Source organism: Pangasianodon hypophthalmus, chromosome 8 (assembly GCF_027358585.1).
Source record: "Pangasianodon hypophthalmus isolate fPanHyp1 chromosome 8, fPanHyp1.pri, whole genome shotgun sequence".
Taxonomy (NCBI): Eukaryota; Metazoa; Chordata; class Actinopteri; order Siluriformes; family Pangasiidae; genus Pangasianodon; species Pangasianodon hypophthalmus.
Genome location: NC_069717.1, coordinates 8,660,080 through 8,804,258, shown reverse-complemented (window position 1 = coordinate 8,804,258; position 144,179 = coordinate 8,660,080). Strand labels below are relative to the sequence as shown.

At 37.8% G+C, this 144,179-nt stretch overlaps 2 protein-coding genes across 3 annotated transcripts; one reads left to right on the top strand and one right to left on the bottom strand.

Moving 5' to 3' along the window:
- The first annotated feature begins 25,762 nt into the window (after positions 1 to 25,762).
- sema3bl (sema domain, immunoglobulin domain (Ig), short basic domain, secreted, (semaphorin) 3bl) lies at positions 25,763 to 68,517 on the top strand. The gene is made up of 16 exons (XM_026923540.3): positions 25,763 to 26,065; positions 42,807 to 42,967; positions 47,872 to 47,931; positions 52,119 to 52,238; positions 54,407 to 54,497; positions 56,658 to 56,774; positions 57,002 to 57,150; positions 59,213 to 59,327; positions 59,500 to 59,569; positions 59,817 to 59,961; positions 60,623 to 60,854; positions 60,954 to 61,045; positions 61,131 to 61,172; positions 62,397 to 62,622; positions 63,878 to 64,011; positions 64,986 to 68,517. Exons 1-16 carry the CDS (start codon positions 25,960 to 25,962, stop codon positions 65,448 to 65,450), a joined length of 2,325 nt encoding a protein of 774 aa, XP_026779341.3. The 5' UTR covers positions 25,763 to 25,959; the 3' UTR covers positions 65,451 to 68,517.
- An 8,202-nt stretch (positions 68,518 to 76,719) lies between these two features.
- sema3b (sema domain, immunoglobulin domain (Ig), short basic domain, secreted, (semaphorin) 3B) lies at positions 76,720 to 132,482 on the bottom strand. Of its 2 annotated transcripts, XM_026916436.3 has the most exons (19): positions 131,956 to 132,482; positions 130,653 to 130,706; positions 100,932 to 101,199; positions 100,606 to 100,763; positions 97,555 to 97,617; positions 88,598 to 88,717; positions 88,285 to 88,378; positions 87,045 to 87,164; positions 86,766 to 86,908; positions 86,528 to 86,642; positions 86,342 to 86,411; positions 85,624 to 85,768; positions 85,273 to 85,492; positions 84,187 to 84,275; positions 84,020 to 84,061; positions 83,312 to 83,469; positions 83,128 to 83,183; positions 81,814 to 81,953; positions 76,720 to 81,493 (listed from the first exon to the last, which is right to left on the bottom strand). In XM_026916436.3, exons 3-19 carry the CDS (start codon positions 101,059 to 101,061, stop codon positions 81,017 to 81,019), a joined length of 2,340 nt encoding a protein of 779 aa, XP_026772237.3. In that variant the 5' UTR covers positions 101,062 to 101,199; positions 130,653 to 130,706; positions 131,956 to 132,482; the 3' UTR covers positions 76,720 to 81,016. The 2 variants fall into 2 exon arrangements, with proteins under 2 accessions (XP_026772237.3, XP_026772246.3); XM_026916445.3 differs by lacking the exon at positions 130,653 to 130,706.
- Between the last annotated feature and the right edge of the window lie 11,697 nt (positions 132,483 to 144,179).

Sequence of the window (144,179 nt, the reverse complement as noted above, 5' to 3'; positions counted from 1 at the left end):
ATCATTGTGATTAGTTTAATTATAGGCTTGATTCCTCTCTTTATCCATCATCCTTTCCTTGCTAATCCTCTCTTCTCTGTTTTTCTGTCTTTTGCTAATCCCTCTCTCCTCCTCCAGACAGACATCTTCATGGCTGATGGACACACCTGCCTTTTTTTTCCAGTGAGATGTCTGGAATGAGGAGTGTATGTGTTTGTATTTGTGTGTATGTCTGTATGCATGTGTGTGTTGGTGCATGTTTGTCGATTATGCATGAGTAGGCTGCAAAGAAATTCTTGTGCTGAGGCCTGTTGTGTATATAATACAGACGCTAAATATTGGACAGTGAGGAATGTCCGCTTTAATTTGAGGTGACATATCTATATATTTGAATTACAGCACAGGAAGATTTTTTTTCCGAATGCAATTTAAAGATTACATAAATAAGTACACAAATCAATATTATCTTAAATAGACCAAGAGTAATACTTGGCTGCAAATCTGTTGCAAGTGATGGTTAATGTGTGCAATCTGTTGACTTTAGAAAATACTGTATTTTTCCTAATGATTCTCTGCCAGGTCTGTAATTCAGCCATTTTAGTTCCTGTTTGTTTTGGAGGCTTCTGTCTCCAGTATGTGAAATGCATGCCTAGTGCTTTGATTTATTTGGACAGTCAGGAACAAATCAATTTTGGTTGTTCAGTGCATTTGTGCAATTTGCCACTGTTCACATCAAAATTCATCATCCTACTGCCATCAGCAGTCACACTGTCAATAAAGATAAATGAGCAGTTTCACTGGAAGCCATACATGCTGAAACTATAATAGAACTTCCATCATGTATCATAAATTAAGGTCCTTTGTTTCTTCCCATTTACATAATGTATAAGAAATAGTAACGTGGCCTTTGTTCTTGAAGTTGTCTTGTGGTGAACCCTCTAAGGACCTGTAGGTGTATTTTTCTCTTTATACTTGTCTTGCACACTTACCACCCCAGGCCTCCTCGCCCACCATCAGTGCATGATCTCACTAATGCTCTTAAGGCTGAATGGGCAAATCCTCACAGCCACGCTCCAAAGTCTAGTGGAAAGCCTTCCCAGAAGAGTGGAGGTTATTATAACAGCAAAGGGGCAGGGAGGACTAAATCTGGAATGGGATGTTCAAAAAGCACATATGGGTATGATGGTCAGGTGTCCACAAACTTTTGGCCATATAGCGTATACATAAATGTACTGTACCTTCATTTCGGTCTTCTTCATTGTTCGTTCATGGTAGACCAGGTTATTTTCTCTTGCTAAACTCACAAGGTACACCACACCTCTTAACAATGGAGCAAACAATAAGTGTATTGTCTCTCATTTTTGAGTTCCACGGTGGTCTGCTTTACTGGAATTGACACTTATTTGGTCCTTATGTTGAGAGAAGACATCAAAAGCATCCTTATCCAAAAGCCACATCTAACACAAATTAGTGTGGGAATCTAGTTGATGTATCACAGCTGGCCACAAATATTCCAGAGCAAACTTTTTGCCTAATCAGTCATTTAAAATAGCAGACTATTAAAAAAAAATCAAAGGAGAGATTACAAAATAATTCATGAGATATGAATGTACATGTCTTCAGATTCAGATCATAACAGCTAATGCTAGAGACTCAGATATACACTCTGTTAGGTACTTCTGTTGCTCAGACCAGGCATCAGAATGGGAAAAAAGTTTAACTTTGACAGTGGAGTAATTGTTGGTGTCAAACAGCATGGTTTGCATATTTCCGAAACTGCTGACCTACTGGCATTATCACACAACTGTGTCTAGAGTTTACAGAGAGTAATTGATTCACTCATTCTTTCATCTTCAGTAACCACTTCATCCTGATCAAGATTGCAGTGGGACTGGTGCCTATTTTGGGAATACTGGACATGCACTGGGAATACACCCTGGATGGAATGCCAGTCACTCTGAGGGCACCATGCACACCCACATTTATACACTCATTTAAACCTGGGGCGATTTGATAAAACATCCAGTATGTGGCAGCTCAGTGGGTGAAAATGCCTTATTTAGGAAGTCAGAGGAGGAGTATCAAACTGGTGCAGGGTGTCAACAAATAACTATGTGACGCAGTGCTGTGGCCTAATTGTCTCAAATCTTGGGTTAGGGGTTACAGCAGCAGACCACACCAGGTTGCACCTTTGTTGGCTAAAATTTTGAAAACTGAAGATACAGGCTGGTCTTAGAAACCGCAATTTTTGGTGCCAGGGTCAGAATTTGGCATAAACTACACAAATCCATGGACCCATCTTTCCTTGCGTCAGTGGCGCTGTCCTGGTGATGGTGGTGGTGTGACCAAGAACAGCAGGTTAGAGAAGGAATTACATTGATGCTCAGCCTTGATTTTCATTTTGTTCCTGCTGTGACAGGAGAAGGCTTTTTTAATCTTACAGTGGCACAAATACATTGCTTGCAAGATATACATATCCCTTAGAGGTTTTAATATTTAGTATAATGCATATGATTCTACTCATATGTATGTCAACATTAGATTCCTTGCATTTGTAAACAAAAGTCTTTTCATGCAGACTGTTAAAAGGCAAATTCTATTCTCTTCTGAAGGTCTGTGAATTGTATCTACAGCAATGGTGCTGTACTGTATATTCAGCCTAACTCAACAATAGAAATTATTTCCTCCGACCTGAATTTCCATGTCTTGGATGTGAGTTAACATTGTGATATTTATCCATACAAGGACAAGTTTGTACAAGCAAAGGAATTCTTTTCCTTATTTCCTCGTTCTGACTTAGCCCTATCCAAGCAATTAATTGATAGCTGAAATAACTTAAGATACCAGAGAGAAACTGTACAGCATACTCAAAGGGAAACAACTCTGAAGGCAGATTACTTTTATGGAGTATCTCCAGGAATTAAGGAATTAAGACTTCCTTAATTTCCTTCTCTGTCCATCCTCTGTCTTTCCTTTGTCTCTGTTATAACTGTATCTAGCCATGTCAGTTTATTAGGTCATATCAGTCCTGGGGCTGAACTACTAAGTAGGTCCTTGAAATGTGTGTGACTAATGCCTGGGTCACACTTAAGGATTTATACAAATCCCAACCAAAGTTAAGACGTAAATCCAGAGACATAATGACACATTTTACAGATTTTACTCCAGTCATGACTGTAACCAATGATCCCAACTCTCAGAACCTGGGATCTTACAGATGGATGACAGCTTGGACAGCTGTCAATACTTATCGGTCTTTCATGTGCTAATATTGGGATATCTTTTGCAAATATTAGGAGGGGCAAATTCAAAATAAGCCCATTTATCTTCTAATTTGGCCCAGGCATAAATGAAAACCTCAGCACAACCTCAGTAATGAATTTGGCCATGAAAGTACACTTATCAGCGCTGTCTGGTCTTTGTCAAACATTTTAGAAATGCATGATTTTAGTCTCTAAATTAATGCTTACAATTAGTGATCTAACCTCTTTTCAACATTTCAAGAATTTACCAAGCAACCCCATCTCAGAGATTGATTATACACACCACAGAACAGAAATGCACTAGTGCTGAAAATACATGTGGTGATTGTTTTAAATAGGTTAATAATTTATCAGGTTTTAGTATAAACTATATTTGCTACCAAGGTCATTGTGTAAATAGCCAGTCACCTTTCTGCCCAGTGGGAATGTAATAGATTTAATGAAGCATAATGGCTTGCCTGTAAACAGCCTGTTAGGGAATATAAGAAACAGATAAAAATTTAAGTCATGCAATTAGAGTAAGATCTGAGTGAGATTAAGAAGCGCTGCTTATCTCGTAGTTTTAAATTTTTCCCAGGAGAACATACAGACGTTGTATAGTTCACATAAGACCAAGTTATTAAAGGGACAATTCAAACAGGCTTTGTGATGGAAGCTGAAAAGCGAAAGAGCCCAACTTTTTTTTCTGAGCTGATCAGAGTAAGCTGTTTTTAATATGCTGTACTTTTACTTGACATCATTCTTTTCCCATCTGTGTGTGTGTTTGCTTTATTACATTTTTTTTTTGCTTTGTATATCACTCTGGGGTAGGATCAAGATTCCAAATTATTTAAACAAATGACCTTGCAACATACTGTACACTTTATCCAGAGTGCAGGAGAGCTAACTTGGTGTAGTTTGTCCTTTCCCTCTATAACTCTCATCAGCTATCTCGAAAGAGTAACATTACAGTAACAGTAATGGTTGTGTCCTCCCACTCTTAATATGAGAGCATCTGTTTTAAACATTAAACATCTTAAGCTAAGATGCAATTCTGAGTCTTTCTGGGGGAAAAAAATCTTTCAGTCTTCATAGATGTATAAATGTCTGCATTATCACATTTATACAAAATATTTGTAATGGACTAATGGGTACCACAATATAGGTTTTTGATGTACTATGTACACCACTTTGATATAAATTATACTCAATCATACAGGTCCACAGCACACACAAAAGGATCCTTTTTCTACATTAATGATAAACACACCGTGGAAAGCAGTTCCCCCTCCTTTCCTTTTCATTGTTAGATAGAAATCATGAAAGTTATATGAAAATTGTTTCTTCTTTATCGGCTTCTTTTCCTTTTATTTGTGTTTTCACCCCATGAATAGTGTGATTCATATAATTCTTTACTTTGTACTTGTATATGTTGTAACTTTAAGGGCGTATCCCACTGCTCCAGTTAAACAATGTAAGCGGACGTGTACAGGAAGTTTCCTTGCCCTCACGGGAAGAAAATCCTAGACAATACAAGCTTGAACTTTGAACCTTGTATAGTCACACATTGTGAGAGGAAACTATTGGATGTCTGCTCAAGCATGCAAGAGGTGAAGTAGTTGTTATCAGGATTCACAGACAGGAAATAAACACATTTAGAAATAGTTTAGAAATAGTTGCAGTGTGTTTAGATGCTGAGCTTCCATAAATTTAGGGTAGCTGAAGAAGTAAATATCATAATAATATATTGGCAAAATTGAGTCCACCTGCCATCTTACCTTTTGTGAGGTGTACTTACTCTATCTACTCCTTATAGGAGCAAGGAATTCAATGCTTAGTCCATTGTATTAAAATGATTACGATTATGATGAGGCCCATTCCAATGTTAATGCCCTCAAACTAATTAAAGAAATATAAACTAAAGCAATGTAAATTAGTAGAGTAAGAAGGTAAATAAGCAAGTAGGTAAGCAAGTAAAGTCTGTAACTAAGCAAATAGGTAAATATATAATTCAATATATTTGTAATCAATGTAAGTTAATAAAAACACTGCAGAAATATCTTAGCAAGTAAAAATATCTTGAACATGGGCAAAATTAATTAATATTTTGACCATTGGAGATATATCGTCTACCATTCTACCGTCTACCAATCTACTGTTATTAGACAACTAAGCCTATTTTTAAACATTTTTTACTCATTTCAAGCTTGAAATTGTCTTATTCTATTGGCAAATATTTTTTGCCTAATTCATTTTATTTCTAGCCAATAGAACATTTTTTTAAGGACATCTGTAATCTGAAATAGTAAATCTGTCTAGAAATATATTTGTTATACAATAATCTCATTATGAGAAATATTAGGTCATTAGATTTTCCTTTATTCCAGATATCTTCATTTGCTGAGATATTATTTTTGCAGGGTATGTTTGGATGTAAGTAAGAATATATGCTGGTATGTTGATATCTCCCCTTTTTTAAGGCATCAGGGCATGTTTAATAACGTGGTCGCTGAGCCTGCCAAAGTTTTTGAAGTTATACAACGATAGTCATCCCAATGAGTGGAAAAAAAACAAACTATAAAGCATTTTCTCTTCTGTTGACAAATTGAAGTTTTGGCAGTTCAACATCAACATGATATATGTACCTGTATGTAGAGACTTAGATTTTAGATAAAGCTTAGGAATAGATTTTAGATATAGCTTAGGAATGTCACTAAGACACTTTATTTTTCTCTATTGGATTTATGAGTTACTAAAATGTATACGAGGTGAACAAAATAGTTTTTCATTTTTATGAGAAACTGGTGCTGTATCTGATGCATCTTCACACCCTGAGGAGTATTACTTTTTTATTATTATTTTTTACATTAGGGAATGAAAACAGGAGTGTCAAAATGAACAAAAAATTGTCTGTATGTCTCTTTGTTAGACTTATTTAAATTCTATGAACAAAATAAGAAAGAAAGAAAGAAAGAAAGAAAGAAAAAGAAAGAAAGAAAGTTACCTAATGTAGGCAAGAAAGTAAATGAATAAGTAAGTAAAGTAAGCAAGTATACAAGTTAAGTTAGCAGGTAAGATAATTAATTCAGTAAGTATCTAAAGTAAGTAAGTAAACAAAGCCAAAGTAAGAAAAGTAAACAAGGGAAGCAGGTTACATCAGTAAGTAACAAAGATAAACTAAGTTAGTAAGGTAGGCCTAAGCAAGTAGGTAAAAATAAGTAGGTAAATAAGTAAGTAATGGAAAAACTATAAAGCATATAAACTATAAATTATAAACTATAAAAGCATATAAACTATAAATTATAAACTATAAATTTCTCCTGGCTTGACAAATTGCAATCTTGGCAGTACAACAGCAACAGAATATACTGTATGCACCTGTATGGAGAGATTTATATAAAAAATCTAGGTCCAAATCTAAGTACTCTGCTCTGATTGATTTGGCTTAGGAATGTCACTAGGATCCTATTTTGTCACTGTATGTGAAATATGAATTACTAAAATAGTCTATATGTGTGGTGAACAAATATTTCACTTTTATGGGAAAAAAAAAAACGATTGTTGTATAAATCACAAATTTGATGCATCTTCTTACACTAAAAAACATTATTTTGAGTGTCCTTAGACTAGGTCATTAAGACAGCAGTGTGAAAAATGAACAACAAAATGACTGCATGAAAGAAAGAAAGATCTGTAGACAAATACATAAATGAGTGCGTAATTAACATAAGCAAAGAAACTTAGGTAATTAAGTTAGCTAATTAAGTAACTAAGGTAAATAACGTAAGTAAGTAAAGTAGGTAAAATAAGCAAATAAATTAACCAATGTAAGTAAAATAAACAAGGTCAATAAGCATGTAAAATCAGTAAGTCAGGAAGGTATAGTAAAGTAAGCAAAATTGTAGGCACAATAAGTAAGTAAAATAAGCAAGTTGTGGGAAAACTATAAGGCATTTTCTTCTCGCTTGACAAATCGCAATCTTGGCAGCACAACAGCAGCATATGTACCTGTATATAGAGAAATAAATCAGTCTTCTCTTCTGAGAGTTATGGTTTAGGAACCCCGCTAAGATACTACATTGTCACTGGTATTTGAGTTATGAGTTATTAAAATAGGTTATATGTGGGGTGAACAAAATTTTTCATTTTTATGAGAAACTGATTGCTGTATAAATCACACATTTGATGCATCTTTTTACACTGAAGAACGTTACTCTCACTGTAACTGCAACTTACATTAGGTCATAAAGACTGCAGTGTCAAAAACATACAGAAATATGTCTGGATGTCTCAGCCTCTAAAACATTTATATTCTATGGAGAGCTTCTGGTTGTGCGTGTGTGTGTGTGTGTTTGTGTGTGTTCTCCAAGTTTCCAGTATGAAACCAGTTTATTGTCCACGCTGACCTAATTTTCCAAGATACACTTTATTCCGCTGTATGTTTATTTTATATCACATCACTTTATTCCACTGTATGTTTATTTTATATCACATCACTTTATTCCACTGTATGTTTATTTTATATCACATCATGAATTTGGCAAGTTGCAGACCTTTGTTTTGAAAATTACTATACACAAGGATGAGAGCAGGTCAAAAAAGTTTATTTGAATCTTGCATGATCAGTTATTCATAATGACTTCTCTGGTGTAAAAAGACTTGCATATTTAATTGACAGTGTCAGTATTTTACACTTTTACACTTTCTCTCCTCCGTTGAAAAAAAATCAACATTCCAAAATACTTAGACTTCTGTTCTTCAATAAGGGGGTCTCATCTCAGGGGTCTGATCATTTTAATCCAACCAGATAGACCTCTCTGTGATTTTACAAGCAGATGTGGCTTGTTGTGTTGGAAAAATATTTGCTTCTATGTGCCATATTTAATCATCTTACCACATACATACAGCTCATTTTTAAACCATTCTGACTACACAATGATGGAGAGTTTGGAAATTCATACTTGCTTTGGCTTGTATCACTTTGTGTGTACACTGTTCACTGGGTTCCCGTTAGAGGAAACAAGGAAATTCAATAAAAAGAGTGTGATTCTGCATGCAGATTAAACGGTTTGTTATTGTGACAACTTTAGGTTATACTGTATGTGCATAATATTTCTGTAATATCATGATTGTAGACTACTGCTGAATAAATTCACAATACAAAAGTAAGAGGTTGTGAGAGGTTTGTCAAAGAAGAGACACACAGGTATTTTATTATAGACACCATGATCACCTTGCAAAACCAAAACCAAAACCAAAACCATTCAGATTTTTAGATTTTCAAGTGGCATTATATGATAGCTCATGGGTTCTGCAATGAAAAGATTTAAAAAAAAAAAAGGAGTGATGGGGACAAAACTGAGTATTTCAAAAATATTTAGGGAACTTGGACATTTAAGAAACAATATTGGGGTATTTAGAATGTGGTGGGGACAAAATTGGTGGTTGGGGGGGGGGGGGGGGGGCGACAAAATGGGCTATTAAAAAGTATTGGACATTTTAGAGAATGGTGGGGACAAGTTTAGGCATTTGAAAAATTAGTAGGACAAAAAAAGGACAAAATGTAGTCAAAAGACCAGTCTAAAGGAATCGGACAAAACATTTCTAAACAAATGAGAAGAATTCGGGAATTTCTTACATATGGGACAAAATTTGGCATTCAAAAAGTGATAGGGCAAAATTGGGCATTTCTAAATAACAGGACAAAAGTAGGCATTTCTAAAAAAAAATGGCAATAAAACTGAGTGTTTCAAAAAGTAGCAGGACAAAATTGGACATTTCAAAAAGTACTATGAGAAAAACACAAAATTCTGTATTTCTAAAGGAACAGGACAAATCTGGGCATTTCTAATGTGGGTGGGGACATAAATGAGAATTTCAAAGTTTATGGGAATAAAATTGGATCTTTCAAAAAAATAGGGAGACCAAAATGAGTTTTTAAAATAAAAAAAATGATGGGAAAATCCAATCATCAACATCAGATGGGGTAGTTATTCCCACTAAACTAAGCAAGCTGAAAATGTCCTCTAAAGCTATCTGTTCTCTTCTTCTGTCTCTGTCTCTCTTCTCTCTGTCTTTCACATTCTTACTCAAAGCGTGTTGAAACCCTGCTTACACAGTAGACACACCTTCTGCCTCCAGCAGCAGCAAATTACTTCCAGACTAAAATAATCTATTTAGCAGAGAGAATAGCCATCAGATCCATTGCTGTGTGAGCAAGGGAGAAAGACTGTGTTTATTTATATACGTGTATATAATATATGGGTGAGCCTGGGGGGTCCCTGTATGTGTGTGTGTTCTATAGTTTGTAAATGGATCTGATTTTTTTGGTTGGTCAGCATTATAATTGGGCACCATATAGCTTAAATATACATTCACTCTCTCTCTATCTGTCATGCAGCCTTACATAACTTACCCTGATGCGGTGCTGAAAGGATAATGATCAGTAATTAAACCACTGGCCCCACAGCATATCTGGAGCCATGATGAATAAACTCACTAGTGGTTTCTTATCTCAGATATTACAAGATGTGAGTGCATGCGCCTGTATATGTGTGTGTGTCTGTGTGTGTGTGTGTGTGTGTGTTATAGATGCACATACACACACTTTCTTTGTTTTTCATTGGTGAACTGGCAGTGGTGGTGGTGGTGGGGTTCGGGTGCAGGCATATGCTAAAAAAATCATTTATCCATTGACCTCTCACCCGCTTCTCTGTTTCTACATGGAAAGATTGATGAGTACAAAATAAATCAAAGCAATGAAGAAAAATGAGCAAAGCCACTTAGGCAATACACACAAACACACCACATGGAAAACAGCTCACTGATCTTATACAGATGGGATCCTATTTGTTCAGATGTAATTTTCCACGTTATGACCATACCTCTGTATAAATTCAGATAGACCACAATGGTGTTGAATTCTCAAATCTGACTGGTGTTGATTAATTTTCAGTAACTGCACGTCTGACAAAAGTGCTGATTGTAATTCAAATTGCAGATTTACTATATCTTAAGCGTTCTAATACGTCACTGTTTCTATAGTAACGACTCATTCACAGGGAGTTATACAGAAGGTCGTGGATTAAGAAAACATTATTTAACAATGAAAAACATATAATCATATAGTTGATATGGTGAAGTAACAGTCAACATAACAGTCAGTAAGTTTTACAACACCAGAGAGTGTTACAGTGTTTTGCATTTTCTTGGGAACATGACGAGCAGTCTTATTAAGCTTGTCTTATTAACTTCATGAGAGAGGGAAAAAGAAAGGCTGGTGAGGGAATCAGTGTTTATAGCTGCTATAACATAAAACTTAACAGGAACATTAAATGTACACAACAATAAATGTAGCTATAAAGGGATAAATGTGTGATGTGTGATTCAATAATAAGTAAGCAAATAAGCAACTTCAGGGTGGAAAAAAGTAACTCCGCATCACTCCACATAGTTATATGGTCTTATAACGGCACACCACGTCATGTTTTATTCCTTACTTAAACCTTTCTATGGATCAGATAACTTTTTTGAACTTGCTAAAGGACAGAGATAATATTTTTATTTGTGTGCAAAATGTTGGCAGTGTTCGTGTTGATGTTGGGAACGCCTTGTGTTTATGTTGCGTAGTCACTCCAGCTAATGGATTTGTCCTCACAGAGAGAGACAGAAGGAAAGATAAAAGAAAGAGAGAACAGGGGAATGAGTACCACCTCTGTACCCTCAATGCGTTTTAATGCCTTGCTTTGTGTAAGAGAAGATTTCGTTTTAGTTCAGTTGTCCACTAGCTGCACATATGAGGAATGAGCTTGATGGGCAAAGTTCAAAGGGCATGGACTTTGGAATCAGGAGGTGTGTGTGTGTGTAAGTCTGAGTAGGATTAGTCTAAACTGCCAAGTGAAGACACATCTATTACTAAATCGCTCCCTAGTGAAGACACTTTTACAATAGCAAGCCACCAGAGAGGGAGATTTGTGAGTCCTCGTGGGGATTTGGAGGAATCTGGCAGGCTTTGCTTTGGTGCTCTCTTTGTGAGGTCACAAACTGGAGACCACCTCAAACACCACATAAATCACACACATGTACTCTACGTTCATCTTTCCACATACTTGATAGGACAGTGAATAAACAGACTCTGTATTTTGCCAAAACTATAACCTTTGTGCAAAATACTGAAACCTTATGCAACTAAAAAACTGAATCCATTTGACATGATGTCATTTCTCCAAGAATTTCTGCAGTTTTATGACCTTTTCGGACATACTGTCTATAGTAGTTGTGGTGTATTTGGTAACCAGGTAAAGGGTTTTACATTAACAGAACACAAAGAATTTTACCACAAATATAACATGTTTTTCCTGTTTTATTTTGGCTTGTTTGTCATAAATTCATCCTGCCTTCTGAACATCATGGCAACAACGCCATGTGCTTTTGCTTTGTTTGGTTTTTATGCTGTTAACTTTGAACTTGAGATTTTCTGTCTCTGAATTTCTTACATGCTTGTTTGAGCTATTTGAGCTCAAAAAAAGAAAAAAGAAAAACCAATGTAACATGTTGTAGTAAGGTACTGGGCAACTGAAAGCCACCAGAACAGCTTCATTGTACCTTGGCATAGATTCTACAAGTCACTGGGACTGTATAGAAAGAACCCCATTCTTCTAAAACATATTCCCTCTATTGGTTTTTTGATGGTGGGACAGAGTGCTTCAATATCTCTGTTCAACTAGGTTGAAATCGGGTGATTTATATAATTTTTTTTAAACCAGAAACCATTCAGGGCCATTGCGTACTGTGGATGGACTGCGTCATCCTGGAAGAGACCACTCCCATGAAGGTGATCAGTCAGAAGAACTTTGTATTGATATATAGTGACGATTCTCTCTTATTAAGGGAACAAGCAAACTCAAACCATGGCATCAAATTGTCCTCCACAGCATAACAGATTTTTCCACTAGTTTCCCCTATTTTTTCTTTTAATTTGTCCCATCTGTAGCTCTTGTGACATCTCATTTCTCAAGAGTTTCATTTCTCAATGATGATAGTTCAGCCAATGTTAAGTAATGGCCTGTACCATTTTTGTTTTGTCATTAATGGCGAACAAGTTGCTGACTGAAGGTTGCACAGTGACTGGCATTTAACGATGGCATGCTAGCATTTTTCCCTTGTTAGTATCTTTGGACTCTGTCTGGTCTGCACTAACAGGGCTTGTTTGTTCTCCAAGTAGACAACCAAGCACTTCCATAGCATCCTGTTGCTTATTGGTTGGTTGCCAGATGGTCACTAGATCTCTAAATCTGTAGTATTTCAGTTGCTTGTCATTGGGTGTTGTCTCATAATGAAGACAACTGTCTCATATGTCTACATAATGAAAAAAGCATATATTATTTTTTTAGAGTGACATTAGAGTGACATGATTGAACTGTAATTTTTACCATTGCATAATTTGAAGGTTTTACGCATTTTTTGTTCCATTAATTCTTAAGTCTTGTTTTTTTAGACATATTGTAGATGTTGGTTTTTGCACTGCCACGTTAACCTTTTAAGTGTTCGTGGGTAAGAAAGAATGGTCCTTACGTTTGTATTTCAACAGTATAAAACACAAAACCTCAGACCTGTGAACATTCCTGGTACAGGATATTTTTATTTCATTCGTTTAAAATGTCAGGAAACACACTGAGGGTAAGCCCTCATTTTCAAAGGGAGTTGGTTCATTTTGATTTTGTGCTTCTATTGATGCAGCCTAAATCGCCTAAATCTCCTAAGCTCTTTCATTCTGTGTCTTTCAGCTCAAGCTCTCCATCTCCCTGTCTCCTTCTCTGTAGGTAATGCAACACCCTGAGAGGTGGGTATGTGGGTTTAACCTTTGACTCTGTGACCCTTGTTAGTGGTCACTTTGTTAGATGTGAAATGATTGGCTCTTTCTGGCTGTATGAAATGCTGGGAAATACCAGGCACCTATGGAGCCACCACTCTTAATGTTTTATGGCCAATTTAAGGGGATACATTTTTTTCCAGGTTTCACTGGCTGTAATCATGAAAAACGGTGAAATGGATACAGGGGTTTTCGACTGTGTGTGTGTGTGTGCGTGTGTGTGTGTGTGCATGAGTGCTCCTACATTGCATACCAAAAGCCTGTATGTTTGCACACCATTTTATTGTTTTCATACATGAACCCATGTGTGTGTGTGTGTGTGTGTGTATATGCTTCTATATACAACATATGCAGCATTGAGTGTGTATGCACCTGTGTGTGTGCTCCTCTTTATGCACCAGTGTGTATGTGTGTTTGTGTGTGCTATAAAATGTAAAATTAATGGCTGGTGTAACTCAGTAATTGGTGGTAAGTAGGTGGTAAATTGTTTGGCAGCACAAAGAGCAATTCTGTGCTCAAATCTATAAATGTCCATGCCAACAGGTTAACTGTGTGTGTGTGTGTGCCTGTTATGTGTACCAAGTTTCTTAGTCCTTTGTGTGTGTGTGTGTGTGTGTGTTCTAGGGAGTCAGTGCTGGAGGACTAAGCCCAGGCGCCACATGGAAATGGGAAATTAGCTTGGGGCTGTAAAGTGTGTGTGTATGTGTGTATGTGTGCATGTCCAGGGGGCTTTAGTTAAAGTGTGCTGGTGTTTGCATTGAGATGTTGGGGCAATGAGCCCAGATTTCTGACAGGAAGCAGGCTAATGGCAGGCTGGAGAGTGTAGGTGTGTGTCGGGGGAAATAAGGTAGGGATTTATATAGATTGTCATGTATTTTAAGACTTCTTTTGTCTATACATCATGGATATGCTGTATTTTTAAGCAGCTTCCAAACACCTGTCTGACTCGTCAGCGGGGAAATGGAGCTGTGTTGACTAATTTGATAAAAAAAACATGAAAGTTCTCACTAGAAGTTTAATGAGTGCGTAAAAATGTTCACATTATTAGTAATGTCCTTTATTATTCATCAAACTTTTTGCTAGCTAATGAGCTGGAGCCTAGCTAGCAGGTGTAGGTGTTATTTTCTTGTAGCTATGCTAGGTTTTGACTAGGTTAAGGACTGGACTGTGCTTAGGGTTCGGCTAATGTTAGGTTTTGCCTGGGTTAAGGGCTGATCTATGATTTAGTGCAGGCCACCATTGTCGTTTTTTGAAGGATACCTAGCTTAGCATTATCAATCATTTATCAAAATGCTAACATCACCCTTGCGTCTTTCTTACAAAATTGATTTCTGAAATTTTAAATGTCAAAATAACGAGATCTATTTCAATGAAGTACATTACTGTGTTGCAAATTTGGGTACTTTTACATTTATAATTTTTATTCTTTTTAATTTTTTATTCATTTTTTTGTTAGACTGATGCACTGCATCATTCACCTGAGTGCACATCTGGCTGCAGTGTGCACTGTAGGTGTTAGTGAGGAGTCAGTAGGGGTTATTAGGATACTTTGGAGGCTTGCCATTTGGGATTTGGGGTCGTACTGAGCTTTGGGGAGATTTAGTGGTTGATTGGGAAGGAAAATGGTCACATCTGGAGAGGTCGGGGGGGTAAGGACTTGAGGGATTGGTGGATCTAGACGCAAATATTCATAGTCCTTTACTTTAGCAAAGAGTCAGACGTAAAGAGTTAGACAGTAAGTGTGTGAGCAGGAGAGGTGTGAGAAAAAGCGAGAAAGCATGCAGACATTATTTGTCTAAAATAAAATAAGGATTATGGTGAGGTCTGGCCTTCATCAGAATCAGAACAGAGCGCAGATGATGTATAATCCTGCTAACACACACACACACACACACACACACACACCTGGCAGCCAAAACTTATGATGAAAAGGTCTTGAATGATATTTGGTTAATGTCGTGTTAATGTTTGGTGAGTCAACTCTTTTGAAATAGAACCGCACTCACACACACTCACACAATGAATGAATGAGTGAGAGAGCACAGAAAAACAAAGAGCTACTGTCTAATGTTAACGACTAACCCCTTTAACCGTGTGACTGTCTAAAATCTGTGAATTATCACACATTCCTACAGTGGGATATTGTTTAGCCCATACAGAATTTCCATACCCACACAATACATCTTACTTATAGTGTTAATGTCCTGTACGTCAACTGAAACATACCATTCTCAGGAAAACTGGACACACACATAGAGATACACAGAATACTTGTTGCATAAAACCATACTCATACCATACCCTGCCCTTTAGCACCACAGTAAATGTCAGTATGGCACTTCTATGTGTGCTATTATTATGAGCTATGCACACTGTGCAGTTATACACATGTGGGGTGAGGTATAACTCACTACACCGTTATAATGCCTAAAGCATTCACACAAAATTAATGTAGTACACATAGAGAGAGAGGGAGAGAGAGAGAAGAAATGTCTTTTTGTAAGCAAAATATATAAAATCGAGGAATTGGGTGTGCTTCCTTTCCAAATCACTTTTTCTCACTTGAGGGTTATATTTGCCGTGTGCGAAGTTTATATGCTACCGTTTTATGTGTTTATGTAATGTGAGTAAACTGTAAATATGAGTTTATGATCCATTTAATATATACGAAAACATGCTGCTATGCTTGGGAAAGTGTACGTGTATGAGAGTGTGTGTGGGAGAACTGGAACAGAGATGTGATGTGAGATGGTTGGAAGCATACAAAGAGTGGAGGAGGAGAGATGGAAAAAGGCAAATCATACATTCATTCATTTCTCTTCAATAGCTTCATCCTGGTTAGGGTTGTGGTGGATCTGGAGCCTATTCCAGGATAATATACATTAGCCAGAACACACATACACACACACACACACACACACACACACACATACGGACACAGAGAAAACATGCAGAATTCTGCTGAGACTAATGGAAAGTCCAGGATGTTAGGCCAGAAGTGTTGGCACAACTTGGCTCTATTAATGAAAAGAGAATGAAAACTGTCTATGAAGTGTATCTTTATGACAGTGATTGAAAGGAAAGAGAGCTGGAAAGTATAAGGAGTATGGATTAAGGGAAAGAAGCAGCTGTGGAAGTGATATGGGGATGAAAAGAGAAAAGGGAGAAAGAAAAAGTAGGAGGAGAAAAAAAATTAAGTCTTAATCCTTTCATCTGTTGATTTTGGGTTCTGGATGTGGAGGAGGTTCTGGACTCTGTTAGGTACAGGCTCAGAGCAAAGGACAAGGATGAAGGAGGAAACCAGAGAGAGATGATGGAAAGGGGAGTGAAACTTCAATGTTTGGGGTCTTGAGCTTAAGCAGACACACACGTACACAGTGATGTGTGAACAAGGAGGTACATGGACAAGGTCAGAAATCACACAATATTTTCTGCTTTGTGTAAAGGAATGATTGATGAAATTGACATAACAAGCAAAGGGGAAGAGACATCCTTGATGTCTAAAATGATAAATAGCACAATTTATTAGCAGTATAGAAGCAAGCATAGGAAGCCTTCTTGTCAATTATACATGTACGCAAGCATAATGAAGGCAGAAATACAATTGGCAGAAAACCTCTCAACCTTTGTTTATGACTTTTACCAGAGAAGAGAATAGGAAGGAAAAAGTGAAAAGCAAAACATTTAGGACTGGAGGGAAAAGTGCCAAGCAGCTTTTTCCTGCTAAAGTACTCCAGTATTTCCCAAACAAGAAGCCATGAGCAAATAAATGTGTGAATGTTTTAAACATTGCATTTCTGTAATGTTCTACGTAAACTGTAACTACATCTGTATTGTGTATCATGTTCAGTATCAGTGCTCAGTGTTCAATATCAGGGCTGCATAACAGGATGTAGTGTGACAGCACCCTTGATGGTGCTTATTCCTTGTAATGTTTAGCTTTCCTGTAGCTGGAAAATATCTCAGGTTCCCCTAGTAGATACTAGTGTAAGGAACAAGCATTAGCATGAACACAGATGCTCGTGTAAGGGTTCTGGATTGGAGGATCAGTGGAAGTCCTGAGATTCTCTTCCACAGACAAGTCAGTTTTAAAAACTGATCTGCATTTCCACCATTTTGAAGACTGAACTGTTACATTATCAGATATGGGAGTTTACTCATAAACTGTGAAAAAACAATATCCAAGATGAGATTTTTGAGTTTTACCTCTGATTGTCAAAATGTAGATTATTATCTAAAGTCGAATCACTCCATGCCTACATACACATCACAAAATTTTGTCAGATATTTTATGGGAAAGAGGTGCAATAAATGTTTTTTTTATATTGTTATAAGCTATTCAGTGAGTGTATACTGTATCTAGAAGGTCTGTTAGCAGTAGCAGTCTAGTTCCAGTATGTTGCAATTGCCAGAAAAATGGTTGTTTTAACTTGGATTCATGGATAAGTTCAAGTCGAGTATCTGGTATGCTTTATCATAAAATGTGGCCAAGAATTATCTAATTTTACAGGAATAGTCTGTTTAACTGACAGCCATGTTTACTCACCACTAACTTTTTCAAACAAATTGTGACTCATTGTGTCATGGTATTGTGTCAAGTGTACAGCATACAGAGCCAATCAAATTTCAACCAATCGCATTTCAACCTTCCAGATTTTGAAGCTTGTGGCCAGAAAAGGGTCACAGAGTATTACGGATCCCATTTTGTCAGCAGAGAACTGGCTCTTTTTGTTGTCGAAAAGCATGACACAGTTCCAGGTTCTTCCAGATTCAAGGAACAGCACCTGCACCTGTGTTATTGCTCGTGATGCTTGTGTAGGATTTCTCTGGATTCTCCAGTTTCCTCCCACCTCGCAATACATCCCGGTAGGTGGGTTAACTACGCTTTGAGGGCCTGGTGTCCCAATGAGGATGCATTCCTGCTTCATTCCCAGTTTTCCTGGGATGGGCTCTAACCAGGTTAATATGGTTACTGAAGAGGAAGGAATGTATGAATTTCAGATCGTTTTCTCTGTTTCTGTTTCCTGGGTAAGTCATGTACTGGCTGGAAGTTGCTGAGGCAGGTGGCTTCAGCTGGGGCACTTGGAGCAGTTATGAGTGTTTATAGCACTGAATGCAGATCAGTGTACACTGTGTGTGGCTAATGGGGATGTCCTTACTCCTCTGACTATGGTGTACATTTCTGTTTATTCTGCTGATTTGAGGTCGGGATAAACTATGTAGTTATTTTCACAGCCAATAGTTAGTAAGGAGCCCTGTCACCAAGCTGCTGTAGTTCTCTGATGTATTACTGGTAGAACAGTGATGTGAGATCATGTTAAAATAATGTGTGTGTGTGTGATGGCCATAATGTGTGTGTGTGAGATGGCCATAACTGTGTGTCCAGCTGGAATGGATCTGTACAACAGCTGCAAGAAAGTTGAAATCTCCCACTTATTATCGCATTGCTCACAAATACACATACGGATACTTTCACTACCAAATTGTACACACACACACAACACAAAGTCACACACAAGACCACCCAAGAACTTTCTGCTTCACCTAAGCTGAAATATGGACACCTGTCACAATTCTGTCAACAAGATGCATGCACTCAGCCTACAGATGCTTAAACACCCTTTCGTTTTGGCAAACACTCACTAAACACACAGAGAGACAAACCAGCATAAACACACACAAAGGTATGACAATGATGATTAATGGGTCTTGGGTCAAGGGCCTAAATAAATAAATGCACTCTATGTTCTAAGGGTCAGAGGTCAGGAGTCACGGTCAATAAGGGTGCCACTATGATTGAACTGAAGTCGCAATTCCAGCATGCTTAGCCAATCACTGCACAATATCATCCTCTTGTGTGCATGCAGTTTTGATTGAGAGTTTATGTTGTTTGTATGTCTTACTGATTTCTTGACTGGAAATTAGATCTTTGGGACACTCATAAGCAACAGAGAGAGAGAGAGAGAGAGAGAGAGCTGTGAGTACTGAGCAATGGTGTATGGATTATGGATTATATGTCTCATGTAGTTCTGCTGTGTGTTGGTGTGCCTGGTCATGAACACAACTCGTCTCGTTCAGGAGTGAGATCTGATAATCCTTAATAGTGAATGCACTTCCATAAGTTCCTCGGGATAAGTGTGTCTACCAAATTTGCAAATATAAATAGAAAAGTCGAAATAGAAAACTTATTACACACACTTTCTTTCTTCCTATTCTAGGAAAAAGGTGGTATGTACAGCACTTAACAAAAAAGTGTGCATGTAAACGTTTCTGGTGTCTATATCTTAACTAAAACAGACGAGTTGCAGCTTTTTTCTCCCCCAAGCACCTGGTGGTTACTGTAAAACCCTGTATACACACACACACACACACACACACACCAGTTTCTATCGAGACTACTTGACTGTACTGTTTGAACATATCTGCACTGACTTGCGCAGGAGAGCAAACCTTGTTTTTAATCACTTTCTAATTATCGATATCTTTATAATTGTTTGAAAAGAGTTAGATTTGACAGTACACTGTAGGCCTATTCAGTCTATTTATGATCCAAATTTTTGGCTGTTTTTTTTAAGCTGAAAAACGACTATTTTTGGTAGCATCCTTATAAATATAGTTAACTAATTGAACTATATTAAGATTTTAATAAAAATGCCAGAACTTTGTCATCAGCTGTCTTTGGTTGCAATACTACTAAATTGGCTGCATGTTGTCTTATGTGTTGTAAGACTGCCAAGTCACCAGAAAATTCCTTTAAGATGTGTGATTTTTTTTCTGCAACAGTGAAAGTCATACAATGTAAAGCCAGCTTTAGACTCACATTTATCCTATGATGAAACATTTCTATCCTGATGGGCGTGGTCTCTTCCAGGCTGACCCCGCCCCCATCCACAGGGCATGAGGACTCACTGAATGGTTTGATGAGGATGAAAATGATGGAAATCATATGCCATGGTCTTCACACTCATCAGATCTCAACCCAAAAGAGGAACTATGGGAGACTTTGGATATGTTAGATATGTTAGAAACTTTCTCCACCACCATGATCAAAACACCAACTGAGGGAAATTCATTTGGAAGAATGGTATTTAATCTTTGAGCACAATTCTAGAGACTTGTAGAATCTATGCCAAGGCCCACTGAAGGTATTTTGTCTTGCTGTGACTACATCTTACTAATACACTTCATGTTGGTTTCTCCTTTAATTTGTCACTGCTCCTGCAGTTTTCAGCTAGCAAACATGCTGCTGGTCTGAAAATAAGAACCGGTGATATCAGGAATTGAGTGTTATTTCATTGCTATGACAACAACATCAGCAAATCCAGTTATTTATAATGTGTTCACATCTTGACAGAATTTCAGTAATTATAAGCCTCTGATTTGTAAGAAGAGTCCACATCTTAGCTGAACTCATAATTATCAGCTGGGGATTTTCTGAAAGGTCCAACTTGACCATGTCAACACACACCTCCAAGAAATTGCATGTATTGAGTGATGAAAAGAGTACAAAACACACTGACTTGAGTAAGTGTTAGTGTAGTAATAGTAGTAAGTAAAAAAGCCAAATGCTGTTGGGGTTTCTGTAAGTTGCAGGGTGAGTTATTGATAATTCACAGTTAGATAGTTATCTATCTAGTAAAGATGCCCCTTACACATTGTCCTGACCATTACCTCCAAGCTGTAGCAGTGCTTAGATATATTTATCACATCAAGCAATCGCTATTGAACGTTAAGTGACATCTTACGTTTAACACATTGCTTTCATACTGTAAAGCATCAAACAATCTGGCTAGCTAGTCTAGCTCACTTAGTTTGCTAATGGCGTACCTGTACATGTTTCCGCAGGTTGGATGTTGAGCAAGTTTTGGCTTGCCTATTTTGCAGCTCATTATCACTCTGTTTCCTTTGAAGCATTAAAACTGAAGATGCATGATAACTTTGGCTAATGATTCTCATCTGCCTCCACTGTCTCAGACATTGCTGCTGCTCACTAAGCATTTGGCACCTGAAGTGTAGACTTTCAGCAGCAAACTGCTTTATTTTAATTGACTATCAAAATTAAATTATTTAAAAAGTTCACATACTGACTTTTAATTGTCTTACAGTCTTCAGGGATTAAATGCAATATTATTTTTTTACTCTGAAATGCCATTAAAAACAAATCTAGTGAAGTTGAATATTTTATTTATTATTATTTTTTAAAATTAAGTTTAATTCAAGTATTACGATATACCTATACTCAAAACAGTACCATTACAGTGACATGCGCATACAGTACATACAGTTCATTACAGTAGTTTGTAGTATAGACGTTTGAAAAACTTTTCTTGAAAAATATAAAAATTAATACCGCAACAATGAACCATTTGTCTCTAAAAGCCATGAAACATCTCTCATCTTGCCTTGTGTATGATATCTCAGCGCTGTGTAAAGCCTTAGAAAAACTTCTCAAATCCAGAAACAAACTTATAAAATCCTCCATGGTACTTATTATTTTTACGCCATACATTATGACTCTCCCACATCTACTGAGGAATGCTTCAGCCTTTTCCTGAAACATATTTCTTTCACTGTGCTGGAAAAAAGGGTACAAGACCAGTTGGTGGATTTATAATCTCAATCACTGTCACTGATAAGAACAACAACAACTTATAATCTCAATCACTGTCACTGATAAGAAGAAGAACAACAACAACAACAGCAAAACAGGAACTATCATCTAATGGAAGAATGTTGTGAAAGGTGAGTAAAGCAAGTGAGAAAGAGAGAAATAGAGATAACTTTGGTGAATACTGTCAACACAAAGACAGGCAAAAAGCCATGACTGCACACACAACATGGCAGTCCCTTTCCTCTGTCACGCTCAGTGTGACTAATATAAATTTTCTGCTCTGTCAGACATTTGTGGAAGCTGTGGACACTGCAGTGCATGGGCGTTTAAAAATGTTTGAACATCTGCGTGTGTTTTAAGATTTATGGTAGCTTTTGTTCATCGGGACAGCGAAGTTAAAGTAGAGCAGCATGGCTGAAGACCGGGCCTCCTCTCCTTACCTCAGCCTGAGGAGGGGGGACGAGGGGTTCAAAGGACACGATCTCCCCTGAGGCTCAGCAACAAAATCTGGATGGAAAGGTTTACAAAAAGCACAAAAGAGCAAAGCCAATGGGAAAGAGACAAAATGACAAACCTACTAATGTTTTTGCACCGCCACAAACTGTATTTTGTGTTAAAATTTCACTGTCATGATTCACTAATTGAGTTCAAGGATCTAAAATATTATCAAGGAATTGATTATGTCTGGTTTCCACTTTTGCCAATGTGTAAAAAAGTGGCCAGATTCTTTCTATTATTCATCAAGGCTAATTGTACTTACTGACTTTAAGACCGCTCATGCAGTTGGGAAAAGCTGGTGTTATTTTTGGCACAACCGGGGCTAAAATATCAATGCCTACATTGAAAGCATGGGAGCTTTAAAAGACATTATTATGGTTAATCACTGCTAAAACTACACTTTCCACATATCACCTGTCAATTCCCTTTATTCTGAATTTATTTAACGAAACTAAAAACACATAAGCAAATGAAATGTGAATTTTTCAGCATTGCTCTTTCCAGGTGTACTGAGTCTCGATGCAACTCATATTCAATGAATCCCACCACTATGTTGTCTTACTTATGTATATATGTCATTCTTACAAAAGGTCCCTTGAGGACCCTATAAAAGATACAGTGTTAAGCTAGCTAGCTATCTAGATAATGTTTAGCTACTTCTGTGACTGCTTCTTGATTTAATGGCAGCTTATTAAATACTTCACTTTATTTATTATTTACTTTTATAGAGTAATACTACGTAAGTAGCATGCTAGATAACTAAATAGTTATTTATGTTTAGTTTCTCCAATGACAACCGTTCATGGTAACACTAACCAAATAGTTATGGCACGTTTAGCTAGCTAGATATTACTGTTTAGTTAATTAGTGGTGTCTCCTTGTTTCGACAGTACCTAGCTTATTTTTATTCAAGCTAATCCTAGTTCAACAGGCCTTTTTTAATTAAAAAGTCTCAATTTATATTAATCTGGCACACAAGCAAGTATGATACCATGTGATCCTTCTCATAATCACCATATTTATGTGATTTCAGGCAATTTATGATGTCAAGGTGGACCAGCTCAGCTACCGGAGTCACCACACTGCACAATTTTTTTTTAAAACATTTTTATTAGATCACTCACACTGCTGCAGATGGTCATGACTTCTTCCAGTAAATAGTAGGGGAAAAACTGCTGAAGACCAAAATACCAAATAACTACAGGGAAATGATTTAAGATGAAATGAAATCATATGCTATATTGTATGACCTTTTTCAGTGAAGATTAGTTTCATTTCATGCTGGAATACTGTTCAAAACAGCCAAAGGTAGAAAGAAAAGGAGACAATAGTTGAAAGTGTGGTTTTTCTGTGTTAATACATGTTTGAATGTGTGTGTGTGTGTGTGTGTGTGTGTGTGTGCACTCTGGTCATTTCAGGGGTCAAAGAGCAACCAGAAGTCTCTCAGCCTAAACCCCACCTTTATTATAAGGTCAAATGTTAAACCCCAAAGGGGCTCTGGGACATTGAGTTTGCATTGCCAATGGGCATGCCAGCAGGTGGGTAGCAGGTTTGTGTGGACACACACACACACACATACACACACACACACACACACATACACACATCCTGATTGCTAATTACATCTTATGCCTTAGGCCATGTTGTCGTATTGGGTGGTTTCTAGCCCAGTTGGGGTCTCACCCTGGGCTGAAAACAATACTTTGGTCTAGTACCTATAATTTGGCTGATTGATTATTCCTGAGTTTTATAGTTTTAAAAATTGTTTAAGCTCCATTCATTTGGGAAAATTACACTGGGCTCTAGGAAATTGGGTGGGTTTTACATTGCGATCGGGCTGGAAACATTTAATCTAATCTGCCAACATTCCCTCACCTCATTCCTTCCTCCCTCTCTGAAATCATTTCTGCTTCTTACTCCAAAATTTCCCTAAGGTCACTTATCTCACTCCCCAACTTCAACATAATTAAAGTTGATAACTGTAACAGTGTCTCTTAAAGGATCTTGTCTGTTAAATGTTAATAGTTACATAATTACTCACAGACACTAAAGCTCTGGACAGCTTGCTTCAAGACTCCTCAAGGATATTTATAAGGCCACAGAATAAAGTTCCTGCTTTCTCCTCTGTCCACGGTCATTTCCAATTAGGGGTCACTATGACTGCAGTGCACGGGAAGAGGAATGCTGATGTCATGCAGCAGGAACAGCAGCTCCTCTTTGACAGGCCTTTGTGTTGAAGAGGCTCCCATTGCGCTCCAACTCACTGACAAATATGGAGACCTCAAAAGACTCTTGTTCCCTCCCAATGCTGCTAAGTGCTTGACCGAGACCCTGCACGGACCTGCTGAGAAGCAGCTCACTCCTCGTTGACTTAATTAAAATGAGGGAAATGAGGCACCTTCTTCTTTTGCTGTGCAAAATGCACAAAAAAAGCTTTGACACCTGAATCACAAAATCTAATCCTAGCTTTCAGTGCCTGAGATATTAAAATCTACTGCAAAATATGTCACTGCTTGAAAGAGTGCCCACTCCTTGGGTACTTTTCCCCCTCACCCTCAAGCACTACCCAAACATCTCCTTAATTAAAAAATTAATAAACTTATTGTATTCAGCTTTACTTATTGTTTCTATAGATGTACTACTTTTAATCCACAGTTGCTTCACCTCTTCTCTACTCTTGTTATTACTTCTAAATATGTTCAACTATGATCTCAGGACTCATTTCCTAAGTTTTTATTAATTCTGAATCTGCTCAACTATGATCTCAGGACTTATTTCCTATTCTTTGGCAATATTTAAGTGCATCTAGTTATGCCAGGAAAGCTGTCTTGGATTGTGTTGGTGTGAGAGAGAGAGAGAGAGAGAGAGAGAGAGTTGTGAGTACTTGTGAGTACTGAGTAATGGTGTATGGATTATGGATTATATATCTCTCAAATTACTGAGCATCTGCGTAACTATAGCAGCAAAACCATTTATTCCTTCATGTGAAATACAAGCAGAATACTCCTACCCTCCTGTAGGGGAATGATTTTATAGCTGGGTAGGGACCAAATGGCCCCAGAAGGAGAGGAATATGCAACAGTTTTGACCTTTTTAAACAAAAACTGCAGCTTTCATTTAATAACTAAAAGAGAAAAGAGGTTTCCTTTTGGTTACTGACGTTAAAGTTAGGGTTAGATTAATAAATACATTAATGAGGAGGATAGTAAGACAAACGTCTATGTATGTGTGTGTGTGTGTGTGTGTGTGAGAGAGAGAGAGAGAGAGAGAGAGAGAGAGAGAGGTGTAGCTAATTTGTAAATGAATGACTGAATGAATAGGTAAACAAAATAATTTATGCCGATGGATCACAGGACACATGCAGTATATAGAATCCAATGCGGTTGCGCACATCTTGCGCAAAGAGCGCGCGTATCCAAGACTTTGGCTCTGTCCCAAACCGCACACTACTGTTCTAAATCGTCTGTCAAAGTAGTACACTAGGTGGCGTGCTTTTGTGAATATCTAATACGGTAGTGTGCCACACTGGACGTGTATTTTCCCCTCGGCTCTTTCTATTTTTTTTTCTTTTCCCACTGTGTAGCGAGCTGCTCCTGCGCTGCTGTGCGCAGCTGGGAGGGCGGGGTGCTCACGCGGACTGTCGGAAAGAGCGCAGCGCCGCGCGCGGGGGGGAAAAAAGTCTCGCGCTTTCACTGGAGCCGCCTGGTCGCGCGCGCTGTCCCGGAGCCGCCGCCGCCGCCGCCTTTACGCGCAGAATAATGGAACTATCAGCTTTAGCAACGTGTTGCTTTATAACGGCTGTCGCTTTTACGACGGCTTTAGCGAGCAAACTGAACGTCCCACGTCTTCGCCTCTCATACAAAGGTAAAAAAAAAAAATCTTATTTATCATTTTTTTTCAGTCTAGTATTAATTCTTTCTTATTTAGTGGAGATGCAGAGAAATCCTTCAGCATCGAAAAATTGGTTCTGTCTAGTTAATATACTGCACTGCAATGTAAAGCACAAATTAATATCATTGCACATCAATGCAACTTATTATTATTATTATTATTATTATTATTATTATTATTATTATTATTTATTAATCTACTTGTTGTGCTCTCACTTATTGAGCCCTGAAATGTTTGGAAGTTCTTCAAAGATAACTTAGATAGACCTAGATTAGACCTAGACCTAGATTAGAACTGTGTTTATATACTATATGGAGGGCCCAAGTTACAGCCACATCTGAAATTACTATATATATTTCAATCAATATTCCATATTCCATATTCCATTTTGCGTATATTATGAACTTGTTTTATCCACTCCATCGAGACACTGACGTCATGCAATGCAGCAGACATCATTATTCAATTGCACGCCAAATATTACAAGATTATAATTTTCAGTACGTTATATTACACGAGTGTTTTTTTTTTTTTTGCGGTTTGGCACTGCGCACGTGCAAACCGCAAACCACAATCCCTAAACACTTTCTCATGCAGTCCTGATCCGTGTCTCGGCTCGTGTGACTTGTAAATTACGCATCATGTGCAATTCAAATGTGCCTGCTCTCTTTTTCAGTCATCCAAAAAAAAAAAAAAAAAATCAACACAAGTTTAAAAGCATCACAGAGCAGGGAATTCATTAACGGCGGTTTTCCTATAGCTGTTAACTTAAATAGACTTTACACGGGTAATTTACATTTAACTGTGGCTCATTACAGTCTCTATTTATTTATTTATTTATTTATTTATTTATTTATTTATTGCCTTTGAGGAAAGTACTACTTAGCTGCAGTGTTTTTACATGATGCTTAATCCAAAGAAAAAACAACAACAACTGTGTCATCAGATCAAAAGTAGGCCAGTTCCACAGGAAACCATCACTGTGCTTTTAATTATTGTTTATGCTGTTTATTGAGATGCACTATGGCTATATTTAATGTAAGACTATGGTCATAAATTGCACTGTAAATTAATCAACTAGTTCAATTCACTGTGAAGTCATTCAAGACCAAAAATGGATATGGATGGTGTAATTTCTTTTTACATGCCGATCATATAGAAGTGGGAAACCCACAGATCTGGCCATTGTGTTAACCCTGTACCCTTTCCATTGTGCCAGATAGACATTTGTCTTCAGGGAGGATATTTCTTTCCACAGACCAAACAACAGTATGATACATAGCAGCATATAACAGCCCTTTACATGATAACTCATCCCTGCTTTGTAAAATATTACAAACACAAGGGATGCATTTACACTGCTGGTGAAAGATACTCATCTTTTTCTGTGACTTTTCTCATGACAGTCTAATCAGATAAAATACATTATATGGCCAAAAGTTTGTGGACATCTGACCGTCACACCCATATGTGCTTTTTGAACATCCCCTTCCAGATATAGTTCCCACAATTGCTGTTATAAAGACCTCCACTCTTCTGGGAAGGCTTTCCACTAGATTTTGGATCGTGGCTGTGGGGATTTGTGCTCATTCAGCCACAAGAGCATTAGTGAGGTCCAATTCATCCCAGAGGTGTTCAGTGGGGTTGAGATCAGGGCTCTGTGCAGGCCACCCAAGTTCTTCCACGCCAACCTTGGCAAATCATGTCTGTATGGAGCTCGCTTTGTGCGCAGGGGCATTGTCATGCTGGAACAGGTTTGGACTCTTTAGTTGCACTGAAGGAAAATTGTAATGCTACAGCACACAAAGACATCTTACACAATTGTGTGCTTCCAACTTTGTGGCAACAGTTTGGGGAACACTCATATATGGGTGTAACGGTCAGGTGTCCACAAACATTTGGCCATATAGTGTACATTTAATCTTATATTTTCAATCCACACTGAATTTCACAATCCACTTCACCTCACTGGCCTTGCAAGCAAATTCACAGCTGGCCTTGACTGCACCTTATCACCAAAAACAAATTTAGGTTAGTTTTTTTAATGGATGTGCCTTGTTCATTTAGCATGTGTGGGTCAGTTCAGGAGTGAGACTGACCGATACTAATCACCCAGACAAAATAATCAGATTTGAGTATTAACTCAGAATTGAGTACATGTGGTGGGAATGTAGCGTTATGTTGCACATTGGGATTCCCTGTGGCTTATTACTCCACTTGGCTGATAACCCGTCCTTGCTGATTTAACCTACTTTTTCCCAGTTGCATCTCAAAGGCCATATCAGTACTGTTTCAGCTCAGTTCACTATGTGAGTTCTTGGATGCCAAAGGGATTGAGTTAACACGTTTCAAGAGCAGAATTTTCTGTGAAGCCACTGATATTAGAGGTAATTTCCTTGTCAAAGTGAAAAATGGCAGACAATAAAATACTTCACACTTCTGTATTGTAACATTTGATTTGCTGTGGTAGAAAGGAGTTTTCTGTGGCCAGCTGTTTGATGTATGAGACAGCTGGAGTAACTTTCTTTCTGTACTCTAACAAAGGGTTTATTGAAAACAAGGGCGGTAGTGTTAAGGGTGCAAATGTTCATGGGCATGTGTGCCTTGTGTGTATGAATTGTGGGAACCATGTAGGTGGAGTTGTAGATGAGAGACAATTGAGTAATTTGTCCTTGGTAAAGTTGTTTTAACGAATTCAAATCCAATATTTGTGTGTGTGACAGTGTGTATTTGTGTGTGGTCTGGGCAGCACTGTGGCACATTGCCTACTCACAGCTCCAGGATTCCCAGTTTGACCCTGAACTTGGGTTACTGTCTGTGTGGCATTCCCCATGTTCTCCCCGTGCCCATGTGGGTTTCCTCCAGGGTCTCTGGTTTCCTCCCACTGTCCAAAAACATTCCAGTAGCGCGATTGGCTATACTAAATTGCCCATAGGTATGAAAGTGTGTGTATTGTGCCCTGCGATGGACTGGTGTCCCATCCAGGCTGTATTCCTGCCTCATGCCCAGTTTTTCTGGGATAGGCTCAGGACAACACGGTTACTGAAGATGAATGAAGGATTGTGTGTAAGAGATGTATCAGAAACCTCATATAGGGAGCAATCTTTGTCCTAAAAAGGACATGAATGTACTGCAAACATTTTTGCCACAGCTATTTTAGAAGTAGACTTGCAGTAGATGAAGTCACACTGATGCTGGTTTAAGCAGTCCTACAAAAAAAAGGTCTCTGAAATCTAAGCCATATAAAAAACAGTGCATATTTATTAATACAAGAGATTTCATAATCGGGTGTTAAGCATATATGTGTGTGTGTGTGGTAGACGTGTGGTGTGTGTAAAGTGCCTCACTTGCTAAATGACTGAATTAGCAGCCTTTCCTGTGTGAGTGGGTCTGATAAAAATCTCCTGGGATTTCCCTCTAGTCCAGCTAAATATTTTGCTTCTTAAACCGTTAATTCTTCTGCATCGTATCTGAAAGTTTTGAGCTAAGTGTTGACCTACACTCTGACCTGCCTGCTTACTGATAAGAGATATAAATGTTCTCTCACTCTTTTACTCACGAACAGGATTTCTCAAAGCCAAGTAAAGGGCAGGAACATGAATATGTTATGTGATAAGCTAATCTCCTGTAGTACCTGTAATAAATTCTGCTAATGAAGGCTAAAATAACTTTTCATCAGTAAGTTCCTGAATACACACACCTATCCATAAGTCTCTTTTTTGTCAATCTCTCTTGTGTGTGTGCATGTGTGTGTGTGTTTGTGAAAGGTATTCCCTGGTGGGTTAATTCTGATTTGTGCTTCATGCATGAGTTGCATGCTTTCATGTGTTGTGAGACGGGGGCCTTTTCCTCACACACCCACCCACACAACCCACCCACCACACACACACACACACACACACACACACACACACACACACACAAGAGGGTAGGAGTATTCTGGTTGTTTCAGTTTACATGAAGTAATGAAGTCACCCAGATGGTCAAGAAGTGTCTGTCCACACCACCACACCATCTCTCTCTCTCTCTCTCTCTCTCTCAGATCATGTTTAAATGTTCCCAGATTTTTGGAACAACTTAAAATACAGAAAGGGAGGAAACAGATTTGGTAGTGGTAAGAGTCAATTGGGCAGTTATGCATAAATATACAGTTAAACATGGAACAATTTAAAGAGATTGTAGTGTGGATAACGTAGGCCTTCTGTAATCTTTGTAAAGGTTTGGGGCTCAAGGGTAATAGTTCAAAAGCAACTTGGTGAGTTTGTAATTTCTACATAAGAAGGTAAACACATAATACACTTGTCCTTTAAGTAGTGATGGCCATTGTACTAATCATAAATGTTCTAAAATCAACTGATTTCTGCATTTTTGGGTATTGCATCAGAAACTGCCTGACTAATTAAAAAAACAGCTCGCAATCACACAATTTTCAGATCGTTTAGTTTATGCATCATTTAATATCATATTTTGTTTGAGGAATTTACAGTATAGTGCTATACTGACATACAGCAATATGGAATTTACTGTTATCTTTTCTGACCTCTGATTCAGAGGGGGTTCCAATAATAGTGATTTCTCTTCTTTGCTGCATGCTATTTTCAATTATTTTCTATGTAAAATTATTGTATTTTTTAATGTGGAAAATATGTTGCCATTCAACACATAAAATGGTGTGCAAGATCCGTTTCAGTCATGAAATATAGCCAAACATGGTAAAGTCACAGCGACAATGGGAATAAGATAAAGCTGTCAGAAATATCATTACCAAAACATTATTGGTAAATTAGTAAGAAGAGACTTATTTCTTATCAACTTGTGTAATCTGAGTTATGTGAAAAGTTTCAATGATAGATTGGTGTGATTCACAGAGGGCAATCACTAATCCAATTTTTTTTGGATACAATAACAGTATGTCATAAAGTATTTTATTTCTCTTATACAACAACAATTTGCCAATGCAAACATATTTTTTATTTATTAAAGAATGACACATCATGTGTTTATCCATTTGTAGTTATAAGTAATGTGGAACATTTGTGAAACAACCCAATGGACAAAATGTCCCAACCAAATGGCCGATGTTGGCCTTGGGAAGTTAATTCCTTCCTCGCTTACATTACAGCAGCTATAAACAGTCATTCCCTCACCAGCATCTCTTTTCTCTCTCTTGAAGTTAATAAAACAAAAAAGCACCTTGTAATGATACTGAGAAACCACAAAACCCTTCATCTAGAAGACTTTCCCATGTTGGAAAACTTTGACTGTTACAAAGCCCTGACAATAGTGGCTCCTTCCAGAAATGTTAAATAAATCTCTAACAGAAAACTTCACCGTATCATTAATCCATTTATGTGAAGTGGCTACCATACATGTCCCTGTTAAGTTGTTACTACAGAAATGATATCATATTAGAATGAGCATGTTAATATAAACCTGTGAGTTGCCTTATCTGGCACTGTTATCGAAGGTGCTGTTATACAAAATTAATCAACACTTTCTGACTAATCAGAGTTGAGAATTCAACAACACTGTGGTATAAATGTGCATCATTGAATTTCACTCTAAAATACTTATTGGGTAAGTTTCAACTCTTTGACAAGCGTGTTAGGAAATGAAATATCTGTCCATAAGGCCTCAATTCCCGTTACGCCTGTGCCGGATGCATTGCACATTCGTCATGGCTATGGTTTGGCAGGGCATACACACACACACCTGTGCACACACACACACACACACACACACACACACACACACACTGAAAACTGGTATAAATTTACTGTAGAAAATTGACATAATGGAGACTTACTGTATGTCCCCCATGACACGTAATCAAACACACACGAAGTAGCATGCTTCGGATGATTGAGACCTCAGAGAGGGCTGGTTTCTGGGTTTCTGATCCATGTGCTGGCTGGAACAATGCTATGTTGTGTATGGCTCCTCCAGAGCTTTTGCTGCCTGCTACTCTAGTTCTGGACTCAATCACACACTCACACACACCCATGGAAACCATTCCCAAAGGGTGACAACTGGCCAAACAGCTGTCCCCTGGCAGGATGTAAACAATTTCACATTCTTAGCCTCGTTACAGTGGTCAGTTATGAACTCACTGAGCTCAAAATCATTCATTTACTCACTTATTGTCTGTGACCTGGCTTAAGGCAGGAGCAGTATGGGACCCAGCATGGGACGGTAATCCAAGATGGGGAATTAGCTCCAAATTCCACAACATATTTAATACTTTGGCCCTACCAACCTCCATAATACCTGAAGTCAGGACTTCTTGTCCTTCAACTTTCAGAAGGGTGGCACTTCATGAGCTCCCAAAAAAGTCAATTTCTATATTTTTACTATCCCCTGTTCTGTGTGTGTAGTAGGGGTGAAAGGCATTGCCACTATCTATATTTGTATCTACAAGAAGGATTAGAGAAGAAAGCAGTAACAAGAATGAACCAAAACAAACTTAAAAATGGCACCATTGCAACAGGAACCAAGATGTAAAGACTGCGACAACTGGAGTTACTTATGATGAACTTTAAGCCATAGATGTCAGCCTGCAGGGGGAATGGTGGCGTAGTGGTTAGCACTGTTGCCTCTCACCTTCAGTTGGGGGTTTGATTCCTGCCTCTGCCGTGTGTGCAGTGTTTGCATGTTCTCCCCGTGCTCCAAAGACATGACATCTACAAAGACATGTGTTGAAGGCTGACTGGCATTTTCAAATTGTCCATGGTGTGTGTGATTGTGCCCTGCGATGTGCCGTCAAGGGTGTCTCTCGCCTTGTGCCCTGAGTCCCCTGGGACAGGTTACCCTGCGACCCTGTGTAGGATAAGTGGTACAGAAAATGGATGGATGGAGGTCAGCTTGTGAGTATTGCTGATTGTTCACTGACATGGAAAAGAAATAGTTTTGGAGAAGTGGTGGGGTGGAGTAGAAGAGTCTTGCTCCCAGAAAATGAAACTCAGAAAACTGGAACAGAGATGAGCTGAATGCAGTCAAGTTACCCCAGTAAAAGATCCCACATGGTTTCATGAATCCAATCTCATGATAAATTTGTACAGATTTGTACAGAACAAGTGAGGCTGATGTGGTTGGATTTCAGTTGAAAAGAAAACAATACTAAGGCTAACCTACCACAGCCCTAACCTTAACTGAACTATTACAGATTTGCATGTCTGAGATCATGTGGGATTCCATTACAAAGTTGATCTTGCTTATATTTATTTATTCATAGTTTAGAAATTTGCATTATTCCACAGTAGTACCAAAATACCCTTCTCATCTCAGTCATGGCTCAGAAAGAGCTTCTTCTGTTTGTTCTGACATACAATGAACATCAGATCTTACTTGTACCAAAGCATTATTTAGACACGATATGATTTCTGAACATACATCTATGTATGTATGTTTCTGAAGGATGCTTGTAGGAATTATGATCAATTCACATTAGGTAAGCGATCTCTGTGTGTACTGCAAACTCCTCATTTTAATACAAACTGAATATTTTGACTTATTTTAAATTGAATATATTTAAAATATTTTGACTATTTTAAATTGTGCTTCATCATTAGTGGGTCACATGACCATATATTTTTTGCAGGCTATAGTAATAACTTACTTAAAACTCGTGAAATGTTCTAAAACCCTTGTTCCGCATCTTAAGCTCAGCCAATACTTTCTTTCATTTTGTTTTCCCCGGGAGATGATTGAAAAGAGCAAGCACTTCCTGGGGTGTCTTTATACTGACAAAAAAGCGTGAAATCTCTTTACCCACAGGATATAATGGAATCTTTACCAGCATGTCAATTCAGATGGGATATACAGTACATTCCATGGGGTTATTTCTACTGGTGTACTCTTTCCAGATGTGTGCACGCACAGTCCATAAAAAAATGACTGACATTGTGGATTCAGATGGGATCACAATCCCAGAGATACTCCAAAATAATTACATTTCCCATCTCCTCATTTAAAACTAGTCCAATCTGAATATGGCCTAATACTGCATCTTCAGAACCTCTAAGTTTAAGTGTATCCCAAGTTTAGCTCCTGACTGCTGTTTAGTTTGGCCCTGTATAATGAGGCTCTGCAAAATAAAAAGCTAATTCTAGCATATAAAAATGGTGTATACTCACACATGCTGAGAAAGACCAGAGCAACAGCTGGCCAGTAAATCATAGTGCGATTTGTTTAACCTCTATGGTGAGTGCAGCCATGGCACTAGATCGGAATTACATCCATATACACATATACACTTCCACATATACACAAATGACTGAGAAGTATGCAAATAAGACTGGGCAAAGATTAGAACTGAAGAAAATGGGAGGAAACTGTATTTTGAAAAGTTGGTGACATGTTGCTTAGCAACAGTGTTCTCAGCATAAAGCATAGGTCCTCCACCTTCTCCAGGGAATTTTTACCTAACCATTACGTTTAATGTCATTCTAAGCATATAAACTTGATTTAAGGAATATTTAATAATAATTAAGTATATTAAAATTTCATTAGCCTTTATTCGTGGAGCATGTCTTATGCTCATTTTACACTAGACCACAGAGGAAATACCAAAGCCTGGCACTGGCAGCTCACAGAGTGTCTATTTAAAATAAAAATGAGGTCACTGGCCAAAAAAGGTTGAGAACACCTGGTGTAAAAACTTTTGCACAACAAAAATTTATGAAAAAAAGGGTTTTGTTGGTCAGAGAAAGGATGGGGGGAAGAATTGAGGGGATGAATGAAGGTGAAGTTGTCACGCTATAATTCAAAGTGATATTTGAAGTGAAGAGAAATAGAGCCTAAAGAAATGCATTTACCAGCTGTCAGATTACCAGCTGTGACTGTCTCTATATGTGTAAGGACTCTGTGTCTCCATAACAACAACACACTTGCCTTCTATCTATAAAAATGTAGAAGAGAAGATTAAAAAAAAAGAAGTGAAGAACTGAGAGGTCATTAAACTCTTTTGGCCTGTATTTATATACAAGGTTCAGGATTTTATAGTCATAAATGAAGTATATCTCAAAAGAATGTGTAGCTAAAAGTATTTGTGATTGGCATTTTCATTGGGTCAGTTTGGGATAGGATTTGTGCATAAATAACTTTATTAAATGGGAATGTATTTTTATTCATAAAATGAATCTAATCTATACAAAACACCCAAGCGCCAACCAAGCAAAAAATTCAGCCCATGCCAGAAATAATAATTGCAGTATTTACAATAATAAAAAAAAATTAACACATTAACACTCTGGTCACATAGAGTTGGAAACTTTACTGAAGGGACTGAAATGATAAAGAAACTGAGAGAGAGAGAGAGAGAGAGAGAGAGAAATGTATTGAGGCCCTGTCCACATGTACAGTATACAGATATTTTTTGAAAAAATAATTATTACTATACTTCATTTAAAGCAGCCTTCAACAGTGATTTGAAAACTCTCACATGAACACACCAGTTCAGTAATAGTGTGTCATAATATGTTGGGTCAAATTTTTCAAGAATACCATGAAGAGCTTAAGTATTGTTGAGCAGAAATGTGGAACAAATCCAACATGGCCAAACGTTTTAAAACAAAACATGACAAATACACAGATTCAAATGCATGGACTAACAACGAGGTCAAACTACTGCTTAAGGTTGGCCCGGATTTTATCCAAAATCTGAGATCACGGCAAAAACTTTATCAAATAAGGAATTACAGACCACAAACTAACAGCCTGGTCAGCAGCCATGATAAATGGAGTCCTAACACACTGATAACTCATGCAAAACCTCAATGGGCATGCACAGATTTTGCAGCGTTTGCAAAAAGATATGTTTTTCCAATCTACAGTTTTCATGTGGACAGGAGGCCAAAATAAGAGAAAAACTATTTTTCAAAAAAAAAAAACAAAAATCCTGTGAGAAAAGTGGAGGAAGTACTAGTTTATCTGCTAATGATTCTACAGAGCAGGGGTTCTCAAGCTTTTTTGCATTCAAGAACCCCTTTTAGGGTAAAAGACTTTCCAAGGACCCTGTATTTATTTACAGCTCAGATTTTATTTTAAGAACAACAGGCTAATATGTTCTCTTTTCATTTTTTCAAGCCATTCAAGATTTTTTTTTAAACTCCTGAATTTTCCATGTGTAGATTTGAAAAATTGTATATCACATTAACTTTACTTCCTGGTTTTCATTTCAAAATTGCAGTTAAAGTTAACATTATTTATACGTACATTTTAATTGAGTTTTAGATTAACCATTTTCCTTTCAAGTGAGCAGCCAGTTCGGCTTATAACTATAGGTTATTCACAGTGAAATTAACAACAATCGTTAATTCATTAAATTAAGTAATAATAAATTCCTGTGATTCCATGTCTGGATATACATCACAGACCCCATTTTGAGATCCATGGCCAGGTATAAAATTCTCTGAGAATTACACTGTATGTCAGAGCGAATCAGAGACTTGATTTCGAGTGTGAGTGCGAATCAACTGTGAATGAATTGAGTGCCACTCTGTGTTAAAACATGTGAGGAGAGAAAGAGCCAGATTGTAGGGAGAACCACAAGGCAGGCAGAGCCGACTTTGTGCCAGGGGGACGGCACTTCACCACGCTTAAAATGACATGCAACTCCGTAATCATTCCCTCATGATGCTAACTGCACTAGCCAGCCATCGATTAGTTCCACACTCCAGCTGCTGACAGGAACAGCCAAGAGCTACAAAACAGCAAGAAATCAATAGTGATCACACACTGAGAAAGTATAATACGTGCCAGATCTTTCAGTTTTAGATATAAACAGTGAGATATGAGCATTAAACCAGGCTCTCACTGAGTGTATTACACCGCCTGTTTAGTAGTGTGGTGTGTCAGTGGTCTAGTGTGCTTTACACTTTGCCCAAATACTCAAGGATCCATTCTGAGTTTGTTTGGGGAAAACATTAACATCGTAGGTTCAGAAAATTCCTTCCATACCATGGATCACTTCCACAGTTTTATATGTTACTCCTGCATTGCATAAATGTGAGATTAAGGGTACATCCATACATTGTTCTAATTCATTTACTGGCACTCTTCAGTGGTTTGCACAATGGGTAGTGTTGCCACCTCACAAAGGTCTCTGGTTTGATCCTGAGTTCAGTTAACTGTCTGTGGAATTTACATGCTTGAAATTATATATATATTATGAAACAGGAAGTAACATGACAAGTTCAACCAATCACATTATTCAAAGCCTGGCCCCAGGAGTAGATCATTTTCACACTATACACACTGTACACTAAATGTCTAATAGAAGTGAAGCCCGGATCACAGTTTTCAGGTGGCCCAGACATCTGCACCAGAGTTTACATTTATTTATAAAAAATTCATTTGACAGATGCTTTAATCCAAAGTGACTTACTACTGAAACAAGATTCACTGCAAGCTGCTGAGGGTTAAGGGTCTTGCTCAAGGACCCAACAGGGGTAGCTTAGTGGTTCTAGGATTTTAAGTCTTCCTTTTAAGGCCAGTAAAAATAATTAAATACACAAATGTAACACAACTCTGGACACTTAGTGGAGTTTGATTTGTGAAGATACTGTATAAGCTGCCTGCAGCACACAGACAGTACATATTGTTTTTCCTCTTACTTCTTATTGTCTTTTTGTAAATTTGTTTATTCATACATTCATTTTCAGTAACCACTTTATCCTAGTCGGCATTGTGGTGCATCTGGAGCACTGGATGTGGAGGGGAAGAATACACCCTGAATGGGACACCAGTGTATTGCAAGGCCCTTTGCACACACACATTCACACACTCATTCACACCTTGGAATAATTTAGAGAGAACCCTAAAGAAATCCATGCAGACATGAAGAGAACATGTGAAACTCCATATAGACTGTGACCTAAACTCAGAATTGGACCAGGGACCTAGGGCAAACCTACCTGCTCCACCACTTTGCCACCCCCTTTTGTAAACTACCATCTCTAATTAAGAATAAATAACTTTGGTTATCACATGACCTACTAAAGCAGTAGCAGCATACGAAATACAGGAAACCGAACTGTACTGCTCACATGAAATTATAACACTATACAGTAGATATGATTAAAAAAAAACAAATATATTCTTTGGTTTATGAATGTGGGGATCCATCTTCACAGCCATGTAGCCAGACTCCCACTGAAGTTTATGGTTTATTTACACACTACTAATGGATAACTAATGGATGTTTGCAAGCAGAGAACTGCTCATAAAAATTGAAGTCCAGCTACTGTCTAGCTGCTGTATCATGTCAGATTTATGATGATTACAATCATGTCAGATTTATGATGATTACAATCTTCTGAAGTTCCAACTTTGGCGGTGTGTAACAAAGTTGGACAAAAAATGGCTATTTTCAGGTTATTTATATTATTGAATATAGTTCAGACATGATTAGGTTTTGTGTGTGTGTGTTTCCATAGAAAGGACTTCTTTCCTTTCCAAGTCCGAGAAGATGAACAACTCCAAGTACTCATCTTGTAATTACTGTAATTCCCTCATGATGTGAGCACTATTACTCTACTTGATTAGAAAGAAGGGAGAGGAAGGAAGGAGTATGCTCTCAGCTCTACTGATTACACTTCAGACATACAATCACTTTTTGTGGAAATGCCACTTTTTATTCACTCACTATTCACTGTTACACAAGTAGACTGAATGCAGTAAACTCTGTTACTCCTTCATCCTTTCCTGGCTATTTCCATTAAAATGTCTGCCATTTTAGTGGGCAGTGGTTCACTGACAGACTTTCAAAAGATCTGCCATTTTTTAAAAAACAATTTCCTATTACTGGAGTCTATGCTTCTAGAGACTGTAGTGGAACATTAAAGTCTGGCATTGCAATATTTTCCGATTTCCACACACACACACACACACACACAATTAATGCAAGCGTGTTTTTATTTCAGTCCTTATTTCCAGAATCATTACATACCCATTGATTTTTCTTGACTTAACCCGCACCCGGATCTCTGTTTCTCTTTCAGCTTTTTTCTTAAACCATTTTGTCTTGCGTCATTTTGCAGGATGAGATACTTGGGTCACTGGTGACCACCAGTAAGGTTAATTACCTATGTGTGTGTGTGTATATGTGTATGTGTGTTTTCGTGTGTGTGTGTGTGCACGAGCCAACACAAACACCTGAAGACTATCCGGGTGAAGTGATGTCTCTGGTTTACTTAAGGTTAATTACTGATTATAGGGAAGACTGTGTTGTTTTAAAAGAACAGATTATTTATACAGCAGTGAGAGAGAGCCCAGAGCCAGCACCAGTGCATATGTGTGTGTGTGTGTGTGTGTGTGTGTGTGTGCGTGTGTGTGTGTGTACGTGTGTGTATGGGAATGTCAGTAAATTAAAATAGGATAAAGAGAGAGACAGAGTGGTGAAGGCTATAATCTAATGTTGCGCTTAATTTTCTTCAGATGTCCACATGTCTCTCCTACAGCTTGAGAAAATCTGCAAGCAGATCAGACCATTTACACTGCATGCCCTGGCTCTACCTGTAGCACACCTCTTGAGCACCGCTCCTTTTTTTTTTTTAGCCCTACTCATCACAACATTACCACCTGCACCCATATTTACAAAAAAATCCAGGAATATAGTTTGTAACGCCATGAGGCTGAGCTTTATTTTTGCATTTATGTTATAACCATAAAAATAGTGCCATGAATGTGTTAGTGCGCACTACCAGCATCTTGATTTTTTTTTTCTAATGAGTGTCAGATAACACATAATCCATAATAATAATACTGGTCATGATAACATTTAAGTAATTTCCCATGAAACAAAGATTTACGGATTTGTATGTTGGTTTGGGAAAATCTGCCAGATGTCACTGTGGCTGAATTCTAGGTTTTGGCCAAAATTGGGTTTTTCTGCCTATAACATCCACTGTATGGCCAAAAGTATATGACCAATCACATCCATATGTGCTTTTTTGAAGATCCTATTCCAGATTTAGTACCCTTTTGTTGTTATAATAACCTCCACCCTTCTGGGAAGGCTTTCCACTAGATGTTGGAGGACGGCTGTGGAAATTTTTATTCATTCAGCCACAAGAGCATTAGTGAGGTCAGACGCTGATGTTGGGTAACAAGGCCTGGTGAGCAGTCAGCATTCCAGTTCATCCCAAAGGTGTCAGTGGGGTTGAGGTCAGGGCTCTGTGCAGCCCACTCAAGTTCTTCCACACCATCCTTGGCAAACCATGTCTTCATGAACTTCGCTTTGTGCACAGGGGCATTGTCATGCTGGAACAGATTTAGGCCCCTTAGTTCCAGTGAAGGGAAATCTTAATGCTACAGTACACAAAGACATCCTAAACAATTGTGTGCTTCTAACTCAGCAACACATGGGGAAGGCCCATATATGGGTGTTTTGGCCATATAGTGCACTTTGACATTTCAACTTTATTGAACTATAAATATATTTCACCAAAATGACATATAATGCTTGCCTTGGGTATCTTAATACAAACATCATGTTGGGTAAAGAGCCAGTTTAACAAATGCAGCAGTAAAAGTAGTAAGTCTGCATAAAGGTGTCTAAAACATTGTGATTACCACACACGTTACCTCATATAAGTTTTTAAAATGCTAGAACTTTACATCTGGTTGAGATACATGCAAAAGAGAACTACATATAACAGAAAATATGAAAGTTTCATCATCTGAAGCGTTTTCTCAGGCCACCACACATATATTCTTTGGCAAGGCACATCATAATTGCAGCACGTCGAGATAATTACAGCGTGATTATTTTGCTCATATCTTGCCCTCTCTGTGCAGATTCCACTAAGGCCAGCTTGCTCCTTATGGGTCAATATTATCCATGGAGTATGATTTCAACACACACACACACACTCACACACACATATGCAGCCAAGCCTAACATGTCTCTGAACATGATTTGAGTCAAAATAAAAAACAGGACTATGCTGGGGTTCACACACTTGGGGTTCATAGACACAAAGGTTCTGTACATCTCACAAAACACCCACAGACACACACAAACACACACAAACACACACATACATATCATGGCGCCACTCAGATGTGGTAAGTTTTTATTCTCAACCAGGGCACTGCATGATATTTTTGATTTATGCTTACGATTTGATTAGCCGTGCCAGGCCTTTGTTCGTGGATGTTTGAACGTACCGTAAGTTCAAATTCTGGCAGTAAGATGTGTGTGTTTGTGTGTGTGTTTGGGGGGATGATTTATGTGCAAGCTTATTGCCTTGGTTTTCTGTCAGACAGTATGAATATTATCTACTGTAGCAAAGTCATCTGGTTGTAGGTGTATGTCTCTGTATCAGTCAGTTTGTAGGTATATGTATATATGTGTGTGTATGTGTGTGTGTGTATGTGTGTTTGTGTATGTCTTTGTGTTTTATGTGCTCTTGGCTGTGTGGCTTGCTTTCATTACAAGCAAAAATTAAACACAGGTTTTAATCTATGGGCCGTCCTTTTCTTCTTTTGTTCTTCTTTTATTATTCCTCCTTTATGTTTGCTTTCTTTGCTCGTTAAATTCTAATAAGGAATTATATGATGGATGAAAAATCCATTTCTTCTCTTTCTTCGAGAGAGAGAGTGAGAGAGAGAGGGCAACATCACTGAATGATGCTTGGTACAAATAAAAGGTTAGTGATTGTGTGTTATGGCTCCTGGGATTCTGAGCCAGTGTGGAAAAAGGCAGAGGGAAAGATGAAAGGGCAGAAACGAGAAGCAGGAATGTGAGTTGCTGGGTGATAAGTGGGATAAAATAGAGAATGTGAAGTGAGCAAGCGAGCAATGTACTCTGCACTTTTTTGTATTTTCCCAGATCTAACACACACTTGGACTACTTGAGCCCTTGAGCAAGCCCTTAACCCTCAACTGCTCAGTTGTATAAATGAGATAAAAGTAAGGAAAAGAGCTTTGGATAAGAGCATCTGCCAAAATGCCATAAATGTAAATGCAAACCTCAGCTTGGGAAGGGTTGTTAATTAGCATGAGAAACACTACGATGCAGGACATGGGATAGACCCCCTGTGAAATGGGGTCAGAGAAATAGAGAAACAGTACAGTCCTGAGAGCTAATTATTTCTCTCTTCTCATGTACCAGGCTGTGAAATTATTGTAATGCATGGAATTATAATTCTTTTATTTCTTTCTGCCCTCATATTTGGCTAATATTATGTTCATTTGAGTGTCCAAGGAAAGTGTTGCCTTTTTGTTTAACATAATGTGGAAACAAGTCTCTTGTTTGCAAGTAATAACGAAGCCTTACATAAATTGTAATAAAATAAAATATTCATGAAATGCTGAGGAATGTGTTCTGAAGGCCAAGTGTAGGTTTTGCTCCCTTGCTTAATCAAAATCTAAACAAGTTTGTCTGAAAATCTAAATCATTAGGTCCAAACTAATGTGATAACTGAATAATAGGTAATATCAGGATTAGTTTTATTGATAGTACAAATCAGGGGTAATAAGAAGAAAATCTTGGGTTTATTTTGCTTATAAAGTTAGGGCTCACAGATTTAATGTGTAATTCAATTTGAAGCCGAAGGGAAGGGAGTGAAGTGAACTTTCAGTGCAGTCCTCATGATGTGTGTCTCAGTGAAACCAGGCCTGGAACATCTAAGCATCATTTTCAACAAGAATAAGGTTGTATGTGTTTGTTAACTGATTCTCACAAATGTGTTTTACTGCTTTTCTTGATCAGACCTGGTGGCCAGTAATCGTACCTCCATCTTCTCTGGCCTGCATGGGGACCTGCAGCTGTCGGCCATGTTTTTGGATGAGTATCACGACAGGCTCTTTCTGGGAGGGAAGGATGTTCTCTACTCTCTTAGACTGGACCACACACACACAGATGCTAAAGAGGTATCGCCTGCACACTTGTAAACTGTGATATCTGTATTTATCTGGGTGAAGAGCTGTTTTGAAATTTGGGATAGCAAAGTTTTGGCATTCCAACTAGCATAACTTACTAGCAAAGTTTACATTTACAGCTCAGTCTAGCCTGCACAATATTTAATGGCACTGTTTTCTGATGTTAGCCAGAAAATTGACCTGCGCTGGAGACTTTCTAATGTTTCAGAACATTTATATATTATAAATCCAGTGAGTAGTAGACCTTTACTGTACAATTACTTGTTATTATTCTCATGGATCATATATATAGAACATCTACAGCTACGTTTTCCTCACCATTCTGAGGCTTTACGTGTGTGTGTGTGTGTGTGTGTGTGTGTGTGTCAGAGTGGAAACAGAACATGGATATTGATGTGTAAGTTGCATCCATCCTATGTTCATCCTGAGTGATATAACAAACAATTTTATCTGTAAATTAGGAGACTTTCTAATATTATACCAAAAGCTTTGCAATATATACAAATAAAAAATTTTTTTTTTAATTTTACAAAATTGCTTGTTTAGAAATGAAATTACATATCCTAGCAATGTTGTTTGAGGTATGTATTTATGGAAAAGAATTTGCATGAGATAGACATCCACTACATTATCCTCATAGCTCCAGGCTAAAGAAGCAAACATGTGTCAGATGACATGATTGGGGTAGTGAATAAATTCTGTAAATCAGATATTCACCTTGAATAATAATATATTCCTGAAAAGACCATGTTGGTGTGTTCTATTATGCTAAAAGTTGTTTCTAATTATGTGTTATCCAGAAGAGATAACCAGCACACACACACGCACACACACACACACACACACACATACACCGCAAGTGATAATGCAATCCCTGGAGCATAAATCTGTCTCAAATCTTCTCTCTCTCTCTCACACACACACACACACACACACACACACACACGCACACACACCCACACACACATTCACACACCATTAACCATAGTGTTTGTTTTCTTGGGTACCATGTCAGCTTTCTCAGGAGGCTTAATTAAAAGACTGACAAGGCAAAAACACAACAAACACATCTAACTCACACAAACTAACCTTACACACGTGTATAACATTTAAAATGCCAACACATCTGTGAAAACTCATTTAGAGCATGTAGAATTATAAACACTAACATTCCCCCCACTAATTAATACATGTCAGGTTTTATATTATAGTGGGGTTTATGAGGTCTGCTTACGAGAGGAGATTAACCATGGTGTCTGATGTGCAGATTGGTTGTAAAGGCTGTGTTATAGACTCTATAGGAAGGTTTTTTTTTACAGCTGTGTGTAATTAGTCTGAGGATCACTTCCTTTATTAGACCTCCATTTCTAGGAAGCAGCTGCTCACTACCCTTCAGACCGTATAATAATTATTTTAGTGACAAAAATGAAAGACAATTGTTCAAAAAGTAGAAAACAGTGGCGCTTGAAATATTACAGAAATATTTATTTCCATTAAAAAAATGTGTGTAATGCAGTGTGTGTGTGTGTGTGTGTGTGTGTGTGTGTGTGTGTGTGCACGCACACTTGGGTTTGTGAGTATTCTGGTGCCTGCTACCCTTACGATGATGGTACTTTGTGGTAACTGTTGATTGCCACAGCCTCGCCAAACATATAATGTGTGCTTGCATTTGTGTGTGTGTCTATGTGTGTGTTTGCTATAACCATGCCTCCTAAATCCTAGTCAGTGTGTGTGGGCTGGTCAGATGATCCAAATAGGAAGAGCAAAGAATATTGTTGTGCTGAGAGACACGCAAGAGCTACTGCCACTCCCCAGGTCATGACGTTTGACCTTTGCCCCAGACGCTACCACTTTTCACCACATAATGCTCCAATTCACCTTCTAATTTCCATTGACTTAAAACCACCAAGCTATACAATAGCACAATAATAGTTCATTCTACATTATAGGAATTCTGTGCCACAGCTGACTTGGTGTGTTATGTATGCATGTAGTTTTAAACTACATCCGGATTTAAAAATAAATAAATAAATAAATAAAATAATGTTTCAGCACTATAAGTGCCAGAGAAGAGGCACAGATTACAGTTAAATGGGGTACTTGAAACGTATTAACTACTCACCCTAGGGCTAAAGTTAAATTTTGGGATAAACAGTCAACGATGACGTGACCTCACACCAATTGGAGTTACTGTTATCACCCTAAAATTGATTATTTTCCAATAAAAAAGTGTTTTTATTCCTCCTATACCACAGGTATTTGCTAATCATTACACTATTTTAAATTTATTAATGATCTACACATCATACTTTTTAACCACTTATAGTCATATTTAATGTTGTGGAACGTTTGTGAAACAAGTTATCACTTACATTGTAACACCTATAGCCAGTTCACCAGCTTCTGTTTTTTAAAATCTCTATTGAACTTATAAGATTAAAAAAAAACCTGCAGCTTGTCATGTTATTGAAAAACTGGATGACGCTGGAAACTCATTCCATAAATAACAGCTGACCAGCTTTACAGGAACTAAAGCACTAACTCACGGTGCTTTTTTGTGTAAATCCTTCATCACTTCCTCAGACATTTTTAGCAATGTTATTTTTTCATCAAAAGACACAAAGTCAAAACCAGCCTACAGCCAGCTTAGTATGATGACAGACTAACTCCAGTACACAGGTCTTTATTTGGATCAGGTACGCTCTTATAAAGCTCGATCGAGAAGACAGGAAATGTCTCCAGGATGAGGAAGGATGCTGGGTAGTTGATTGCAGCATCCGGACTTAGACAATGTAGCTACATGTAAGAGGGAATAAACAGGAGTGACTCACTGATGACTAAACCATGTGAGTGGTTCACTGAGGAAGATGTTCACCACCTCTACACAAACCATCATATTCCTAGTTTAGATGTGTATCAACTTTTATATTAGTAAAGAAATGTAAAGGGAAATTACACCCTGACTGGATGATTTCCAGGAAACGTAAGATGAACTTATCAAAAGGCTCTTTAAAAAACATTAGTGTTGATTTATAAAAGAAAAGCTCCCATATCAAATACTAAGCACATGCTAAAATGGTTAAACATTTTCAGCAACCGATTGAATCATGCTCAAGTTACAGCTTGTGCTGCTAGTCTTGCCCAAGGCATGACATACTAATGATGCCGACTGCTAATGGCTTCAGTAAATCATGTCAGTGTTGCTGATTTGTGTTCAGTTTTAGATTTATAGTGATGAAATTCAGTAAAAGAACATGACATATCAGTGGTTTGATTGAATTATAAAGAGTCTGATCTCCCCCGTCTGTGGTAATGCTCACAGCTGCAGAACTAGCACAACTTGGCCTAAAACTCAAGCTGGCTCTTGGAAACGTTAATATTGGACCAATTACATGATGATCTAGTAACAGATATCCAGTTCCACATGTTACAGGACTGACCTAACTGTGTTCGGAAATATAAACGAAAGCCACTTAATCCACCAATAAAAAATTTAGGGTTTATACGGCTCTAAAAGATTTGTTGATGTACTCCCTTGGAAATAAATGCACCAGAAGAGGTTCTTAAAGCAATGCATAGATGAAGTTTTTTTGGTTGCCTAAAGAACCATTTGGTCTGTGATTTTTAATCATTTTTGTTGTTGTCTGAATAAAGTGAATAATAATTTTCCACCAGAAAAATTCTTACAAATAATAGTTACATATACATTTATGTTGAATTTATTTAGTGGTGGAAAGACTTGACCAGAATAAAAATACTGCTCCTGTAGTAATAATTCACTTGAGAAAAATTAAAAGTAGTAATCAAGAAAATTGCTCATATAGGAAAAAATAAGTCATCTGGTGAAAAACTACGAGACTAATTACTTTTTTGTCTACACAATTGACACATCTAATCCAACAATGTTCTATATATGAGGAATGCAATTTTGAACAATGAAGTTAACTAACCAACTGAGCTATGCTGAAGTGAACACCACCTCCAATAACAGTATACAAAGAAAGCTAAGCTTGTTAGCTAACTTACCCAAATGCTGATGACTAAACCAGTGCTGTAAGTTACCTACATACAGCAGGTTCATTCATGTTTCTAGCTACATAGTCATCTATGTAGCAGTACTTAAATATATATAACATAACAAGCAATCGCTACCGAAATGTCTTGCTGAGCTTTCATGCTGTAAAACGTCACAAGATCTGGCTAGTTATTTTAGTTCACTCAGCTAGCAAATGGCTTACCTGTACATGTTTCCAAAGGTTTGATGTTGAGCTGTGAAATGCCAATATCTCCACAGGTTTTGGATCACACAGTTTGCAGATCATTATAACGCTGTTTCGTCTGAAGCATTAAAACTGAAGATATGATAAATTGGGTCATGTTATGGGTCATGTTGGGTTGACGATGTTATTCTGTTTCCACTGTCTCAGACACTGCTGCTGTTGACTAAGCATTTGGTGTCTTTCTAGACAGTCATGTGCCTCCAACTTTGGTGCAAAAATTTGAGGAAGGCCCACATCAGGGGGTCATGGGCAAGCATCCACATGCTTTTAGTGCACATCTGAAAAAATAAAGCCTGTTCCAGTAGTGTATGGTATCACAGTCACAACATCATACAACATATCTTTATTAATGTTCCATTTTTAGCATTCAGTTTCTTTTGTAATGGGGGAACCTAATGAGTAAAGCCTAGATTAAATCAATTTGTCTTATGTTACTTTATAGTTTAGTCATTGCAGCTTTTTCCCAGAATCCTAATGTGACTTTATTTCAGTGTAGTAAAAATATTGTATTCTGCTTAAAGTTTATGGGATTTGCAATAAGATTACTAAATGAGATCCATTCATCCATCTACTCATTTATTCATCCATAAATCATCTTACTCTTTCTTTTTCCAGATCCACTGGCCATTGCCTGGGAACAGAGAAGACTGTATCTTAAAAGGAAAGGACCCAGAGGTGAGTGGAAGATGTTTATGTCTAGTTTTCCTAATTTAATTTCCTAATTTGACCAGTTTCCAGGTCCATTGCCTATAAACTTTTATCCTTTAGTGTAGGTTTGATCCTGACACAGATGAATGCTGCTCCAAATGGATACTTATCCAAACAGATCAGTACTTAGATCATGGCCAAAAAGTATTGAAGTTGAGATTTTCAGCTTTACAACATTTTAAACAGTTTCTTACTTGGCAAATACAAACGTAAACCCTGCCTTTGGTGCTTGGACCCCTTTGATTTAATAAGGTAAGTAGCACTGCTTTGGTGTGGTTAGTAAGTGCAGATATGTGAAGTTTGCTTTCACACCACTGAGAAGTGGAGCTGTGTACAAAACTATTTGACATGTTGACTTAACTTATTCACGTTTCCTTGAACTCACTGGAACTCACAAGCCTCATTAAGTATAATGAGCTTCTCTGGCTTTTGCTATGCCCCAAAGACGCCATCATTCTTTAGCTTTTACTCTCGTTTATCCTGCTTCTTCATCTCTTTCTTTAAATAAAAATCATCAATCTAGCCGATAGTGTTCCACTGCCGCATCTTAAGGTCAATGTCATATACACTACGTCCGTTAGCATTTAGCTTGTCCTGTTCAAAACAAAAAAGTTAGCATTGCATTGTGTATTTAATGACTTATTAACTGGCTGCTCTCAGATCCTAATGAGACTCTAAATGAGTGTGTTATTTAAGGCTGGTTTCTCATTAAAGGGTTATACTATTTAATGTACCCTTAATACCGTACGTATTGTTGGGACATTTGGCTGGTCACCATGAGTAAAACTGCTTCTTTTTTTTCTTTTTAACAAAAACAAAAAGAGCCAAAAGCTTTCCTTTTAGATATTGAGGTCAAAGTTAGGGTTTGCACAGCATTAATCATTATATCAATGAAATGTCCTCACAAGGATAGTACAATCACGTCATGATTTTTATTCTTATCTTGATACGAGCCTTCAGATGGTATGTCTAGATAAGGAAATGATTTATTTATAAAGAAAATAAAAGTATCATGACCATTTATCAGACTGTTTATAATGGACATGGGTTTCTGTGTCCTCTCTCTTTGTGTGTGTGTGTGTGTGTGTGTGTAAAAGTACTCCAAAAGTATGAGACCACTAGTGAAAATACATTTTTTTAATATAAATTATTTTATCAGCAATAACATGAATCTTAGAAATATTTAAATAAATTTCTTTGTATTTAGTGCATCCCCCTTTTACTTTAATCCCAGCGTGCGCTTGAGCTGGCATGGACTCCAAAGTTTTGTGTAAAACCTGTTGATGCATGTCAGATCAAATCCATCAGTGTGTCATCTGAGCACATGGAAAATCTGACCTTTCTGAGTTAACATGTTCAATATCAAACTTGCTTAAATTTAAATAGTGACCTAGAAATTCTGCAGATTCTTCAATATTATATATTTAAGATATTGAAATTTTCTTTTTTTTTTTGTTTAAAAAATTTCTAAATCCTAAAACTTTGTTAATTTCTAATTCAAAAAAAAAAATCCCAGATTTTCAATGTGCTCTCAGACTTTCGGACCTCACTGTATATAAAGTAATGTTTGTGTGTGTGTGTGTGTGTGTGTGTAGGGCACATAAGGGCATTGTGACAGTTTCCTGAACTAATTGGGTGGAGCGTTCAGGGAATATGCTGTAATCTAATGACTTTGACCTTGGCCTTTTGTTAAACTGAAACGTTAGCTTTGTTTCTGACTGGTCAGCGAGAGCCTTGTGAACCGACAGCAGGGCAGTTTACACTGTAACGAACAGGAACAAACCTCACCTTATTTCCCTTTGAGTTTTCAATGAATTCCCTTTATCGCTGTCTCTCCTTTTGCTGTTAGTGTTTACTCTGATTCTCTGTAATTTTATTACATTTATTGTTTAAACCCTTGTCCTCAGCCTAATGATAAAACATGAAGGATGAATGATTCAGTGTTAAGAACACACACCCTGCTCTAACACTGCCACGAGGCCTGTGTGCTGTGACCACAGATCCTTCACTTAAGCTCAATCACAGATTTTCATCAGAAATTCATCTTCTGTAGCCAATTCTGAGTGTAAAATGGCTGACAAAGTTATATGTTTGTTACAGCAGGGTCATGGATATTGTAATTTCACTGTGACAATAGTGAAATGCAAACCAAATAAACATTTGCGCTGCAGGTCACACCCTTAAATAAATAACTGTACAAAGTGGGGAGAAATCTGAGAACTTTGGCTGGACCTTCGGACCGCTTCTGCATTGTACTAGATAGCCAAGCACTCAAGATTCTTGAGTAGGAGTTGTTGAACAGCACTGAGGAGACCGGGAGGTGATCAGTGCGGGAACATTGTCAGTAGAGGAGAAAGAGAGAGAGGCAAAATTATATGAAGTTAACTAGGAAGGTGGAGCTTCAAATTCAAATTCACATTTTATTGGTCATGCACACAACCCTATAAAGTACAATGTACAGTGCAATGCTGTCCGGTGACCTAGAAACAGAATCTAACCTAAACAGAATTTTGCATACAAGTAGATAAAGAAAAATTTAAAAATACAATATAAAGGTGTGGTCTTTATGCCAAACTTCAGTTATTTCAGAATTCCATTAAGAACCTCTAATAAACAAAATGAACAGAGCATTAATTATAATTACACATTAAAAAATAACACTAACTTTTTTTCACATTAAAATGAAAAAAAAAAAAAGATTAAAGGATATAATGAAGTATAATTCAGATTTTTGTCTTTATAAACTTAGAAACTGTATGAGTGAAATGTACAATTACAGTGCGATACTTAAAACTACTTAACAGCTTTAATAGTGTACAATTGAGAATTTAAGTGACTGAAAAATAATAAAAATTAAGAATTAGCCACATCACCAGTCACAGTGTCACACCAGTCACCAGTCACGTGTGTTGCACACCTGGACCAACGTAAGTTAGCATAACATGGATCATCAGTTGTTTGCCAGACTCTGTTGTTTCAACACAAACTCTTTTGTGTTTCATGTCTGATCAGAACACAGCACTGACAGTCACATGATTCCCAGATGACAGCTGTAGCGTGCGCAGAGCCGACTCTGTGTGTGACTTTTTCACCGAGCCTGATGGAACACTGGAATGTATTGACTGCCCTGCTAAATCAGTATCTTAGAAATGGGTTAAACTGACAGTTATAGAGTTTGCCTCCTACTAAGAAACCTCTATCCCTTCATCCCTCCATTGCTTCAGCCGCCTCAAAGTGTGTCTTGGGTTTTTCACTGTAATGCAGAGGTATTAAAACTGTGGAAGGAATTGCTGGTGGGTGCAGCTGAGATAGAAAATACAAAAAAAATAAATAAATTAACTGATCCTTTCAGACCTGCCAAAATCTGTTAAAACAGATTTTAACAACAGAGCACAAAATAAAAATAAAAAAAATAAAAACGACAGATGAATCCAGAATGATTGACAGTCACGCAGGTGTTTGGAGCTCTCCGCTTGAAAGATGTGCTGATGCAATGCCCTCTCTTTCTGTCATGGTAAATAGAGAATGTTTTGAGGTTTTTTTTTTTAGGAATGCCACTGAAAAATTTTGGCTGAAAATAGTTATATTGCCACTTTCAGTTTTCAGCCAAAGCAGAAAGTAAGGCTGAAATGTTTGACTAGAAAATAGTTTAAAATATTACAGTGAAGTGTCAAATCTAACACATTTTCAATAATTGTAATAAAAATTGGACAGTGATTTAAAACGCTGTTTGTTTGCTTTGAAACCATTCATTGCATCAAAAGGGACATTAAATAAGTGATTTGTAAAAATATTATATTGAAAATGTACTGTTATGTTTTTTACTGTTCACTGTATTTACCACCATCCCCCCATTCTGATGTATTATAAGAGTGTGATCTTATTTAATTTTTTTTGATTTTCTAGTTGATAATAGTTTTAGACACAGTTTTTTAAGGGAAGGTGGGGTGGGCAAGTTCTCAAAAAACTGGGAAGTGGGGATCATGGGGGAAAAGACTGAAACCATCTGCTCTAATGTATCAGTGTGGTACCTTTTATAAAACTGAGTGAAGGAAGACATTAAGACATGTTTTAGGAAAGAGTTGAGGCATGCATCTATTTTGTTGCCTGTCGAGCTTGTAAACAAGTGTGTGCACATGTGTGTATTGTTACAGACGGAGTGTGCTAATTTCGTGCGTCTTCTACACCCCTTTAACCGGACTCATCTCCTGGCATGTGGAACTGGAGCTTTCCAACCCGTGTGTGCTCTCGTTTACGTCGGACATCGTGGAGAGGTATGCAAAGACAGATATAATAAATACACACATCTCCTGTCATGAAATCTTGTCCATTAATGACCGTGTGTGTGTGTGAGTGTGTGTGTGGTAGAAGTTTTGAAACACGGTCTGGGTTGCATTGTAGAAGAACCATGTTTCACAAGTGGAACCAAAAACCATGAAAAGTAGGATACAGTCTGCCATTGCAAAAGACAGAAAAGATGTCCGAATGCACAGCCTGAGTGACCAAGCTCCTTTAACAGATCAAAGATGAAACTGTTTTGGGGCAAAGGTCATCCCACCCACAGGCTGACCCTCAAGGTCATGACCTGATTTTGAGAGGAGAGAAAAGCAAACACTCTGATTGATCATACAAACTTGCTGTCCTGGATGTGACATTTATATAAACACACACACACATACACACACGCACACACACACTTGGAGGATTGCCTACCAGTCCATTTCAGGTTTATTGACACATCATGGCTGCACACCACATCCACACACACTTTATTGCTTTTTTTTTATTGGTTTAAGTGCAGATGTTTTGTGTGTGGAACAGCTGGATGATATAATCCACAGCAGAGCGAGAGGCAGAAAGCTTTAAAGCACTCTGCAACGGATAGAACAAATAAGCAGCCCAGACGGTGTGTGTGTGTGTGTGTGCGAGAGAGAGAGAGAGATTAATGAGTATGTGTGTGTGATGGAGCAGGCAGGAGATTGAGGCAGACAGAGTGAGAATGAAAGTAAGGATGAACGTGAGGTGAGGATGAGGTCCTGAGGAAAGCAGAACACACTGCCAAATGTAAATGTCAGTTTTCATTTCAAATTAAGAATAGATGAACAAAAGAACATGGAGCAACTGAAAGAAAGTGAGAGTGGAAAAAAAGGTTGGATATAAGAATATGAGAAAAGCTCCCAGGAAGAGACAGAGAGGCAAATGAACAGAGAAAGTCGAGAAGAAAAGAGGGATGCGAAAAGTGATTTCAACAGGAGAGATAAAGAAGGAGATGATGAAAGTTCTGCAGAGGGGCAGAGAGGGGATTTCACTTTTAATATTTCCTCTGGTGTCTTAGTATGGGAATAGTAGATTAGATTTGTGTGTGTGAGTGTGTGTGTGTGTGTTTGTGTGTGGAGTGAACATCTGGTGATTTTAACAAAGGGTGTAAAAGAGCAGGTCTGTCTCTGTGTGCCAAGGTACACACACACAGACATGAAGTCCACATGCACACACAGACACACTTGCTATACATACAGACATGAACTGTACACACAGACACTACACAGAGACAGAAACTGCACACACACACACACACACACACACACACACACACACAGACAGACTGTAGATACACACTTACTGCACACACTGACACACAAACATACACAGTTACTGTATACTGTACAGACATATACTGTACACACACCCACATACACACACTTAACATACACAGACATACACTTACTGTACTCACACACACACACACACACACACACACACATACACACACACACAGTAAAGCTGTCTATTAATGAAATAAAGCTATGCTATTAGCCACATGCCTAAAATGCCAGAAGTAAATGGAAAATGGCCAGATGTTTCTGACAAAATTTACTCACTGGCATAATTTATCTTTGACAAGCAGTAAAATAATAATGAATAATAATTAGTAGATGTACACATCTATTTATTAAATGTGCATAACTCTAGGCAGATCACAATTTGATTTTGAAAAGCAATTCTTAATTCTCCATGTATCTTAATACATCTCAGGTTTTTTTTTAAATTTCTAACAGGATTTCTAATGAAACTTGATATGATCTTCATCCATTATGGAAAAAAAACACCATGTTCAATGTATTCATGCTCTTTATTATAATATTTTTTAAGAAATGTTTGTTGCCATTGACATTTTCAGTAATAAAAATGCATAAACCTATGGCCAATTATAAACCTATGGCCTATTATTACTTTATTGTGTATCAGTGCAGAATATTTCAAAAGAAAATCCCAATACAGTGAATCTAAGAATCGATCATTTTTTCCAGACTCTACTATTTATCCACAGTATCAGTCATTTAGTAAACCTTAGGCATTTTAAGTTTGTGAACTGTGAATTTAAGGTTTTATTGTTCGCTCCTGATTTTAAAAAAATGTGTATTTTTTTTTTTATGGCTGACAGCATGCATTCTTCCTGGAGAATTCCAGTGTGGAAAATGGGAGAGGACGATGCCCTCATGACCCCAAGCTCCCGTTTGCCAGCACCTTCACAGGTAGGTTCCACTTAGAGATGATCTGTGTGTGTGAAGTTAGTGAAGTACAGAAGGTGTGTACATGGGTATTTATATGTAGGAGAACTCAGGGACAAAAAAATCCTCTTGTGTCATTGTGCTTTTACTGCCGATATTTAAACTCCAGAGATATCCCTGATTTACACAGCAAGTTGATTTGGACATATTGGGAGTTGTTCACCAAGATACAATCAAAGCAAATGCACCTTGTTGTGATAGTGGTCATGTAGTCTTGGGAGTTTAAGGAGTTAATAAATGCTACAAAGTACTAAACAGAATATTTGGGTTTGTTTGTCTCAATATTTAATTTGGTTTTTAATTTGGTTTTCAGTAGGTGACCTCAAATTTTGAATAAAGGGACCATGCTAACTGCAAAATAAATTCCAAGGGCCCCTCAACTCACTATTCTTATGAACAGCTACTGAAATATTAATTTTAATGAAATTCATTCATTCATCTTCAGTAAGAGCTTTATCCTGGTCAGGGTTGTGGTGGATCTGGAGCCAGTTCCAGGAAAACTGGGCATGAAGTTGGAATACACCCTGAATTGCAGGGCACCATGCACATGACACAGACATGAGGAGAGCATGCACAACTCCACACAGACAGTAACCTAAGCTCAGAATTAAACTGGGAACCCTGGAGCTGTGAGCTAGCAACGCTACTGCCTGTGCCACGGTGCTGCTTCTTATTATTTAAATATGTACAATAATATTTTGGCTACTTATCGGAGACATATTGGAGTTTTTCTTTCCTGAAGTGGTTCCCAAAATAACACCTTAGGTCCAAGATGACATTATTTATAGTACTGCTTGTTTTGAGTTTTAGATTAAACCCCTTTAATTCAAGTGATCAGTCAAACAGGGTAAAAATGATAAGAACTCAATAATAAACACAAATCACAAAAGTTCACCCAATCCTCCGGAGCTCATGAGTTCGAATCCTGATGATGAAATAGCCATCTGTGGCCAGGAGTAGAAGAGATCCATGCTGTCTGGGTGGGAGAGATGTTATACTCTCTCTCCCCTGTCAGTCAGTGACACTAGCCTATCATAGGCATCTGTAAGCTCGAGATTAATCCGTTTCTCCGAGTGTGTTACGCCACCCTGTGATACAGCATGAGCAGCAGCTTGAAAAGATGCTGTTGGCTGGCTTTACGTGTTTTGGAGGAAGCACGTGTTAGCCTTCACCCTCCTCAGCTGGTAGCTGTCATAGCAGATCAGATAGCAGAGATCTAGCTGATGGGAGGGAATTTGCTAAGACCAAATTAGGGAGAAAATGGAAGAAAATACAAATTTGATAATGATAGGTTGTGATTTCTAACACTATAAGAATTTTTTTTTAAAAAATTGCAGACCCCTTGGCTATGCTTAATGGACCCCTGTGGTCCCTGCACCCATTTTGAGTACATTACCATATTAGTTTCCAAGTCCACAGCCCCCAAAGATCATGTGAAGCCAATCTGATCACTGCTAGTGGCAAAAGACAATTAAATATAGCATCATTTTCCAAGTGAGGAAAGAATGCTTCAGATTGAATTTAGGTTCATTTAGTTTCAGTAGGTTTTTTTTACATTCTGAGATCACTAGTAATTTAGCAGATTATGTTATAAATTAGAATCATATGTGTATGCAGTTTCCTTGGGGCATTCACTGATGTTTGTATTTTACATGTGATGGGGTGAAGAAAGCACACAACACACAAATATTCACTCAAGCAGAACTTCCTCACTTACATCATGCATGACTGTACTGTTTATTTGCCAGATAGTGGAACTATATACTGTATATATATATATATATATATATATATATATATATATATATATATATATATATATATATGTGTGTGTGTGTGTGTGTGTGTGTGTGTGTGTGTTGGCTCATTCTGTTAAGGGTGTATATCTGAGGTTGTCAGTTGCAGTTGATATTTAGTATATGATGTGCTGTAGACAGGAGTCATCACTTGCCATATGAGCAAATGTGTGTGTGTGTGTGCTGTGGCTCAGATTGCAACAGTACATCTGATCAATGCCAGTCCCCAGTGAGTTAGCACTCAATAAGCGTCTCCTAATGTGTCAGAATGGATTTGATTCCAGCAGCGGTTATGAAACCCTTCCACGCCTTTTTATTTCATTCCCAGGTGGGGAGCTGTACACAGGTCTGACGGCTGATTTCCTGGGACGTGACTCTGTAATTTTGAGGAGTTTGGGGCATCGATCTCCCATGAGGACTGAAACAGACCAGAAAATATTACACGGTAACACACACAGACCCCAGCTGCATGATATCACATCCTGATTTTCATTCTGATCTTCTTACGTATGTTCAGATGATATGGATAGATAAGGGAATGATTTATTAAGAATTAAAGAAAGGTTTCTTAGCTACACATAACTATTTATCAGACTGTCTTTTTCCGCTTTTTATCAGCTTTCTTTCTTTGTGTGTATGTGTTTTCGTGTGTATGTGTGTGTGCGTGATCAGAGCCCAGGTTCGTGGCCGCACACCTCATTCCAGACAGCGCAGATAAAGATGATGATAAAGTCTACTTCTTTTTCACCGAAAGAGCGAGTGAGGCTTGGGAGAGAGAGGGAGAGGCAGCAATACACACACGCATTGGACGAGTGTGTGCGGTGAGGCTGGCTTTCCCATACATACACACATATACACACACACTCAAAGAGAAACAAACATGCCAAAACAATTGGTATGTTTTTTCCCTCCCTATACACACAGCTGCAGAATGTTTGGCATTCTTCTAAATCTAACACACACCACACACTCAGTCACACAGGCATATGCATGTGTGCGCACACACGCACACACACCCGCACACACACCCGCATCAAGTAAATATGCTCATGGATTTTCTACAGTAGGGTGAATGTCTCTCCTAGGACTATAACCTAGAGGTCAAATGAAAAAGGTTAAGGCTCACTCACACCTCGGGCTCGACTACAATTTACTGTCCCCAGGATTCAAATGCACACGTGCACCTATACACACAGACACACACATGGTCACACAAACATCCTCCTTTAGGGCCATTTAAACCCAGTTATGGTTAATATCAATTACAGACACACGCAAGTGTTGGAAAGATGCTGGATTATCAGCACATGTTCTATATACCCTGAACACTGTTCATCATCCCTCAAGTGTTTTAAAAACACACTTTTGTGAGTGTCTGTGAGAGTGTGAGCATGTGTGAGTCTGTTCACCCAGATGTTATGCTTCATAGCAGCCAATCCATTACAGTATTAGAACTTCTTATGTGTTATGGTCTGAATTATTATGGGATATTAAAATGAGCTTGTTCCCACAGGAATACTTAGAAAGTAGTTTATACATAAACACAGAGCTTTAACTGACTTTTGGACACACACACACACACACACAGTTGGTTTCAGTCAGTCACAGCACTGTTACTTTGCTCCTTCTGCATTATAGTGAAGTTCTCAAAAGCAGGGGTTCTCAAAATTCCTCAAACGCTCTCAGTACAGATTTATTTGACAAACATAATCCAACTATTCAAACAATACACAGATTATTTAAATGTGTGCAATAATATTTTGGCCATAGACCTTTGTTCATTTCTGAAGTTTCCACTTGCATAATTTTTTTTGATTCAAATTATCATTAAATAAAAGATTACAGTTGACATTATTTATAGGCTACTTGTTTTTGCACTGTTGAGGTTTGGATTAAACCCATTCAGTTCAAGTGTCAGGGCAAACAGGCCAATAACTATAACAACTTCATAATAAATACACTAACTTTGATAATGGTTGTGATTTGCACTGTCGTAACTGATTAATAACGTCACAGACCCTCTGGCTATGCTTCACTACCACCACTTTGGGAACTATGGTTTTAAATTATGAATGATTTTAAGCTTCTTGTGTTGGTTAGTAATCTACTAATAATCTGACTGATAATAATCTACTAATAATCAGACTCAGTCAGAATTAAGAAAAAAATGCACACACTGAAATTGGAATACAGGAAACTGAATGCACTTTATAGCAGGTAACAGCTGTCCAATCTAAAGGTTATGAAAGTATGTGCTAGTTTCTCAGCTAGCATATTTCTTATTTTAGCCATGTTTCTCAGACGATAATAAGCAGTTCTAGAGATGTTACTTACATGGAAATCAAGTGGTAAACCATCATCTACGGTTACACCGAGGTCCTTAACTATACCTTTTACCTGTAGTTTTTACAGAAAAACCATCAAGCAATAACTTCAATAACTTCAAAATCAATAACTTGAGTGTAATTAGAATCGTCAGCATTTCTGTTTTGTCAGAAGTTAAAAGAAAGAAGTTTCTATTCATCCAAACGTTTATGTCTTTTACACAGTCTTTCATTTTGCATAGTTGTGCTGAATCTGACAATATAACTGTGTATCAAATACATTTATTGTGTATGTGCACTGCTGATACAGAAGGTAATAGACCCTTCAGGGATCTGTAAGCATAACATTTCACCATTTCTGTTGTAATACGTACATGCAAGTTTGCAGATTTCAGCCAGATTCTTTCGCCAAAGTTTGCAATGTACTGGATTATATTATGAATTCAATTAAATTCTGAAGGTTTAACTTGGCATGTCTTGTTTAAGATGACCTATCTAATTTTACATAAACACCTAGTGTACACAAAAAGGTAATAAATATTAAATATGTGTGTTCCAGAATGATGTTGGAGGGAAGAGAGTACTGGTGAATAAATGGAGTACGTTTATTAAAGCTCGATTGGTGTGTTCTGTTCCTGGACCTCATGGCATTGACACACACTTTGACCAGCTAGGTGAGAAACACACACAAATACACACACATTGAAATATGCATCAATTAATCATCATATGTACTGTATATGAATATGTAATGAATATGTACTGTATATGAATATGTAATATATATGTGTGTGTGTCTGTGTGTGTGTGTGTGTGTGTGTTTTCGTGTCACTTGTGTGTGCACAGAGGATGTGTTTCTTCTGAGGACTAAGGACGAAAAAAATCCAGAAGTTTACGCCATCTTCAGCACCATCAGGTACCTCCAGGATATGATTACACTACTTTCTCTCTTGATATAAAGAAGTTTAGTAGAAAACTGAAAAATGATAATGCTTTAAGATGGAAAGTTTCTTTTAATTAAGTATTCTTTTAATTAATCATTACAAGACTGCAACTTACTGATTTATATTTTTTTCATAATCATGTTACATATTATAGTTAATTTCATGGCTTCACAGTACCATATGACATGTTCCTTCATGTGTGTGTGTGTTGTCCTGCAGTAACGTGTTCCAGGGCTACGCTGTATGTGTGTATAACATGGCTGATATTCGTGAGGTTTTCAATGGGCCCTTTGCTCATAAAGAGGGACCGGATTATCAGTGGGGACCTTACGAAGGACGCGTCCCATATCCCAGACCTGGAGTGGTGAGAATCAAAATATCCAAAATCTGTTATCTGATGCAAGCACTGATCAGAAAGATCTGGCAATGTCTTTCCAATCCTTAACTGTCCAGTTTTGGTGAACCTGTGCCTGCTGTAGCCTCAGATTCCTGTTCTTTGCTAACAGAAGTGATGTGGTCTTCTGCCGTTGTAGCCCAACTGCCTCAAGGCCTGACACGTTGTGCATTCTGAGGACTGCCGCTCACCGGATGTTTTTTGCACCACTCTGTATAAACTCTAGAGATTGTTGTACGTGAAATCCCTGGAGATGAGCAGTTTCTGAAATAATCAAACCAGCCTGTCGGGCATCTGCCATGCCCCAGTCAGAGTCAATGAGATCACATTTTTTCCTCCATTCTTGATGTGAACACTAACTGAACTATTAGCTCTTAGCCTGTATCTGCATGGTTTAATGCATTGCACAGCCACATTACTGGATAATTGCAGGTGTACAGGTGTTCCTAATAAAGTGGTCAATAAGTGTATTTTAATTAGCTATTCTGATCATTAGTATTTACAATCAACCCTTCTGTTAAGTGTGTTGCAAAATTTCATTTTCTAATGGTGGCCTTGTTATTATACTTTATTTATTTTTCAGTGGCTAATTTTCTCTCTCTCTCTCTCTCTCTCTCTCTCTCTCTCCCAGTGCCCCAGTAAGATCACTGCTCAGCCTGGCCGTATGTTTGGCAGCACTCTGGAGTTCCCAGACGCTGTGTTGCAGTTTGCTCGCTCTCATCCTCTCATGTGGAAGGTTGTGTACCCAACCCACCGCCAGCCCCTGCTCTTGCGCACCTCTACCCCCTACAGACTCACACACATCACCGTGGACCGCACAATGGCCGAGGACGGCCCTTACGACGTCATGTTCATTGGCACAGGTGCGATCCAGGGGTGTCTGTTCATGTAGTGTATAATTAAACTTGCTGGTCATGTTGGTGTTGGTGTGATTAAATCTCATTGACCTTTGACCCATGCAGATGTTGGCACCGTCCTGAAGGTCATTGCACTGCGCAATGGCAACTCAATCACCAGTGAGGAGATCACACTGGAGGAGCTACAGGTCTTCAAGGTGAGTTTATGGGCTGTCACATTCATCGTTTTATTCATGTGAAGATTTTTTTCATGTCTCATTCTCTGTTATGTCTCTGCTTCAGGTGCCCACTCCCATCACCTCCATGGAGATCTCAGTCAAGCGGGTGAGCTTTCATACTCCGTCAGTCCTTCCAGATACTTCACTGATATTCCAATGAAAGGACTGGCGCACACACATTGTTTTCAGAAAACGATATTCAAGTGGATCCAGGTCATTATGCTAACAAAAAACAAAAGATAGTGTATTTAGTGTCTTTTAACCTCAATCAGACTGTTGCTAATTTTTGTGTTGGCAATGAAAAAAGAATTTAATATTTTGGAAAACAAATGGAAACTAAGCAACACAACCTGCTGTGCTGTCTTTTCGCCCAGACTTGAAGTAAATGTGGTAAGTAAGATTTGAGCAGCCACTATAAGGGTGTGTGTGTGTTGAAATTTGGTAGGGACACATGAAAGATACTCAACCTGAGCCTGTATGATTCATTTTGAAAAACAATTGTTTTCAACACTGATTACCAACCTGTAAATTAAACAATACAAATAAAAAAGACTGAGTCAGTTTCTGACATATCAGCTAGCTAGCTACTTTCCTGATTTAATTCATTTTCTTGTAATAACAACATTCAAGCATACAAGAGGCTTGTGCTGAGTCTGACTAAAGCATGTGACGACATGTTAGGTAGAGTATGTATGTATCAGGACTGGGATCCCACAGGACCTAACAAAAAAAATCATTTGAACAAGTGGCACAGAATATTAAAAAAAAAAAGGAAAAGAAAACGGGTGCATGCCTCGAACTTGAAGGACTGAGGCAAAAGCATTTTCTGTAAGTCCCTACCAACCCCATAATAATAATAATAATAATAATAATAATAATAATAATCAGGATCATTCCTATGATTATAGCCTTTTTCCCCCCTAATTTACAAAATGAGTGCTGCCTCAGTAGTTTCTGCCAACATTTTCATGTTTTAATTAGTATTTGATCAATTAATAGCAAAACATTTGCAATTACCTTAATCAAAATTGAGCTTATTAGTTTATATCCTTGATCATATTGTGCACAATTAATCATAATCATCCATTAAATCTTTGAGCAATGACTTTTGCTCACCTCCTAACATCTTATTTTTGATGTTGTCATCATGCACATGCACGCAGGGTAAAATGTACCAATAATACCATGTCATGTTTCATTCCCACATTCATCACCTCAGCTATCAAGTTGTTTCACTTCAAGATAGACAGAAAAAAGAAAATAAATCAAAAATTATATGCTGTATATGAGCCGTAAGATTGTTGTTTTTTTCTCCCTCCAACCCATTTAGCAATCACTGTTTGTGGGCTCGAGTGCTGGTGTAGCACAGGTTCCTCTGCATCGCTGCAGCATGTACGGTAAAGCGTGTGCTGAGTGCTGCCTGGCACGAGACCCCTACTGCGCCTGGGACGGACACACCTGCACACGCTATGTTCCCAGTGCTAAACGTCGCTACCGTAGACAGGACATCAGACACGCAAACCCAGCACTGCAGTGCAGAGACCAGAACCAGAGCGGTAAGAGAGACGGGGGGGAGAGGATGGAAATGGTGTTCAATTACTGTCACAGAAATGTCTGTCTCTTACACCCACTAGGGCTCCAAGCACTTAGCCTTTCATTATTTTTACTACAGAAAAAATCAGGATGTTTTAACCATAGGATATGGTGGTCCATAAATGCAAAACAGATTAACAAACTGCAAATTAGAAAACACTACAACAAAACTGACAAAACAGGCAGCCTGATGGCGCAGTGTGTAGTGATGCCACCTCACAGACCCAGGGTTCCTGAGCTTGGTTTCCGTCTGGGCAGAGTTTTGGATTTCCTCCCTGTGTTCACGTAGGTTTCCTCTGGGTTTTTCAGTTTCATCCACCTGTTCAAAAACATGCCGGTACCTGGATCGTCTGCACTAAATAATCCATACATCTGAAACAATATAAACCCACAGCAAATCAGAAAATGCTACAACAAAACCAAAAACAAAACGGTGAATTCAGAAACTAAGGCAAAACCAAAAACAGCAAATTTAAAAACATGAACACAAAACGGAGAGAATAGGTCCTTAGTAAACATCACATGCTTGTTCACATTACATTTCAACTTCAAATGAAAGTGTTTTCTCTACAGTAACTAGATAACAGCACTGACTGTCTATAAAACAGTGTGTCTTAACAAGCACTCACACGACACACACTGACACACACAGACACACACAAGCACAACACTGTTAGTGGCATTGTTGAGAGAAGTTGTGTGTAGCTTGACAGATTCGTGACATGCTAGAAAAACATTGGATTTTGGTGAACTTCATGAACTTTTCAACTCAGAAGTACTGCCAGACCATCTCTCATCACTTTAGAGAGAATGAGAAAAAAGATGTCACAGAAGAAGGAAGGAGAAAAAAAAAGCAAAAAGTGCTAACACACCTGATATACACACCTGCATTTGGAAACCTAAGCTTTACCTGCTAAATGAACCGATTTGAACTTTTCAGTAGACTGACAGGTCCATCATACACACACACACACACACACATCTATCTGCATCACTGAAACTTGACCTCTACATGAACTACATCGAACAATTGTCACACCTTTTAGCGCTTGTCTGTGTATACACTAGCATACTCACATTCACACACACACACACACACACACACACCTAGTGTCATCTGCCTTCATTTGGAGTAAAACTAAACACTGTCCTCTTTACTATAACAGTTCAAATAAGCATCTGTGTGTGTGTCCTCACACTAGTGTGTTTTGTCTGCAGTGGAAGACGTAGACATGGTTGAAGTGCGGGTTGTGTATGGCACAGAGAACAACAGCACCTTTCTGGAGTGTGTCCCTCGATCTCCACAAGCCACTGTCACCTGGCACATCCAGCGGGATGAACATCTGGAGGAGGTGAGACGGACAAAGAGTTTCAACTGAAAGTTTTACATAAACATTTTAGTCGAAGTCTTTCCGTTTATTGTTTACATTCAAAATCTCAGACATAAGGGAAAACTCTCCAAAGCTCCCAGACGATATCTTTCATCACAGTAGCAATCCTGCCACTGGAAGATGGATAGAGGTAGAATGGTCTGCTTCACCTAGTGCTCTGTACATCACAGTTTAAAAACACTGCTCTATTTTCTCAGACATTTGTATGGTTAGGGCAAATTTGTCAGAAGTGTTTGGGTTTGCTTCAGGAGGATAATTGTTTCTCATTTGTAAGGCAATGATGAAAAGTTATTGTTTTATTCTAATTATTAAATATCAGTTTATTTAATATTTAATAATTTAATAATAAACTTGTAAAAAAATAGAACTTTGCTATTTGTTAATGGTAAATATTTTCATGAATTTTCTACTTTTATAATTTTTCATTCAATGTGCTGTATAAATAAATTTGCCTTGCCTTACGTCTGTTAAGAAGATCTTTTGTGTTGAGATAAACAACTAATAACATTTAAAGAACTAATAACATAATAATAAGTACTTTCTTGAATTCACTTGAAGATTTTATCACACCTGTATATAAAATACCTTAAATGTAAATAAAAAAATAAATCAGGTAAAAGCTTTCAATATTTCAATATCCTCTAATAATTTTCAGATTAATAGCTTACAATAGTGCAATAATATTTTTTAATTGAATAATTATACACATGAATACAAAAATCAATTAAATAAATAACAAAATAATAATAAAACCTCTTGTTAGTGTGTACTATCTATTTTTATTCTAATATTCTAATATATATATATATATATATATATATATATATATATATATATATATATATATATATTTAGTATACACACACACACACACACACACACACACATATATATATATATTCCCGTTTTATTTCCTTTGCTGTGCTTCCCTGCAGGTGGAGCTGGACGAGCGAGTGATAAAAACGGACGAAGGTTTGCTATTCAGGCGAGTGTTACGACACGATGAAGGCGTCTACGTGTGCCGCTCTCGGGAACATGGATTTTCTCAGACGCTCTCACGTGTGTGGTTGGATGTGTTACAAGGGGACACCCTTGCTGACTTACTATCACAAGACAGTAAACACAAGGTTTGGTCTCCATGTCCTGCCCATATGGGCTCGGCTAACCGAATGCCATCCAAGGGTTGGTTTAAGGATGTCTTGCAGCTGATTGGTCCATCAAATCTTCCTCAAGTAGAACAATACTGTGATCGTGTCTGGTGCAATGAAAAACTGCGGCGCAAGCACAAGAACATGATGGACAAATACAGACAAGCACAAGACGTAGCACGGAAATCCAGAGTCAGTAAGAACGTCGGGGAACGGAATCGTATGCCACGAGACACACATGCAGTAGAGTGACATACCCACACACACACACACACACACACACACACACACACACACACACACACACCGAGAGATGAACTCATGGACAAAGAGACGAGAGTTATCATAATGTTATAAACCACCTCTCAAGCTCAAAGACGCTGACATTCAAACATACACTGCTCACACAGACAAAGAGGTGGAATGTGTTTACCATCTCCAGAACTCTGCTTAATTGTGGAGCAAATTTTATATTACATTTTCTTTATTTACATATTATTGTGATGTCATTTGTCATAATTTGACGACAGTTGCCGAATCAACAGAAGAAACAGACACTATGTAGGTGCACACACACACACACACACACGTGTGCTTTGCCTGTATTAAAATTCTGTTTACTGTAGTTTTCTACTGTATGTGCTGAGAAGATCTGGGTGTGTTCATAACATCGCTCTCAGAATGCTGGAGTAAAGCTAAAGACCTTTATGAGTATCCAGATTTGAAAAGTACTTGCAGGTTTTTTTTGGACCAACTTGTTAACCTGAATTTTTTGAAGCTGTAATTTGCTAATTTATATGGCTGTTACTGCAGACTCTGGTTATATGTGGATTATGTCAGGAATAAAACATGATGGGGCATGCAGTTAGAGGAAAATGTTGAACAATGGGGTGGTGTGAGGCTCAAAGTGTTTAATTCCTCTTATACCACAGCAATTTGCCAACACTAAGAATGCTGTATTTATTGAAGAATGACACATCATGCATTATATCCATTTATAGTTACGTTTAATGTTGTGGATTGTCTGCACAACTGGTTAGTTCTCGTTATTACTTATGTTATAGCAGCTATGAGCAGCCATTTCCTTATTAACTCACACCCCCTATTTTTCTTCCCTGTGGAAGTTAATAAGACAAAAATTGCAGATTGTCATGTTACTCAGAGACCGCTAAGCTCAATGTCCACTGTTCTGAAGACTGAAAACCTTTACAATGACTGTTACAATGTGCTGACACTGGAGACTCCTTCCAAAAATGCTAAATCAACATCTCCTTACAGATTTTTTTTCCAATATTAACGATTACACACATCATACAAGTCCCTGTGTAAGTTGTAAACGATAATTCAATATTCGAATGAGCACAATAGTATAAACCTTGCAACTGGAATTACTGTCCAAGCCATGCTGTTATAGAAGATTTATCAGATTTATGTGCGAAATCTGACTATTCAACAGTGCTGTGGTATAAAGTGAAAAGCAAAAAAAAAAAAAATCTTCATACTTCCTCATAACTATAGCTGCACTGTTACCTGTTAGAGAAAAAAAATGCTTTTTGTTACATGTCATTGCGGTGGTCACTTTTCTAACTTTTGTAAAAGGTTGTAGAGGATGTACAATGGTACTTATTTGGAATTTGAAGGTTTTGAAGGTGTATTTGTAGGTGAGGAATGAAAATGTTACCTGTATGTTCATATTTCTGATGGTGTAACAAACTAGGCAATTTTCACAATCACATTTCATCTGTACATTTTTCATGTACAAGGCATTATGTAAAGTGCAGACTAAGGCACTGTAAAAACACTGAATTTCAAATATAATGAAAGAGTCAGGTAATGTGGTACAATATGCTTAAACGTCCAGATTGTTTTGGAAACAGAAGAGAGATTTCTTTTAAAATCTCTATTCAGTTGTATAAATGAAGAAGGAGCCAAGTCTGCATGGTTGTTTGGTTTGCCTTATTATTTTTTTTTCCATTAAGCCTAGATGTTTCATCGCACAGTTTAGTGATTAATTTGTTCTAACAGAAGTCTGGAAACCCAGAACGTATTTTCTCTGAAAATATTGCTGTTGATCTAATCTACCCTGACTCGGAGACCAGTGTTAGAAAAAAGGAACCTTCAGAATATAGATCCATCTGAATCTTTTGCTGCTGCTGCATTACTAGCTTTTCATAGTGTTATAAAAATAACATTATAGCTGTTAATGGCATTCATTCAATTTTCCAGTAAATGACTGGGTTATAAGTTTAATTGAGTTCAGCTTAGTGCATCCATTTGCAGACTGTACATTTTCAATAAAGTCCTTTAACAAATCACTATATTCAGGGTATTTAGATACACTATATACATTTCTAGTGTCTACATCTTAAGTAAAACAGATGAGTGGCAGCTTTTTTCGTCCCAAACATCTGGTGGTTATCATAAAAAAGGTGTATATGCACACTCAGTGCTTTATCATTAACATTAAAATTATTTGGAACATCTTAGATTTGACTCTTGGTGGAAAAATGCCACTTTTCAGCAGACATTTTTCTTTGTCACCCCTAAGTATAGTTAATTGATCTTAACTATATACTAGTCTAATGTTAGCTAAGTCAAACATACACTAATAGACCTTATATCACATTGACGAACTTGAAACATCCTCCATTTACCTTGAAAGCGATGCTGCATCTTTGAGACGAGTTGCAAGATTACGAATCTGAGACAGGGGAAGGGGGTGGGGCTTCCAGGATGTCAGTTAATATCAGAGAGTCCAAAACACCTACGCAACTATGCAATTGCTCATCTGGGATTTAGACTTGTGTAGAAGAAAAAAATTGCTCTTGAGTGATAACTCATAATGGTGTAAAGGTTGTCAGATCTACACTTAAAAAATACGCAACTGTGACTGGACTGCAATATGGCAGATGCACTAAGAAGAACGGACATACAGTATAAATGCTCTAACCGTAAAATCATTATCTGTAAATCATTCATCATATGTTGAAATACTATACAAAAATAATTTCTATTGCTATTTTTAACCATAGCAGCTCCATGGATCTTCTTCTGATTTAATACCTGATCCAAACCACTGATTAATCCAAGTTTTTACTTATATGGACTGATTTTAACTAACAGATTGATGCTCATTTCAACACTGTACTTTCATTTTATCTGCAGATAACACATAAAAAGTGTGTGAAGAGTTTGTATTGGTATATGTCATGTATTTATGTCTTATTTAAAACAGATTCTTGCATGCAGAGTGTACAGATGTGAGTTTTTGTCTTTAAAGATAATTGAATAAAATGGAATAAAAATGTTCCATATTGTAGATATGTCTATCGTATGCTTGTGGGCATGTTTGTCTTTCTCCTTCATGTCCTTTGCATGTGCGTGCTTGTATATGATTTGGATTTGAAGACCAATTGTAGTCAGAGTACAAGATTAAGTGATCAGTCTACATAGGGGCTTTTAATTGTTTGTTATTCTACTGCAAAGGAGGCAAAATGCTATCAGAGGTACATACAGATGCCAAAGAAAGACCACTGAACATAAACCCATCGCTTAAAGCTATAATTGATGCTAACTGATCCTGATTTGTGCAGAACCATAATCAAGTCCAAATGTTGTTTGTTTGTTTGATGCTGGATCTGAAATTATATTTAGACTTGAAAGCATGATTACTTTTCAGAAGTGTATATAAATGTTCTCAACTTCCTGTGATAAAAGTAAGTATAATATAACATAATTCAATTCAATTATATCTCATTAAAAGGCGACACAGTGGCGCAGTGGGGTAGCATTGCTGCCTCGAGGTTTCAGAGGTCCCAGTTTGATTCAGAGCTCAGGTTACTGCCTGTGTAGAGTTTGGAAGTTGCGCTGTGTCCGCATAGGTTTCCTTCTACCTCCCCAAAAACATGCTGATAGGTGAATTAGCGATTGTAAATTGCCTGTAGGCGTGAATGTGTGTCACATCCGGGGTGTATTTCCATCTTGCACACAGTGGTCACTGGATAGGCTCTGTATCCACCATGACCCTGGCTATCCTGGAGTTAAAGCATTTACTGAAAATATATTTAAAAAAAGAATTAAAGTAGCACAGCTTTGTTTTGTTTGGTAAAAGTTGCATTGAATAGGTAGTGAATATAGAAACACACACTTTGCATTAAGGCCCCTTTTAACACCATTATCAACTACATTAATTAACATCAACTAGCCAAGAATTTTAGTAGTTTGTGACCTTAGTATTAGAGCATTCTATTTCAGCAAAGATGAGGCAAAGTTTGGACATTGTAGCTAGCACTGAAATTTATATTTATAGCTCAACAAGGTCTACACTTTAAGGTTGTTTCAAATGAACTTTACTTTAACCACTGCTTAGAAACTGTTAAATAAACAAAAAGTGTTAATTAAACGTTATCTGACTGAAAACTTCACCATATCAAAGAATGCATATTTTTAATCTGTTCATTATTGGCCTTAGATTATGGAATGATTATGATCATGTGTAAGGTGTTATTATAGAAATGATAACATATTAGAACAACTTCTGTCCAATCAGAATTGAGACCAACAGTGCTCTATAAGTAATGTTATTAACAACTTTTTGCATACATGTTGAATTTTGAATAAATAATGAAGAATGTTGATTCCTGAAAGTAAGTCTACTGAATCATCATAATTTAAATCACAGCAGGGTATTAAATGTTGATAATCAGCTCACTGAGAAACAGTCGGTTTTCCACCATGGGAGAGTCTTCACAAAAGTGGACCGTGCTGTCCAGTTTCTCAGTAGTTTTTTTTTTTTGTCTTACTAAATTCAAGACAGAGAAAAAAGAGGCTGGTGAGGAAACGACTGTTTGGCTTTAAGGAACTTGCCTTAAAGATGTAACTCTAACTATAAACTGATTTTTAAAAAGCATTACATCATTAATTAATAAAATTAAAAGCATAATTGTTGACAAATTGCTGTGGTATAAGAAGAATAAAACACTGATGATATTGGAAAATAATGCTTGTGGGTGGTAACAGTACCTCTGCTTCATGTTTGGCCACATCACACCAGTCCATTGTTGATTATTTTCAGATAACATAAAGCATTTCCAAAGCTTTGATTCCTTACTTAACTCCAAAGTTCATGATGAATATCATAAATAATATTATTCATTAAGGGAACTCATTGATCTAAAGTGTTACCAACGAAAGAAAACAAATGATCTCATTGTTATATATTTTCATCATAATGTCACAGTTGTGCTGAATCAGCACTTGACTACATTTCCCATCAGCCACTGCGCCCCCACTGGATCACATCACATGACCACCTATTCTGTATCTATGTTTATGTTGCCTATTTTGTTCAACAGTCACTTTGCATATTTGCATGTGAGACACCATGCTAAAAACAAAACAAAAAACTGCATACACATAAAACCAACCACTTTCTGCATGTCAGTATAGAAGATCTCTTTTCAATCAAACTCGCTTGTCGAATCTTGCCAGCATTTCGAAATTTCAGCTGATAAAATGGAACTATAATAAATAACTCGACTGTATTTTGTGATTTAAAAAAAAATACAGCTGAGTGCAAAAGTTTTTGATAATGAAGGAACATGACTTGTTATAATACAATTTATGTTTTCATCATTTTGTCTTAAGGATATGCAAACTTTTGCATTCAACAGTAAATCTGGCATACAATGCAACAAGCCTGTGAGCATCTGTTATTTCTACTGCAATTAAACCTGATTAGTTTATTAGCAAGCAAAAAATTATACTTTCATTTTTAATAGCATTTTAACATTCCATTACTAGAGAAAAAAATGAGCATGTAGAATGTGACTGTGGCAAAGAAAATTGTTTCTTGAGGTAAATGCCATATTTAGTAATCTATTAGTGACTTAAATAAAATGCTGAATGTGCTGGGCATATTATGCCTATAATCAGCCAGCAATCTAGCATGCAGTCAGCATGCATTTTGGTTGCTGTTCATGTTTCTGTATGGGTAATCAAAAAATAAATATAAAATATAGTCAGCCCCTGGTAAGTAAACATCTCAGTGATGTGACGTGTAGCCAAGTATGGTGACCCATACTTGGAATTCGTGCTCTGCATTTAACCCATCCAAGTGCACACACACCATGAATAGCCTTTTTTGCTGCGGCGCCCAGGGAGCAATTTGGAGTCCGGTGCCTTGCTCAAGGGTCTCACCTCAGTCATGGTAGTGAGGGTGGAAGAGAGCGCAGGTCATTCACTCCCCTTACCTACAATCCCTGCCAGACCTGAGACTCGAATCCTCGACCTTCAGGGTCACCTTTGGGAGGCAAGACCAACTCTCTATCCATTAGGCCACGACTGACAGAGTGCTGCCTATGCCAATGTTCTGGTTGAAACCTAATTGAATAGGCAAAAGAATGCCAGCAGACATAATGTAACAATGTATGGCAAGCTAGTTAGCTAGTTAAGTGTGTTAATACAAAGGTAAATAACTGACTATTTGATCATATAACATACCGTGTTTGCGTTCTTGACCAAAAGCGATTTGGTGGCCAAAGTTTATGCTTTGAGTTTTTATTTTATTTTTTTTTAGAAGTTCTGTCCTTGCATTGCACATAAAATATATTACTCTGGTTAGTGTCTTTATTTTTTCTCCATGAGGTGACTAGATGTTGTGCTAGCTTTGTGCTACACTTTATGTACGTAGCTCAGTTTTATCAGTGTTTCCACATACAGTATCTGCACATTTCACATATGTCCAGCAAAAACTGCTCTACCACCAAACAGATTGCGCCTCGGCCATTTGCATTTAATGCAACAGGTGGTGGAAATCAGAATGAGTAGTGTGCGCTAGAGTTAGGGAATCAACATTTGTTGCAATTCTGTGAAGTTCATTAAATATACACATAGCTACATATCAAATAAAAACATTTGTTTTGCAAAAGTCACCAGGTTTTTCCCCCCTTTTTCTGGTTATCTTCCAGGCAACTAGGAATAAAAAACAATACCTTTAACACACAATGTGCTTGTACTGAGTCTTCGGGCTACTGATTTGTCAACTCTTGTAGATTTCTTGCTTTAATCATGCAAATATCCTAAAAAAAAAAAAAAAAAATATTTGGTCATAGGTTGATGAAGCATATACATTTAAAGTCTTTTTCTGGTCTTCTGCTAAAAATCATTTCTTATTCTCAAATTCTATGTTCTGTTCAGTTACACATACACACACGCACACACAAGTGTGAGGAACTATGTGATAATAAACAGTAACACAGTCTTTGGCAGACAGGACTTTTCCACTGTCCTGCATAATGCTGTTTATATGTAAGAGAACCACACAGCAGTATATACAGTATTTCACTCTGAGTTATGGCTGTAAACAAACTGTGTACACATCCAATCAGGAATCAGAGGGAAATATGTGGCAGATGAAAGTCAGTGGCTAAGGTTCCTTGTTAGTGACTAGAAGGTTATAACTTGAGGACTACCAGAGAGCCACTGCTGAAGTACTTGTAAGTTTTTTTGGGGATATAATTGTGTATAACGTAAATTTAAAAAAAAAATAATAAAATCTCAGATGCTGCAGGATTGTTTGCTGGGATCAGTTTTTCTTACAAGAATAGGAAAGGACTTTCCAGACTACCTGTTTAGTTAAACTCACATTTAGTTTAGTTAAACTCACTCGTATTTACTTTATGTTAAAAAGTTATAGAGATAAAAAATGACACCAGGACAGTACATTTATGGAAAATTCTGAAAAGTCTGAATTTTTGGTCAGCTGATCGTCAAAAGCAATATTATTTGAAGCCTAATTAACTCTACTTATTTGTGGAGCTCGGGTGCTTTTTGCTGACTGTGTAAACTCCTCTTCCTCTCCTACATCCTACACATTTTTCTTTTCTCTCCTCTATCATCACCATGCATTTGTTTTCTCAACCTCCTTCCAAAAACAGCCCTATACACAGTGTGTTCGAGAAAGGGAGAATGTGCGAGAGATCTGGGAGAATTGTGAAAAAAAATGACATGAAATGCAGAGAAAACTTCAAGCACACAGAATGAAGAAAGTGTGAAAAAAACAGGATGCAGTTCTGGAGAATGAAAGACTGACAGTCCAAAGAGACTAGGTGAATAAGTGAGACTGTGCATGTGTGTGTGTGTTAAACTGAAAGTGCAGAATGAGTGAAAGTGTGCTGACATGGAAACCTTGACTCCTTTATGTCAACACGTCTAACAAGAGGCAAAAGGGGTTAATGAGCGTATACCCAACAGGATGTAATTAGGGCTAATTAGAACCATTAATCATCCACGCTGTCTCTGCTGAGGCCTGTGTAAGACATGAGAGCAGATGAAATGCTATCACATCATGGGCGGCTGGTATAAATGGGCTAGCGAGGCTAAGCCCTCTCTTTCTTTGAAGGGAAACATCCATAAAAATAGGCTCTTTTTTGACATTCAGGTCATTTTATTTGTTGTTAAAAATGGCCTGTTTTTGACTTTTATGGAACCAAGAACAACAGACCCACTAATATATCATAAGTCAAAAATACAGAGAATGCTATGAAGTAAAGGCTGATTTCTCTGTAAAGAAATTCTCTGTAGATATTTTTCTGTCAAGTGATCACACTCGGTTTAGAGCGTCCATTAGGGCTAAAATTAAAACTCAGTTCGCGGACATATCCATAACACATCATCTGTGGTGATTAAGAAGGCACAAGTGAAATACAATAGCTGGTGTAATAAACATGAGGTAGATTCCATCTTATTCCATCACTGATTTTTCAAAATGCCTTTGCAGAAAAAAGATGTAATCAAACTAAGCAAACATTGTCCAAAGTACAAATTACATGAACAGACAAATGACAGAATAATATGTTTAATGTGGTTTGAATGAAAGAAATGGCTAATGGCAAGAGCAGCTTTAATCTTCACCGCACTTGCTATTTGTGGCATGATTACGAACATGATTAGAAAACATTTAACTTTAAAAATAGCAACAGTAATAGCAATTTGCCTGTTTATTTTCCAATGAGTGTGTATGCATAATAGTTTTATGCCTAGCATAATGGTTCAAGCATAATGGTTTCATAATAATAACACTGAGTTACTGATAGGTGGTACAACTTTCCCATTCACTATCATGACATGTTCCAATAGAAGTATGAAGAAGCAGTTTAAACAGCTACATTTCAGAATATACATAAATAGCCCTACAATACCATGCAATAACACGGAAATTATACAGTATAAATGTTCCAAAGTATAGCTAAAAAATAGAACAATACTGTTTCATTAAATAATATATTTTAATGTTAAACAGGAGACAGAAAGAATGATGAATTTAGATGAATTTTGATGAATTAGATGAATTAGATGAATTGACAAAAAACTCTTACATTTGTGAATCCACTTCTTGGATAATGAAAATATAGAATGTGATAGTGGCATAAAAGATAACTCATTTCCTGAATGACATTCGAACCACAATTACACTTTATGTTCTATAAAATTTTATGTTTTATAATGGCCAAGTCAGATAATTCTAATTACTAAATATTCAGCTGGTTAACTTCTGTGAATTTCTGTTATTATTTTGTTTTGGTACATTACAAAAGTGAAGCTATCAAATAAAATCTGAAGCATAAAAATGGCAGAGCACTTCCCTGCTTGTAAAAATATCTCACGTAAAATATCCCCCTGGTGGCTAACACTGGAGCCACCAGACGTATGAATATGAGCGTAATAAGCCACCTGCAGAATCATGTAGATTTATATGTACGTGATAGGAGATTGTGTTATGTACTTCTAGATATGTTCATGTTCTGTTCAGGGAACTGAAGAGAGAGCACTCATGTCATTTGGAGGGTTATTTCAAACTGAAGTGCTGAAAACAACTACATTTGAGAGCGCTTAACAGCTTAAACAGTCATGAACTGTTGAACACTTTGCTTCTGAGATTCTTCATGGTGTTTATACTTCACCCTGGAAAATGGTGGTGACAGTCAACTTATAAAGCAGGCCAAGTTCAAGTACAAACATTATATTTGGAAGTAGCCTGAAACTAAACCCTAGCCATTAACTGCAACACTAAAGCCTACCCCCTGAACTATCAACCAACCATATTTTAAATCATTAACTTAAACTATAACTTTTAAACCTAACCATGACCCCTAATCCTAACCCTAATTCTTATTCCTAATCTTAAACCACCCCTTTTTCCCCCCTTGAAATGATGCCCCTTTTGTGCCTAGACTTTTTCCTGTACATTCTCTGTCAGTGCAAACATAAGCATAATTTTGACTAAAACTACAAAAATTCTAACCCCTTCTACCCCAATTAAAAAACTTAACCTTAACGCGCTACCTTAAAGCCTTACTCAACCCTAACACATAGCCCTAATTTTAGACCCTATCTAATACAGGGCACAGCATTCAACGAATTATAATATTGCTAATAGTTATTCTGGTTCTGTTTAGTGATTCAAAATATTAGCTTACTACTACTACTACTACTAATAATAATAAGTTTTTTGGCTGATATTTTTGGCTTCCAAACGGCTCATTTGAGATATTATAACCAGAGATTATTCTACTTTGCCTAACTATGATTAAAAATGCTTAATGAAATCTTACTCTCCTTTCTATTCAACAAAGCCACTCACACTGCATTGCTTTTTAAAATTATATTTCGACATTTTGAGGGAGAACCACTCAAACACTATAGCAATTCATTAGCCATAATTCAATTCAATTCAATTTTATTTGTACAGCGCTTTTAACAATAGATATCTTAAGTACAAATCTACAGTATCCAGGTGAGATCATTCGAAAGCACCAGCTCTGCTAATCAGCTAGTTAGTGGCGAATGTGGAATATTCCAAGGAGAAAAAACCATACAGTGAGTAGAAGACCACTCAGCACAGGCAAAGCTTGTCCATGAAAAGAGAATGGCGAGGGACTAGCTCACTGCAAGGCAATAATGCTAACAAAGGAATACTGACTTTAGGTTAACAAAGAACACTACAGAGGCTAATAGATGCTACAGAGCCCCTTAGCGGTCTATGAAATATGCCCATAATATAGAAAAAAGACACACTAGGGTAGAAAGCTACAATTGTCAAATCCATTATAACAATTTTTTTAATCATTGTCATCCACTTGGAGTTTCCTCCTGTCACATTTAGGATCGAGTCGACTCTTTGAGTTGACTCGTTGACCTTCTTTCAATCAACACTTTAAGACGTTGGGAGCCGAATTGTAGAACAGAAAACACATCTTGGAGATTGAACATATTTCCTTCTTACTTACTTTTTAATTTATGAAATAATCATCACTCACAATGTAGTTTTTAATGTACAAAAACAATTTTCTCCTCTTAAAAAGCTGGTTTTACAATATATACTGATAGAGTATGTTGTTAACAGTATTGATATTCTGATTTTCTGCCAATACAGCTCCCATTGTGCCCATAATATATCTATAAATTGATACTGAATTAATTCAATTCAATATCATCAAACCATGAATCCATATAGTTGATATATTTTGAAGTAACTGTTTATTTCTTTGTGTTAATCAAATACAGTCTGATGCAACAAACCACATAGAAATAGGAATAGTCACTACAGTGTTCCACGTCAACTTTGGCCTTCAACCTTTGACTTCTCCAGAAAATGAAGTCCCACTTTTAATCAATAGTTTACAGTTATAACATCTAACAGTAGACACACAAAAACACACATACACATGTTAATGTGTCACACACATGCATGTACGAGCACACATACACACAGTCGCACGCGTGCACACACACAGACACATAGACACACACAGAGACACTCTGTCTCTCAGAATATGAGAAGAGTCACAAGGCAAGGAAATCAGTGAGCTGGTCTGGGTCATTTGGTTAATTTTTTTTTTTTTAGAAAAAAAAAACAGTGTTAAAAGAGAAAAATGTCATTTCACACAGGGAGAGTTTCAGAACGAGTCCTTAAATATGGTTTAAAAAGGAAAAGAACATATACCTCAAAATATACACACTTTTTTTTCTCCAGTTTTCAGAAGAATGGATATATTACAAATGTCAATGTCAGCACAATTCACCACTACATATTAGCTTATTACATCTTAAATATGTCATCAGAACATTAGATGTGCCAATGTGCTTCCTGTCTACTGTATTGGCAAAACACTCAACTACACATCTTTTTTTAAGTCATGCAAATGAACAGAAACAGGCATAACCGTTCTTTACATCATGAAACATTATAAATAGAACAAAACTATTCAGCCATATACACTCTTATCTTATATCTTAAGGAACTGATAATAGCTAGTGGAACTGATTGCAGAGGGAAAATAGGTTGAGATGTCAGGCCTAACGATTGGCATTTTCAAGAAAAGGGGTCCAGAAACTGAAATTTACTTTTAGAAATACACTCTGCTTTTCCTAGTTGCTGGGGTGGTACCATCCAGGTACATCTGTTGTGCCTGTAGGTACATAATTGGACCTTAAGGACCATTACTTTTAAAGCTTTACTGTAAAAACTAAAGGTACACTGTTCACCACGCATGCACCTTCCTAAAGAAAAGATACATAAGAAATTTACAAAATATGCCCATCATTGATGGAACCAACCTAGCGACAAGGAAAAGTGCAGTTTTGTACCTTTATTTCTGAGAATGTTGCCTTGGATTTGAAATTTCTCAGAAGGCCCTATTTGCATATGTGACATTGTTTATTTTTTTATTTACAATTCTCATTACCAGAGTGTTAGCACTTTACCCCCTAAAATCCAACACTGTAGAAAAACTAGAACATATGAATACGCTTGATTAATATTTCATCATTCTGCATTTAAAAAAAAAAACCAAGCTGCTGTGTTATTGACCGGTAAATTGTGCGCTAGATACTTTTGGAAAGGGACGAATATGGAGAGAGCACCATCATTGTAGCCATACATGTTAGTACCTGCACATTTCATGAAATCTCTTTCTCTCTTTGTAGTCTTGAAAAGTGATATTTTAACTCAATATTAAGTATGATTGCTTCATGTTTCTTCCACAACACCAAGCTGCCATCTAGTGCTGAAAACCAAAACCACCAGTTCACCTTTCTAGTGCTCTGACTCATTATTTTCATTCACACTCATACAAGCCAACACCACAAACCACTCTGGGAAAAAATAATAGTGACATGTTTGGAACCAAGGAAGTAGTCAAAGAGAAAATATTTCCCAAAACTGCCTTACATTTCTGACATCGAATTTAGTAGTCAGAGATGTTCCATGAAAATGCATTCTTCATATCTCTTTAATGAAAATACAAATCCAAGCCACTCCACCTAGAGCTCTGGGTAGTCAACCCCACTATTCCCCTTTCTGTGATGCTGCTTGTGTGTGGTAGTATAAGAAATGGAGCACAGCCTGCATTTTTATTAATAGCACAGGAAAACTGTAACTGGCTGACTTAGGTCTAGGGGAGGAAGGAATTATCATCTGTCATTTATCATCTAACCTAAAACACCCTTACATCAGCAGAAAGGGCTGATGGGTAAATCTAATGTCATTATAATAGGAGGCTTAGTGTTTTTACTTTAAAATTAATGAACGCTACTTTAAATAACGTGCTATATGAGCAATATAGAGTTAATGTGACTGTGGGAGCTATGAAATACACACACACACACACACAGACACACACACAATCATCTTGTCTTGTGAATACTCAACAGATTAGTTGAGGGTTCGAAACCAAAACATCCTTTTTTCCGCATCATAACTTATTTTCTTTACCCACACCTCCTTTCGTCTGATTTTCCCATAATGCACCCCTGCTTTGATGTTGTGCCTGATAATGTCTCTAAAAGCCTAGCACACGTCATCGTAAAGAAAACAAACACACATCGCACAGGTATAGTGGACACGGGTGACCCTCCTCCCTACCCCCATTTGATCTCACAAAATGTGCTTTGGATAAAGTGGAAGCAAAAACCTCCATTAAAGCAGCTCAAAGTGTTTCCTTACAAAAGGTGGCGCCAGTGAGCAGCCAGACCACACCCTCAAAGGATCTCTTCCAAAATTTGCTGTTGATGATATTTTGTGGGTAAGTTCACAGTTTTGAGTTCCTTTCTCTCCATTCCCTGCTGATGGTTAACACCAGAGAGCAGCTTTAAAGGTTTCTATGGTAACAGGCAGCTAGTGGTGCTCAGGGAAGTAGTGGTTTTGGTTGTACAGAGAACATTAGAGGATATAGAGAAAATTCTAATCTATAGAACACAAACAGCACGAAGCACAAACACACAAACACATGGCAAATATACAAGTTTTTTTTCTAGAAGCAGATCATGTGTTTAAGTGTGTGTGCTGTTCCAAGACAATGCATGCAATTGCACCGCTGTACAGTTTGTGTAGGTATTGAATGTGTGTAATGCTTTGTCCGTGGTTTTGATTATTCCTCCATTTGGAATCGTTATCACGATGAGACAGATTTGTTCAGAATGACATCATCCTTGTCTGCACTTTTTGAGATCATCTTTGTCTGTACGAATAATTATTGCATCATTTTATGTTTGTGTGTGTCTGTGTGTGTGTCTGTATGTAATTTGTGCTTGGGTAAATTGGAGTGTTTATAGAGTGTATATTCATGTAGTTGACTTCATGGCTGAGTGTACAGGGATTGCAGTGAGGGTATGAGGGGAGTGTACAGGAGCAGCAGAGTGTGTAAGGATAGCGGTGACGTATGAAGGGGTGTAAAGAGTGTGCAGGGATAGCAGCGAGGGTATGAAGGGAGTGTATAGAGTGTGCAGGGATAGCAGTGAGGGTATAAACGGAGTGTATAGAGTGTGCAAGGATAGCAGTGAGGGTATGAAGGTAGTGTATAGAGTGTGCAGGGATAGCAGTGAGGGTATGAAGAGAGTGTATAGAGTGTGCAGGGATAGCAGTGAGGGTATGAAGGTAGTGTATAGAGTGTGCAGGGATAGCAGTGAGGGTATGAAGGGAGTGTATAGAGTGTGCAGGGATAGCAGTGAGGGTATAAACGGAGTGTATAGAGTGTGCAGGGATAGCAGTGAGGGAATGAAGGTAGTGTATAGAGTGTGCAGGGATAGCAGTGAGGGTATGACGGGAGTGTATGGAGTGTGCAGGGATAGCAGTGAGGGAATGAAGGGAGTGTATAGAGTGTGCAGGGATAGCAGTGAGGGTATGAAGGGAGTGTATAGAGTGTGCAGAGATAGCAGTGAGGGTATGAAGGGAGTGTATAGAGTGTGCAGGGATAGCAGTGAGGGTATGACGGGAGTGTATGGAGGGAGTGTATAGAGTGTGCAGGGATAGCAGTGAGGGAATCTACAGGTGCATCCTCTTGCATTCTTTATATGTAATTAGAATAAAATTGATACATACTGTATGCTTTTTTTCCCAGCTACAAAGAATACTTTAGCCAAAAGGTTTTAAAAAGTGTGGAGTATGGGGCTTAGAAATCAAAATGAAATTACCTCTGACAGCACTACTGTGTAGGGGCAGTAAAGTAATGTAACAGGGCAGTAGAGTGTGTAAAGGGTGGTAGACTGATTTGGAGAGGTGTATAAAGGGCAGTAAGAATTGTATTTGGGAGTATAGGGATAATAGAATGCTCCCCAGGTGGGGGTACAGTATGATGGGGCAGCAGTGCAGTAAAGCAATGGCGTGTGGTTAATTGTACAGTATGGGAAGAATGTTGTGAATTTCTAATGTATAGCTTGTTTGTGTTATTTGATAAATAGTCACTAAGTGTAATGGTGTGATTTTGTCCAACTCCAGTGATCTCTCTTTCTTTCTCTGTCTCTCTCTCCTCCGTCCCTTGTTACTCTCCTGCACTCCGAGGCGCTCGAGGTGCAGGTTTTCCGTCGTGTGTTCTGCGGTTCCTCCCCTTTCTCACCTCCTTCAGATGCTTCCACTTTTTGTGGGTGGAGTGCAGAGGATCAATAGGCGGAGACTCGTTCGCTGCATCTGCCATGGCTTTGTCTGATTGGCTGTGCTTGCGTGACCAAACCTGCTCGCAGATCTGGTCAACGGTGCTCAGGTTGGGGTGATCAACCAACTGCATGAAGTCTCTGTACCACAGCTTCTGATTGGTGGACTGTGCTTGGCTCTGGGCGGGGCTGTGTCCATGGCTTTGGGCTGGGCCTGTAATGGGGACGACCTCCAGCATGATGCTGAGCAGCGTTTGGGTGAATCCATGCTCCATCGCATGACACTGGTATACACCGCCATCTCTGCGCAACACTCGCCGCAGCAACAAGCCGCGATTTGTCTGAAGCACCCGATCATCCAGACGGACCTGAAAACACACACACACAAAATTAGAAAATTAGACTGGCTTTGTTAATAAGTGTAATCATACTGATAATATGAAAGATCATTGACAGTCATGTCTTTCCACCTATTCTCCCCCTTCTCCATCTCTCCTTCTGTCTACCACACCTAGTATCCTCCTTTCCTTTTCTATACATTTACACCCACCTTTTGCCCTTTTCACATATATTCTGCCATACTGTTTTGTTTCCCTCTCACTTATTCTGAAATTTCTCCTTTAATCACCCCTTTCCACCATCTCTAAAGCCCCTCCCTCTATACCCCTCTTTATTTTCCCTCTCTCACCTCTTCTCGAGCATTGCTGGGGTGTCTCTGAGAGGTCCAAGTGACCTGAGCCTGTAGTGATTTGGGGATGCACTCCAAGAAAGAGCTACTGCCCTCCACTGCATACAGCTTTTTCTCCAGAACCCGCTGCTTCTGGTGGTCTACATGGCACAATATAAAGTAGTGGTGTTAAACTCAATTTCTGCCTCAAATAGGCCACAAACTTTAAGGTTAATTCATTCAATTATTGTAATATTATAATTAGATCTATTCTAAAGTAGAATGTAGGATAAAGAAGGACTCTGGGACAACACTACTGAACTACACTATTAATTGATTTCGAGGATTTCGGTTTACCAAATTTCAAGATCATCTTGACATTTCATCTTGACATTGCTCAAAACTATTTTTATTGTTCGGAAACAATAACATTGGTTCACTCTGCCTAGTCTTTCTGTGCTGGGTGCATACGTTTTTTTCCAGTTTTCTCCAACTGATGTAAATTGTAGTCTTTCCTGGCTGTAACGGCTTCTTACACTGGCTTATCTCCATTAAAAACAACCATTTACTCCAAGAATATTTTTAAAAACTGTCTTTGCTCTGAATGAAATGAGTATATGACCATATGTGAGTTACACTTCCATCTGTAGTGGAAGTTGGAAAGGAACTTCAAATGAATTGGCAAGCCCACCTCCACTGTGTTTGGCAAGTAAAGATGAGTGAATGAAAACTTGTGGGAGCTCTGACATCATGTCTCACACACTTTTGTCAAACATGCTGATCACAGAAAGTCTTTCACATGGCTAGGTGGAAATGTTGCTCCTTATAAAGCAAGCAACTTCTAAATAGTGAAACTATTTTATTGACTAAGTAGCAAAGACAAACATTATGTTGTTTCATTTTCTTTAAGTATTCTACATGTTTTTGATTAATGGATGAACACAGAAAATGAAATGGTGTAGTGTTTCTCTCTGCTACTCAGTCATTAAAATAGTCTATCAAGATGGTTAGTTTGAGCTGCATATCTCTTTAAAGTCTGTTTAGGAACTTGCTGATTTTTAAAATTAGGTTGCCCATTCAAATTTAACGGGCACATTTTATATCCCACCTTGATGTTTAAGACCCACCCCCTTGTTTGATAGACAGGCAAGGTCCTCCCACTGTACTGAAAGTCAGAGCTCAGAACTTTCCTAAGTTTAATATTGGTTGGTTCAATTTCTCAGAAATTGTTTATACTGACTATGATGTGTACTTAAGGTACTGTGTCTGTCTAGCACTAACACTGAAAAGTAATGATCTGTGGTGTAACATTGCCCCCTAGAGGTGCAAACTAACCTCCTGAACAGAGCGTGTTAGGATCACCATTCCTCACGTCCTGGCGACGGAAGCGCCTACAAGTACACACATACACAAAAGAGGATTGCAGGGCAACAGATATTAAGTCTAAAACCACAGTAGTGACGTAATGAGTAATCAGGGTATGATGGAAAAGTGCAGTATTGGTAATGAGTGTGTGTACCGTTTGGTGTTAGGCAGGTAGCGTGTGCATGTGTGTCCATCCCAAGCACAGTAGGGGTCACGGGCCAGGCAGCACTCAGCACACACTTTACCATACATGCTGCAGCGATGCAATGGTACCTGCGCCACACCTTTATCAGAGCCTACATACAACTGTTGCTGCAGAGAGAGAAGAAAGAGAGCAAGAAAGTGAATGAGAGAGAGAGAGAGAGAGAGAGAGAGAGAGAGATTGAGAGAGTTACTCAAATTAACTTCCAAATTACAAAGACACACAAGGACACACTGGTCTGGAAATCTAATAAGCTACACATATTATTAGATTTTAACTACATATTTTATCTCAAATCTTAAGCAATGTCATTTCCTGCCCTGTTTATTAAATGAAATATAGTCATGCATTAAATTAGGGGTTTTGCTGATGATGTTATCATTTTGCTGTCAAAGTGAAAAATTATGCAGTGGACCTAGAGTTCATAGCTCCCTCTAAACTAACATTATTCATACACTTCACACTACGCAAAGTACATCAGCTCAGCCACTGAGTAGCAATTAGGTGAAGACATGACTTTCATCATGAAGCACCTCTCTAGGAACCTTAGCCTAGACACCTTGATTAGGGTCAGAGGTCAACTCTGGAAGGTCTCAGCAGGTACCTAGCAAACTGCTGTAACTAATTTCCGAGCTGTTGTAACAGATAAGCGTGACTTACTCGTTTGGAGGAGATCTGCATATTGATGATGGATGAAGAGTCCTGTAGAGAGAAGAACACACATTTGTGTTTGCTCACACATTGCTTTGATATTTGATAACTGACCCTGCTTTCAACCTTTTTTATGGAAAGTGGATGCAAACCCGCATAGCTGCAGTCACACACACCTTGAAGACTTGCAGCTCCTCCAGCAGCAGCTCTGTGTTGCTCCAGCTTCCTTTGGGCACAGAGATCACCTTCAGAACAGTGCCGACATCTACAAAGGATTCAAGACACATAAAATATTACAGACAGAGTGGTATGCAACAGATCATTTGAATGCCAGCCAACCTTTGCATACTGTTGAAACACACACAGAATCCCGAATAAGTAAAATAAAAATAATACATTTTCCTACAAACAGTACAGTACAGTACAGGATAGAACAGTGACATACTGACTTATATATCAAATGCAGGGAACATTAAAATTGCTCTTCCAGCAACAGTAACAGTGAGAGGCATCTCCTAAACTAAGTCTACTATATAATATTAATGCAGAGTACCATAGGACTGCTGAATTCTCAAAACTGATTAGTCAGAACATATTGAATGATCTTCTGTATCAGCAGCTGTGACAGCTGTTCTGGCTGAAGGTTTGTGTTAAAGTGCTTGGTCTAATACGTTATCATTTTTATCATAACAATTTACACAAGAACTTGTATGGTGGACACTCAATAAAGTCTTAGTCGAATAAGAAACGTTGTTTAACAAAACAAAACAAAAAAACATACAGTATATTTTGAAATGGTGACGCTTTTTGTAAGGAGATATTTACTGTGAACTTCAATGGAAGGAGTCTCTAGTGTCAGCGTTTTTATGTTTTTCACCACAGTAAAGTCTACAGATGGAGGATTTTGTGCTTTGCAATTTCTTGGTAACAGGCTGCATTTTTTGTCTTATTTACCTAAAGAGATGGGAATTACTGTTAAGTATAATTAAGTATGATTTATAGTTCTTTAATAAATTAAATTTATAGTTTTGGGCAAATTGCTGTGGTATGAGAGGAATAAAACACTTTGGTATGTGCTGTTATTGGAAAATAATTAACTTTGGGATGGTAACTGTAATGGTAACTATTTATTGGGGCACATCACACCACCAGGTCACTGATTATTTTCCTATAACAGCATGGACCCATCATGTTTTAATCTTTACTTAATTTACTCTACTTTTTACGCCATTCTAGTCTATAAAGATTCTAAAGGTGTTGACCTGTTCCAATGAACATGACGTCGTAGTGGCCATCCGCAGCATTAACTCGATCCACAGCGATCTGTGTGAAGCTGTATGGCATCCCCGTGCGCAGGAAGAGTGGACGGCCACCGAGCGGCGTCACTGGGTTATACATCAACGGGTGATGACGTGCGAACTGGATCACGTTATCTGGGAAGCCTTTAGTGGACTCGAAACTTCCAAACGTCTTACTGGGACACTAAACAAAGGGTAGAGAAATGTATGAAAGAGAATCCATTGCAATTTATTGTAGTTTGGCACACCAACCCCATTCTGTCTATATTAAGATTAAGATTAAAAACTCCCAGCAATAATGACTCAGGAGCTCACCATGCCTGGTCGAGGGTAAGGGACTTTGCCTTGAAAAGGCACCCACTGGTAATTGGGTCCCTCTTTATGGGCAAATGGCCCCAAAAACGCCCTGCGGATGTCGTTCATAGTGTACAGGCAGACAGCCGATCCACGGAATACACTACTGCAGGAAGGAAAGATACACACACTATTAATACAATACACAGAAACAATTTATAAACCACAGGATGTGAAAGTAATACCCAAGCACTGTTTTCATTATGTTGGTTGTTTAGATTTTGGTTGGTTGCTAATTCTGATTCCTGAAACCAGACTACATCATTGTTTGCTGGCATAAGTAGTAAAAAATAGTTATCAATAGTTCCTATTGATTTAAAACAATAGTGATAATACTGAAAGACACAGCTTAGAGAGGACAAAAGCAACACTATACAGAGTCAGTATCAGGTGTTAAGAGAGAGTAACACACTGACTGTAATAAGATGCAATTTGAGTGGAATATATGGCAGTACAGCACCACAAAAATAAGCACAAAGTATGTGAACAGTTAATTCAGATTAATTTACATTTTTATACAAAGATTTCTCAAACAGCCGAAGTACTCTAAATTTATTAAATTAAATCAGTTCTTGGTACACTTTTTGACTCTCTGGTATAAAATCCAGTGCCAAAATATAAAGCATTCAATCATTTGACTGACACATAAATGTGTTCCCCAGACCATCTGACCTCTCACCTGGAAGTAGAGAAGACTGTGTAGACCAGAGGATTCTTCCTGTCTCGTGTCTGCAGCAGGAACACATCCCCTAAAAGTTGACACAAATGTCAAATAAATCAAACAAACTTGATTTTAAACTGACCCGAGTGTTTGATGGGATTGGTTAATGTGTGTGTTTGTATACATATGTGTGTATGTTCTTACTGAGCTCATCAAAGTGTGTTTCACTGCCATCGTTGCCTGGTACAGAGCAGACAAGTCGAGTCTTCAGGAATGTCGTCCACTTATTCACTAAACTACGCTGCCCTCCCATGTCATTCTACAACACACACAGGCACATAATACTGTATTTACATACTATTCAAGGTCTCGCAAATCTAAAAAAAAAAAAAAAAAGTTTTTGTTCTCATTAAATCAAATCCACCCTAATCTTTCTGCTTACCCGGCACAGCTGGCCAATCCGAGCATAGGTGACCTTGCCAAAGCCTTGAGCTTCGACTGCAGTTTCTCGGAAGAAGAAGAAGACTTTATCATCATCAGGGTTCTCGCTCTCCGGCACAGCAAAAGCACCTATGAACTTGGGCTCTGGAAAACATGTGCATGCAAAAACACTTATGTCTGAGACATTGAACCACAAGCCTTATTGTATCAACAGCTTTACTCATTTCAAGGTCAGCATGAGTGAGGAATCCTTGGTTAGAGCTGTGAAATCTAAACATACCGTTGAGCCAGCGAGAGTCATGTTGTTCGGTCCGTATGGAGGGTTTCTGTCCCAGGCTCCGGAAAATTGTGAAATCCCTTCCCATCAGGTCAGTGGCCACGCCTGAATACAGCTCATCACCTAGGAGTCAAAACATAGTGATCATTTCTGGATAAGTAGAAACATATTATAGCTGCATTCTTTAAAAACAGTCCAGGACATACATAATGATGCATTTTTCACACTTACACTTCAAAATTCTGTGCTAAGATGATTATTGCATTATCTATCAACTCCCAAGATAAAAATGCCTAGCTTGAAAACTTGAGGGCAGCAACTTCTATAACCTAAATGGTCTAACTTCATGCAGACAGGAAGCCCTTTAACTGAAGAACAAACCCTCCTCTATAGAAATTTATTTTACTCACAAATTTCATGAACTGTTCAAATATCAAGCTCTTTATTTAGGTATGTACTATAATTTTATGGCTATTTATTGGACTCACATATTTTTATTCTTATATTTCTACTTACAGAATCACATTTTTATTAAACACATTATTAGATTTATTATTTAGGTTTGGATTAAACCCATCCAATTAATGTGACCAGTCAAACAGGCTATCAAGTGTAAGAAGTCAATAATAAATATAATCACATTGAAAATGGTGGGTTGTGATTTCCACCACTGTAACAATTTTTTTTTAATCACTGACCCCTTGGGTATGCTTCATAGACCCCAATTTGAGAACCATTGGTCTGGCCAGTCCCATGGTAGTCCATTAATGTTTTGACAAATATGGTTGACCAAACTGTTGCTTTTCCTAACCTGTATTTGTCTTTGTAATTCATTGTTAAAATGAACCAGATAACATAACCCAACCTCACTCAGCTACTCTCTAGTGGCTGACTTAGCTAATAAGGATAATTTAGCCTTGTTATCCAGCTAACTAGTTATTAACTGAACAGTAATTTAGTCATGTTCTTATGTAATATACCGCTGAGATTATTTGATAACTAAGCAAGTGATAGTGAATAAATAAATGTTGTATGCTGTCTCATGACCCTAAAGGGCATCCTGAAAGTGATGGATGCGTTCCTTCATAGTTAAATTGCTGCTCGAAATGACAGTATTCTTAAAATGATACAGCTACTAAGGCAGTTGTCTCCAAAATGGAACACAGTTACTGTCTGTTACGTTGTGAGGAGTTATAGGACTAGTGGTGATTATGCAGTAAGGAAAATTGACAGCTGTACTGACCAACCAGAACAGAGGCTGCAGCGTGCCGTGGGTCATATGGGCTTTTCCCTTTGCCATCTTCAACGAGAGATTGATCAAATCGAAACACATGATCCTACAGAAAGATGGAAAGAGAAAAAATGACAGGGTCAGAAAAGAAAGTGAGATACAAGCTGTTATTTTTCAGTTCAAAACAACGTATTTTCCAATGGAAAATTGGAGTCCTTCTCAGCTTTAAGGGTCCAGCTGCTTGCAGCCGTGTTACACACACACACACACACACACACACACACACTCTCTCTCTCTCTCTCTCTCTCTCTCTCTCCCCTTTTACCTCCACTTTCTGTCCAACCTCCACGTAAGCACAGGTCGGGTGGAAGGCTCCTGTCCCACAGGCATACAGATGAGTTCGATTAAAGTGATGTAAAACCTTCACATAATTAACGCAGTCCCTCTGCAAAACACACACAGTGACATATGCAAATCAATCTTGATGACATGAATTTTTCACATTCTTAACACAGTTCACAGAAGTGAGAGCCCCCATCTGGTACGTCTCGCAATACTTTTCTGCCAAGCGCGCACACACACACACACACACACACACACACGCACACACACACCACACATGTACTGTATATGCATGCACACATGGTCTCACATGGAGTGTTGAGTTCTAGTGCCTCATTTTAGCAAGCATCCATGTTGACAGTGTGACACAGGCTGATCTTTCACACTCACTGTCATTTCAGAATTATACTATGTAATGATCTGTCATCTCTGCAAAATCACATCTTATTCACTACAAAGTGCATGTTATGAAATCCCATTGTTAACCATTCAACAACAGGACTACACTATTCATAATAATCCCGACACATAAGCAGTGTGTGCATAACACAGATATTTCCAGTAAACAAAGTTACTCTGCTGACGCACAACTTGCTTGAATTTCCAAGCATGCAGCCAGATGTATCAGAGGTATGGTGCATCCCACTATACAAAGAGGTCATTTCATTTATTAATAAATTATTATTTAAATAAAAGCTGACGCAGAAGTGAAGAAGATAAAAGCGTCAGCAGAAAAATGGTTAGAGCATGATTATTCTGTGCTGATGTTCTCATTTAAATGTTATAGCTATTTATTTATTTTCAAGCAAATGCTAAATAACCTGCTAGTCATTGTTATAGCTGTTAACAAATTATTACATTTAATATCAATATTTAAAATTTAACATTTTTTCTCAGAAGCTTTTAATTTCAACTAGTTGTAATGCCTAACCTCATACATAACAAAAAAGTAGCTGTTTATGCTGTTTTTAGGTCATTCCATTATTCGATTTACATTATACTTATGTTTCTAAATAAAGTCTAAAGAGATTTTTGACAACCATAAAATATTTTTTGCATAAAAGTGAATCCATTTAAAAGCAATCTGAAAGTTACCAGTTACTTTGACTGGCCGGTGGTCACATGACTCTAGTATAGTAATAACAATTGTCACACACTACACACTACACTGTATACTAGTACACATACTGATGCATGCATAAATAGTGTGAATTATACAGTACGTACTCTTAGTATGCCATTGCAAACACATCCTAGCTTGTACAGAATACCCATAGTGCACTTTTGCTATGGAAATAGGTAGAAGGGGGCCAATTCAGACACAGGGTCTTTTGGTCTTTATTTCTCTCTTTCTCTCTCTCTCTCTCTCTCTTTCTCACAGACACACACACACACACACACACACACACACTCCAATAATCACTTGTGAGTGCACTCACTGGAGCGTGCCATGTTTCCCAGGACTCTCTGAATTGCTACGACAACACAAGGGCATCAAACATTAAGATCGCACAGTGGAGAAGGGAAGCGATAGAAGGACATGGGATGGATGGACAGAGTTTTAGAGAAGAGGAGTGTGGGAGAGATTTAGAAGGAAAGAATGGACCGGGCACTGTCTCAGAGTTACTCATTAGTTTTAAATACTGCCCTAACTCCTTAGTGCTGCAGAAGCGAAGAGAAGAGAATAGAAGAGAAAAGAAAAGAAAAGAAAAGAAGAGAAGAGAAAAGAAGAGAAGAGATATAAGGAATCATAAATTCCTCTTGTCTCTCTCCTGTTTTCGTAGCACCTGTCCATTCTGTAATTATCTCTCTTTTCTCTCATCTTTTGAGACCGTAGCATCCCTTGTTCTTCATTTTCATCCAAGGAACATTACCTCTAGCCAATGACCTGAACCCCCAACATCTGTTTAATTGGGGTCAGGACACACCCTCAGACACACACTGAAAACCAAGCATCTGCCTTAGTACAGTCAGCTTCCATCTTGTGCCTCAGGGGAATAGCAGAGACACAAGCTTGACCTTAAAATCTACGTCTTTAGAGTAACCAGGAAAGAAGATACAGACAGAACGAACAGAGACCATTACTTTTTTTATTAAATTGAAAAAAAAAGAAAATCTCTTATAGTAAAACAAATGAATGGGCATGAATGTTTTCTCCCTCTTTCTCTGTTGTGTCTCAGTGCCTTCCCATATCTATCTCTATTTGGTTTCTGTTCTGTCTCTAATTCTGCAGTTTGCCTTTTCTCAAGGTTCTCATGGATAAGATTAAATAGTCTCCTCAAAAAAATTCTCATGGATAAGATTAAATGGGCTGCTCAAAAAATTACATCATGATCTATTCCTGTGAAATGCGTACAATTTAAGCCCATTCAACTGACCTGCTCTGAAAATCACACAATGCCCCATTTACCCATAAAGAGGCATTTAGACACAACATAGCATCCATGTTGCTATTTAGTTTTTGCACTGGAGCTACGAGACATAACAAGTGTTGTGTAAACTACATTCATAAAACCTACACTCACCTCAAACCATTGTGATTTGTTTTGTATTTCAGTGTTGCTTATGTGGTTTGTGACATTACACTGTATGACACACGATGGTCTTTAAAAATGGACAAAAAATGTTATTCAGCTGATTGCAGTCAAAGCAATTTTTATTTTTTTTTAATTTGGTTCATCTTCTTCCCCAGAATGTAGTTTGAAGATGGAATGGTGTTCCAGAACTGAATCGGATGATTTAGTATGTTGTAATTTTCATATTATAAAATTTAAATAAATAAAATAAAATTTAAAATGAAAAGGAAATACACATCATGACATTATAAGGTTCTATCACTGATTCGTTCTTAACCCAGATCGAACCTTATAATGTCATGTGTATTTCCTTTTCATTTTAAATATGAATTTATTCTGCTAGTTTAACTATCTATAGCTTTTGAAGTTAGTATGTGATATTTTCGATATGCAGATTGCATAATGCTAAATTGACAGCTATAATAAGTTAATTATAAATCAAATTCACTTTGGCTGTAGTGCAAAACTATAGAAGCAAATGTCAGACATCAAACATGTCTTGGTTCAACTACCTCTGGGGCAAGAGGAAAATGGTATAAACTAAATTCTTGGCTCAGCTGTACCTTTAATAGGGGTAATTAAACTTTCAATAATGATTCAACACTTCTTGCTATCATGATATTGCATTATTTAGCTTGTTACTACTTGACCTGAGAATGACTTGTTGAAATGGGACATAAAGTGCATTTACTACAGATGCACACATACATGATTAAGTATACGTGTGGCTGCTTTCAGATCAGGAAATTTTGATATGTTCTTCTACTTGTATAGTTTTGAAAACTACGGACTTCCTTGAACTGAACTGTTTTTCTCGTTTGCATGTATCTCAACCACAGTAAAGTTCTAGCATTTTAAAGATTGGTTCCTGGTAAGTGACAAGGAAGAAGATTGTATTTAAAGATTACATTCTTGCTGTGGTGCAGGAACATTGCATTATCTGATTACAAGCTGAATTGATTAGATCCATTTGGCTACAGCATACGTATGTATAACTATCCAACAACTTGATCAGATCAGATCCTGCTTATAGCTAGCAAGGTTTTAGAGGTCTTTAGGCAGACTGACTGCTTTTACCACCAAACTGGCTCTTTATCCAAGAATAAAAAGCAAATACAAACATTTCCATGTCTTTCTAGTGAAATATATGTATAGTTTGTTAAATTTAAAACCCAATTTTGTCCAGAAACCTGCTTTTGGCCATTTGCCAGGATTCAGCTCCAGTCCAACAGGTTTTCCCAAAGCAACACACGTATATGATCATATTTTTTGTATATAAATAATATTTCTGTGTGCTGCATTATTAATCTTACCCCACTGGATTTGCCATGCAATGAAAACACCACACACACACACACACACACACACACACACACACACACACACACACACACACACACACATACAGAATCCAATACACATAGTTCACCCAAAACAAAAGGTTATCTTTGAGCTTACTGCTCTCCATGCAGTGTATATGTGTGTGTGTGTGTGTGTGTGTGTGTGTGTGGGTAAGGGCTTCGACACATTGTGAGCCAATTAAGTTAAAGACAAACTGTGTCTATAAAAGGGTCCCTCTCCCTTTCTCTCTCTGCTTTTCTCTTTCTCTGTGTCCTCCCACTTTTCTATTTCGATAGGTTTATAGCTTGCAATTAGCAAGGGGTAAGAGGTTGGGAAAACTCTGTGTTTTGTGTGTGTGTGTGTGTGTGTGTGTGTGTCTGCAGGGCACAGCTCACTGGAAGACTGGATTTTTTTGAAGCGAGACTGTTAAACAAAGAGACAGAGAGAAAAAAAGAACAAACAACAAAAGAAATGAGGAGAGAGTCAGTCAGTGATTTACGCAGAGAGATTATGTGTGTCTCTGAGCTCGTCTCCCTACTAAGTGAGATACATGAACTTTAACCTCTGACCTTTATATTATACTGAACATTAAATCCTCGTGTGACTGTGCGTATGTAGCTAATATGGCTTAGTCAAGCAGAGGCTGTGTGTTTTTCAAGGCCATGAAACACTAAACATAATCCAGTATAATGGTTATATAACATGGAGATACAGTGTATATCAAAAGACTAATTTGGAATAGCAGTGACAGTCATGATAATAATATCTATCAATGGCTTTACAGTGAAATGATTAGGGTTGCGCAATGCATTATATTATCAGCATAAGAATAATGTGCGCAAACTATTATGCATAAAAACAGATAGGCAGCTGCATAAAGTTAAACTTTAAAAAAATGTTTCAAGTCTATAATGACCTACTGGGCACATAGTATGCTTCCTCTGAATACCAAATATCAAACAGAAACTCCCAATAAAAAAATAAAATAAAATTAAAAAAAATTTAAATTATGGTTCTGTTGTCTGTCCTTTTGTGTAATTGTACTTTGATTGGACTTTTAGTTTCTCCTCCAAATGCATTTTGGAAAAAAAAGGATGATGACGTAAATAACTCACTTCATTCACATTTATTACACCTGTACCTTTGCTAACAGGCTACATGAATCATAGTTTGGTTCCACAAAATTCCAAGTAATCTGATATGGATGCCAGAAATAACTTATATTGAAAAGTTTATATTGATAAACTTATATAGACAGGGGGACTTATCCCTGCTAGCACATTTATACCAGCCACCCCTGTGGCCAGTTTGATGGTATTATATTGTTATCATGATAACTTTCGAATTAGCGAATATTTTCTTTACCTACCTCACAATGACTTAAACCTAGAGATTTAGACTGATTAAAATTGATTGCAGTATCAGTTATTGGGGCATCATATATCTGCAAATGTGTGTTTGGTGAGTTAATATGGCTGAGTGTGGTCATAAAAGTAGTATATTAGAGCATGAGTATGGAGAGAATTGTGTATGTAGTATGCATCATTGCAGTTAGTGAGAGTATTAACGTTGGGCCTCATTTATCAAGGATAGGAACAAATTAATTTATAAATTAAATTAAATTTTCATAGGAGCATTTTCACAAGAAATTTCGTATTCATAAATAACCGGTTAGTTTGGAAAAATGTTTGTGTCCTACTAGAGCTCCAGAGTTTTTACATATAAGTAAACTCACTGATGTGTACCTGCATTGATCATCTAATTGGCAATGAGGTAATTGGCCATTTTATACACAGATTTACACCATCACGGTTAAATAGCTCATTCATTTTAATTGAACAATGAGTGTGTGCTGTATAGTTTTGTATCCAGCGAGTGAAACATGTGTATCTGGATTTGGCAAGCGATTAAATCAGTTCTGTTCCAAATTAGCTCTTTAGGATGAGTCACCTTACAGTGCTAACAGGGCAGAAGAATAATGAATGACTGCATGTGATTTTAGCTTTGTAATGTCACCCTCTGACATCCCAGAGTCCCAGAGAGAGACTAAACACTTCCTTCTGTGGTCGGGAGGATGAGTAATTACACTATCAGAGAAGAAAGAGAAAAGAGCAAAAAAAAAGAAGAAAAGAAGACTCACAAAGTTGAGACAAAAAGGGGATTTGGGGGATTGAAGGAAGGGAGAGAGAGAGAGAGAAAGAGAGAGAGAGAGACAGAGAAAGCGAATTTTTGAGTCAAAAAGCAGCCAGTAAGATTCTCAGCGTAAGATTCTGTGAAGGAAAAAACAACAGAACATATGGAAAATAATAAAATAAATTGAGATGTAGCTGGGAAGGTTAAGATAGACAGAAGGAGTGTGTACGAGAAAAGTCTATTCACCATGGTGGTCCAAATCTCTCTCTTGTCGTCTGACTCACACATCTACTTATAATGTAGGTCAAATCATGGGTCAGCGCACTGAATATGGACCCTGTGTGTGTGAGTGAATGTGTGAGTGTGTGTAATTGCCAAGTCAACTCCACTTGGATCTCAACATCAGCTGATTTTTTGTCAGACACCCCAGACACACACACACGCACACACACACACACTCACATAAACACTTAGATGACCTAAAACACACCCTGTAACATGAAGGGGATGTGAACACTGTAACATTCTCACACCCAACCCAAACACATCCGTATTATACATTTCCAACAATCAGTCTTTTTCCATGAGAACAATCAGGTCATGACTTTAGTAGAATCTTTACACATAATTAGATGATAAAACGTTTGACTTGGCTGGAGGTTGGTGTTGAAATAAAGTCTGCTGATACACTGAAACAATATTACATGGAATCAGCAAAAGAACATCGAAACAAATTGGATTAGTCCAAGAGTCATCAGTTCCAGTCCTGTGGTACTAGTGTTGGCAACTTGGTGATTTCCCTGATATAAAACATCTCATAAAGGCCAGTTTGAACACAATTAGTTTTACTTGGGGAAATATTGTAATTTAATTGATTACTTAATCTGTGATTTTAATCCGGTATGATTCGGGAATGTAATTAGTTTCTCTGAAAGTCAAAAAAGTAATTTCAAAGACAATCAGCATATCAAGTCTTCTAAACAAGAAAAATAAGGCAAAGCTTGATTTTTTTTTTTTTTATCTTGAATTGATTTTTCTTTACTCCAATACTGATACTCATACTCTCTTCCTGATCCGAGTAACATCACAATCAGTTTGGTCTAACAATTTGAACAAATTGTCATTAACTCTCACCAGAGGTGGGAAGTAACCGTTACTTTTATACTGTACTTGAGCCTGGTTTTTAAAGAATCTGTACTTTCTGTATCTTTTCAAACTGCTGCATCATAGGGCAGTGTAACACACGTTGAGGAAATCGCTATCCACCCTCTTTGCCCGTGATTGGCTGGTGTTGCTCTGATTGTATGATTGGCAGGGACGAGAGAGCATGCCATCTCTTCCATGTAGAAACTCTCAGGCATGGATAACTAATTGTCAGGATCTCCCAACGATAGGCATTCCTGTTGCGCTACTTGGGAGCAGTCAGCTATCTATTCCTTTCAACTAATACTTATGAATTTTACTTACTACATTTCAAATGAAGAAATATCTACTTTCTACTCACTAAATGTTCAAATCCTGTCACTACATTTCACTACAATTATATATTTATAAAGTCATATGTACTTTTTATCAGGTAGAGTCAATGAGGCAATGAGATCTAAATTCCTAACAAATCTAAACTTTAGCAGATGTGACATCAAGAACGAGACCTAATACAGATTGTGAAAGCTAGTTATTAGCATTCAACTAGTTGTATCATTAGAGTTATTATCATGCTAGCTAACATTTCATAAATTAGGAATACAGATGTTGTCAGTTAGCCTTAACTAATGTTCTCCCATGTTCCTGAACAGGCACCTTTTTCTTTTTTGAATCCTTCTCATACTTTTACTTTCACACTAGGAGCTTATATTTTCTATTTTAACTTGATTGAAGAATTTGAAGCTGTACTTCAATGTCTACCTAGATAAGTAGGTCTTGCCTTTCACTTAATGCTGACGTACACAGTACATCCAGACTATCAAATTTAGGAAAATTGTACTGATAATTTATTTTATTCTACCCAAATCAGGTGATTAAATTCCCTTACAAAATCCCATACAAACCTCTTCTGGTAAAACTAATCCATCTTGAATAGTGTTTAATCCTGCTAATTAACTGTTGAGTTTATTCACCAAGATGTGCTGGACTCTGGACCCCCAGGACTGCCACTGATGACCCCTGGATTAAGCAGGCTTTCAAACATCTACATTCAGAGGCTGACTGAGACTTTCACTAATCACTGTCTAAAAACCACAGAAAGAATCAGTTCATTATATAGATAGACTATATTGATTTGTAGTCCATATAGCAGAAGGGGAAAAAGCTTTTTCCACTGGGCTCTGAACTAAACTTTTCCTACATTGGGAATATATATATATATATATATATATATATATATATATATATATATATATATATATATATAAGCTTCAGGATAAGTCTAGCCTAGCTCTATATTTGTCTGGTAGAGGAGCACAAGCATATCATATGAACGTATTTTCTTCAGATAGTTCTAAACTAATGTGAAATGTCCTGCACATCCAAATGTCCTTGGATTTTGCATATAATACTAATATCAAAGCTCTGAATATCAGCCTGGTACTGATGTCCTCATAGTACCTTAATGTCCTCATAGTACCTGACACAACTCTCTGCAGCTTTTTTTTGCCAAGGATTGTGTAACACCATAGGCGTGATGAGAAAATGATTCAACACAATGCGTGCCCTGTTTTCATCTGCAGGTTCAGTGGTGTGTCAGTCAATATCACTTGTGTTTACACAATAAAATACCTCAGTGGATCAGATCTGATAATGATCCAGTTTATGGGCTTGTTTAGACCATAGTACTGATACTCAGGCGCTTTGCAATGTAGTAGGCAACTTGTTGTGACTGATAAAATCTTACATTGATATCCTTTCCTGCCCAGTTGCACTCTTCCCTCCACTCCACAGGTGCTGGCCAGTAAATCTAGAGATAGAGAGAGAGAGAGAGAGAGAGAGAGAAGCAGGGGTTAAAGAAAAGGTCATGACCTAGGCAGGGTTTGACTTGTCCAGTAGCCAGAGGGACATTCTCTCTGGATATCCTGTTGTTAAAAACACAACTAGGGGCTGCACACAAACAAACACACACACACACACACACACTAGATATGCAGATGTATGTGGCCTAGTAACGCCTGTGATAGGAATATCTGCCAGGTTTGAATTTGTGGGGACATCCACAAGGAAAAATGCTTTTTCTTAACAAAAACTGCAGCTTTTATTTCAAAAACTAAATGAGCTAAAAGTTTTCCTTTTAGTTACTGAGATTAATGTCAGGGTTAGATTTCAGTATACCATTAATTAGCTCCATTAATATTACTGTCAATGCAAGGTCCTTACAAGGATAGTAAGAAAAATACTTGTTAAAAAAAAAAAACGTGTTTTTCCTAGACAGTGATACTCTTGCCCTCAGCAGTGACCTCATCTCTCATCTTTCTTTTTCCACTCTAGAGGAGATGAAAATCCCTCACTCATTCATCAGCACACTGGCCTTTATCACCTTTAAGTCATCAGGTATCATCTGGAAGCCCTGCAGAGATTACCTTTAACACCCGTTTAAACCGACAGTTATCACCGTTACACTTTTAAAATAGAACCAGCATTTCTCCTTTTCTGCTCACACAGAAACAAATACACACAGCATTCTGAAAAGCACACACACCTTTAGAGCTCACCTATCAGTCAGACATATTTTTGGATAATTAAGGGAAAGCAGTCATAGTTTTCTGTTAGATCCCTTTTATCTAAATCTCCAATCTTGGCCAAGAGCCAGCAGGGCCTCGGGATACAAACACAATGATCAATGGCTAAATGGTGAGAGAGAAAAAGACAGGCAGAGTTGCCTTTATACATAGTGTAGTGTGTTTATGCTGTCACATCATTTAGTCATCTATATATCTCAGCCATTGTAAGTCTCCCATTATGCGCATTATGTGAATCTAAGCTGATCTGACAGGACAGGACTCAGCTCTTCTAATAAATATGTAGTAATTCTGCTGTATTGTTACTTTGAAATCCATGCCACAGCCCTAGATTCACTCTCTGGAATCCATGGCTAAATTTACACCATTTTAACAGGTAGCGCAAATTGCTTTTTCAAAAGAAGAATAGTTAGCTAGCATTAGTAAGTGAACTAACAAGAATCCTGTAGTTTCAGTTTTGCAATTGGGCAATTCCAGTGGTATGGATGTGACATTTGCAATCACATCGGTTAACAAAATGTCTCACAGCAGAGACAAGCTTAGGATCACTGAGTCAGTTTGCATATGTTGTTATTTAACGTCTTGAGGACAATGCAGACAAATCTTTAAAAAACTCATGTACTGATTTATATGTTCAGATACATATCAATTTCTAAGCTTTATAGATGTGACATCAAATGGACAAACTTTTGTGGGAGAATGCTGTCAATTTTAAAGACCATCATAGAAAGCATCATACATACAGAATGTATTATATAAAGACTTGTATGAACGCAAAAGCATAGATTTAAAAAATATTTATTGTTTTGGGAATACATCATTAAGGAAAAAAATGGCATTATGGACGTGACATTTTTGGGTTATGGATATGACCTGTCTGAACCAGTACTTGATGTATATTTGGTGGTATTCAATGTAGAAACAATGTAATTTTCTCTGTACCTTGACCAGAGCTGTTAAATACATCAAAATATACACAAGTGAACATTTTACGAATAGTTTTCCTAAGCTCATAACTTTAGTTTTCAATGGTAAGGCTGAAGTTTGCATGGAATTGTCCATTAACACTTAATTATTGTTTTTCTGTAATTTGTTATTTGATAAAATTGTTGTACAATTAATTTAAAAGTCTTTCTTGAATTGATGGCCAAGTGCAATGTAGCAGACAGATTGACTGGCATTAATTTGAGCTCAGCTGAAGAGTAGCATGGCCTTCATGCAACTTGAGGATCTGGCAGAGCTTTGTGTAGCTTTGTGAAATGAGTAGGTTGTGATACATCAAAAATGTTAACACAATAAGAGACCACAAAATAAAATCCAACACAGCTCATCATAAATTCTGACATGCCCCACAACTGAAAAGGCCAAGCTGCATGCAATAAGAAACAGCAATATATTGCTTCTTTAACATCAGTGTTCTTAATGTGCTGATATGGAGGACATGAGCTGATATAGCATCATCATGCAGTCCATCACAAAACTGCTCCCTAATGGCTTTCACTGCCAAACTATTTTTTTTTATTTGAGGCCTTTTTTAATATAATGAGCACCAATTATTTCATATATTTTGTTCTCCTGACACACTTTGATACTCTAACTATAATTTGGCACTAATTCCCACATCCCATTATTTACTAATTTCTAGAGATCCATCAACTAATCTTTACAGCCACTGGTAAAAACCATTTTCATTAGTCAGATAAAAATTACATTAAAAAGGTACCTGTACATTTGGGATAAATTATGTTAACTAACATTTTTTAGTTAATTAGATTCCCAGCCAAGCAAAACATGGGACTGGCCAAGAACACCAGAGCTTCCACTTTTCTGATGTGCTAGCTAATGAATTAATGGTTTGTCCAAACCTGTGTGTGTGTGTGTGTGTGTGTTGAAGTCATTAGCTAGGTCATGTGGTCATTAATCAGAAAACTGAAATTAATCCGATCATAAGCACATCCTTTACTATCACTTGTGATGGTACTATTTACCTTTCTTTATTTCCTTTTCTTTTAACCTATGTTCTTTTACATTCAGCATTTGTGTTACACATTAACCCCCCAGCCCATTTCCCTTGACTTATTTTCTTCTCCAGCATGCATTAGCCCATTAGCACATTTACACAGTTTGGTGCTAATACATCTGATTCAACTCATCAGCTAATTGTCACACCCGTCATTAGCGCAATAGCTCAGCAGGATTGGAAGAGTGTTTACCTTTTGTTCTTGCTTAGCAATGTTGTCCAGGCTGAGTGACAACAGGTAGTTTTGTGCTCCTACAAAGAGCCGGCCCCTTTCTTCGTCCAGTAGGAGTGATCCGAAACAGCACGATCGGTCCAACTCATACCGCTTTACTCCATTAAACTGCTGGAGCTCTGAAACACACACACAGATACACATAGATGCACACAATTACACATAAATGCATACAGATTTCTAAATGGAAGTCCCAAAATAGGATATCTGCATACGTGGCAATTGAACTAGAACTGAAATAAGCTAACAATCATCTCTCTCTCTCTCTAATGTGCACACACACACACCTTTGTAAGTAAGCTTCATCCTTGGTGAAGAAGAAGAAGAGGTAGAAGACACAGATGATCCACTGGACGATGAGCTGACAGCAATCAGGCCGAGCATCACAGTCATTACCACAACTTTCATAGTCATCATCTTCAGATGTGCTCAAAGGTGATTAGAGATGGGCTTCAAGGTGGTGGATGCACAGGAGAGTGGTTGGTCCGTTGCTTTGGTAGTGGTTTCCGTGATAGGGTTCCTGAATGTTCCAGATCGGACAATGTGATCGTAGAACTGGAAAAAAATAAATAAAAAAGAAAGAGAAAATTTTTAAAGTATAGTCAACAATGTTGGCTGAAGTTAGCTGAATCTAGGTGTTTTGAAACTCCAGATGCAAGCATACAAAGCACTCCATTTACTGATCCCTCTAAAGTCACGCCCACAAATCACTCTAAAGCCTGAATGCTAGCGCAAGAGGCGGAGCTTCCTGAACGTATAGGCATGTAGGAACACTAGGTCTGATTGGTTGGACGCTGGTAGTTTATAAATTTATTTATTTATTTATTTATTTATAACACATTCTGGGGTGGAACCGAGATTAGAGCTTTTTCTCAAAGCAGATTAAGCTAATCAAATTACTCACTGTACCTTTAAAATGAAAAATGTTTTTCTTTTTTTCCTTTCTAAAATAAGCTTTATTATTATTATTAAATAATAATAAATAATTACAATCAAATATAGAACAAATTATTTATAATTACACCACAGTGCGACTGAATTCTCAAATTTCATTCCCAGGGTGTACACTCCCAGGGTGTACAATATATATATATATATATATATATATATATATATATATATATATATATATATTTTTTTTTTTTTTTTAAGTGTTGTTAACAAAAAAAAAAAAGTAATTGGTTGTAATTAGTTAGTAATTAAGTTTTTTGTTAGGAGACTTTCACACAACAATTATGAAAAGAGTCCCGAGTGTCAGCGCTTTGTAACAGTCACAGTGCTTTGTAAAGTTTCCCAGCACGGGGAAGACTTCAGGACAGAGGAGTTTCTCTGTAAAATGATAAGCTGCGTTTTTTGTCAGTAAGCTCAAGAGAGAGAAAAGATGCTTCTGAGTGAATGATTTTTTTTATCATTGTGATAATCTAGGTGATAACAGGAACTAACTTGTCTCCTGGATGATCCACAGCATTTAATCTAACTATAAACAGTTAAAAATTATGCTGTGTGGAAAATTAATAAACTTTATGGTATAAACGGAATAACACACATGCTGTTATATGAAACTAATACACTGCTTTGCATCAGGACATATCGCACCACTGTTAATGTTAAAGTATATGCTGATTTCATTTCATTCATTCATCTACAGTAACTGCTTTATCCTGGTGCTGGTTGTGGTGAATCCTGGGAACACTGGGCATGAGGTACTGTAGGAACACACCCTGCACAGGACACCAGTTAATCACAGATCTGCTAATTTTGATGATTACTGTTTATATATATGTTCAGCAGCCTCTGTGTTATTTCTTATTATAGTTCTCTATAGCCTTTACTCTTTAAGCTTACATAGAGTAGTATTATTAATAATACACTGTGTCATTAAAATACCCCTCCCTCTCACTTTCTCTTCATTCATAACATTATTTTCCCATGTGTCCAACTAATAATAAGGCAGATTATTTCAGGCATGCACAAATGCTGACACACACACACACACACACACACACACACATACACAATTTTAGGAATGCACAAATGGGCTACTGCTGTTGCCTCTTCACTGCATTCTATTAAACTATGTGGAGCAATTTGATAAAAGCCTTCCAGCCCACATACACACACACACACACACACACGTGGTGTGTTTAAGCCGCCAGTCGTGGACCTCTGCCAGAGAATGGCCACGGAACCACTGAATGGACAGAGTGGTCACAGCGATGGTGCCAGACCTCAGACTCACACACACACAATCCCTCTGTTTCTCCATCTTCTGTTTCTCCTGCCATCCATCAGTTTCTCCCTCCTTCCCTCTATTTCTCCCTCCATCTTCTGTTTCTCCTTTCATCTTCCCTTTTTTACTACATTCCTCTATTTTCCCCATCTCTCCGTTTCTCCCTCCATCCTTCTGTTACTCCCTCCATTCATCTGTTCTCCTTCAATCCATATTACTTTTTCTGCATCTTACTGTCTCCCTTTCCTCAGTTTCTCCCTCTGTACCCCTGCTTATCACTCTATCCTTTTGTATCCTCTTCCCTCCATTTCTATCCCACCATTCCTAAATTAATGCCCCTTTCTCCATTTTTCATTTATTATCTCACTATCTCCCAGTCCTCTCCCTCTCTCAAATGATTTCTCCATCCCTTCCTTTCTCTCTCCATTTCTCCAATTACTTTCCATTCCACAGTTTCTGTCACTCCATCCTGTTCTTTGTTCAACCTGTCTTCTCGTTCCCCATCTGTCCATTTCTTTACTTGCATCACTTTTTTGTCCATTCCTCTATCTCTCTCTATTCTATCCTTCTCTCGCTTCACCCCCACACCCCCAGTCTCTTTCCCTCCTTCCCTTTATCTCTCTCTATTGCCTTTTCCCTTTGGGCTCATTAAAGGAAAAGCAGATGTCCATTTCTTCCTCTTCATTTCTCTTTTCATTAAATAGATCTGTATATTTGTCAGTGGTAACAACATCTAAACTAGCTTTGTGTGTGTGTGTGTGTGTGTGTGTGTGTGTGTGTGTGTGTGTGTGTGTGCACCCATGCTTGCAAGGCTAGAAGAGAGAGAATAAATTGCAATCTTTTCATCCATTACAGCAACCACCAAGGCCAAGAGCATTTTGACTCTGACACACGTATACACACACACACACACACACACTCTGCTGCAGTGCTGAATATTAAAGAGGTTTAATCTGCAGGACCGAAGAGGTGAGAGACGACCTACTGACTTTACGGAATACAGATAGTGTGCTCCCTAATGCGATAATACACACACACACACACCAACCAAGAGACTACACTGCACACATATGCTGCATATTCAGCACTTCCTAATGCAGTCCTCTTTACACCACACACACACACACACACATACACACACACACACTTCCACCACTCCTCTGAGTATGCCTCTGAGTCACGTGTGGTTTCACAATTATTAGCTGCACACACTATTTAATAAATAATGCATCACATACACACAACACAACACAACACAGAGCAGAGATATTCTATCACAAAGTGTTGGTATCCGAGAATGTCGTCCTATATAAAGTGTACACACACACACACACACGGAGAGAGACAAAGGCAGGTGTGGTTGGGTAGGGCAGAACCATCCCAGTCCTGAGAGAAATAAGGAGAAAAACGAGTGCATCCCATGTCCTTCACACCTCCTTAAACCCTGTGCCACTGCCTTACAATATGTCTTCATTACAGCTGAGGCCAGAGCCACACACACACACACACACACACACACACAAAACAATAGGTGCTCAGTTCATTTCAAACTCGTAGGACTAAACCCCTTCACACTAATATAGCAGTGAAAGTGAGAGAACAAGAATGAAAGAACACATCAAAAAGACGTCTTCTGGAAACTGATCCAAACTTTTGATGTGTTCCGTTTAATGTAATTAATTTGTCTCTAGCTTTACTGGGTGTCCCATAAATCCAGCATCTTGGGTGCAAAACAAAAAAGGCAATACATAGGAACCTAATATGCTCACCATTTTTTCTCAATACACTAATTTAGACATAATATCCAGTTAATCAACACAGAGTTAATGACAATCTCAATCTCAATAATACGCTGATGCAATTGTTCAACAGTCATTATTTCATCTGTGCATGTCCTTTTAAATTGACTTTGATTTTCTATGAGTAGAATTACTTAGATACATCATGGCCTGTAAAAATATTAAAATATACATTAACCCTATGATCCCACTGATTTCTTGGCAATTCAATAACGTGTCACTTCCATTGGCAATAAAAACAGTAATAAAGTAAGTAAGATCTTAAGAAAACCACTAAAATTTACTCAAAAAAAAAAAAGAAAAGTAATACACTAGCCTTTTCAACCCCATGTCTATCCACTACTACTATAGTGTGGATATAATGATGATAATGACAACAATAGTTCCAACGTATTTCCCTGCACTAAACGTTTATGAGAAACATACTGTAAATTTCCTGTTCAGTACTGACAGTTACAATGCACCGACACTGGAGACTCCTTCCATAAAATTTTGGTAAATGTCTACAGGTCTACAGTGAGAGAGGTAGAGAGTGATCGAGTTTTATGTTATACTGTATATTTATCATTACATAATTGCATTGGCAATGCTTTAACTAAAAAAAAAAAACACATTATAAAGCAAACTTTGAACAGATGTGAACTGGGATAGTCAGAACAAGAGACAGAGAGAGAGAGAGACAGAGAGGTAATTACTGTGTCATAAGCCTCTTTGGGTTAAGCACATCGACATGTGAAAGCAAGGGTCGTGAAAGCATAGAGAGCAAGAGGCCAGGGTAGAGAAGGAGTGAGAGACTGAAGGAGAATGAGAGGAGGAGAAAAGAGGCGATTGTTCCTGAGCAGCTCGTCTGGCCTCCTCCCAGCAGGCCGAGCCTCCTATCACACAGCGGAGCAGAAAAGAAAGAATGGAGAGAGAAGAAAGCAGAGAGGCAAGGTCTGCGCTCACACAGGGAAGGAGAAAAGACGAAAAGAGCGAGAGACAGCAGGAGATCAGAGGCTTTTGCTCCTAGAGAGGCAGGGGGACACATTCATGGGACAGTCCCAGAAAAAGAGAGAGGGATGGAAGGTCTGCCAAAAGGAAGACTCAACATTCTATGTCAAGCTCTCTCTCTCTTTCTCTCTCTCTCCTTCTCTCTCTCTCTCTCTCCCTCTTTCTGTGAGTTGCGATCTTTCTAAATGTATTTCAGAGACTACCGCAGGTCCAATGTTAAATCACCAACACACACTTTCACTTTACAGCCTTTTGAAGTTATTGTTTCTATAGTAACAAATTAGAGTTGTATGGCAGATGCTCCACATAGTCTAAGACTAATAATAAACAGATTTTAAAAAATGTTGCTGTTTAACAAAGAAAAAACATATAATCGCTGATGTGGTGACGTTTTTGGCTAGGAGACATTTATGTAACACTTATGGGAGGCACGGGAAAGTCTTCACTCTTCCAGTTTCTCTGTAAAACGGCAAGTTGCATTGCTATAACAATAACTATAAACTATTAAAAAGTGTGGTGACATTCAGTATTAAATTCAAAATGTAAATAGTTGGCAAATCACTGTGTGATATAAGTGAAATAACACACTTCGGAAAATCCAGCCAGAGGGGGAGTGTGTATATAATTCTAAATTATATGTATTTGTTTTGATTTTATTGCTAACAAATATAGCTGGTGTAGACACAGTATATAGCATATTTGTTTGATTTTCCCCAGTGATACTTTAGGAGTTACTGTCCGTTAGCGCACTGCCATCTTTGCAATATTGAGATGAATGCTGGCTTTGAAGCTGATCGCAAACTAACTCCTTACAGATATCTTCATATCTGTGGAACCTCTGCTTTCTGAGACACTGATTTATAATAAAGCATAAGCATCAAGGCAGTAAGGCAGATGCCATCTGTTTTGGACACCCTAACATGGAAGCAATTTCCAATAGGCATTTTCCCGAATACCAAATAGTTCTAAAAGTCCATTATGTTATACTCTATGTAGCAAGCATATATATTGAATATGAGGACATAATGTACGTATGTATTGTGTTGCCTCCTCATGATATTTTTATGCAGCACAATTTAGTCCAATACACAGGCCTAATACATTCCAGACACACTCAGGAAAACTATACCAACCTGGGGATATAATATACAAATGCTTATCCATAATGTGGTCTCCTCAAGGCTATATCTTTTTTTTACTTTAAAGAACAGCTCGTCTTTACTTTTAAATCTCATTTCAGATACATAATTAGACCTTAATGGCTTTTGTACCTTGAAGAATATATCTATATTGTAGAAAAATACAAAAATGAACAAAAATGAAACTGTACAGCAATTTTTTTTTTACTTTTACTCTTTTACAGTACAGCACATCCTCTGTTTCAGAAAGGACCCACACACATACACATAGTGGTAAATGTAGAGTCCAGATGTAAAGCACACAGCAGTTTGTAACTGTGGGAGGACAGAGACAAGTCCCTGTGTGTGTGTGTGTGTGTGTCTGTGTGTGAGTGCGTGTATGTGCATATGCGTCAAAAGCGGTTTTCTCTGCACCCGGCCGCAGGCACTTCAGTCCACTTTGGAAAGCACACAAACTCCTCCACAAGTGCACTGCATCATGGACATACACACACACACACACACACACACACACACTACATAACACTTATAGGCAGAAATAATGGACTTAACTCGAGAGCAGTGAGAGAACGAGTGAGGGAAGGAGGGAGAGGGAGGGAGAAGTGTGGTGAACAGGGCAATAAAATATGCTAAACCTCTACAAGATATTTCAGCTGTCTCTCAAACCGCTGTGTGTGTATGCACACAATGGGTGTCACTACAGCCATCAGTTTGTTATAAGCCAAGTTCAACTGCTGTCAGCCAAACCACACACACACACACACACACACACACACTACCAAGTAAAACTGGAAAGCTCGATCAGTATCTGTGTATGGGCACGGTGCCAGAGTTGCCAGGCGCAATCCAAAGCCTCAAATCCCTTGAAAAGAATGAGACATGAACAAACCAATCAGACAAGAAAACTTTCCCTCTCACTATAGTTAAGATAAGCATGATTTCATACAGATAATCAACACTTGTTAATGTACAGTATTGTTACCATAGTTTGACATGGTACAGTTCATCCTGAAACGAAATAATAACAAACCAGTGCCAGAGGCGGAAAAGGAACTAGTGGTGGAAACAGTGGATTATTTATGATTGTACCTGATTTTGTAGGCATGTACAGACACACACACAAATACACACACACACACACATACATACACATTCCTAGAGTAATAAGATGTAGCCCTGGGCGACAGCATCCCACTGCTCTAAACAAACTAACATGACGTAAAGAATACACTGAACACACACACACACACAATAGATACACAACGATTACAACACCTCTTCCTTTCATTAAGAGACAGTGGAGATTTCTTATCAAGAAAAAAAAAGCATTGGGATTGTGATCGTGTTCAATATGTCTGTATGGCATCTTGAAGAATGTTGCTAATGAACACTGGAGTGATTTAAAGCAAATGAGCTCATGCATGACATAAAATAACATACACACATAAAACAAATTTCATTCATTCATTCATTCATTTGTTGGTTCATTCATAGTTGTAGACTACTGTTTAGCCGAAGGTGCTATGTTTAGTGACATTTGTGGAGTAGCTCAGCTATGCAGCTAGCAGTGACAAAACATGGTGATTACACTTAGGTAAGATTTGATGGCATTTAGATAAACGTAGATTACTTTTTGTCAAGGCCATACCTAGTTATAAGCAAAATAAACAAAGAGCTATCAAAGACACACATACAAGTCAAGTCAAGTGGGTTTTTATTGTCATTCCTCTATACAGCTTGTATACAGTGGAAGAAAATGTTGTTTCTCCAGGACCATGGTACAACACAGAACAGTACACAAGACTACATAAAGTGCAATAAACAGTCACACACACACACACACACACACACACACAGTTAGTTTATGGTAAATGATAACTGATTATATTTAGTCTTTCTGTCTTTTTTTCCCTCCTTCTATTAAGAATGAAGGTCAAATGAACATTAGCATCTAACTAGTTACTTTTAAGAATAAAAAAGTATTAGCAACTTTTATAAGTAGCTATCTAGCTTGGTATTAGAAGCTTCACTGCTAGTGGTGTTTAGCCTACACGAAGCACTCTTTTAATTAGGTAAGCGCTGAAAATTTTTTTTTCTGTCATTTAACTTTCATTCATTGTTAATTCTTTGAATCAGAGTTAAGTCTTTAACTGTAAAAAAGAGACTCAATGCCATGTTATTATGTTATCTAGCTAGTTGTAGCATAGAGGAAAGAGATAGTGGTAAAACTAGCTATCATCTAGGATAAGACGTGTTGGATTAATGCTAGCTGATTATAGTATTATTTATGTATATATATATATATATATATAATCAACTTATATATTGATTATAGTATTTTTGCCTGTTTTCTTTCTCCCGTTATTAAGCATTCAGATCAAATGAACTTTAGTGTCTAACCAGCTAGAGTCTAGAATAAGAAGTGTTTGTTTTCCTCACAGTAAGTTGCTAGCTAGCTGCGTAACAGTAGCTTCATTGCTAGTTGCGTCTTAGCCAAAATAAAACACTCTTTTAATTAGCTGAGCAATGAAATGTGATTTTTATGTCACTTATCTACATTCAGAGTTGATTTTAAAAAAAAAGAAAGAAAAAAATGGAGGCAATGAATGTAATTAAGAGGTTATGAATGTAAAACGCACACTCAGTGCCATGTTAGCAAGATAGTTGTAGCATGGAGGACAAGTAGGATATCACTTAAAAATAGTTTTGGGTGAAATGAGTAATAACCTCCAAAAAACAAGACTGATAGTTAAAGAGAAAAAGAAGTGGAAGATTAAAATGCACATTAGGTCATCATAAGCTCTTCAGTGATTCAGTGGAGTTGGAAAATCAAAAGACCACAGAAAAATGATCCACATGTGTAGGAAGAAATACTGTCTGACCTTAAATACACTCTTTCACTTATAAGACGCACAGCCATACAGTTCTGAGTGGAAATGTGTGTGTGCGTGGGCGTGCGTGTGTGTGTGTGTGTGTGTGTGTGTGTATGTGTGCGTCATGTTGACCATGAGAACTCCAGCTAATCACAGTGACAGCAGACAACACAACAACAAGAGACATAAAACAAATTCCTGCACTGAGAGATTGATTATCACTATGGTGACTGTCGCTGTGTCACCCATAGCAGTTCTCCAACCTGATTAGCCAAGAGCCCAGAAGAACCTGTTTGTGATTGGCCAGTCATAGATGATTATTTGTCGTACAAGTCATGCCATGTTTTTTTTTTTTTAAAGACCACCTTACACAAAATATCACAAATACACAATACTCTTTTTTTAATGTAAACCACAAGAACTGAAAGGCTACCAGATATGATTTGTAATTTAATTTGTATTATAAGTTACAAAGTTACAAAAATTATTTCCATTATAAGTGGTGAATTTTTTGGCTAACTTTTATCCCCTCAAAAAAGAGCATCTCTCTATCTGCCCCTCTTTTTCTCTCTCTGTGGGCCACTCCATCATGAAGTTAATCCCCATCAACATTAATCCTTTCTGTCTTTGAAGTAGGCATCTCTGACCCCACCCAAGTGCCAGAGTCACAAGGGGTATATACACACACACACACACAGAGTGAAAGATGAGTGAACATTTATCGAGTTTATACACACCATTGTGGTCACAGCAGACCTCTCACATGCTTTTCTTAAATCACCCACCTCTGCCACGTAAATTAGCATGTAGCTGAATACTGGATGTAATGAATATACTATTGTTTGTTTTTTTGTTTTTTTGGTTTATTTGTTTGTTTTTAAAGAAACTTTGCCAGAAAGGTTTCTGGCATCCGGTGAGACTAAAGGTGCATGGGAGGTTTTTCCTTATGGGCAGTCACATCTAAAGCTTTTGGGACAACCAAAGACCACATTTATTAACATGTATTTACAGCATTCATGCTTTTGGGATAGAACCAACCAAATTTGTTAAAAAAATACTATTCACAGACTGTAAGCTTTTTTTTTTCAGTGCTTTCCAGAGTAATAATGGTAGAGTTTATATTTGCGGTACACCCACTTCAGGTTCAAATCCGAATACAGATACAGATATGAATTTTAAAAACACTATACAGATACAGACACAGATAGTGGTATTGCATTTCATCCCAAACTCATATACACACTCAAGAACTCACACAAATGCACACATTTATTTTGGTAGAGTAGTTCAGAATGAATCTCACACCATCTCATCAGCCCACTTTGACCTCTGGTAGAAAAAGACTGTGAACCCCCTGCTACACACAAACACAAACCATGGGGCCATGCTGAGGTGGGATTATAGATGACAGACAGGTGCTTTCTAGATGAGATGACACTAATTAAGACAGGGTCAGCTTGTTCTTTTTGTTGCCCCTGTCTAGCTTGCTCTCTGCATATCTCTCCCATGCCATGCGGAGCAGCATTGCAGAGCACATTAACAGCGCAGTCTTGCTAAACTGATCCATAAGTCTGAACACTCTTTCATGCTGTGTATTTCAAATATTTCTCTCCCATAACATTTATATCAGACCGAATAATGTTACTTTTCAAGATGTCACATCATACAGCTGTATGCTTTATTTCTCGTTGTACCTGGTAGCCAATTCCTTGATGCGTTGCCACAAAGTTTACATTATATGGAACTGTTATAACACCAGTGGTCACTTGTTATTTGAGCAGGACAAGAGCATATACAAAACACTGACAGTTATAAGCTATGTTAAGTTATGAGTGTTGTAAGTGTGGCACCCACTGTCATGGACACTTATAAACATTCTGAAACATGAAATAGGAAATGCACAAACAAATGTCCAAAGTACTATCAATAAGATGTAAAGTTAGTCAGTGCGTGGGTGGGAATTGGACAGTGTGTGCCTATGTGTGGTGTTGGTTTGGTGTTTAGATGGTGTGTGATTTGTTTGGTGCTCAGGCAGTGTGTATGGTGGAATTTCTTTGGTATTTGTTCACTTATATTTGGAGGTTGATTTGTTGTTTGGGCAGTGTGTGTGTGTGTGGTGTTGGTTTGATATTTAGACAATGTATTTTCTGAGATAAATTGTTTGGTTAGCGTTTGTAAGGGTGGGATTGACTTGGTGTTTGGGCAGTATACATGGATGGGATTAGTTTGGTGTTGGGTCACTGTGTGACATTAGTTTGGTGATTGGTCATTGTGAGTATGAGTGGGATTGGTTTGGTGTTTGGACAGTGTGTGCAGGATTGGTTTGTTATTTTGTCAGAGTGTGTGTTAGGGGCTTTGATTTGATATTTGGACAATTTTGTATGATTAGCTTGGCGTTTGGTCAGTGTGTATGGGCGGGATTGGTTTGGTGTTTGGTCAGTGTGTCTTGGTGGGTGGCCTTGGTTCGGTATTTGATCACTGTGTGTGGGTGAGATTGGTTTGGTGTTTGGTCATTGTCTGTGTGGCACTGGTTTGGTGTATAGTGTATGTTGTTGTGTTTCATGTTTGGCTGGTGTTTGGTAAGTGATTGTGGTGAGTTGGCTTGGTTTCTGGATAGTGTATGTAGTTGGATTTGTGTTTGGGACAAGATGTGTTTGGGGGGATTGAGTAGAGTGTATTGTGGTTGTATTGTGGAGGATTGTGAGCACTGCATGTCATTGGGTTTGGTGTTTGAGTGGCGTTTGGATAGCATCTATGTGGCACTGGTTCAGTCTTTGGGCAGTGAGTGTGGTTGATTTGCCATTTGTTGTGTGTTTGTGTGTGTGTGTGTGTGCATTTGGTCATTGTAGTGATGGCTGGATTGTTGTCTGGGTAATGTGTAGGTGAGGTTTGTTTGGTGTTTTGGCATAGTGTTTGTTTAGTTGGTCAGGAGTAAGGAAAGTGTGTATGGGTTAGATTAGTCTGCCATTTGGGAGCTCATTTTTTGGGAAATCAGTGTGTAGTTGTTTTGGTGTTTGAAGCACATGCAGATGGTGTTGGTTTGGTGCTTGGACAGTCTCTAGGTGGGATGAGTTTTTTGATCACTCTGTAAACGTATGCTTGTAGTTCGGTGCATGTGTGTGTGTGTGTGTGTGTGTGTGGGATTGTTTGGTTTGCGGCTTTTGTATGTTGTTGTGTTTGGTTTGGTGTTTGGGTACTGTGTGTACTGTGCACAGTGAGAATTTGTGGGTGGGAAAGGTTTTGCAATTCAGCAGTGGGTAGAGTTTATTGAGGTTTGGACAGTGTGTTGTTGTAGTTGGTTTTGTGTTTGGTCACTCTGTACGAAAAGTTTCCTTTCTAATTTGAGCTGTTTGAGTGCTTTTACAGTATGTCCTGCTCCCACTATGTTTTTCCAAATCTTACTCAAAACCTATTTCTTTCACAATCCCTCATTCTCCTTCTCTCTCCCTTTTCCTCACACCCACTCAGCAGGACATACAGAAAACTCTCTTGGTATTAATACCTGCAGAGCACATCCATATGCACATCTGTCCCCTGTAAGAGCTGCATTAGCAGCACACTTCTGCCAGGCTAACGTTGACTGATGTGTGTGTTTGTGTGTGTGTGTGTGTGTGTGTGTGTGTGTGTGTGTGTGAGACAGATAGTGAGAGAGTCTGGCCTGCAATGCTGAGGCATGCTGCAGGGAGGCTGTCATGGCCTCTGGTAATATACTAATAATGCGCGCACACACACACACACACACACACACACACACACAGAGTAATGATATTCAAGCAAACAAGAAAGAGATAGAAGTTTCACCAGTTCTCTTCAGTTGTCGAATACTGCCATTACCCTAATAACAGTGCGTGAGTGTGAAAATCATATGTAGCCCACAGATAATTAAAAAAATAGAGGAAAAGCAAAAGAGAGAGAACCTTTTTTCCTTTTACAATTCATTTCACTTTTATCAAGCCAAAGAAAGCTCCAAAAAAAAGAACAAAGAAATAGAAAAAGACCAGCATCCAGTTTAGACCTCACTTTTCCTAGATGAGTGCTCGAATGCATCATTTCCTTCAAACAGGAGCCACATTTAAGAGTGTGTATCAAACCACACACCGCCTTGACCAGAAGCAGATGGAAAAACTCTTTTATCACTACTGAGTTAATCCTGCTCCACCTTTACTGCAGTCCCACATTTAAAGTTCCTTGCACACACACATTCATACCCCCTCCCTCTCTAGAAAAGCTGTCTCATCAGTTGAAAGGGCAGAAACCCCTCATTTTAGGGTAATTGAAGGCAGAAACACATGGAAAAGGTGATAGATGGGCTTAACATGCACACACACACACACGCACATGCCTTGTTCAGTTAAAGGAGCGATCCCACTTCTAACACCAGACGACGTCTGCAGGTGGGCCATTTACTGTTTCCACGGAAACGCCCACCTGGGAAATCACCATTACCCACATGTTCACCCACTCACACACATGCTCTCTCTCTCTTTCTCTCTCTCTCTCTCTCGCACACACACACACACACACACACACACATAGCACCTGGAATGAGTTGTGCTAAAAATAAAGATTTCGTTTAATATACTGCCAAAAGGTATGTGATCAAAAAAGATAACAGTATATATTGGCTTTGTTAACACTAGCATACACTTATAGACACATATGATGACAGTGCTTTTCTTCATTTTGTGTCACTAGTGCTCTTGTCAGCATAGACATTTAATTACTCTGCTGCTGTTTCAAGCCAGCTCCCTGTGCTCCCTCCTTCTCATACTCTATTTCTTTCTGTGTGTAATCATTTAATTCCCCATGTTTTGGCAGATTTGTATCTTGCCAATAAAGCCAATCTTAAGTCAAAGTGGATTAGATAAGAAAACGTTAAAACAGTGACTGAATAAAAAGAAATTGTGTGAATTTAAGAGTTAAAATAGATATATTAAATGCTCAAATTGATGAAGTGCAGAAATGCATTGAAGTGTTAATTGAAACCAGAGTTATTGCTGCAATAGAACTAGTCTATGATAATAACTAGTTCTGTTTGAATTAGTTATTTGAGGCACATATGAGGCACTATGGAGTAAATTTGCTGTTTTGTAAATCTTTAACATGAATTGGAACACAAATTTCCAGTGTACTTTTTTCATTTAATATTCGCAAATCGACATTCAAAAATATGCTGAATATGAAGGACATAAATATGTACTTCACCGATTTTCCAGTTAATTTTGACAGGTCGTAGCAGTCACACTATTTTGGAACATTTTGTTTAAAAAATGTTGAAATTATGTGCTTTGTCTTAATCAGTTTCTCATAAAAGTAGTTTGATCTTTGCAAGTATGGTCAATAGCATACTTAAAATTGCTTAATGTCAACATGAACATTGTAAAGATGTAAATGGGAATTTGTAATTGTAATACTCCGAAAATCCCCTATAACAATCATAACTGTTAATTTATGTCTGATTATGAAGCTCTTAGAAATAATTAAATAAAAACAAATATTCTTCTGTTCAGGTCTGAGTAAATTAATTTGCGTGTGAAAATAGTGAAAGTGAAATGATTTTGAAGGTTTACTTAAGTTTACTTGACTTCCTGAGTAACTACAAGTTGTATCTATCCACTTCTGCAATTCTCATGAGTTAGATATGACACCATTTAAGTGTCTTTTATTTTTCAAGATAAGAAATAGTCAATTCTTGCATGCCTAAAAAGCAAGATATCTTACACATTACTGCAAGTATTCACTTCTTTTCATCATTAAGCATTTATTCCAGCAAATTCTACTTACTTTTAATCCCAGTTGTGGCAACGACAAACACACACACATACACACACACACACAGAGATAGAGAGAGAGAGAGAGAGAGAGAGAGAGAGAGAGAGAACAGGCAATAAAGGCATTAAACTGACATAGCATAAATAAAAACATCCCCTAAAGCTTTTGGACAAGTCAAGCCCTGCCTCCTGACAAATAACACTTTCTACCCCAGGACTCCAAACATTTTAAGACCTCTGTCAGGAAAATGTACTCAGCGAAAATGCCATCTAAGCTCTGTATGTATGTACGTATGTCAAACATAGTATGTATGTCAGTGAGCCAGTATATATAGCATATATATATATATATAGGAGAGAGAGAACGTGTGTGACAAAGTGAAGGAATGAAGTCTTGAAGACTCTGGGACTGCTGTCACATCTCTGTGTGTATAATGTCTGGATATGTGTGTGATACATTTGTTCTATGCAGGCTCTATGTGTGTGCACAAGCGGATGCACCATGGCCGGGTGTCTGTATGACAGTAGGAATGTGTGTACTTAAGTACATGTTGTGTTGCTAACACCCCTCTTCTCACATATAGAAAAATACACACATGGAGGCCCCAACACACACAATTCTGCTACACAATTGGGCATTTTTGCAAATCTCTATTACAGTTCTATAATGTAATACACTGTAATTACTTCACTGATACAATTACACTACACTACTACAATAGTTACAGATATAGAGTATTAATAGTAGCATTACTATATTTACAATAGTATGACACTTACTACACTTCTACAGTAATACAGTTAATAAACTATTATGTTACAGTAATATGCTACTGAAGTAGGATAATATAGTGCTGCTTATTTTCTTTGTTTGTTTGTTTGTTTGTTTGTTTGACATATTGCTTTATACTTACAATACACTTGCCAATACTTAAGTGCATTAAATTAACACTAGGTCTGGAAAAAAAAATTCTCGGTCACCACTATGCTACAGCTTCTATTAGAAACAGCTGAATTTTACTCTCACCTCAGCCCTGAAAGAGAAATGCAGGAAGAGAGTCCAACATAATTACACATTTCTACCTGCCACTTTCAATGAATTCTGTTTCAACCACCAAAAAAGAAAAACAATGTGAAAGATTTGAAATTCATATTGTGTATATTGAGAGAAATGAAATATTTCTATTGCTCTTTGTTTAACTAAAATTGCACTCAGGGAAATATTAAGATTTAGGAAAAGCATTTAAAGTACTAACTCCCTAATAAAGACAATAAATAATTAAAGGCAATAAACATCTACACAGTTATAAAACTGTGATTAATCTAAATACAGATCTACAGTCTACACTGTTCAATTGCCCTCTCCCTTTCTTTGTCTGTTTCTCTCTTTCTCTCTTCCTCCATCTCTTTCTCTAGCTGTTTCTCTCTTTCACACACACACACACACACATCTAATTGTCAGAGAGACTTTGATTTAGTTAATCAACTTAATCGACTCACTTATTCAATACAATCAAACCATTAACTGACAAAATGAACAGTCGTGCATGCACAGACACACACGCTCTCCTGCATTCAAACCTGAGCTAATGAGTCTCATTTATGTTATCATTCACAATCTCTTAATTACTGCTTCATTACAATTCAGGTCTGTTTGTACATGCGACTGTGCATATATGTGTGAGTTTCTTTTCCCTGATTGAAGCATTTTGCTGTATATACAGTATAACACAAGTATAAGATGAAAATGGACGTGTATACTCTATATATCGCTGGTTCACATACACACTCTTGCAAGTTGTGCACGCTGGATGATTTCTCAAACATTAAAATGCCTATTTAAACACAAACAATAATATGTTCACAATGACCTTAAATATGTATTTTTATTATATTTTTAATTAATTAACAGTTAAAGATTTCTCCAGTTTTGGTGAGTCTGTGCCCACTGTAGCCTTAGATTCCTGTTCTTGACAGAATTGGAACCCAGTGTGGAACCCCGTGTGCCTCATGATTTAATGTGTTGTTCGATATGAGATGCTTTTCTGCTCACCACTGTTGAAAACAGTGGTGATTTTTAGTTACTCTGTCCTTCCTGTCAGCTCAAACTAGTTTGGCCATTCTCCTCTGACCTCTCTCAGCAACCAGGCATTTTCACAAGCAGAACTATGAAAATGTGCCGCTCAATGTTTTTTTTTTTTTTTTTTTGCACCATTCTGTGTAAACTCTAGAGACTGTACTGCATGAATCTCCCAGATCAACAGTATTAATGAAGTTCATGGCTTGTTAATGTTAACCAAAGTCATGAATAAAGTTAGATTATGGAACATTAATGTAAAGTGTTACCATAATGAAATAATATGTATAGCTTTATGTATCTATTTTAGACTCTGTTGGATCTGTAAATAATGTTGGCTGAAGGAACTTTATTTTCTTTATTTACTGTACATAGCAACATATGAGCGAGAATAAACAAAGTGCAATTCTCAATTTATAACAGCATTATACAGGTAGATGTAGTTAATCAATAAGTGTGTGCGTGTGTGTGTGTGGGTGTGTGTGTGTGTGTGTGTGTATTGGTATTCATGGACACTCCAAAGGAATGCAGGCAGGAATTCTCTTTATTGTCTGATCTCTGCCTCGCTGAGCACTATTCTTTCTCACACACAAGCTTGTTCTTTCTCTCAGACACACACTGTTCTCAGTGCCTCACTGCCCTACCACCCCCCTTTTACAGAAGCCAGACCTTTGTTCTTTCTGCACTGTACCCTGTATCTATTCAAACCACCCTATTATTCTGAGCAACAGCCTGGGCTCACCTGACTCCCTCTAGCACCACCTGAGCTCCATGTGGATAGTGTCTCAGAGTGCTAGTGCAAATTTTCCTGGCATAAAAATGCTTTAGTTTCAGGCGACCCTATCTTTCAGCTCCAACTCTAATAATGATCCAATTTGAAGAGTATAACATGAGTGTATGCCTTAGAATTAACTTTTTTAGCATACGCCAGTGTACAAGAGTGCTACACTGGACATATTGCTACATATACAGCACTACAGTTACTACTGAGGCCAACATAGATCAGGAGTGACGATGATGTTGGCTGATCTAGTGGGATGGAAATGTTCAGTGATTGCCAATAGTATAGTTATTATACAATAGTTACTGCTACTGCTACAATACTACACTACTACAGTATGATACTTACTTTTGCACAATAGATACAATACAATACAATAGATACTGCACATCAACAGTAATTATAGTTACCACATTAGTACAGTTAAAACAGAACAATAATTACTGCATAGCTACAATTACCACACTACTATATTTATTATATTTACTATAGTTACAATAGCACAATAGTTGCTATATTGCTATAGTCACTACACTACTAAAATACAAAATCACTAAACTACATTTCTATAGTTACTCTGCAGTACTCTAGTTACACCAACACAGTAAGATAGTATACTGCTAAAGTTACCCAAGAGCCATAAAGCATCTGATACCATTAGTACACTTTTCTGGCACAACCATCAGGATCTTGAAGACTGCGCTCTGGTTGGCTCTATGCACTTTCACATATACATACTTCCATGCACTGGTTTTCAGAGGGAAACAAACTTTTGAGCAGCACCAACAGAGCTTTTTCAGAGCAAAATATAGTCACTGTACTGACTGATGTATTTCATTTGTTCTTCAAACAGTTAGTGATGAGTAAATGACATCATTTAACATGCTTGCTGACATCTTTAGGAATGGCGTCTGTCGTTCATCACTTGCATCTGCTATGTTATTCTTTTTTTCAAGATTCAACGTTCTTTATTTGTCACATACATATTACATACATGTGATGTAATGTAGTGAAATGGTTCTCCTTAGTTCCTTGTCACACAGTGCAACAATGAACAGAACCAACAACAAACTAAGATATATTATACACACATGATAAAACCAGAATATAATAAAATATAGTGGACTATATAGTAAAATCTAGTAGATATATAATAAAATGTAGCAGGCTATAGAAGAATGTAACGTAGTTTACAACAATGTAATGTAGTTGAATAAAATAGAATATATAAAATATCTATCTATCTATGTCTATTTTATATGTTCTATTTTATTTTATTCTATTACATATATATATATATATATATATATATATATATATATATATATATATATATGTAACATATATACACTAAAAAAGGTATATATATATATATATATATATATATATATATATATATATATATATATATATATATATACCTTTTTTAGTGGAGCCACCCTATTATCATTCCATTTTTTTGTGAAAATTTCTTTGCCACTTTTACTGACAGATTATGCAAGACTCTGCTGAATGCATGCGGGAGTATCATAGTAACTACACTACTAAAGTTACTACAGAACTATAATATGATGGTTACTATGATGCTGCATTATTATAGTAAAGCAGTAGTGTAGTATATTAGTATATAGCATACAATAGTCCTGTAGTAGTGCAGTTACTATGACACGATGATATTCTCTCCAGCCAAATATCTAGCATTCACTTGTATGTTTTCTGTCAGTAAACATGGCCAAGAAACACCTACTTTCACTCATACTCACACACACACAAAACTACACTACTGAGTTATTGCAGTATAATAGTCACTACACTACAAAAGTATGATAGGTGCTACACTACTGTAGTACAACTGCCTCATTTTCACTACCTCAGTTCCTACAGTATGATGGTTATTACACTATAACACTACTGCAGTTACTATAGTTACTACGCTGTTTTAGTTACTACTCTACTTTAGCACAATAGTTAGTTCACTACCTTAGGTACTACAATGTAATGATTATTTCACTACTTCAACTGCTACACTACTACAGTACTATAGTTACTACAGTGCTGCAATTATTATAGTTACCTACACTACTACACTTACTATAGTCACTACAGTAGTGGGTTGCTATGGTGCTATTTTAACCAGGGACAACCCCTAACAACTGTCAACAGATGTTCTAGCTCTTTATAGCCCAAATGTTCAAACATACAGTACCTAATAAGTCATATATAACACACCATAAATGACTCATGTTAACAAGCATGACTTGGCTAATCTACACTAACAAAGGGAGAAGAAACAAAAGAACTTTTGTCTCACTCACGCCCTAACCAATCCCAGCTCCCCTTCCAAGCACCACACACACACACACACACACACACACACACACACACAGACACACACACACACACACATTGACTTCCCCACTTCTTGCTTAGAGGTGCCCTGGGGCGATTACCCATTAAGGGTGTATACAGATTCAGGTGTGTGTGAGGAATTCAGGAGGAGAGAGAAAGATAAAGATTGACAGGTATTAGATTACTGAAGCGCCCCAGGGTGGCACTAGTTAGAGCATGGGTGATGTCTAGTGACAGACACTCAATACTACACACACACACACACACACACACACCCACACACATACACACACACACGTGATATATGACTACTTGACATCGTACATCTGTCCTAATATCACACTTACTATGTAAATGCAAAGCTCAGATCAGTGTCATTTTACTTATAAGATTAACAAAATTAGCTTGGATTGCAATGATTTGCTTTGATGCACTCACCCACACACACACACACACACACTCACACACACACACACACACACACATTCTGACAGGCAGCTCCTCTCGTTAGGGGTTACTAGAGCGAAGACTCCAGATAGCCTTGTCTCTTCTCATCCAGACACAATGTACACACACGTGTGCATGCACACACACACACACACAGCAGCAGCAGCAGCAGCTTCCATGTCCGATCTCCTCTAGCATCTTTTATTATTTACAGAGTGCCTGCTGCATACATACTTTTTCCTTTCAGAGTGAGGAAAGGTGTCACAGGACACTAGTCCGAAGGAGCAAACACACACACACACACACACACACACACCCACACACACCCACACACAATCAATTAAAAGTACATAAACTTGAATGCTTTACAAGAGATGCTTGGGTATGTGCACACACACACACACACACACAGCAGAAGCAGCAGTTCTCCATGTCCAATCTCCTCTAGCATCTTTTATTATTTACAGAGTGCCTGCTGCATTCATACTTTTTCCTTTCAGAGTGGGGAGAGGTGTCACAGGACACTAGTCAGGAGGAGAAAACACACACACACACACACAATCAATTAAAAGTACCTATACTTGAATGCTCTACAAGAGATGCTTGGGTACACACACACACACAGAGAGAGAGAGAGAGAGCTCTGATGAGCATTATCTAATCCACACCAACTGCCCTGCTCCATTACCCACAATCCTTAATGCCTTTTTAATGTGTTTCTCTTACTCTCTTTCTTTCCCTCACTATCCCTTTTTTTCCCTCTTCACTAGAACCTGGTGTCATTAACAGATTTTTATGAATGTGAATGAATGAGGGCAGAGTCCTTGGCTTTTTATTCGATAGGTTGTAAAAAAATAAAAGATATAAATGTTAACTCCACCCATAATCACATCCTTTCTGATTTCTCATAACAGTTGAGTTGGGGAACTGTTACAAATTTGCAAATCTGACACAGTGTTGTCTCTCTTTCACAACTTTGTAGCAAAAATTAAATAATAATGTTGAAAAGCAGAGTTGGAAAAAATACAGAGAAAACTGTATTAAGTAAAAATATGGGTACTGATTGAACTGACTGAAAGAGCTGACAAGTTTATCCTGCCCGATCCTGCATGACTAGCTAGTTCGCTAAACAATCAGTCATAAGAAAAACAAGGAAAATACTCTCTTAGCTCAGGAGAATAATGGAAAAACCTAGAATTTGGCTTGCTGGTTTGATTATATTTAATGTCCTAATGCTATGTTTAATAACCCTTTGAGAATGAATGCTGAGGCAGATTAGCAACAAAAACAAAACATAACTGGCTAGCTTATTTCCCAAAATAATTTACAAAACTTAAATAGCTAGCTCAATTACCTAGCAAATGAGTCACCTCATCCTGTATGAATCAGTAAGACTCTTGGAAAATTACGAAAGTAAGAGAATAACGGTTCAATTTCAGTAATACTTGAGTAAGTCTTCCAAAATAGTGTTTAAATAGAGTAACATAGTAGAATTAATCAAGTCTTTTCCAAATTACACTATAAACTCCTAGACAGATGTTTTTGCAACATTAGTGCCACAGACAAATCAGAACAGTACATACAGTAATAAATCAATACTGGACAAGCAAGTGTGCTGTCATACTGAATATCAGGCCGCAGGTAATCACAGCCATGCTGATATTCAGTACAACAGCACGACTGTGAGTGTGATATTCCTTCATACAATTTTAAACGGTTCTATACACATGGACAAATATTTTGTGCAGTTTTGCTCCATCAATGAAAATAGTTCCCAAAGAAGCCAGTACAGTTAGATCGAGCATTGAGTGTTGCCAAGTAACACACAGACTTACTGACAGCAAGTGTAAGTGTAGTGTAGTAAGTGTAGTTATGGTTTCAATGTAACGAACTATTGCTGGAATTAGAATTTTTTATGTAGCAAACACAGAGTGATATAAATAGCAAAATGAACCATTGCTGTTATACTAAATATCAACACTCTTGAAACGCTGCTTGTCCAATCAATTTAGTGGACCAGAAATAACTGTTGTAAAAATATTGTGTTCTAGAGACTCAAAGACTTAAATCTTTGTATTTAAATCTTGAACTGCTTTAATCAGCCACTCTCAGCTCCTAATTACATGCTAAATTAATATTTATTAAACGCTCTTTGGGAGTTAAATGAGTTACAGCTATAGATTAAAGACTCACACAGCGCTATCACTTGTAAGCCAAAAATGCTACAAGTGTTGTGCTACTAGTTTCTAAAGCCTAATTAGGTCTAAATGTTTTCTAATTGAATCTAGATTGTATCCAATTTCCATTGATACCATTTCATTACTTACATTTTCACAACTCTTGAGTATATAACAAGCCCATTGCTTGAAGTTTGAACAAAAATGTTAATACAGAGCAGTTAAATATCATTAAATATGCAAAAATGTCAGAAAAGGTTTTTCATACTCTCTCTCTCTCTCTGTATCTTTCAGTCTAACTCAGTTCAGTCCAATTCACCAGTGCCACACACACTCGCAATGAGGTGTCATGATGTATTCGGCTCCCCGTCACACAGACTTAAAGACGAATCAGAGCATGGCCCTGACCAAGGATGAAAAACAATCGTGTGTATTTATTAACTGACCTTACAATTGGACCCTTTCATCTATTTTCTCATCTATTTTCAGTGTGATGTGATTAATCTTCTTATACATCACTCATTCAATTCTAAATAGAGATTACTCTCTCTCTCTCCACACACACATACACACACAAACACATCACTTTGTCCTCTCTGTAAATTAATCAAACCACTAGAGCAGCCATATAAAACACAGTGAATCACACATGAATATGCATGAAGTTCAACTATTTAGTACGTACACACACACACACACACATACACACACACTCCCTGATTTTTAATTAACATTGTTTAGTTATCGCTGCCCTTAGCTTCCATATATGGTACACTGTATGGAACACTCCTATAAAAACACACACCCGAACACACACACGCACGCATGCACGCACACGCACACAATCACACACGCCTGTGGGTCATGCTTAATGAAATTGCTCCTCTATAGAGGCTTGCTGGCCAGTCAACAAACATTCAAACAACACAAGCAACAAACACACACACACACACACACAGACACACACACAATGGTTCTCTGTTAGATCTTGTAATGGATTTGCTAACAAAGCTATAACAATACTTTAACACATTGTGTTAACAATGTCTGCGATTTACACAACACATGCGCACACAAATACTCAAGACGTATGTATGTGTACTGTATTTATCCGTCGCATACACACACACAAATTTGCATGTTTATCACATTAACTCACAACTACCCACAATGCAGTATGAGAGAGAGAGAGAGAGAGAGAGATGGAGATAGTACTATAAAAGGCACAAAGACCATAGTCAACACACACACACACACACACACACGTTCAGTTTCTTCTAGACCAGCTCCAAAAGCAACATGCTTTCTTTCTCTCTTCTAATATTTCCTTATCTAACATTTCTATCCCGCTTTCTCTTTTCCTTTTTCCTTTTTCACTCTTTTTGACTCACAATTATAATACTCACAAACAATCACACACACACACACACACACACACACACACAGAGTAACACACAAGCATGGAGTTACCGATCACATTCACCTCTATTGCAGCTCTTAACCTCCATCATGGTCAAGGCGCAGTGCACATACACACAGAGTGTGTGCTTTGTTCTAATAGTGTGTTCTAGTTCAAAAGCGTGATCTGCTGCAGTTTGCAGTTCTGGCCGATGCAGTGATTCCTGACTGGGGCTTTAATTCAGAAGGTGGGTCTCCTAAAGCGTGCCGAGAGGATCTCAAATGCTAATCACACGACTCCGACATGAAAACTTTGTCATAAAGCATATCACCTGAACTAAAGTGAACTGAACACATCAAATAACCCCACGTGTTTCCTGCAGAGAGAAGGGAGTTTAAGTGAAGGAGGTGATTCAGCAGTTTACACATAAGTCTTAATGCAGAGGTGGATCAGCAGTTAACTCACCATGCTAGCGTTCAGAAGCTTGTGAGATCGAATCCCAGACCTGTCATAGAGCCACTGATGGATTCTTCACAATGGAACCTTATATCTTTAACTGAATCTAATCTTAAGGCTGGCTTATACTGTACTTCTGCATTGAGGTGTATTCGTGTTGGCCAGCTTTCAGATGAATGCTGATTGGCTAAAGTTGGGAGGTGTGTCTTGTTGTGTAATTGGACACATTGTGACATTTTTCCATGGGTTATATCAAGGGTTTCAAAGTGTCTATATTATTCTATGATCCACTCCAATGCAGTACTGTAACTAGCACAAAGTATCCAAAAGTGCTGATATGCAGTGAGATAAGGTAGACAGAGAGACAGAGAGAGAGAGAGAGAGAGAGAGAGAGAAATGTCCAGCTGCGTCTTATATCCTGGTCAGGGTTGTGGTGGATCCTATCCCGGGAATGCTGGGCGTGAGGCATGGATACACCCTGGACGGGACACCAGTCCATCACAGGGCACCATGCACACACAGTTACACACTTATACACACCTAAAGACAATTTATCTTAGCCAATCCACCTACGGGCATGCTTTGGGAGGTGGGAGAAAACCGGAGAACCTGGAGAACACCCATGCAGACACAGAAACTCCACACAGACACAGATCCCAAGCTCGAACCTGAGACCCTGGAACTGTGAGGTGCCACCCCAGTAATATGACTATACAGTACATATAAAACCAAACATAGTGTTTCTGTTTAGGTTAGTTAGCTAGCTTAAGTGTTGAAGTAGTTAACATGATTGTTAGGTGAAATTTTGTTATATAAAACTGTTATAAGTACTGTGCATGCAATAGGGATTTATTACAATATTAAAATATAATATTCATATTTAATATGTGATATCCATACTAATCTTAAGCTTATCTTTGGCTTGTCTTCTTCTGTGGAAAAAAAAACAGGGAAATAACAAACTGTTCTTTGTGGACATTTTTTTCATTTAATTTTCTGGCCCTGAGCTGACATGTTCACATTATGTGCGAATATGAAGGCAGATATCTATGTGTCTATATCTACCTATGCATCATGTGACATCTTCACATGTTCACGAATGTGCAAATATAGAATTATAAAGCAGGCTTCTTTTTGACCTAAAGAGACTTTGTATGCTCTTTAAAGAAATTAAAAAAAAAACATTCTTCACCACATGAGAGGTTGATTAAAGAACTGTCACTCTCCCTGAGTAATAATATTTTAGCAATAAATTTTTAGCATTATTAATAAAGATATCATAATAAGATGAAGGCTAAGCAATTATCACTGGCAGTGATATTAAAGTGTAAAAGCAGCACATGCCTACTTCTAATCTATCTCTGTTCCAATGATGTTCACACAAGTGGCCACTTGCTATGTGAAGAGAACTGAATGCCCTACAGCTACATTGCACCTGGAACTGCACTGCACCACCTGTCCAAACAGCTGTAAGCAGACAAAAGGCCTCAAAAACATGGAGGTGCTACATGTGATGGTACTCTGTGAGTTTGGGCAAACTTATCACAACCTGGAAACTCCACAATCCGATCCACAAGCATTAGTCATTTTTAGGCTACATATGCAGTCCACAGCACACAAGACGTCCTCGGTTATTTTCCCAGGAAGTAACTATGAAGTTGAGGACCGAAAAAATGCCCCATTGAAAGGAGTGACCTTGACTTCAAGTGACACCCGGGTGAGCTTAAGAGTGGGCTGTTCAAATTCAAATGCACACTGGCTGCATTGTAGGCAGATCAGGATCTATAAGAAACCATTGTGGCTTCATGCTGGAGTCTTTATGAGGCCATACAAAATGCAGAAAAGAACACGGTCAGTTATAATGGACTCAGATTAGAGTCTCAAGTCCAAACAGCTGGAACTCAGTAGGGGATATTTTCACTCAAATGGCTACAGACGTGTTTTCACCACAGTTCCAGAAGCTTCTGAGAAACAGAAGAGTTCTGGGACTCCTCTGATCAAGAACTAAAAGGTTCCTGGATGAGTTTCTTGTTTTACATTCCCAAAAATAACAGAAGTGATGCAAACTCATTTTTCATTTCATCATACAGGAAAAGAAACAGAAAAATGGAACAGGCTGAGCTTAAAGTTGTCTGGTTCTTTAGCTTTTTTTTTTTTTTTCGCATGAATATGAATATTAATATGATATTAAAACCAATTAAATAATCTTCAGTGTACACAAGGTTTCAAGCTTATTTTGAGTTTGTGAATATGTTTGTGTAAAAATACAGATTCTAGAAACATTTCACTTTACATATTATATAAAAAACAAGTGCTAGTAATCACTTGTAAGTTAAATGCATTGCAAGTTTATTTTTTTTTAAGATCAACCAATCAGTGATGTTCTGTATGCAAAGCTCCACGCCATCAATTCCTGGTCCACAGCAAAGTACCAACTGTGGAGCAGGAACTAAAAAAATGTTCTGGGAACTACATCCCAGGAACTGAAATAATCCCTAGTTCCTATTGTGGAAATGCTCCTGAGGGCATTTGGTCTGAATACTTGAGTCTGCACTCTAATTCTGGGCTTGTTTAGGGGCGGGGCTCATAATCAGAGGTTTGCATACTCATTACAGCATTCCTTCTGAACTGTGGATTGACTGCATAACTCCGTAAATCAATTTTGTGCATGCAGGTTTGCAAAATAGTAAGATTATCCATTTGCTGTTTTTTTTGTTTATTAATATTCTGTGGTAACAATTCTCAGAGAAGAACAGTGCTGCAGGCATTACTTGATGCAGGAACACCTACGAACAAGAAGCTGATCTTGTATAAGAAGATAGTTAGCCATGCAGGACGGCACGCAACATGCATTTTTCATGATGCTCTCAGTGCAAGCACACACACCAAAAGGTGAGCTAATTACAGTGTACCATTCCTATGAAAGTCTGGTTTTATACATCAATAACCATAACATCCCATTGCCTGGCATTGTAAAAGTAGAACAGGAAGTAATATGACAAATTAACTATGTTACGTGGCATGTAGCACTGAGAGTGGATAGCTTCCACACATGATGCGAACCGTGCCATGTTTCGGGTGAAGTGAACCCCGGACCACTGTTTTCAAGAGGACAAGGGATCAGATCTATGGACCACTCCTGAAAAACCACATTCACACTTCATTAATAGTACTGAACTCAGGGTTGAAATGGTCGGGGGAAAAAAAACAGCATTGTGGAAACCGCCTGAAAAGTTACACTGTTCCTGAAAAGGTTGCTTAAAAAGTAGCTTTTAAATTACAAACTCATACAATGCAGATTAAACAAAAAGAAAAAGTTCTGAACAATTAATCTGCAATTCTTCAGTGACAGACCTGTGAAGAAAAGCTTTATCAGCTTTTTTAATTAATCATAAATAATAGGAAGAAAGTGTCAAAAGAGAATGGGAAACACTTGTAGGATATTAAATATTTAAACACACACACACACACACACACACAAACATACACACAGAGTGATTTGCCATCAGTGCCATTTTTCACTGTAACAGCTGGGTATCAGACAGCACTAAGTGCTTCTGAGGTCTGGGAGATTGATATGGACTGTGTGTGTGCGTGTGTGTGTGTGTGTGTGTGCGTGTGTGTGTGTGTGTGTGTGTGTGCGATAAAGGGGAGCCAAATTAATCTGGGGTCTGATACCCCCCTTCGGGATCAGCTCAATTAACGACCCATACCGGCTGAGGCACCCGACTAAAAGCCATCCGCTCCCTCCTTCTTTCCCTTTTCACCCACTCCCTTCCTTTCTTCCTTTCTCCCTTTCTTTCTTCCTTTGCACCATTCATACACACCGGATCATACTCTTCCTCTTTTCTGTTGTTCTCCTATCAATTCCCTTTTCTTGCTCCATCCCAACTCCAGAAGAGAAGAGAAGAGAGGAGAAGAGAAGAGTGTTGTAGGATGTAGGGGGTCACTGTGTGTAAGTGTGCGTGGAAAATCAGACAGAGCCACTGAATGACAAACCAGAACCGTGTGTGTGTGTGTGTGTGTGTCTGTGCGTGTGTGTGTGTCCATCATGTGCTTTGCAGCTGTACTAGCAAACTCTGTTCCAAAAGCTCAGAGTGAACGTTTCTAAACACCAACTGAAACTCAATGTAGAAAACACACTCTTGCAGCAAGTCCTAACACACAGATACACTCACACACACTCCTACACACCTGCACACCAAGACCAGCAGCCTGACTCTTAATCTATAAAAGGACTGCACTGATTTTATAAGAACAAAGTGATGACCCTGGCAATGGCCCTGCTGTGAAGCTAAAAGGGAAAAGTACAGTGGTGATGCTTAGCTCCAACACACACATATACACACACAAACACACATGATACAAGAACTTCTGTAGCTATCATGGCATCTTAAATGAACCATCTTCACAAGTAAGACAGCAGACTGCCTTTAAATCAATTAGCAGTCATTATAAAGCACTCCAAACAATAATTAACACTAATGGCAAGTAAAAGAGACAGTGCTCTTTGATTACAGAAAGCAGCATTAAGTCAGGAGCACACACCCAGACTCGCTGCATCTCTCCTTCCTCACACATACACACTGAGCTTTTGTTCCCCATGCACCACTCTGCAATTAGCTTAACTAAGTTATTTTAGCATTTAGCATTATACACAAACATGCCTCTGAACACACACACAAACACACACACAGGCGTCCACCATCACCCAGTTTATGCCATACAGCCAGCAAAATACTAATTATGCTTACACACAGTCAGCTGTGTTTATAGGCAGTAAAAGAATGTCATGTTATTTAAGTGGAGAGACTGAGAGGACAAAGTCATAGTGTTTCAGCCAAAGGCCTCTGTGTGAAAGCGTGTGTGTGTGTGTGTGTGTGTGTGTGTTAAAGGAATAGTCCAGCATTTTTCAAACCAATCTACCAACCACATCTGTAGTGCATGTGAAGTCACAACACATCAATTTTGACACATTTTTCTGTACTGAGAAGAGATCAGAAACACCATCAATAAACAATGGACGTCTAAGGGCACTTGAAAAATGAGTTTGTTTGAAAATGTGGTCAGTTTTCTTATATCAAAGTTATTTGTCCTTTTAGAGACGGGCTGCATTTTCTGAAGGAAGTTTTTCAGTGATCTGATTGTATATAGATATCAAAAAAAAAACTTAGAAATATGTGTGTATACAGTACTATTCTAACAATACTAACTGGGCTTACTTTTTACTCAAAGTTGGATGACAGGTAAGGAATAAAACATAATGTGGCATGCTGTTATGGGAAAATAATCAACAACGGGGTGGTGTCACGGAGCCCAACATGAAGCATGAAGAGGTACCACCCCAAAGTTGATTATTTTCCTGTAGCACCATGTTCCAAAGTGTTTTATTCCTCTTACACTGCAGCAGTTTGGTGAGGCTAACAACTGTTAATTTATTAATGAATTAAACGTTATGCTTTAACCATTTATAGTTACATGTAATGCTGTGAAGACAATTTAGTTCCTGTTGTCACTTACATTATAGCAGCTAGAAACAGTCCTTCCTTCACCAGCCGTTCATTTTTTCTCTCTCTAAAAGTTAATAAAACAAAAAAAAGAAATAAATGGTTTGTCATGAAGCCTCTCTTGTGACTGACACTAACACTGGAGACTCCTTCCATAAAGCTTCATCATATCAACAATTAAAATTTTTTTTCTTTGTTAAATAACAACACATTCAAAAAATATTTACATGGTGGAGCATCCACCAAACAAGTCCATGTGAATGATTTGCTACTATAGAAATGAACACTTCAATTAGTGTATAAACCTGTGATTTGAATTACAGTCGGAACTAGAGCTGCTGTTACAGAAACTTAATAAACACCAATCAGATTCGAGAATTCAACAGTGCTGTCTTATAAAACTTTATAATAACAGCTTTGGTAAGAACTCATGGCTCCTGGTATGCAGCTCCACATATCAGCAATCTTTCATGCTTCAGGATGAAAATAAAAATCTCATAAAATGTTGATGATGACAGCCTTTTGCTTTTTGCACAGACACGAGAACAACTTTTCACTTTTTTCCTCCCCTGCCGGGTTAGAAAAGTCGATATTTCAGCCCAGCAGACGAGAGTAAATATTTCAGACAAAACAACTTGACAGAGATCCCAGATTTACTGCACACTATCTCTCGTTCCATACACACTTCTCTCCCTATCCCTCTCTCACGCTAATATATCCACACAGGCATTGTGTCCATGTCCCAGACTAATTGTGGAGTTAAAAGACATCACTGCACACAATAAAGATGTCACACACACACACACACGCAGTACATTCAAATTAGTATCACATATCATACAAATATGCATGGAATAATGATCTATTCAAAAGAAAAGAAAATAATGTCCAGAGATGGAACATGTGCAGAAAGTACACCGGTGTGTGTCAGAAGAAATAGAGAATACAAGTAAGAGGAAAGTGTGTACCTGTTTCAGAGAAAAAGAAACTGACCAACCTCATAAACTCCAAGAAACCACAGATGGTTCCACATTTCTCCTCCTCACTCTCATTATACAATCATTTTGTACTGCATAGTGTAGTTTCTGAGTAATGTAAAGAAGTATTAAATAGTTACACATTTTACAGGTGTGTGTGTGTGTGTGTGTGTGTGTGTGTGTGCATGCATTTGATTCAGATTTTTCTGAAATGCAACTCATTAGTTCATGAGAATCTCACACATAAACACAGACACACACACACACACACACACACACACACACACAGACACCTTGCGGCTTGAAATTGGATAACAACCAATAAAAATCCTTTCTCACCTTTGTACTGCTAATCTCTCAGAGTGTGTGTGTTTGAGTGAGCCTATGTGTGCGTCTTCAGCCGAGCGCTGCTGCGTCTCTGACAGGTGCCATGGTCCCGTAGACTCCAGGGGAACGGCAGGCTCTCTCACTCACACACTCTCTCACTCTCAGAGCTGCAGGGAGGAATAGAGATAGCTATCTCCTGCTGCAGGACAGTGTATGTGAGAAGGAGAGAGAGAGAGATGGTGTGTGTAAAAGTGCAGAATTCCAAGGGTCCTTCTGGAAAACACGTCTTATTGTTCCTTCTTGCTTCTTTCTTTCTCTCTGTCCCAGAACAGAACAGTCCCACACACTGCACTTCTCTTTTTTTCTTTCTTTCTTCCTTTATAGTAATATCTAATCTATATGTTTTTTTTTTTTTTGTTCTCAGTCCTCAGTTCTTTGTGCACCACTTGATGTATCGGGTGCGTTAGGCTCCTCTGTCGCCACGTCTGACTCTACTTTGGCTCCTGCGCCGTCTGACTAGGTCCCTGCTACTGCGGAGCGCTCCTGCTCTCTCTCTCTCTCTCTCTCTCTCCATGCCTCCCTCCCTCTCTCCCTCCCTCCCTTTCACACTTTCACCCCTCCCTCTTTGGGCCACTCCTTCTTAGATGGCAGACTGCTCAGGGTGGAGACTGGACTAAAGTAAATGACTGCATCTCTTTCTCTCTGTCCTACTGCAGGCCTGTGATGCTGAATTGGTTTGGTTCTTACTTCCATATGAGTGTACGTGTGTGTGTGTGTGTGTGTGTGTGTGTGTGTGTATGAGTGTAATATGGCGCAGCATTCTGCCAACACTGGCAGTTGTCTTCTGTATAGTACCATACACACACCAGACATTTTAATTGTGTGTGTGTGTGTGTGTGTGTGTGTGTGCATATGACAGTCTTTTGCACTTGCGTGCATTCTCAAGGCGCATGTGCAGATATGTATACACACAACACTATTCATTCTGCACACAACCACCAATTAAAATCTTCATATAATTTGTTATATACAAATAAGGTGGACTTCACAAATAAGAACAGTTTTTATTTCAGGAGAATTATGTCTCATATTTTCATCAATATCAGTAAAATACAATGTTCTTATTGACTGTAAGCAGTTACATACAATGCATAATAATTGCAGCACAGATTAATTTAATCAATGCAATTCAAATATACAGTGGTTATAAAAAGTTTTTAACAAATTAAAAATTTCCACCTTTAATATGATTGCCAACAAAATTAAAGTGAAAAACAAATAGAAACAGTTTAGGGGAAAAAAGAAAAAAAGCAAAATGTACTATAACCTGGTTGGAGAAGTGTGCACACCCCTTAACTAATACTTTATTAAATGTTTTTTAATAAGAGTCTACCAACTCAACAGATCTTGATTTGACAATTTTATTCCACTCTTCCTTCGAAAAGTCATTCAAGTCATTCTACGGGTTTTTAATAGGATTTAGATCTGGGCTCTGAGTGGTCCATTCCAAAATGTTCGGCTATCTAACAGAGGCCTGCAGGTTTTATGACAAAATAGATTGGTATTGTTATCCATAATTCCCTCTATCTTGACTAGAGCCCCAGTTCCAGCTGAAGAGAAGCAGCCCCATAAAAGGATGCTGCCACCACCATGCTTCACTGTGGGTATGGTGTTTGCTCCATTAAAAAAGTGTGTGCACATATGTGCAGCCAGGTAATCAGAAGTTTTTTCTTCCCACCCACACACAAAAAATGTTTCTATTTGTTGGTTGGCATATCACATTAAAGTTGGAAAATGATCTCACCTGCTTTATCTTGGTTTCATTTTTTAGATCATAAAAACCTGTAATTTTAACAGGGCTGTGTACTTTTTATATAAAAAATACACATATTAAGCAAAAAATATAAACAATATATGTGAATTCACCTTTTTATTGAAGCATTACATGTTTCAAATCGACATTTTTTGGATATATTTTAAGTTTATGAACTATAACTATTATAATAGCCTTTATAATAGTTGATGATGCGTAATGTGATTTAATAATAATAATAAAAATAATAATAATACAGACCAGAGACCATTGTCTAGATGTCATGGACCTTACTTTAAAACCCACAAGCATAGCAAACCATACAAATTCATTCAGAGATCACATCAAAATACTATTACTATACTATTATTTAAATAAAACAAATGGTTTATTAATTGTAAAAAAAATTAGAAAAGCAAATGAGGTGCATGCACTGCATTCAGACTTTTCAAATAGCTTAACACTGATTCAACTAGCTAAAACATGATTTTCATCATTGCATTATTTTGAATGTTGTAATAAAATATATGATTTCATGTTAAGTGACTTTTTGAACCCCTACTGTGAATGGACTTTTGAACCCTGCCCACTGTACACACTGTAATCCCTAATCTCAATTCCTAAACACTTCTGTTTTCACCCTTGCACCAGCCAGTACTCAAACAATCACGTCAGCCAGCTCTTAATGATTCATACCGGCAATGATGCTGTCCCACTAATGGACAGTCTCCAAGCATGTGTGTGTGTGTGTGTGTGTGTGTGTATGTGTTTCCCAGGCCATGTTATTTGATACTTTGACCAAGACCAATTATTGTCATGGACACGTAATGGCGTCATCAGTTCATAACCCACACCCTTGTTATGCATTACATACACACAAGTGCATGTGAACAGCCATGTCACACCTCCTTCCCCTTCTGCGTACACATAATCTTTGGCCTCTCTGCTGATCAAAATACAAACATGAAGGTCCTTTAAACACTCGCCAAACCCTTAATTGTCCTACTTCCCTGAAGACGCACACACACACACACTGTATTAATCTTTTTTACATTAATAAAATATAACGTTTTTAATTTATTTGCTTTAGGCAAAATTGTGTCAATTACCTATATTTTACTAATGTAGAAACAATGTAAACGTCTCACTTAAGCAAATCCAGTGCATCGATTTTCCGCTTACACAAGTGCATAAAGAAAATGAAGGAGCCAAAGTATTGGCAGAAAAATAAGAAAGTGAAGCACACACACACACACACACACACATGAACAGTAACTAACGTGTGTGAGAGGACAATAACGGCTTGAACAGTACAGGTGGAAGAGCCAATCACAATTCAGGATTCAAGCTGTGGAGTTCACAAAGGCCACTGACCACCCCACGGTGGTGTGGTTAATCTACGACAATTAAACACACCACATAAAACCACACACAGAAACAATAATGCTATAGACAGATAGATAGATAGATAGATAGATAGATAGATCTAGCGTTTACTATTATAAAATTACACTAGACCAAATATAAAATTATTAATCCTTTTTCTAGAGATTTGTTTTACTAATTTCTTAAAATTTTCTCATTGTATTGACAGATAATTTTGCTTCTTTCCAGAAATACATGCTTAAAATTAGCAACACATTAGCAAACATATCTGCCAATATAAGGAGACTTTCAAGAATTTCAAGCTTGAAATTAGTTTAAAAAAAACTAGAAATAGGTTTAATATATTTTAATATATTTTATATTTTGTTTATTGTAACGTTTTAATAGGAAGCACTAGATAAATCTTACTTTATTATAGTGACATTGTCACTGCTTGCTAAGATATCATTATTGGCAAAATGGCAAACAGACACAAAACAAAAATCAGGTTTTGGCCAAAATTGTTGGGTTTTTTTTTCCTGCCTATAACATACAGTATTTTGACATCAAAATTTTAAGGAACTATAAATATATTCCACCAGAAAGCTTGCCTATGCTTCCTGCAAAGATCATCTGGGGTAAGGAGCCAGATTAACACATGCAGAAGTAAAAAGGGTCAAGTCTGTCTAAAGATGACTAAAACCTTGCTGGCTAAGTTTGATTTCCTCGCACAGTAAATATCAAGCTTTGATGAAGTTGTAGATAGCTATATGCAGTAGCAAAATGACCATATACATAATCAATTAATTTTGTAAACAGATACCTGCTGTCAAAATGTCCGTCTTATGCGCAGCAGTCAGAATTGATTCTTTAAAAGCAATTTTCTTTCTTTTCACTTTTGGAGGTAAATAGAGTAGACAATGTCAAACTTTCACCACATGAAGAGTTTTGAGAGAGGAGATGTTGCTGTAAAGCTCTTTCTTTTTTCACCTGAAGTCTACTACAATTACATCTACAATTGCTATATACACTTAGCATAGGCTATAGCAGTGCTGTTATAATCAACCATTTCTGTTGCTTCTCTAATAGACAGCAGATCTCTGATACAGCACCAACAATGTAGGCTGGCTTCCCAGTGCGTTTTCCAAACACGCACACACACACACACACACACACAATGCTTTATCACTTTACTAACTAATCGCATACCACTGCTCTTGAGTTACAAATACACACTCCACCATCTCTGGCCTCATTAGGGGAACACATCACACACTGATTTTACTTAACTCCCTCTCTCTCTTTCTCTCTCTCTCTCTCTCTCTCTATCTATCTATCTATCTGTTCAGCCAGGAACTGCAGAGGAATTCTAGCCTTCAAGCCAAACGCTACTATACACACACAGGTACATGCATGTGTGTTTTTGACAGAGGATGGGTGTGTTTAAGTAAGTGTAGCCAACTGATATCCCGGAATCTGTCTAGTCAGTATTGATTTTCCCCAAATGACCCTTGACCTTAGCCAAGCCTTTGTGACCTTGTTGACTTAGACCAGATCTATGGCTGAATGTATGTCATGTGTGTGTGTGTGTGTTGCCACAGTAAACAAAATATTAGAAATGCTAGAAATGTGGAAAGAACAGCATGAAGCATTCACCATATTTCAGTATTAACTCCTAGACATACTGCATGCAAGATTACAGTGAGTATTTGAGTGAGTGTGTTATCAGTATTTTTATTGACCTTGAAGGCTGACTGAAAACCATGAAGATAGACAGATGAGACAGAAAGGAAGGGCATGGAGGAAACATCAGGGCTTAAATCAATATGAGGAGGAAATATCTTTGGTCAGTTTTGGATAATGTTAGGTTGGAGAGAGAAAGACAGCTCAGTTTTAAAACAAGAGTATGGCCAAAGATGAAACTTTCATCATTTTCTCTTTCAAAGCAAATATGCACTCAGCCAAGACATATTTAGTGTCAGAAGTTTGCTTCTTAAGTATTGAACTGGAGCTATATTACAGTGTTGCCAACTCTTTCCAGGGGAAGGTAGCTAATGCATGTTCAAAAAAAGTCACTAGAAGTTGCATATTGCATATCGCAGGTTACATCAATGGTTAATTAGCATATTCCTTGAATCATCATGGTCATTTGCATATCTAAATGTGTTATATGAAGTAGTAAGATTTTGTGAAGATAGGGATGCGACAAACATTGGTGATCTGTGAAGGGTCATTGGGAACAGTGGTGATCAGTGATTGGTCATTGGGAACATTGGCTCACACAATTCAGTCAAGCTTTACACATAGGTGGTGAGTCGACCAAACCCGCTCTCTCAACTTGTATAACCAACAGCTAGCTGTGATGTGAGCTGGAGAGCCAAATCTAGTGCAGCACAGCTGTTAATGTCTGTTAAAAACAAGTTGCTAGATTTCAAACAAATCTGTTTGAGGTACTAAAAACCCAAAATTGTGTGAGGAGATTCTCTGTGGCTTTAGGCATGGAATTAGCATGATGCCAATCATACTGTAGAATACTAAACATGCTTTTGCTAATCAAGTACATTTGGGTAAGGAGACAATTTTGTCCATTTTTTGGATCACAATATAACTATTTGAATCTTATTATTATCATTGTCATGTACGAACATGCTATCTCATATAAATACACACACATGCACATAACGTTAGCCTAGCTAATCTTAAATAAAAAATACAGAAGTGGTTGGATTGAGGGTGAGAACTAGGTAAGAGAGAGAGGATGGAAGAGCTGCCTTTAATTTTTAAAAAGTAAGTCCTTTAATTCAACATAATTCTAGTCCTTGTTACTTCTGTCCTATCCTTTACACGCAAATGCACACACACACACACACACACACACACACAGACAAATGATTTATTGACTGACATAAAAAGGGAATTGCCTTTACTACTGGTTGCCTTTTAATTCTAACACACTCCCTGCAGTTTTTGGGTTTTCCCCACACATACTTGCACATACACTAACAATTTACAAAGCCCTTATAAGATGCTTTAAAGGTTAAGGGTGAGTTTTAGAGGTTGTACCATTTCTTACGACTGTATAAAATTCAAACAACATCAAATCACATCATGCTTACTTCCCTTGAATCTGCACAAATATCTCCTGCGATCATGTTCATGCGTCTTGATTTCTAAACAATCTGTATTAATGGAGTACTCTGGAATTTTTAGAGCCTTTTGCTGCAAGTCAGGTGAATCTCAGCTGCAATAAAAAAAACAATGACAAGCCTTTTCCTTGCCCCCAGCTGACCCCGCCTGCACTGATGAAGCCACATATGGTTTGCCTTTAAGGTAGAAGAAGGGGGCAGAGTTCATTTCCAGAAGCCTGAAATGATGAGAGTAGTGAGATTTACTGCATTGAAAAATGGGAAATCCTTGTTTTCTAGGGTATTTTGAATATTATAAATTGCTTTTTTAATTAAGTAACCAAAGCAGTTTTGAGGCCAAAGAGCTATTCTGTTCCTGAGCTGCAGGGTAGCTGGACATTAGCCAGTCTCTCCACATGCCATGCCGCAATGTCAGGCTCTTCATTCCATAGCAACAAGAAAAGTGCAAACTCAGGAATAAATAAAATACAGGAATTTGGAGCAAAAAAAACTGGAGATCACACTGTCCATAACACCACTCTACATTGAATTTAGTTCCAAAACATCTACAACTGTGTGAATAAACTGTTTAAGCTTGAGAACATATGTCTGTATGTGTGTCATTGAAATGCTCTTGATAACATTTGCATTGCCGTAAACGTTCTGGGGGCACGGTGGCTTAGTGGTTAGCACTGTTGCCTTGCACCTCCAGGGTTCAAATCCCACCTCTGCCCTGAATGCATGGAGCTTAGATGTTCTCCCCACGCTTCAGGGGTTTCTTCCGGGTGCTCTGGTTTCCTCCTCGAGTCCAAAGACATGTGTTGTAGGCTGATAGCCATTTCCCAATTGTCCACGGTGTGTTTGTGTGTGTGTGTGTGTCCCGCCTTGTGCCCTAAGTCCCCTGGGATAGGCTGCAGTCTCCCCTGCAACCCTGTGTAGGATAAGCATGATGGATGGATGGATGGACCTCAGATCTGTGTGTAACTTTATTACACTTACAGCTAGGCACACACAGAGCCCTAAAAAATTGTGCTGAAGCCCAGTTAATGCATGGGACATCAAGGTATACAGCTGAATTCTGTGAACTGGAGAGTGCAAGCATGTAATAAGCATATACATGCACGAAACATGTGTGTGTGTTAGAACAAGTTTAAAAAAAAAAAAAGCATGTATTGTAAAAATTCTTGTAAATAAAAAAGGACAACTGTAAAAAGTTTCTCATAAATTAAGCTGTAAGAAATGGTCCACACTCTAAATGTATCCTTTGTAACTTTCCTGACAAAATATATCATGTGTTTTTGTTGGTTTTGTTACATATGACAAGTGCAAATTTTATGAATTTGCACTTGTCATATGTAACAAAACCAAAACACAAAGGGCCCAGTTAAATTCCCCAAAGTATGACAAATTATATCATGGGGACATTTTTTTTCTACAAAAAGAGCTAAATGCACCCCATCGCCCTCAGCTCTAAAATGTTAAGCATATGTCAATCTTTTTGTCTTCTTCAGTTTGTTTTGACTTCCATCTGTTCACACCGTCTCCTCTCCATGGGTTTTTCCCCAAATTCCTCACAGGTCTACCTGCTCCTTCTCTCATTTTCTTTGTCCTTTCTTTACCCTTCTCTCTGTTACAAGTCCATTATCTGCTGAATAAATCTCTGTGTGTGTGTTTTCACATTACTCCAGTGACAAAAATCTTATTTCATCATGCCTACTAACAATAAAATAGGTGAACATATCAAAAGGTTTCACATTTTATTACATAATGCTCTCTGATTGTCCATCAACTCTTCATCTTTTTTTTGGTTATTCCTCTAATCACATCCTCTTTTAATCTCCAATGGACCCCAGTATGTTAGTAAAAATGCAGACTGCAAACACACACACATACACATCCCCTTCCTTACCTTAGTTTCTATATTCAGTATGCTATTAGAAACCATAGTACACTTATGCCCCCAACACCCCCCTACACACACACACACACACACACACAGAGGAAAAGTTGTTGTGATTTATTATGTGACACTGATTTATTACTACTAATCATATTTCATATTACACATATTTTTCATATGTGTAATTCATATGTGTAATTGCTTATTTTATTACTCTGTCACATTACAGAACATTACTCTTATTAATAATCTATCCATATCTCCTTTAAAAATTGTGTCAGTCTGGATCTTGTTGCTTGGGTACCCACCTCTTCCCGCTAATTCATCCTGCTAATAGTGTTAGTAATGTTTAGACAATTATGAACTGAAATGAAGATATGAGCAAACAGATATTAGAAGAATGAGGTGGGGATTGGGATGAAAAGGGGGATTGGTTTGGATGAATGAGAGAAGGTGATGGATTGAAATGAATTAAATATGGGTGGGGCGGAATTAAGAGGAAAATTTAGAGAAAGGCTATGAGGGTGCAATTGTTTAGAAAAAGGGTCTGCAATGCTAGAGCTCAATGGACAGAGAGGCTGTGATCTGTGAGAGAGAGACTGAGTGCATCCACGATCTTGTAAGAGCAGTCATGTGAGAGCAGTCATTTATGATGCATGAGACAAAGAGATTGTGTGCGATCTTTTAGAGAGAAAGTATCTGTGATCCTTCATAGAGAGAGTGTCACCAATCCATTAATAAAGTGTCTGTGATCCAGTAGAGAAAGAGTGTCTGCGATCCTTCAGAGAGCGAGAGAGAGTGTGTCTGCGATCTTGCAGAAAAAGTGTCTCAGAGAGCCTCTGAGAGTGTCTGTGATCCTTCAGAGACAGAGAGCATCTGCCATTCTTCAGAGAGAGAGAGACTGTAATTTTTGGAGAGTGACTGTGATCATTCAGACATCTAAGGATCTTTCAGTGATCCATCAGAGATGAAAAGGGCTGCAGTCCCTCAGAGATGGAAAGAGCTATCATACTTTGGAAATGGGAGGGCTGTGAGCATTGAGAGATGGGTGAGGCTGTGAGCATTGTTAGACAGAAGGGTCTGTGAGCATTAAGATGGCAGGAGCTAGAGCACTCAAAGACAGAAAGACTGTGCATCTAACTTCTGTGTCAAATGGTATAGAGCCATGAAAGATGGAAAGGCTGTGGTTATTGAGAGACAGAAAATTTGTCTCTTCTTCAAATCACTGATATGTGCTGATAGAAGCCTAGCATTGTTTACCTTTTAAGGTGTGAAGGTAGTCTGAAAATAACTCTGTTTTAAGAATCAAGGGGGATTACTTATTATTTCTGTGGAAATGTGGTGCTGTGTAAGGATATGAAATGGGGAAATTGGCAAATAGTTTTGGCATTTATACTAATACTGCATTGATTCTGATTTCTGAGGAAAGTGGGAACATGTTTAATATAAATGGACATGTTTGCATTTGATGCTGTTGGCACAAAGGCTTATCAAGTGGAAACTCTGTCATGAGTAGAGTATAAAGGAGATGAGAATTTATAGGGAATTAACTAGGAAGAAGGTGGAGCTTCAGATATTATTCTTCTCCCAAATGGTGATTTGATAACTTCATTAAAAGCTGTGGTAATGAACTTGACTCAAATACCAATATCCAATACACAGTCTAAATCCATCTATCCAGTTTGATGTTAAAATCAATTGTAAGTCTGATTTCAGAGGTATGGAATTGTGATATGAATTACAGTATGTAGGGCAACCTGTCAACATTGATCCCAACAATTTATATATGTTCTGTCACACAGAGACATTATTCTACATATAACAGTGTAGCTGCCTGTTTTTTTCATCAGAGCACCTGCCCCTGAAGATCTTTCCGCACATCCCTGATACATAGTCCTCTATGCATAAGATTAGTTAGCTCATTCTTAAAACAGATGTTTGCCTGGTAGCTGCATTAGTGAGAAACACTATGTGTGTGTGTGTGTATGTGTGTGTGTGTGTGTGTGTGTGTGTGTGTGACCCAAGAATGTACCAAAACACATGGGACATCAAGCTGTACTACTGAAGTCTGAATAATGGAATGTGCAGTGGCAAATCTGTGCAATCACCAATGTGCATGAGTGCATGCGTGTGTGTTTGAGTGTATTAGTATATGCTTAATGGGAATCCCTTAAGTGAATGAAATATACATTGTGAGGGACTGATCAAAGGATTCACACAGCCACAAATACAGGCAAACAGACATACTCAGTCAGAAAGCAGGTTTACATAGAGTCAGTCAACTAAATATAAAGTTAAGATTACAAAAATGAATACACCGTCCACTCATGCAGTTGAAAAATGGAAGGCATCTGTGGTTCTATGAGTAAATGGAGGACTGCCAGGTTGATTTCCTTTGCATTTAGTGGAATATTGCTGCATGTTTGTTGCCTTGACAGGTAGTATAACAAAATCATCACCTTGTGACCATAAGAAGCCTGTAAATGGTCCCTGTTGCATAACACTATGGACATTCTTGTCAACCCAAGTGACCCAATAGACTGGTGGTCCTTTCCTTTACTCTCAAATTTTACTACATGTCCCCCAGCTTTCCTGTGAGGCAACTGTCATTTCAGTTTCTCTCTTTGCAGGAAACAAATGTACACCAGACACCTGTATGATCTAAAATTCTAAAAGTCTAAGATCTAAAATGTTGCCAGCTCACACTGTCTGGGGTCTGTTTGTTAGAAATTCTGCTACCTACAGTTGTGGACACCAGTATTTTAATAGTACTGAGAAATAGTACTAAGAAAGTCTGTGTTACTAAATTTGACCCAAATACTACTTTCTGTAATCAGAATTAGCCACCTGTCAGGTCAACCCAGTCTAGTGACTCCAGTTCCCAACATGCACCGCGGCCTCCAAACATGGCTGCCCTGGACTCCATTTCCCACAACACACACACACACACACACACACACTGCCTCTCTCTCTCAGTCGCCAGACCTTTGATTGTGCACACATGGGTGCAATTACACACACTCAGAGCCAAACTATATAAGAGACTCTCATTCACAAGAACTTTGCAGAGTATATGTGCAATTCCTTTGTGTCTTTGGTGTTACCAAGCCTATTTATTCTCTGCCTGCTCTTTGCTGGTTTTGACCTTAACTTTGTTCTTTGTTTTGTGCCTTTTTGGCTACTCTCTGACATCCTGTTTGTTGATTGCCTGACTTCTGCCTGTCTCTGGTTCTTGATTATTGCCCTTCAATTTCGGATTGTTTGCACGAGCTTTATTAAATGCTGCCTTACCTGCAATTGCATCTTTCTCAGCTATCTTTACATGACACCACCTAAAAGGCTTTAATGCATATCGTAACTAAAACATTTGTGGCATTTGATACCATATTCCTAAAATACGCTCTTAGCTGCAGTAATATCCACACTGTGTGTATAGTTATACTACACTACATTTTCTAAATTTGTCTTCTTGAGGTGAACAAAGCCACTGCACTAATTCCAAAAAGATCCTATTACATATAGCACACATAGAATAGTACACAGAATTTAACAACAAACAAATCACAGCAGACACACACAATATATCATTACACCCTTTTCAGTGGAAATGCCACTCTGTATTCAGCACTAATGGGGTGTACAGGTATGGACAAAGTGGCTGATGTAAGTATGACCACACACACACACACAGAAACACCACACCCAGGTCTAAATGGTCCTCTATACACTTGTATGCTGTGGCTAAACATTGCAACACAAAAAGCATGAACAGACAGGGCTGAGAAGAAAGAGAGAAGGACAGAATCATTTGTTTATTCAACCCTTGAACTTTTCTCACAAGCTTGATTCTGACTGTGAAAAAATATTTAATATCAGTTTATTAATCTCAGTCTTCTGGAGTGAATAAATTTTATTGAGTGAAACTTCACAGAGTTCAATTTTGGTGAACCTTGTCATGGGAATTTGCAATGTTGATCAGTAGCACAAATGCTTTACCTGTGTTGACCACTTCCACAAGTCAGTTCACTTCACT

Excerpts from the sequence above, each read along its gene's own strand:
- sema3bl (XM_026923540.3), top strand. The coding sequence starts at position 25,960 with ATGGAACTATCAGCTTTAGCAACGTGTTGCTTTATAACGGCTGTCGCT. Across the intron at positions 52,239-54,406 it reads ACGTCGGACATCGTGGAGAG|CATGCATTCTTCCTGGAGAA; the intron begins GTATGCAAAGAC and ends TATGGCTGACAG. Across the intron at positions 59,328-59,499 it reads CACACACTTTGACCAGCTAG|AGGATGTGTTTCTTCTGAGG; the intron begins GTGAGAAACACA and ends GTGTGTGCACAG.
- sema3b (XM_026916436.3), bottom strand. The coding sequence starts at position 101,061 with ATGATGACTATGAAAGTTGTGGTAATGACTGTGATGCTCGGCCTGATT. Across the intron at positions 100,764-100,931 it reads GATGAAGCTTACTTACAAAG|AGCTCCAGCAGTTTAATGGA; the intron begins GTGTGTGTGTGT and ends TGTGTGTTTCAG. Across the intron at positions 81,954-83,127 it reads TAACACGCTCTGTTCAGGAG|ACCACCAGAAGCAGCGGGTT; the intron begins GTTAGTTTGCAC and ends TGTGCCATGTAG.